The 114,594-nt window shown below is 36.2% G+C and overlaps 3 protein-coding genes across 3 annotated transcripts; all 3 read left to right on the forward strand.

The window, feature by feature from the left end:
* Positions 1-4,641: 4,641 nt before the first annotated feature.
* Positions 4,642-22,690, forward strand: LOC129276732 (phospholipid scramblase 1-like). Its single transcript, XM_064109843.1, has 9 exons — positions 4,642-4,907; positions 7,808-8,072; positions 8,531-8,608; positions 9,510-9,586; positions 12,069-12,199; positions 13,404-13,524; positions 14,337-14,439; positions 16,562-16,620; positions 17,772-22,690. The coding sequence occupies exons 1-9, from the start codon at positions 4,854-4,856 to the stop codon at positions 17,814-17,816; spliced, it is 933 nt and encodes a 310-aa protein (XP_063965913.1). The 5' UTR covers positions 4,642-4,853; the 3' UTR covers positions 17,817-22,690.
* A 1,578-nt stretch (positions 22,691-24,268) lies between these two features.
* Positions 24,269-40,218, forward strand: LOC129276322 (phospholipid scramblase 2-like). Its single transcript, XM_054912711.2, has 9 exons — positions 24,269-24,513; positions 26,957-27,392; positions 28,162-28,239; positions 31,948-32,024; positions 32,945-33,078; positions 34,643-34,763; positions 35,336-35,438; positions 37,360-37,418; positions 38,511-40,218. The coding sequence occupies exons 1-9, from the start codon at positions 24,475-24,477 to the stop codon at positions 38,556-38,558; spliced, it is 1,095 nt and encodes a 364-aa protein (XP_054768686.2). The 5' UTR covers positions 24,269-24,474; the 3' UTR covers positions 38,559-40,218.
* Positions 40,219-43,379: 3,161 nt separating this feature from the next.
* LOC129275991 (scavenger receptor cysteine-rich domain superfamily protein-like) lies at positions 43,380-87,746 on the forward strand. Its single transcript, XM_064109505.1, has 10 exons — positions 43,380-43,713; positions 50,749-51,075; positions 52,938-53,261; positions 67,172-67,507; positions 77,320-77,649; positions 79,640-79,963; positions 82,905-83,237; positions 83,752-84,072; positions 85,428-85,787; positions 86,146-87,746. Exons 1-10 carry the CDS (start codon positions 43,617-43,619, stop codon positions 86,349-86,351), a joined length of 2,958 nt encoding a protein of 985 aa, XP_063965575.1. The 5' UTR covers positions 43,380-43,616; the 3' UTR covers positions 86,352-87,746.
* The last annotated feature ends 26,848 nt before the right edge of the window (positions 87,747-114,594 follow it).

Below are 114,594 nucleotides of genomic sequence, written 5' to 3' on the forward strand. Positions count from 1 at the left end.
AGTATCATTGTATACAGAGGCGTCGATCCTGCGATCCTGGGCGATCGCACCACCAATGAAAAATATTGGGGGGGGCAAACATATCGTTTTGCCTCCCAATAATTCCGCATGTGCAAAAATAAAATAAGATGGTAATTATACACAGAAATCTGCAAGCGAGATTGAGCTACACAACTCATTCTTTATTTAAAATCGTGCTCAAATTGTCTGCTTCTCAGATTGGAATATAAAGATTTTCAGCTCGCGCTTCGCGCTTGCATCATAATTACTGTAGCAAAACCCCATACTTTTCATTATTAAATAGATGAATAGAATGTCCCGTTTTCAGTTCTAAACGTCAAAGGAACTCCCGCTTCGATTTGCAATAATTTTTTGTTGGATATAATCTTGTTCTTTATTACAAACGCCCATTAAACTGTCATTTTATTTCAGATCGAAATATCAAAATTTTAAGCTCGCGCTTCGCGCTCGCATCTATTGTTTGTTTTAGATACCCATCTTAATCATTGGTACCAAAAATGCATAGAATGTCAAGCTTTCTGGTCAGAAAATAAAGAAATTTCAGCTCGCCCTCGGCACTCGCATTATCTGTGTAGTGAGATATGTATCCTCTTAATGAGTTACTACAAACAGTCCTAAACAGGCACCTTTTTTCCTGTTTTCAGGTCAGTATACTTAAAAATTTCAGCTCGCGCTTCGCGTTCGCATTAATTTGTTGGTGAGATATGTGTCTCTATCTCATGAGTCATATAAATATATATATATATATACAGTGGCGTAACTACGGGGGGGGCATGGGGGGCACGTGCCCCCCCAATCGGCTGACCAAAAAAAAAAAAAAACGGGGAAAAGGAGAAAAAGAGGGAGAAAGGAAGAGGAACGTAGTGGCAAAGAAGAAATTATTATTCATATAATTGTATATTGTATTATAATCATGTTGTGTTATATTACATAGGAAACATTTTTATCATAACTTTATGAAACATAATTTGCTCAGGGTCCATGTCTTCATTGTTCCTGGTGCTCGCATTGTCTGTTTAAAGTTGTTCGAAACCCTCCCGATTTCAAGTCAATATATATACACCAAATATATTATTGTTTTATGTAGTGACATATGCTTCTTTTTCATGACTACTTAAAGTGATTGCCCCATGTTAAGGTCTTAATATAAAACATTTCCTGTCCGTGATTACGATCGCTTCAGTGGATTGGTGAGATATGTCTGCTCTCCATGAATTCCTAAAATCAGTCCTTGAAATGTCCCCTTTTCTGATCTGAATATCCAAAATTTTCAGCTCGCGCTTCGCGCTCGCATCATTTGGTTAGTGAAATACGTATGGTCTTAGTGAATTCCTACAAACAAGCCTTAGACTGCCCCGCTTCAGGTCTGAATTATCTAAATTTTCAGCTCGCGCTTCGCGCTCGCAATATTTGATTAGTGAGATGCGTATGATAATCATGATAACATTGACTACAAAAAGTGCTTCATGTGTTCAGATGTAATTCTAACAAAATCAGTAAGCGCTTGGCACTCGCATTACATGACTATGGTGAGATATGTATACTATTCCTAAAATATAGTCCTTAAGATCTCCCTGTTTGGGATCAATAAATACAAAAATTTCGGCTCGCGCTTCGCGCTCGCATTGTTTAGCAAGACAGGTACGTATCATGATTACAAAAATTCGATTATAAAGTCCTTTTTTAGGTCTGAATATCACAAATTTTCAGCTCGCGCTTCGCGCTCGCATTATTTCATTGCTGAGATGCGTATGTTATTCATGTTTACAATGACTGCAAGTGCTTCCTTAAAATGTCTCTATTAGGTCAGTATACCTGACAACTTAGCGCACTTCGCGCGATCACTATATAAGTGACTCAAAATTTTTGCTGGTGCCCCCCAATGCCGTGACCCACGGTACGCCACTGTATATATATATATATATAATTATATGTAAATATATGCATATGTGTGTGTGAGTTTGTTTGTTTTGTGTGATATCGAGCGCCTTTGGAAAGTTGATTCATGATTTTGTCCCCCAAATCTGAAAAAAAAGGATCGACGCCCCTGTGTATATATATATATACATATAGTAAAAAAAAACTTGTATCTCTATTAATATAGTAAAAGTATTGGCCTCATCGCAATAAAAGGGTTAATACACGAGGTTTTGAAATCGCACATAACATGCATAATTTGTGTTACTTTTTGCTTGTTTCTTTCTTTAATAAGTTTTTCAATCTCTCTCTATTTATGTTTTAGAAAGATTATATGTTTAAATTGATATATATTTTATGTTATAATGAGATATGTTTTAGTGGACTTCAGGGAATGATCGTATGCAGCAAGGGGGAAGGGGGGCAAATTCGCGATCAGCTGTTGTGAAAAAAAAAATTCCTTAACATTTCATGAAAACTAGGTAAAATGTGCAAATGTGAGATGTGCACCAAATACTTTTATTACACTTGTAAAAAAAATAATCGCCCCATTGAGCAGCTCGGTCCGTTTACTCTATCGTTTTTATTTTTTTTCTCAAAAATTTGTTCGAGTCTTGCCCCCTCCCCCCCGGAAATATTATCTGCGTGTGGTCATGCAAAATGGCATGACTGGAAATCCTACATTTTGAAAAGAGCATTTGACAGGGTCAGACTTTACCCCTTTTTCAACATTTTCTTTTATGGCGCCGGTGAAGTGCAAAAATATGTGCGCAGCTCGGCAGTGCACCCCCCCCTTCGCCAAAAGCTGGATCCGCCTATGGGTATCATTTTAAAGAGAATCAAATGATCTATTCATTAGTATTAATTACACATTGATAATTTCTAAAACCGAGGAGGGATTATCGATAAAAGTCAGATTTCCAAACTTTTTTTGAGGAGATTAGTTTATGTCTTGCTCAATAGGCTGATAATTAAGTGATAGAGCTTAAAATATCAAGTAGGTTGTCACTATAAACAACATAATCAGATCGGACATAGAGTTTCATTATTTTGTTAAATTTACAAATTGATTTTCAAATACTGCTCTGTAAAATGTCCGTTTTTACGCCTAAATCTCATATTTTTCCGTTCGCGCTCCGCGCTCGCATTGTTAAGTTTATACCTATCCTGTTCATCAGTGGCGGACCGTGACCCGGAGGAGACAAAGCATTGGGGGGCACAGCATTGTTCACAAACAATACAGTGCCCTCCAATGCTTTGTCTCCTCCGGGTCACGGTCCGCTATTGCTGTTCATGATTGACAAAATAAAGGGCTTAGAATGTCAATTCTTTTAGGTTGGAATGTAAAAACATTTCAGCTCGCGTTATTTGATTTTTGAAATATGTATCGTTCGCATGGCTAACTGCAACCAATCCTTAACAGGCCCCTTTTCAATCAGGTCAGAACGTATATAAAAAAAAATCTGCTCTTCGCGCTCGAGGTAATAGTTAAGATATATGCATCTTGTTTAAGATCACGATCATTGAACATGCACAAATTAATTTTCAGGACAAAATACACTATTTGCTAAACTTTAGCTCGCGCTTAGCGCTCGCATACTTCTAAAGGGCTTAAGAGATATATATTTATTTCTTTATAGATAAGGAGTGAAGGTATTAGGACTACCCCTTCAAAGAAACAAACAAAAGTCATCTTTGAGCAGTCGTTCGTGGAAAAGTACGGGTACATTTTTTTCTCCCCCCCCCCCCTCCCCCTATATATTGGCGAAAGCTTGATCCGGCCCTGCATCTTTACCTCTGTGTGCGCCTTCTCCTGAGCCCCACTTCCACCTTCTGGCCCCACCATGCACCTCCTTTTCTGCTTTTGTTTAATTCTCTCTTTCCTTTTCTTTTCTTCGTCTTGAAAAAAATTGCGGGCAAGCGCCCCCATACCCCCCATCTGTACGCCACTGTTAAAGGATCCATTTTCAGATCAGAACATTAAAATTTTCACCTCGCGCTTCGGGCTCGCATAATTGTGTAGATAAGCATCTTAATTTTTTTTACAAAACTGCTGAGATTATTAAATTTTCATGACAATAATATGCTATATAATAAATTTCTAGTTCACGCTATTTATCTAGGCTTTATGAGCATTGGCGGCGGAAGCCAAAAATTTTAGGGGGGACAAGCAAAAAAAAAAAGGTTATCAACCAAAATTTCAGGGAGGGGCTACCAAAATTTTTTGACAAGCAAAAAAAAAAGAAAAAAGGTCATCAACAAAAAATCTAGGGGGGATCGTCCCCCACCTCAAATTTAGGGGGGACACGTCCCCCCGCTTCCGCCGCCTATGCTTATGAGCCTCTTGGGTCTTCTTTGTAAGAAAAAAATAAGATAACTTTAAATCTGGAGTCAGGAATTGCCCTTTAAAAAAACCCCAGCTTTTAGCGGAAGATGTCAGGTACGTGGAAAATGTGGACGAAAATATTTTTCATATTTCTGCCCCATACCCCCATTTGTGTCAAACTGGATCAGGGGATCAGCCCCTGGATTGTCTAATGGAAGGGGAGGGGTCGATCGAGGTGACCCGAGCTCACAGTCGTTGGATTCCCACCTCTCATCCTGGAATTCTTTCATCTCCTTTGTTTTTTGATTGGTCGAAAGTTTTAGAACAGCGACAGGACACGCGCGCGCTGGCACGGCATTTATCAGATGACCTAGGCCGGCGTCGTCCATTTCGTCATGTGATCTCCACGGTAAACAACATCACGCGTACACATACATACGACAATCTACATACATCAGCAGTACCGTACATGTGTGAAGTTATTGTAGTTTGTACAAGTAGGGCCTACTACTTTTTCTCGTTTTGACCTACATTTCCTTTCGTACGATCAATTCAAAGCAAATCAAGTGTCGTTTGGATATTCATCAACATGTCTGGGACTGGATACCAAGCATTTCACAACGAGGCAGACGACACGCAACAGGTACGGTACGGTACCGTAACTAGCTAGGCGGCTTCTTGAGCTAAGCCTAAGCGAGCGTCGCGTAACGTTGGGGAAGTACAATAAGAAACAAGATGGCGGCGTAAACATTGGGCAAGTCTCTTCCGTCTTTTCACAATATTTTTTCATTTTTTTGATGAATTCTTGTTTGAAAATAACAACGAGAGCGTAGAAATGTCGGAAATGAAGTTTTATCCCATGTATGGTTGGAATTACCCCTTAGGCCTAATGCCTTATCGACCACCTAATTTTCTAAGCATCGTATCTGCGATGTGGAGATCACATAAAAGGAATAAAAAACAGTAAGCATAAGAGAAATTCGAATAGTTAACATCAGATAAATCGCGCGTTTTCGCGCGACCGAATTCTGGGCGGCGTGACCGAATACTGGGCGGAAAACACCACCTCAGGCTCAGTCTATCGGCAATATTTTGTTCAACAATATTCAATATTCTAAAATATGAGTTCAATAATCTGAAAGAGGACAATTTTTTCTTTCTCCTGGTCGGTGGATTTACAAATAAATGAGGTAGGTATTTATTTTACCGGCGATTTCCCCTTAAGTGACCGAATACCGGGCGCGTTACCCTAGTCAAAACAATTTTGATAAATTCTATTAAATTTTTCCCCTTATTTTTCTCTCGTAAAATCGATTCTTATCGTTCCTATGGACACTGCGCCTACTCTCCCGCGCGTATCGTTTGTAATATGCAATAATTTTAATGCGCGCAAGGTGGTCGGTTTCAAAAGAGGTGGTCGATATGTGGTGGTCTCACTATACATCATGATTTATGGCTAGATGTTAGACTTAGAAGGAAAGTACCGGTAGAGATCTCGGGGGCGAAAGTTTCAGGTTTTTTTGCGGTACACGCAGATGAATAGGAAGGACTCCCTTGAGAGTAAGCCTACCATGCCTACGTTAGTACCGGTAAATGATTTTTACTCTCAAGAAGCCGCCTGGCTAACCGTAACTAAGTTAAAATTAAAAAAAGTAATAAGAATAGAATTTAAACTAACGTTAGGCCCTAGTTTTGAGGACTCCATGTCCATGATGATGTCTTTTTAAAATACTTTGACATTATTATATACTTCTTCATCATTGGAGTCTTTAACCACCCTTCATATATGTCTTACTATAACTGTATACTATAAGAGACACGTGTAAACAAAGATGGATTTCCCTATCCATCTTTTTTATCAAAAATCACGTTAATGGTTGTGATTTTATTAATCTCTTCAGACTACACCTTCCTACGCCTAATGCATAGGAAGGTTTAAAAAATAGTCAATTAAAATGTTAAAAAATAAAGGTTTCTTACCAGACCGATGTCGTGTAGATCCCTCGATCCAAATGTACACAACGCAAATACAATAGGGTCGACCCTTGACCCGCTTATGTATGACGTACATCCGGTTAGCGATGCCGTTTTGAAGAATATTATCAATTGTTTCTTAATGTTATTTTAGAATTCAACATTTGGGCTTTCTTTATACTTGGCAAAGATAACTTAAATTAAAGATGAAATTTTGCCTCTAGGGTGACCTAGCTTTTCTTGGACTTGCCCTACACTTCTCTACCGCTACACCTACCCGATCGAACCATCACCTGAGGTAGAGAGTATGAGACATGGCCAAGAGATATCGTGATCTTGTTTGTACTACAGTACAGGAATAACCAACTTTTCTGGGGATTTATTTTTTTAAATTCTGACAATTGAATACCACCCCCAGAGTCCAGACTAAGTTGTAACTAAGTGAAGCCAATGTAGCTCAGTGGACAACTGATTGTTCACTGACTGAATCTTTTGTTGTGGATCTTGTTAGGACTTAGGTCCCTGACTAGAATGGAATACGGTGATGATCCTCGTCATCCTCAATTATCTTGCGCAATTATGCAGCAAACTAATTTCATGAGAAGTAGATATATACTGAAAATCAAAGTCAATTGTCACCGTACCATATAGATCTATCATCTACATAGGCCTATAGTGTAATGTTAGATCAAATCTTAAACCTAACTCTATGAAATCGGGAAATATAAGCTGAAAATTATCACACTGAAGATAAAATCCTGAGTGATAAAGCACTTGTGTGGGGCATTGTATTTTTTATTTGCTTGGAAAAATAACGGACACCTGACCTGATAGAATTTTTTTTTGCCATTCTTATTTTGTTCATTTCCCAGCAATGACACAATTTCTTTCAGAGTCATTTTATTTCAGACATATTTCTATTCATTCATACAAACACTTCCGTGTTCATTTCATTGGATTCTGTTACCTCAGGTTATGATTGTTACCAAAACTGTCATTTGTAATAATATGTTTTACCTTTTTGTCGGGCCTTAATTGTTTTGTGCACAATGGTGGATCCATTCAAAATGTTGTCCCTAATCCCGTGCCGCTGCTGCCAGCCAAGCTAATGTTTCATAGCACCTCTCTGCCTATCAATCTCTGATGTGAGATTATTAGTATGGATCAAGGTCCTATAGCAGGCTACAGCCAATGAACAGTATCTGATGCCCACTGACAAAGGAAGCAACTATATTATTTTCAAAATTGTTTTTTTTTCCTTGATTTTTGATATTTTATGAATGCTCTGCATAATACTTTTAAAATAGGAATTTGAGTCACATATCCCCCAAATTAATGAAAGTGACGTATCAAAAGGAAGTAACTCTATGTATTTCCATGTGAAACATCAATATATTTTCCTCATTTACTAAGAAACTCATTCCACAGAGTTGCTTCCTTTTGTCAGTGGACAACAGAACAATATTCCAAGAATGGCTAGTTTTCATAAGTTTGCCTGAGGAAATGAACATTTGTACATAGAACTGCATTCATGCAACAATTCTTAAATTTTTCTTTCCCTAATTTCAGACTGATGGCAGGAATGTACAGGTTGCAGGCGCTGTACCCCCAGTCACCTTCTCCGGGCAACAGGTGCCCCCACCCTATCAAGGTCAGTTTCAATCTCAAGTACCTGTCATAGGAGAGGCGGTCCACCAGCAACCTGGCGGTCCACTCCAGGGCAAGGCAGAGATGATGCCAATACCTGTGGGAATACCAGGGTGCCCCCGCGGACTGGAATACCTTGCCACACTGGACCAGCTCCTTGTTCACCAACAGATTGAGCTTGCTGAAGGTAAATACATGCAGAAGGGACACGCAAAGGTTTCATAACATTTAAATATTTTCAAAAACATTTTAAGCTTTTGACAACATTTGTTTAATGTTCTGGATGAATAGTGTTTTCTGGGAAGGGTGGGAGCAGGGGGATGTTTTCTTCTTTTTTAAAGAAGGCTACAAGATAATAGGTCTTGATGTGCAAATGTAATGATACTCTCGCAGGTCATTTGCTGCACTTGCAGAATAGATTTTGAACAATTCTATTAGGATTATTGCATTTCATATGATTCACTTGAATTAATACATGTATCTTATTATGTATGTATTTGCTCCTAATTGACAAAGAGAGAATGTGTACAGCCAAGGGCAAATTAAGTGTACTCAAGTACTAGTATTTAGTTACAGTTGGGATTAAGCAAGGTTGTGTGAATTTGCTGAAAACATACATGATTTTTCCTTTTTCCCTGATTACAGTTATTCTCAGAGTGGAGTTTGAGAACAAGTACGTCATAAAGAACAGTCTTGGTCAGCAAGTTTACTTCGCTGCTGAAGGTAACAATGCACAAGTTTATTTCAAATCATGGTCCCATTTCATAAAGACTTGTTATGACAACAAATGCATGATTTCTATAACAAATTTACTATCAGCCAATCAGATTGCTGGATTTCAGTAGCTTATAACTGTCATTGTAAATTTGTCATTGTAACAAGTTTTATGAAACAGGACCCAGGGCTGTACAGTATTGGCAATGAAGGGTTTGTCTACTAGGAGATGGTTCAATTCTCAGATTAGCTAATAATACCATCATTTGTAGACCTACTTGTTCTCTTATCAGTCTGGTCTACATGTATGGCTGTTTGGTCCAATGACCACTTTGTCTCACTGTGTCTATTCCTTGAAATGCAAGAGCTTCTTCAAAAAGGCAAGGGTGATTAATTGACTTGTGCTTTATCTATAGGGACAGTAAATTGCCAATCCGTCTATTGCCAACTCCCCCACTCATGACATGGTCTTCCTTAGTCTAATACCATTCCGTCCATCAACAATTTGTCTATCATACATTTGGTCCAATCATCACTTCATCTAACCACCGGTTTGTCTAGTCCTGACCACATCGTCTCATTACCAGTTCTAATATCCATTTTATTTTCATTCATTTTGCCCAAATAACACTTAGTCCAATTAGACCAAAAGGATGGACTAAATGGGTATTGGACCAACTGGTTATTAAACGAAATGGTGAGTTGATGAAATGGTTATTAATTAGACCATGTGGACACATGTAGTGGACAAATTGATGGTAGACAAGTTGGTATTTGGATGAATTGGTATTAGACCAATTGAAAATAATCCCATGGGACTTTCATTAGTAAACGTAAATTTTATAAAGAATAAGAATGATTATGTTATGAATTGGAATAATTATTTATTTTCTTCCTTTTCATAACCCAGAATCTGAGTGTTGTGAGCGGGTTTGGTGTGGACATAAGAGAGGATTCTTATTCCACATCACAGACAACATGGGACAGGTAATAATTAGGCCAAAATCTGCCATTCCGGAACACCGGAATACAGGAACCCTGTTCTCATTCCGGTGTTCCAACACATTTGGGTAACATTAGCATAGTTCATAGTGATCAATTCTATCTGAGAGTAAATTGTTTGGTAATTTTTATATATTTCTCACACTTTTGACAATAAATTTTGATGCTTGTTTTGATTTTTGTTGAAATGTTTCATCTAATGTTGATGAAATCAATCAATTCGCTGAGACTACGATTCCATTCCAGATGGCCCATCATTTGTTTCATGTGAATATGCGATATGTACCCATGAAACCCAAAATTGGTAACCATTTTAGCTAGGTTGACCCCCCTCCCCTCTTACCCCTGGATGATACAGTACATCAGCTCCTATGCATTTACTCATTAGGATGTGTGCATTCATTGTCTTATTGCTGTTAAAGTTTTGTACACGTTTTATAATGCACATCGTATATGTTATGTATATCATTCTTTTTATTCATGCATCATGAGGGATGTGATATAATTATTCAAATTGAATGGAACAGAAATGTGATTTGACAAAGAACACTCTCACTATACAGTGCTTCCCACAAAATAGAAATCCCACTTTTAAGAAATAGATTTCACAATTATTAACCCTAACTAGGCCGGGCTTTTTTGGCTGTTCTGTGGCCGGGGGGGGGGGGGGGGGGTTGATTCAACCCCCCCCTGAGATCTCGGCCACCGATCGCGCGAGCGCCGCAAAAATTTGCATGCTGGTAGTGTGCGATGTAATCTACAAGGCTTTATGGTAAAATTTTCCAAAATAATGAGATTTTATTTTATATGAATTAATTATGCTAATTTATGCATAAATCATACTTTTTGCTCTAATTCACTAAATAAAGCTCCTAGAATGCTAATTTTTGGTAAAAATATTCTTTGTAGTATTCTTAACAATGGCAATTGAAAAAAACTTCGGTTTGGAAATCAATTTCTTATGTATTTTATTGTTTTATGAATTTCTTATGTATTTCTTTGTTTTTCGGCCTTTTGTTTTTCTTTGTTTTTTTCACCAGATTTATTGCACAACCTTTTTGAAGCATAATTATGCTAAAATCAATTGCTTTCAGCTGTTTAAAGTAAAAATAATCATATCTTTATGAATAAGATGAGAAAACTCAATTTGCATTGACTTTGTACACAAAATCACGTTTTTGAACAATTTTTGGTCTGACATGCACTTACAAAATGTTGCGTAATTTCGGAACCGCGTACCCAGGCGTCATAAATTTGGTCTCAAAAGATGCGCGAGACTTAAAAGTATAAATTCTTCTAGTGGCGCGGTCAAAAAATTTCGCGCGGCGGAATGATCGCAGAAAATGTTGAGGGGGGGGTTGATTCAACCCCCCCCCCGGCCATTTTAGGGTTAAATATGTTTTAACTATAAATTTGAAACTAATGACAAGAGTGGAATCTCATTCTCATCTCATTTGAAATCAACAGCTTAAATCGTTCACGCATGGCAGAATACAAACAATAAATATTGAGGCATATCAGAAACGATTTGCGCAGAAACTTGCGTGTGAATCTGAATCCACTCTCATTTCAGGGACAAGTCCACCCCAACAAAAAGTTGAATTGAATAAAAAGAGAAAAATCCAACAAGCATAACACTGAAAGTTTCATCAAAATCGGATGTAAGATAAGAAAGTTATGACATTTTAAAATTTCGCTTAATTTCACAAAACAGTTATATGCACATCCTGGTCTATATGCAAATGAGGAGACTGATGATGTCATCCACTCACTATTTCTTTTGTATTTTATTATATGAAATATGAAATATTCTAATTTCTCCTCATTATCAAGTGAAACAACAATTAATTCCTCCCTGAACATGTGGAATTAGAATTGTTTAATACTATATGGTTCATTCAAGTTGGTCCTTATAATCAAATCTGAAAAAAATGAAATTTGTATAATTCAAACATTAAAAAACAAAAGAAATAGTGAGTAATGGACATCATCGACTGACTCATTTGCATGTCACTAAGTTGTGCATATCACTGTTTTGTGAAAAATAAGCAAAACTTTAAAATGCCATAACTTTCTTATTTTACATCCGATTTTGATGAAATGTTCAGCGTTGTGCTAGTTTGATTTTTCTCTATTTATTCATATCAACATTTTTCTGGGATGGACTTGACCTTTAAAGAATACCAAAAAAATGTTAATGAGCCAATCGTTGTATCACGAACCAATCTTGTCCAATATTTCTGCGCAACGTGGTTTTGACATTAAAATTTAAAACTTGTTTTGCTCATTAATGCGTGAAGTGTTCGTCTCATATTAGGTATCAAAAAGATGGAATGATTGAATTATATGATTATATAAATGAAATATCATAATTAATTTGCCTTTGAATTAAAAAGATATGGGAATCCCGGTTTCCTTTTTTCTGGGGTGCACTGTAAAACCTCAAATATCTTTTTTTTTTTTTTAGGAGGTGCTCCGAGTTGTCCGTGAGTTTAAGTGCTGTGCCGGATGCTGCTGGTGTGCCAACAACAATCACTGTTCGTTGTTTGTCGCTGTCGAGAGTCCTCCAGGGAATGTGATTGGTTACGTCCGCCAAACGTAAGTTTTATATGGGGGAAGTTCACCCTGACGTAAAAATTTAGTCTGAATATTGGAAAAATAAAAGTGATGTGTTGATGAAGATTTGGCAAAAATCAATCAAAGATTGACATAGTTTTTTATTTTCATTGTTCCGATTGTGTGATGTCGCATGCAAGCTCCCTACACGTATATGTCATGATACAGTAAATTCTACGAATTGCCCTTTATTCAGAAAATAATTTTATTTGTGCCTTCATTATATCATCAAACATATCAATTCATTTCCACTTTTATAATTATAGGACAAATATTTTCAGTCATCAGTAGCCATTAAAAGTAATGGAATTGTATTACGTGATAATTTTAGGGCAGTTGATCGTATATAATGTTAGAATTTAAACATTTAAAAATTCATCACTCTCTTTTCTTGCCAATATTTATCTGTCTTTATTTAGAGAAAATTATTGTCAGGTTAAAGTTCTCATGTCACAGTTTCCCCTGGTCACGAGTCTGATGAGAAAATGTTGATAATGATACATAAAATTAGTGAATGCTTTTGGACTTTGGAATCTTGGATATGACGGGATATTGACTTGATAATGCTAGTACTTAAATGTATAGGCCTACATGTATGTGATTTCCATGCAGAATCACATGTATGTGACTACAAACAAAGGTTAAGCCTTTTGGAGTTGTATTGACAGAGCATGTGATAAGTAATCCTTTGTATTTTTATTTTCACTCTAGCATGATTTCTATATAGCTTGAAAAAAAAAATTCCCCACTTCTCATGATAACTGTGTATTCCCTTTGAATAATTACATTAGTTGACTGCTGACTATGAACTTTATTCAAGAAAGGAAAACTATGGGATGAAGTCTAAATTGAAAGTTCTGAGATTCAAGAGGAAACTTGTTAATTTCTGTGCATAGATATGTCTTGGTTTTCCTCTAGTAAATCATCGGACCAAACATGATTTGTTTTCAAAGATTAAATTTCAACTCATCGCCTAATCCACATGACGTGCTGTATTTCCATTGTGACAAGTTATTACCCTGACCAAGAATGTGCATTTTAGGAGGTACATTTTTTTTTTCTGAAGTCTAGTTTAACTTTTTCTCTGGAGACAAAGTAATATCGACCTCACTTTATGTACTCACAGCAAGCCTACTCAGATCTCAATGCAGTGCACCTGTATTGTGCTCATTCCTTTTTTCTGTAGGCAAAGTAAGATCAGCCCTCACTTTGATGTCCTTACAGCTGAACAAGATTGTGTACTGAAGATCCGTGGTCACTGGTGTAGATTTCAGGCTGTTTGCTGTACCGATGATATTGACTTCAAGGTTTGCTCAACTTACAGATTAATATTCAGACACCATATGACACATTGTGTTGGGAGTGTCATTAAACATCAATCAATCAATCTATCCATCTATCAATCAGTCAATCTTTCTTTAGCAAAACTGTTGGGGGCACATAATAATCTAAGAATCTAAATATGACTAATTTTTTTTTACTACGCAGTTCTTAATTTCTCTTCTTTTTCTTCATCAAAGGAGGCGAGTTTCCTGTAATTTTACCATGTGTTGCCTCTATGATTTGTTATGTGTTAGGTGCTGGAGCCTGCCAAGTACACATGTCATTAATAGGTATGCGGAGGCATGGTTTTGCTGTTTAGGGCATTCCTCCTTATTGTTGCTATTCAGGCTCTAGTACCTTACACAAATTTAAGTTATTATTGTGCTATGTTAATGTTGAGCATTACACATATTCTTTAGTCAGTCCGGCATGGGAATTCAAATTCTTCCCAATACTGCTCTTTATTTCTTGTTTCTTGCTTGGCGTTACGTACTTGTTTATAATGTTTTGTTGAATGTGTTTTATTTGAATTTTAATAATGTGAAATACTTGCATTGCATGCCTCTGGGCAATAGTACTAAATTTTAATTTTGCGAGTCGTGGCCCATGGAAAAATATTTCTTTGCTCTTTTTTGTCATTTCTATTAATCCATATTTAATTATTCAATTTCAAATTGTATTTTTGTATTTACATTGTACAATATTTGTATGTTTTTTATGGCCAAATAAATAATAATATGCGCATTAAGGTTTATAGATGTCTATTGATTTGATGTGTATTCTGTTCCTCTTTCAGATCTTTACTAACGATCTCCAGACCGAAGTAGGAAAGGTTTCCAAGCAGTGGGGCGGATGGGTAAGGGAGTCCTTCACCAAGGCTGACAACTTCGGTGTTGAGTGTAAGTTACAAATGGTTTTCCATATGCTCATATTCTAACACCAATGCATAAAAGAGAGGTGTTGAGATAAGGTGTCAAGAAATATAATCACAAGTGTCCTTTGCCAAAAGAGGATGCTGAGCCTGATTAAAATGTCAATCACAAGAACCCACTGCACTATTCGTATAAGAGTAGGGGGAAACCCCAGTGTCGTGGTCCACCTGCACTCCCCTCAATCAGTTATATCGGGAGGAGAGACCTGTGGGTCATAGTGATTCAGTTCGCTTTTCGCCTCCCAGGCACAGGTGACGCCAAACAAATAATAATAACAACTTTGGTGTCCAGTATAGGTTTAAATGGTTTCCATTTGCTCATATTCTAACTAGTGCTGTATCCTAAAGGTTCTTTTTTGTACCACTTCCTGCCTGTTCTATTGATATTTCCTTATCCATATGTTGATATCTAAATTATGAAATGAAACTTCAAAAGCATGATTTGAACTTTCGCAAAGTGACAGATTGTTGTATGCTCTGGTGTAAATTACTTTATACTAAATATATGATACTCATACCATGATGGCAAAATAGTGTCTATTGACAAATAAGAATGTGTCCTTTCAGTGATTTTCACTAAGTCACCTCAGCAATGCATGGGAAAAAAACTGCTATTGTAGAAAACGGAAAATCATTTCTATATCTTATGTCGTCTTAAAGGCCACTGCACACCTACGATTGGTCTGCCACCCGATTTTGGAATAAGACGTAGTAGAATTTGATGCTAATATTGAGACATGGAATATCTTACTGTTTAATGTTCTAAATCACTTTACAATAGCTATGTTCAAGTGACTATGCTATCATCCTTGTTAGAATAAAAGCAATTTAATATCTAGTCATAATTACGTCATAGCAATTTACGATTGGCTATGATTTGAAACTAGTTTGGTCTTTACTCCAAAAATAAAGGCTTGTAATCATCCAAAATTGTTAAATGAGTATTCTATCAGGTAATTTGAACCAAATAAAAAGATACTTTTCATTCACATTTACAGAAAATAAGCAAAATGCGATTTGTTCTGAAATTGGAATGTGGACCACTCACCAGTTGTAAGGTGTGCGGTGGCCTTAACCCTATCTTAACTGGGCTATTTCGGACCAGTATATACTAGGGGGGTCAATTTGACCCCCCCCCCCTCAGATCTCGGCCGCTGATTGCGCGATCGCTGCGAAATTTGCATACGCTTAGAGCCAGATGTAAACTACAAGACTGTATAGAAAAATTTTCAAAATATTAATTGTTTATATTTTTTTATTAATTAATTATGCAAATAAGCGTATGAAATTTGCCCTAAATTCGTTTTTGTGTGTATGTTTTTGCCTTTAACTCAATTTTTATAGCTAGAAGAATGCTAATTTTTGGTGGGAGTATCAATTATTACATTTCTAACAAATATCTACAAAAAATTTCAAAAATATGATTAATTTCTTATGTATTTTATTGTTTTTTTAATTCTTATGTATTTCTTTGTTTTTTCAAACCTTTGTTTTTTATTGTCTTTTCCAATGAACTTTGTCAGGGACCCTTTTGCGATCATGAATAGCATAAAATAAATCCATTAAACCAACAAAAGTGAAAATAATCATACATTTATGATTTTTGGTTGAAAAACACAATTTGCATTGACTTTGTACACGGAATCACGTTTTTGAGCAATTTCGGGTCTGACATGCACTTACAAAATGTTGCGTAATTTCGGAACCACGTACCCGGGCGTCGCAAATTTGGTCTCAAAAGATGCGCAAGACTTGAAAGTAAAACATCAGTCAGTGGTGCGGTAAAAAAATTTGGTGCGACGGCGTGGTGACAAAATTTGTCGAGGGGTTGACTCCCCCCCCCCCCCCCCAGTTTAATAAGGGTTAATATAACTATCCTAATTACTTTATTGAGCAGCATCAGGAGGCCAAAACTTTGAAAGATTCAAGATGTACTGAAGATGTCCAAGGAAAAGAAATCAATCCTTAGAAAATATCACTTCTTCCTTGCTATGATAGGATTGACCATTATCAAGCCTTTACAAAGTTACTTGTTACATTTTGAATGCACAAAATACATCCTCTTTTTTCCTTTCTTTTTTCCTTTTCAGTTCCACAAGACTTGGATGTGAAAGTAAAGGCCACACTACTTGCTAGTACATTGCTGATTGTAAGTACATGTTATTTTCATCCCCTCCATTTAATTTATTATTTCTTTGTTATTCAAAGAATCAAAGCCAATACCCCATTTTCTCAAGAATTTGATAGGATTTGGATTGTTTTTAAAGCTTGAAAATGACTTTGATATAGATAATTACTTCTGAGCTGAGGAGTAAAGTTTTTCTGTACATTTTCTCTTCAGAAGTAATTGTGTGTTATTATATGTATTTTTTTATTTTGGTATTTTTAGAAAGTACTTCCCCCAAAGGAATATAGGCATGTAACACAAGTTCCTTAACCTTTGTGACTTTTAACCTCATTATATATAACCACTGATTAAAAAAAAGATGAAGGAAATAGGTCAATGATAAGAATAATAATAATATGCAACATTTATGTAATGCTTAATACAAATGTTTCTAAGCACTGCATACTATTACCCCGGCTTTAGTATGGCTATCCTGATCAGAAGCTCAAGTATTCAAGGAATCTTTCCTACCGGGTACCCATTTACTTCACCTGGATCGAGAGTGGCATGTGTAGATAAACGCCTTGCCAAAGGACGCGAGTGTTACAGTGTGATTTGAACCCCGCACCTTGTGGTTCAAAGTCCGGAGACTTATCCACTGAGCCACAGCACCTCTACAATGATATCCATAAGAGGACACCCAAAAACAAACTGTTGCTGTTTGTTCAGCAAAATGAAAAAAAAAAGAATGTTTTCTGTGACAAGAAATGACAATGACATTTTTTTAAGCCACCCCCCATAAAAAGGGCATAATAGATTCAAGGAGTGGGGGCCTTGTCCCTTCTCCTCCATAGTCCCTGATCTCTTCACTCCTCCTCACCCCCTTTCTTCCAGGCCCCTTGATCCACCACTGGAATTTTAAGGAAATTGTTAGTGCACCAATCCTTTGGTATATGTGGAGCTAAAAAAAGCAAATATATCACTTCATTTCTAACTGGGTACTGGAAGGAAGTAATTCCTCAAAAAGCTGTGCACACTGGAATCAGTAGACTAGCTTAGCCTGGGTAGTATAGGGTTGAGCACTGAGCAAGGTGGATATGTGCGCTTTACAAATCCTATTTTGTTATTATTATCATTATAACTATACATGTAACTCTCACAATATTAACTTTTGTCTCTACTTTGTTTTTCAGGACTTCATGTATTTTGAACGCCGGAAGAGGAACAAGCGATATTAAGATCTCTTTGATGCAGCTGTAACTGGGTCAACATCAGTGGTGATTTTCTGATAGCCATGGTTTAGTTAAACATGGGTTTAATAACTTAGACTATACTTTATTTAGTGCCTTATATCAACTTATTCACCAATTAAAACTTATTCTTATCCTGCTGAAAAAAGGTCAAAAATTATTTGAGTCGTGAAATGGGAAGAATATGAAAGTACAAAAATTATGTGAATTTTAATAAAGTAATTGGTACATAATAATTTCCATAAATATGGATGAAGTATTATGAAGCCAAGCCATGAGGCAAAGTTATTGTTAGAGGAGATATACCCCAGTTTCAAACTATGAAAACCTAAATCACTCCGGGCCAGCTATTTAAGCATCTATTATGTTCGACCCTGATCGGTCTGATAAGAACTAAACCACAGTAACAGCAGGGCCAGCTACACGTAAATTGTGCTCTCCTCACCAGCGCATGCCATCATTTTTATTCTCTTTAATAGTTTCCTTATTTCGGGGTCGATTTTCTTTGTTCATAATTGAAAGGAAATGAACATTGGATTTCTGAATACAATATTCCAGTGTAAACTTGATTAAATATCAAGTGCAAAAATTTCATTCTGAAGGGCCTGCTACGAGCAGAAGAGCTGCTCTTACGAAATATCACAGCTGCTGTAATCATTTAACCCTGTCTCAATGTTCAGGCTTGCCTGCGGAGGTGAAAAGCTATATCAGAGGGATTACCAAGGTTGATAGTGCTTGAAATGAAATAACTTGGATCCTCTTACAAGGTTTTTCTGAACAGGGGTATAAAATCGCAGTTCAAAATCTGAGAAGAGGTTGTCCTGTAACGAGGGTTTGACTAATGGCATACCATAGAAGTGTAGTTTAAAAATTCTAGTTTAGAATAGAGTTAAACCTATGTTTAATTATCAGAATATCACCTCATGTCTGTGACTCTTTTTTTCTCTGATTTAAGGTGAGAAAGCAGAAAATCAACATTTTGTGGATATAGTCTTGTGCCCCATAAAGTCTGAAGTCTTGATAAAACTTCAAACGTGTGCATCGTATTGCTCTGTCATTTTAACACTCCCATCTTACTAAATTGTACTTATTGTTATTTTTCACCGATTGATTATTCATGGAAATTTAGTTTTGTCCATTAATCTGATGTTATAGCCACCCTCTCTCACTAATCACGGAATTTATCTGAATAAGGTCCGACAAAAAATTGTATTTACTGTCACATCATATTTCACAGATTGATTATTGATCTATAATAATGCCTTTTCTTGCGAATCACATAGTTTATCTACAGAGAGGTCTATACTAAAGTGTAGTTACCGTTATATAATTTTTTACCAATTTATTCTTCTTCAAAAGTTCATTTTGTCTGGGGTTTTTTAAAGTGCCCTCACTTGCTGATTATATGATTTATCAACACAGAGACCCTTGAAATACTTGTAGACTATGAAAGTTTATATATCAGGGCCCTGTCTTATAAAGAGTTATGATTGATCCAATCAACCTCAACTATGGAAAGCCAGCAACGTCAACATCTAAAATGCATATTTGTTTAAAATATTTTCTAGAAATGACATATATTCATACATTTATGATTTATAGTTTTCTTTAAAATTCAGTGTGCTTCTCTTTGTTTACAAAGAACATTGTGCAAATTTCCTGAAGAAAGAATTATGACATTGATGATATTCCATATACTTGAGGTTGACTGGATCAATCGTCTTTGTAAGACAGGGCTAAGAAATTTATATAGGAATATAACCCTATTCACGTTTTATTGATTTCATTTATATACTTGATTTAATATTTGGCCAAGATGTTCACTATTTCTGAACTCTGTCAAATACTGTACATGTACATGTGTAGTCTGAGTCTGGATGTTACTATTTCTGTTTAAAATTGTCATTTGAACACTTACTTTACAATTTTATTAATTGGATATTACAAACTACTTACAAAAATTAAGTCCTAAAATTTCAGCCCTTTCCATGCTTGAGTAGGAGTTTCATATAAACAAGACAAAAGTTCACTGCCATTTTTTTATTATTGGGTGCCCGACAAATTTAGATTTTGGTGTAAAATTTCTAACATTATCCAATAAAAAACACATTCTTGTTTTATATCCTTCTTGACATCACTTTTTTTAGGACACACAGATTGATATAATCTAGTAGTGAATTGGAATAGTGTCATGCACTTTTGAGGGAATTTAGGCTGTAAGGAGTTTTAGTTTTCCGAATAGATTGAATCAATTAAAAAACAACAAACACCGTGATCCATTTGACCGAGTTCGATAATTTTACTTTTAAACTAAGGAATATGCGAATTGAGCATTATGTTTTCATATGCTATCTGTTTAATCATGTAACAGGTTGAAAACCTTTGTTTAATTGTTATCTAAATGAATAGTAATTTTCTAAACATGTATAAGTTGTGGTGTGTTATGATTAAATAGTTTATGTCAAAATAGCCAGTACTACTTTATTATGTGACTATAATGTTATTGGGTGTTCGCGAAGATTTAAATTTGACTAACAATTAACTTTCCATTGGCATGCAGTATAACGTATCATCTCATTGGTCAGATCATTCTGAAATAACATTTACTACTGCATAGTCATCAATGAGATTATGTGTTTGATACCTAGTGTAAGATTGTGTTTAGTCATGACTAGGGGCAGATCCAGGATTTTCCAAAGGGGGAGGGGGGCACATTTTCCAGATAAAAAAAATTGACAAGTCCCCCTTCCCCCCCAAAAAAGGTCCACACTTTCAAAGGGGGGCACACTTGGGTAAAATTGGCATATTTACATTAAAAAAAATGATAATGGCTCTCAGGGGGGGGGGGGGGGGGGGGGCGTGTGCCCCCCCCCCCCCCCCTTCCCCTGGATCCCCCACTGGGCATGACTATAAGTCACACTTAATTCTTTCTGAAATACCACTACAGTGTATATAAATTTAATAATTCATGATATTTTACTTTACTAAAAATATATATGTAAGATGTAAAAGAATATTTATCAAACTTTCTTTGTTTACTAGAATCTTGCATTGAATTAGATTCACTTTATATAATTGAACTATTAATACAGAGTATATATTTATATTTTACTTCACTTCTTTATCCTTTAGTCACATTGTGATATGGTATATTTTTTAGGCTTGTTACTTTTGTTGTATCCAAAGTAATGTGTACATTTTATACATGAGATGAGACCAACATACGAAGAGCCAGTTTTATATATGACAAGTATTTACCATCACCCCCAAAATAGAAATATAAACATTTATAATTTGAAGTTTGTGGAAAATATATTTCGTAGAGTGTTAATTTATATCTACCTGCTTTTGTGTTATCTGTTTTGATTTTCAAAATTTCAATAGAAAAGGAAATCATGACATATTAATATTATATTGCATGGTTAAAGGCAAAAGTGTGTGGTATTTTATATGTCATAATCAGTGTTGTAATATTGGTATCCCTTATCTGATTTGGGCTATGGTGTCTTTCAATCTATAGATCTTAGCTAAAATTTTAGCATTTAGGTGTCTATGTATAGTGCTTGATAATTAAACTTTGTGGTAATATGTGAAATGATTATATATCTTATCGAATATTTATATTAAGAGCTAAAAATTAAGCGCCATTTTTAGTGTCCAAAAATCTTATTTACTGAAGGTTCAGAGATGGAAGAGAAAGAGAGAGATAGAGAAAGAGAGCAGGAGGGTGAAGGGGGCGGGGGAATTCGGTTGTATTTAAGAAGGCTTTAACAGTTCATACGTCTTATAACTAGTGATAATACAATACTACTTATGTTTGGATTTATAGATATTATTTCATTGTTGAAAAAATTGAAATACATTTTATATTATTTATTTTGTTTTTATGTTGCTAATCGGATCATAGAAATGCATATCTGGTTATAATACACGTATTTTATGGTTTCAAAGAAAAACATTTTAGTTAGAAAGAAGACATTGCCTTAAAACTTCAAACATGCTTTATTAAGCTTTTCATTATGTTAATTGTATGTTATTGCTGATAATGCTAAAATAAATGTATTTCTCTGACTTGATTCCTTTGGTACACTTTTTTGCTTTGCCAAGATACAGTGTGTAGTAGCAAGATGTGACGTCATGTGTGATTCAAGCCTAGTTAATATTTGTTGATGATTAATCCGATTGTTTGCGTAGTTTGACGTCATTCTGTATTTTTAACATTTTAGTTAGAAAGAAGACATTGCCTTAAAACTTCAAACATGCTTTATTAAGCTTTTCATTATGTTAATTGTATGTTATTGCTGATAATGCTAAAATAAATGTATTTCTCTGACTTGATTCCTTTGGTACACTTTTTTGCTTTGCCAAGATACAGTGTGTAGTAGCAAGATGTGACGTCATGTGTGATTCAAGCCTAGTTAATATTTGTTGATGATTAATCCGATTGTTTGCGTAGTTTGACGTCATTCTGTATTTTTAACATTTTAGTTAGAAAGAAGACATTGCCTTAAAACTTCAAACATGCTTTATTAAGCTTTTCATTATGTTAATTGTATGTTATTGCTGATAATGCTAAAATAAATGTATTTCTCTGACTTGATTCCTTTGGTAAACTTTTTTGCTTTGCTAAGATACAGTGTGTAGTAGCAAGATGTGACGTCATGTGTGATTCAAGCCTAGTTAATATTTGTTGATGATTAATCCGATTGTTTGCGTAGTTTGACGTCATTCTGTATTTTTAACATTTTAGTTAGAAAGAAGACATTGCCTTAAAACTTCAAACATGCTTTATTAAGCTTTTCATTATGTTAATTGTATGTTATTGCTGATAATGCTAAAATAAATGTATTTCTCTGACTTGATTCCTTTGGTACACTTTTTTGCTTTGCTAAGATACAGTGTGTAGTAGCAAGATGTGACGTCATGTGTGATTCAAGCCTAGTTAATATTTGTTGATGATTAATCCGATTTTTTGCGTAGTTTGACGTCATTCTGTAGCCTTGGATGATTTCAAGTCCAGAGTTGATGCAAGAACTGTTGGTGCATGAAACACTCCGAATCTCCAACACTTTAATGTTAAGAGTACAAATAAGATGTAGAGCGTTGTGGCCCAGTGGTTTAGTCTTCTGACTTTGAAACAGAGGGTCGTGGGTTCGAATCCCAGCCTTCAGCAAGAAATTTATCCACATTGTGCTGCACTCAACCCAGGTGCTCAAGGTGAATGGGTACCCGGCAGGATTAATTACATGAATGTCCTGAGCGCTTAAAGGCAGCTCGAGCTAAAGCAGGGGTAATAATAATAACAATGCGCCTCGGAATAGATTATTTCTAGATAGATGGCGCCATATAAATGCATATTATTATTCAAAACCCATTTGGTGATTTCAAGTTCAGTGTCAATGGATTAAAAGAAAATGGGTATTAATTAAACCAACTGGTTATGAGACGAAATGGTCATAGATGAACTGGTGATTAGACGAGATTTGGTATTGGACCAAATGGTGTTTGGATCAAAAGTTTAGACGAAATGTTGATGGACGGAATGGCATTGGACTACATAAAGGTAGACCACATGAGTGGACGAGTTGGCAATAGACGAATTGACAATTTATCCACTGCAATCACCATGTATATTAGACATAATTTTTCTTTCTTTTCATTCATGGCATGAAACGCAACTCCTATTTATACAGGCCACGCTTTAGTCGATTACAATGTTTGATTAAAATATAAAAACTAATTAAGACACTGGGCGTTCAAAGTCTTCATTTGGACTTTGTATTCATTAATCCTTTAAATACATCCATATTTGATTGTGTTTAATTAGAAGGAGTGGTATCATTTCTTGTATCCGCTCTGTATTCTCCTCTCTTCTATTCGTTTTATCTTGTATCGATCTATCTTTCCTTCAATTTTCATCCAACTTAATTTTGATGAGAATCTTACTAAGGGTCCCCATTCTATCTTTCACCCTCTTTGTAAACTTAACGTACACAAATTGCACACACAAATAGCCCAATTATTCAATATCCCTCTCTGACATGCAAAATATATAGTACGAAAAGGCCGTTCCCATAAAGAAATTAAGTGGTGTAAAATGTCTATATTTTTCCTTTAAATTTTTTTTCATTTATAATAATTCATTTGTTGTCTATATCACTTTCATTGATGTTTTTGTCAATCCAATTTGTCTTTTTATACTTCTTTCATTGTTCCTATACTCCGTCCTTAATTCCCTTTTCTATCTCCTTGTATTTTTCATTTTTATATTCTTCCATGCTTATTGTTCTCCAACAGTTTTTTTTTCTTCTTCTCCTTCTTGTTCTTCTTCCTCTTAAGTTCTTCTTCTTTTCAATGGATATATTTCCTTTATTTTCATTTTGTCAAAATAAATTTTAACCCACAAACCCAACTCGTATCTAATCAGTTCTTGGTTTTGTTTACAGAGCAGAATTATCTCGTACAATCAACAAGACCCGCCCCTTAATCGTTTTCTTCACTCGCTATGCCCTTCACACATTCTACTGGCTTGAGTGTATTTCCTATATAACTAACGCACTTTAGTTACATTCTCTGGCATTCATACATTGGGATACATTCAAACGTATATTTTTGCGCAACATCTTAATAAGAGGATAAATTGAAAATGTCCGATCCTGTCAAACAAGGAGAACTCCAGAATCAGGTAGGATCATGTTGATTTTAATTGTGTGTATATTATTTTTTTAACTCAACCTGTAGTAAATGGAATACGTGGAATATTACTTTACAGTTGTCATAATGTTTATGTATTGTCTGTAAAACATGTTGATCAATTTCATTTTAATTCATCAGTATGATGATGATTATTGTTGATATCACATTACAATATTTTATACACTCATTTTTTTCTGCACCCTTCCCCAACTTCCGTTTACGCCAGTTCTTGTGCATGTTTTTTTTTTTTTTTTTATTGTTGTTTGGTCAATTGTTAACGAATATAGTTTCATTTTTCTAAATAATTCAGAAATATCGAAAATATTTTCTTGTCCAATAATTCCAAACATGACATGCCAATGTGACTTGTCGCTTAAAACAAAGTTATCATATTTTTTTAAGACTAGCTGGCTTCTCTTCGGGTATTGTTTCACTTTTTCTATAATCGTATTTATTATATCACGAAATCTACTTTTGTCCAAAATTTACAATGACACTGATTTTAAATCAAACGAATGTTTATATAACTACTTACTTATAGGTCTACTTGTGGAGGAATGGGGGTTAAGGTTGGTGGAATTGCCCACAGGGGCCTAGGAACGATTTTTAAGAGGGCGTGCGGGTTTGGAAAAAAAAAGACAATTCCCCCAAAAAAGAAAAGGGTAAAAAAGTTTTTCGCTCCAAAGTAAAGTTGAGTTTGGTCAAATTCCACACGCCAACCTGATTTACAGTGGGTGCTGCCTATGAAGTATTTCATACGCAGAACCCCCAGAAAAATCTTGGGGGTGTTTCAGAACCCCCAGCACCCTCGCTTCTAAGGGCCATGGTTGCCCGCAGAATTTTCATAAGAGGGGTACATTTTAGGTAAGATGAATTACTATTATAAATGTCATCATCATTTCCATCGAAAGTCTTAGATTATTTTGTCTGATTTTACTTTTACATGCTAAATTTTTACAAAATTAGTTATCAAGTTTTTGGCACTTGCCTCGCTCTCTCGCATTAATTCACAAACGGCGCGTCATATCCTAACTCATCCCAAACCTCATTGTGCCACTAATCCTATTCTTTATGTAACGCAATCTTTTCGTCGAGAAATCACGCCTGCGTTCACTCTTGCTTGAACATGCTGAATAATTTGACAAAATAAACCCCAAATCACTCTTTGCAACATATTAAGTTCCACAAAAAATATCTATGACAATTTATAAATGATTTCTTAACCAATTAGGGTTCCCTAAAATTTATTTTGACAACATTATAAGAGGGTATGTCGATGATGACTCCTTATCAGTATTTATTTTAGGTCAAATTCCAATATTGTAACATTGTCTTACCGTCATTGCTATTTCAGGATCCGAATTTTCTGTAATAATGATTAATAATTTGCTTGTGTTCTTTTATTTGTGTCTACATGGTTGTAATCAGTTAAGCACAATATTGTGGGCGTTTCAAATGTTTGATATTTTACTTTATTGTGATTTGATTTGATTTCGTTTCCTTTCGTTTTATAGTACCTAAAGCAAAGATTAAAATACATAATAGCAACAGTAACAACAGTTGGAAGTATCTGAGATAAAAAAAAACGTGATATAATATACTAATTTTAAGTTATCACTTTTAATTGAAAATTTCTGCAGTATAAGGACACCGCCGCGGCGGATATCCATTTGAGAATTGCCGCTTACGACGGCGCGCCGTCGTAAGCGGCAATTCTCAAATGGATGGATGCCTCTAAAATGTTAATAATAATCTGGATATTTCCTCTTTATTTTCTTAAAATTATTCGTTGTATATTTAGGAAACACTTCTAAAAAAATACGAGTACTTTCAACTCCCACTGCCACGCACCCACAAACAATACGCTCACCCCACCCAAATATGGCTGATCATTAGTCACATTCGTGAATATAGAACGTTTCAAAATCAAAGTCCATTAAGATACTATAGTGTTCAAATCTTGTTATGCAATTATTTACTGAAGTTACGCAACTCCATCCTATAAAATTCTCATTTAGAGAAGGCCGACACATGTAATGCATTACATAATGTCTCTGAGCATGCTGAAAGACCCATGAATATGGAGGCTTAATTGCCCCTGAACTTCGGTTATGACGGCCCTTAATACTTGCCACCTGTCCCAGTTCTCTTCTCCCATCTCGCCCCTATATCTCTCTCTGTCTGAATATGTTCTGTCTCTTTGTCACCCTTTTAGTCCTCTCTCTCTCACTCTCTTTCTGAATTGCTTACTGAAAGCCACCAGCTTCCCTATTTATTTCCAAAAAAGTTATTCTTGTTACATGCATCATTTATGATGTAATATCACTTTATATCAGGTTTATGTCCCCCAATAGATGACATTTTCTTTAAATCGTGTATTGTTTTTTTCTCTTATCAAAACAATTATTTGACCTTTGTCGACACAAATATAGAATGGCGAAGTCGATGCCAGTTCAAAACTACCACCAAGCGATGGAGTAGACGCCTCGGGACAACCTGCCACGGGTCAACCAATGGTACCCGGCCAACAGATGATGGTACCCGGTCAACCGATGATGGTACCAGGTCAACCGATGATGGTACCAGGTCAACCGATGATGGTACCAGGTCAGCAAATGATGGCACCCGGCCAACCCATGGGTCAACCAATGATGGCACCCGGCCAACCAATGGGTGCACCTGGGCAGTACGCTTACTACCCCAACGTACCCGGTCAGACACCTATGGTGGTGGGACAGCAACCCGGTATGCCGCAGGCGGTGCAGCTGATGCCAGCACCACAGGCTATTCCTGGGTGTCCACCTGGTCTGGAGTACATGGTTCAGTTGGATCAGCTCCTGGTTCACCAGCAGATTGAATTAGCAGAAAGTAGGTATCAAAATAATGGGTTCATTGTCTACATCCAATATGTTTATTCCCTCGGGTCTTTATGACAATAATAACATCAGCGATTTATGTAGTTCATGTGACCACCCTATGCTATATTTTACTATACATAGCCTATTCTTGAATCTGTTTGCCATTGGTCGTTGCGCTAAACTACATGTTCATATGTTGAATCCACTTACCTCTGAATAATGCCAGGAATTGATAAATATTTCACAAGTAAATATATTCATAAGCATAGTCTTAATATCCCACATCAGTTGGTTGTAATATCATATCGTATCATACTGTGATTATGATTATTATTCAGTGTATTGATAAAAAACAACTTCTCTCATACCTTGGCACACGTAAGGAGAATGAATCGAAACGAATGAATAACCAGTATTACGTCACACCATTAAAGTTGATGCCTTACAATGCTAAAAGGCACGTAATGGTGAAAAATAATACACATATTTTTTGTAATTGTATATTGGTCGGGGGCTGGGGTGGTATCTTTTCTATAAATTTTGTAGCATTTCATTACCTTCACTGAAGGGATATTTTACAACCTTATCAAATACGTTTAAAGACATTAACTTATTAATTTCCCATATATACTAAAATGTGGCAGTAATTGCATGAGATATTAACACTGCCATTTAGATAGGCGGCAAAGATCAATCTGTTCAGGAATGGCGAAAATATAGGTCGAAAATGCAAACGAATAGATAGGTCACACTAAATTTTGTTTTTCTTTCTCCTGAAGTGATCACAAATATCAACTTTGAGAACAAATATATGATCAAGAACTCCATGGGCCAACAGGTTTATTTTGCAAGAGAACGTAAGTATCCCATATATATATATATATATTAACAATTATTTTCAAAAGAGCCTATTAATCATCCAAAGTTCTCGTTGTCGTATTCCATTCCTCAAAAAGTATCTAAAACAAACTATTCCGACTTACGAGTGAAGCCGACAACATCCTGACAAAACCATTTCGACGAGTGTTGCCGACAACATCCTGACAAAACCCTTTCGACGTGTAATGCCGACAACATCCTGACAAAACTATTTCAACGAATAATGCCGAAAATATCCGGACATAGCCCTTTTGACGAGTAATGCTGACAACATCTTGACAAAATCCCTTTGACGAGATATACCGGACGATATCCTGACCAATGCTTATCGACGAGTAATGCCGACATCCTGGCAAGACCCTTTTGACGAATTTGCCGAAAATATCCTGACAAAGGCCTTCCGACGAGTAATGCTGACAACATCCTGACAAAACCCCTTCGACGTGAAATGCCGACATCATGGCAAAGCCTTTTTGACGAGTAACGCCGACAACATCCTGACAAACAACTTTGACGAATATGCCGAAAAGTTCCTGACATAGGCCTTCCGACGAGTAATGCTGACAGCATCCTGACAAGCCATTGTCGACGAGTAATGCCAACAACATCGTGATAAAATCCCTTTCGACGTATAATGCCAAATATATCCTGGCAAAGCAGTTTTGACGAGTAATGCCGACAACATCCTGACAAAACCCATTTGAAGTATAATGGCATAGGCCTTCCGACGAGTAATGCTGACAACATCCTGACAAAATACTTTCGACGAGATATGCCGACATTATGGCAAGGCCCTTTTGACGAGTAATGCCGACAACATTCTGACAAAATACTTTCGACGTGAAAATGCCGACATCATGGCAAGGTCTTTTTGACGAGTAATGCCGACAACATTCTGACAAAACACTTTCGACGAGATATGACGACAACATCCTTACAAAACCACTTCGACGAATTTGCCGAAAATATCCTGACATAGGCCTTCCGACGAGTAATGCCGACAACATTCTGACAAAACACTTTCGACGTGAAAATGCCGACATCATGGCAAGATTCTTTTTGACGAGTAATGCCGACAACATTCTGACAAAACACTTTCGACGAGATATGACGACAACATCCTTACAAAACCACTTCGACGAATTTGCCGAAAATATCCTGACATAGGCCTTCCGACGAGTAATACTGACAACATCCTGACAAAACCCCTTCGACGTGAAATGCCGACATCATGGCAAGGTTCTTTTTGACGAGTAATGCTGACAACATTCTGACAATACACTTTCGACGTGAAAATGCCGACATCATGGCAAGGTCTTTTTGACGAGTAATGCCGACAACATTCTGACAAAACACTTTCGACGAGATATGACGACAACATCCTTACAAAACCACTTCGACGAATTTGCCGAAAATATCCTGACATAGGCCTTCCGACGAGTAATGCTGACAACATCTTGACAAAACCCCTTCGACGTGAAATGGCGACATCATGGCAAGGTTCTTTTTGACGAGTAATGCCGACAACATTCTGACTAAACACTTTCGACGAGATATGACGACAACATCTTTACAAAACCACTTCGACGAATTTTTGCCGAAAATATCCTGACATAGGCCTTCCGACAAGTAATGCTGACAACATCCTGACAATCCCCTTCGACGTGAAATGCCGACATCATGGCAAGGTTCTTTTTGACGAGTAATGCTGACAACATTCTGACAATACACTTTCGACGTGAAAATGCCGACATCATGGCAAGGTCTTTTTGACGAGTAATGCCGACAACATTCTGACAAAACACTTTCGACGAGATATGACGACAACATCCTTACAAAACCACTTCGACGAATTTGCCGAAAATATCCTGACATAGGCCTTCCGACGAGTAATGCTGACAACATCTTGACAAAACCCCTTCGACGTGAAATGGCGACATCATGGCAAGGTCTTTTTGATGAGTAATGCCGACAACATTCTGACAAAACACTTTCGACGAGATATGACGACAACATCCTTACAAAACTACTTCGACGAATTTGCCGAAAATATCCTGACATAGGCCTTCCGACGAGTAATGCCGACAACATTCTGACAAAACACTTTCGACGTGAAAATGCCGACATCATGGCAAGATTCTTTTTGACGAGTAATGCCGACAACATTCTGACAAAACACTTTCGACGAGATATGACGACAACATCCTTACAAAACCACTTCGACGAATTTGCCGAAAATATCCTGACATAGGCCTTCCGACGAGTAATACTGACAACATCCTGACAAAACCCCTTCGACGTGAAATGCCGACATCATGGCAAGGTTCTTTTTGACGAGTAATGCTGACAACATTCTGACAATACACTTTCGACGTGAAAATGCCGACATCATGGCAAGGTCTTTTTGACGAGTAATGCCGACAACATTCTGACAAAACACTTTCGACGAGATATGACGACAACATCCTTACAAAACCACTTCGACGAATTTGCCGAAAATATCCTGACATAGGCCTTCCGACGAGTAATGCTGACAACATCTTGACAAAACCCCTTCGACGTGAAATGGCGACATCATGGCAAGGTTCTTTTTGACGAGTAATGCCGACAACATTCTGACTAAACACTTTCGACGAGATATGACGACAACATCTTTACAAAACCACTTCGACGAATTTTTGCCGAAAATATCCTGACATAGGCCTTCCGACAAGTAATGCTGACAACATCCTGACAATCCCCTTCGACGTGAAATGCCGACATCATGGCAAGGTTCTTTTTGACGAGTAATGCTGACAACATTCTGACAATACACTTTCGACGTGAAAATGCCGACATCATGGCAAGGTCTTTTTGACGAGTAATGCCGACAACATTCTGACAAAACACTTTCGACGAGATATGACGACAACATCCTTACAAAACCACTTCGACGAATTTGCCGAAAATATCCTGACATAGGCCTTCCGACGAGTAATGCTGACAACATCTTGACAAAACCCCTTCGACGTGAAATGGCGACATCATGACAAGGTTCTTTTTGACGAGTAATGCTGACAACATCTTGACAAAATCCTTTCGACGAGATATACCGGACGATATCCTGACCAATGCTTATCGAGGAGTTATGCCGACATCCTGACAAGACCATTTTGACGAGTATTGCCGACATTATGGCAAACCCTTTTTGACGTGTAATGCCGACAACATCCTGACAAAACCCTTTTCGACGAATAATGCCGAAAATATCCTGTCAAAACCATTCAACGGGTAATTCTGACAACAGGACAAAGGCTTGTATAGCCTATCAAGCTTTGAGATTGACCTCTTCTGGACATAACAAATGACTTACAGTTTTCAAAAACTCCCATAAAGAATTAAATCAACATGCAATAATCAGAATAGCTTGTATGTGATGTCATCCACTTGAAACAACACGAAATCATCTGACACTGAATTCTACATGGAATAACAAAATGAAATAAATAATGACGTTGGGTGGTCCTTTTCAGGACCAATTGGCCACGAAAGATACATGGCGTATCGTGAAACCTAATACACTATGAAATAAAGAAAAGTTCCGAAGTTTTCATGAACGTGTAGATCAAGACACTTTGGATGATAATTATACAGAAATAATCTACATTTCCTTTATCCTATCATTATAATTTTCTTATTATGATTAGAGTCTGACGCGTGTATGCGAATCTGTTGCGGACCAGCCCGAGGTTTCGAGATGTCCATAACAGACAACATGGGACAGGTAAGGTGCCTCCGAAAATTACCTCTTCATGAAAATTCCTCAGAATAAGATTTTTAAATCAGAAGTCCAACACAATATCAAACTTATAGAAGTGAAAACAAATATTGATGGAAGCAACAAGAAAGTTGCATATTGAACGATTAAATATTTATCAAGTTTCTATGTTTGAAACATAATGTTTATTTATTTTTTATTATCTGAGCACTATCAACGCAGTTGCGTTATTCATTAGCCCGAACTTTCAAATGAACTAATGATAAAAACCATATCAAATCTAAGCAATATTACGGTGGAAACCAATTTAACAGCGATATTAGATAGTGTGATTCCAATACACATTGCTGTTATCAAACACATCCTACTCGTTATTTTTATACTGCTTGGTGTTATGTTAAAAAACTCCTATGGTATTCCATTAACACCCAAGAGTGTATAGTCCTCGGTAAGCACACACTCATTTTTTTGTAGTTGTTTTTATACGGCATTCAAAGTAGCTGTGCTACTTAAAACACACCCCTTTATTAATGCGCGTCGATTTACTGAGTTTTCAGGTGTCTCGAGGGGGGAGGGGGCGGCGAAATATGACCCTCTCCCCAAGAAGGCGGAACAAATATGAAATTCGAAGGGGGGCGGATCTAACTTTTTGCGGAGGAGAGGGTTCTCTACCAAATGAAGGTCATTTTGGTACCGAGAAAAAAGGGTTCACTGTTAAAAGAAGGTATTTTGTGGTTGTCTCCAGAATGTAGGTCATCACTTTCTTTACTTGGCAGCCCAATGGGGGGGGGGGGGGGGGGGGGGGGGTTAACCCCCTAATCCCCCCTATCCGCCACTGGGAGGTGCGTCCCTCTTACACTCTACCTTCCAATCTAATGATCGCCCATGCTTTTGTTCCACTTCTCATTTATTGTTATTAATAACAGGAGGTGATTCACATCTCACGTATCTTTAAATGCTGTGCTGGGTGCTGCTGGTGTGCTGCAAGTGGCAACTTTTGCTCCTTCTTCGTTGAGGTTCAAAGCCCGCCAGGAACTATTATCGGATACATCAGACAAACGTAAGGTCCCTCCTGGGAATGAAAAAACCAAGCCCCCCCCCCCCTTCCCCCAGCCAAAAGTTTATTTGATAACAAAATCTTGCCATCTTATATTTTGGCTCATTTACAAAAACTAAAGGAACAAAAAATGACATGCAAATTAGAGAGCCATTGACGACACCAGTGGCGTAACTACGGGGGGAAGGGGCATGGGGGCACGTGCCCCCCTCCCCAATTGGCTGGCAAAAACAGGGAAAAGGGAGAAAAAGAGGGACAAAGTGAAAGAAATGTAGTGGGGAAAAAAAAAATTATTGCTCATAATAATGTTATATTATATTATAATTATGTTATGTTATATTAAATGAAAATGAAAAAGAATATCATAGTTTTATAAAACATAATTTGCTCAGGTCCTGTCTTCATTGTTCCTGGTGCTCGCATTGTCTGTTTAATGAGATATATAATCATGTTATACTAAAACATCCCGTTTTTAAGTCAATATACACCAAATATATTTCCTCGCACCGGCTTCGATGCTTCTTTTTCATGACTACTTAAAGTGATTGCCCCATTTTAACGTCTTAGTATAAAACATTTCCTGTCTGTGTTTAGATGTATATAAGTCTAACAAAATCAGCAAGCGCTTGGCACTCGCATTGGATGACTATGGTGAGATATGTATACTCTAAATAGATTCCTAAAATATAGTCCTTAAAATGTCCCTGTTTGTGGTCAATATATTCAAAAATTTCAGCTCGCGCTTCGCGCTCGCATTATTTGTTTAGCGAGACAGGTACGTATCATGATTACAAAAATTTGCTAATATAATGTTCCTTTTTAGGTCTGAATATTAAAAAAAATCAGCTCGCGCTTCGCGCTCGCATAATGTCTTCAGTGAGATACACTGGCACTGGCCTTAAAATGTCTCTGTTAGGTCAGTATACCTGGAAACTGAGCGCGCTTCGCGCGCTCACTAAGTGACTCAAAATGTTTGCTGGTGCCCCCCAATGCCGTGACCCACGGTACGCCACTGGACGACACACACTGTTTTTTCTTAATATGTTATGTATAAAATATACTCCCTAAAACTTTTAATTGAATTTGAAACGCCTCTTAAATGGGTCGATAATCAAATCTTAACCTCCATGTGAAAGGTAATTGTTGAAAATGAGAGTTAGCTCAATCAGTGAAAAACTATGATAACAATACTAAAACATTTTGCTTAAGACAATATTAAGTATTTTGCGTGCGAAATTACTTTGCAGTGTATAGGTCTACTTAAAGAAAAAAAAAAAATCTTACTTGATTTTATGATTGATGATGAGGACATCTTTAATGTGAGCTTTAAAGGTTCGTATGGTGGTAAGACTGGATGGAGAGGATTGCGGCACCATGTAACACCATGTAAGTTAGTCCTGAAAAGGATTGTTAGTTTGTCTTTCTGATAACATCTTATAGATAATGATAACTGGTTGTTTTTAAAGAGAATATCCAATCATTAATGCATCTGAATTTATACCATTATAGAAACACGTATAGAACATTGAATCTAACTTTTTATGTATCAAACTCCATAATTTCATAGACGGAGTTTTGCATCGCCCCACTTCGACGTGCAGGACGCTGACAACCAGACGCAACTCAAGATCCGTGGTCACTGGTGTCGATGCCAAACTATCTGTTGTACATCAGATATCGAATTCAAGGTCAGTATCTCTCTCCACGTCAATTCAGTTCCTTACCATCATGGGAGACAAATCTATCCCCAAACTTCAGTAACAACTCTTGCTACTATATATTTTGTGGTTCAGTTATTATTCTGGAATTCAAATTCATATTTACTAATTTCCAACAGAAGACAATAATAATAGTGTGAAAAAAACATTGTAAATAATTGAAGTTTTACGTAAATGTTTATAATGATTTAGTATTATGTTTCAATTGGAAATATATGAATATGAATGCGATTTTGAAACAAAGAATATAAAATTCATATTTAATCATTTTCAACAAAAAATAAGTAAGTTTTCAATAAAGATCATTGCTAATAAAATACAATCTAGGTAAATATTACATGTTTATACTGATTTAATATTATTGTTTCTTTTGCAAAGATATGAATAAAACTTGAATTTGAAATTGAGCTAGTAGTAAACAATGCAATAAGAACTTCTCTATAGGGGCTTCTTATTATAGGGACAACATTTTGTTGAAACGCACTGATAACTGTCATGACCGGTATTAAAGTATAAACATTTTTAACACGTCTGTTTTGCAGATATTCACAAATGACCTGAAGACCCAGGTTGGAAAGGTTTCAAAGCAATGGGGTGGCTGGCTCAGGGAGAGCTATACACAAGCAGATAACTTTGGAGTTGAATGTAAGTATGCTCATTATTTGACGATGCTAATACTCTAGAGGGCGCTACAATTACACTAGACAACTGGCAGCCGTCTGTTTCGAGGAGTTTTTTAAACATTTTTTAAAATTTCTCCTGGTGAGTGGAGCCAACGGAGTTCAGCGGAACAACCAATATAACAGAGATCGAAGCTTTTGGTATACAATTACACCAGGGTCAGAGTCATTAATAGAGATTCTCTATTAATGTCTCTGACCAAAGTGTGTCGCAGCTATACATGGTTTCCCAATATTATTTGAAGAAACGGGAAGAAATTCTTAAATGGAGCCTGACCTACAGCTAGATTAACAAACCATGTTTACGATAAAGATTACCATCAACGTAGAGATGGGAACCGCTGTGGTGGGGGACTTAATTGGGGCGCTGGGGACCCATCACAAAGATATTTTTGGAAATGATTTAAAATCCATTAATTTCAAAGAAAAGCAAACAGTAAAAGATAGAAAAGGAAAGTAAAATGGCTTTATAATCAATTCTTGTTTTTGATATGAAGCCAAAATCTATCAGAAAGTAAGTTTTATATATTCAAAGGGATAACATTTTTGCTTGGGGAATACACCCCAAAGGCCATGCTGTGCCGCTCAAGCTTTTTTGTTTAATCCTTACGTCTCTGATGACCACGGACCTTAAATTTGATTGAATAAGAATTAATGAGACAGTGAATAAGAAAAAAAAAAGTACTGTTACTTATGCTTCTATAATGTCGAAATATTTTTGCTTGGCAAACCTCGATTTTTTTTCTCTAAATAAATCATTGCTAAATACACTGTATACATCTAATATCTTACCATGTTTAGATTATGCCATATCAGTTTGGGGTAATAGTTTAGGAACTAAGGCTAGTTCACAATTATCACGCTTACAGAAGAGAGTTGCACGTTATGTTACTAACAATTTTGATTTTATTAATTTCCGTGGAGAAGACATTATGAAAGATCTTAAATGGTTATTATTAGAGCAACGTCGGGATTATTTTTTTTAGCAAACCTCTTGTTCATATGCATTTATGGACTAGCGCCAGCTCGGTTATGTTACAATTGAAACGGTTGTAGATAGACATCAATTACGATTATGCGATTATGATACCCTGAATGTTGTCCCATCTAAACCTAATTAAGAAAGTTTTAAAAAGTCTTTTATGTTTTATGGTTCGAAGGTTTGGAAAATAACTTATCGCGTTTATCAAGCCTTCAGGCATAATTATGTACAAAAATATATGTATTTTTCAAGTGATCATTTACAATCTGGGTCCTAACGTATCATACAGTTATATTTGTCCTTTTCAGACCTTCAATTTTTATATTTACTATATAGACTAGTATCAAATGTCAGTTTGGACATCACATTGGGAAATCTGTGCATCTGATCATGAAAAGAATAATTTATTATGGTTTGATGCACATGTTCCTTTCTTATTGCTTGTCCTCAAACTTGTCTGCTTGAGGATAGGCCTATGAGTCAACCATGTCAACACATTCATTTCACCATTTCCTTTACATTGAGTGGGTCTCTGTTAGATCTCCGTTAGAAACCACTTATTGTTATACTTATTAGTATAAGATTTTTTCCTATAAATAGAAGACAACTCGATAGGGCATCCATTCTATTTTACTGTTTTACACTCTTGATCTGATATATGTATTCTCTGTCATTATTATTGCTGATCATACATTATTTCTGCACATCTTTTAGTTGTGATTTTTTATTCATTGTATAATGTCACGGGATTGCGCAATGTAAAACAGATTGTGTGCTGATTGCTTTTATACTGATTGAATATATTTCAATGATACTTTTAGGTAATATTTTGTCCTTAATAATTTTCACCTAGTATATTTATAACCTTTTCTTATCAGTTAAATGTTGTTGATTTTTTTTTCAGTTCCCACTGATCTAGATGTGAAAACAAAAGCACTACTTCTGGCCAGTACATTCCTGATCGTAAGTTATTTCATGTTAAAAAGCAGGGTTATTTACACTGACATCGTTCCTTTTCTATCAATTGCTGTTTACAATGCGACAGTAGGTAAACAGCAATGATTAAAAAACGTGGGTCTATAAGCAACTGTTTCATGTGTAATTTGACATTTTATTAGTACACCTAGCTATAATTCGATTTGAGAAAAAATAATTATCTTTAGGTTTTTGCAACCCTTATCAAAATAAAATGGCGCGCCACTGTACAGATCGAACTGTGAACAAAATGATTTCTTGACATCCAAAATTGACAGGTCAAATTTATTTTCTGTTAATTTCACCTTAACAACAAATCTTTACATATTATGTAAGATAGCACCGAAGCAAGTGGAATTCAATAATACGATATACATATATAATCTAAAAATATCATGTATGGTGAGCGGAAATAAGGTGGTAAAATGTATTACTTTTCATATCATTTAAATAAAAGCAATGATATAAACTTGTTAATATTCAGCACCGTTTCAGTGTATCGCCGATCTCGACGATACAGTGTCTCAGCCTGTGATATACGAGATATTCCTCTTCGAGACAAAGTTTACCAAGGTATTAGCGAGTTTTCGCAATTACCACGGGAACGGATTCTACAACATAGTAGATCTATTGAAAATACCCATCAAATCATAATGGACAGCTTATATGTCATTTGGTGAGCCGGAGCTGACAAAAAATTGCAAATATATCGTTTGTCAAGAGTCCAGGACGACATTGCTGCTTTGATTAACCGATATTTGACAAAGGCTTCTTTGTCGTGAAGGGCTATTGACAATAGATTGTCTTCGTTCCAGAAAACGTCTGCGTAGTAGTTGCGAAAACTCTCTATTAGCATCTGACACGGAGACTGACACCAATGCCACGATCACCTGCTCGAAACATGATTTGAGACATAGACTTGTCTCAAGCCACACATCATTGATACATAGGCCTATACTCACCTTCGTTGCCCGAACATTAATGTTTTAATATGAAGGCAATATCAAATCTCTACATCAGGAAGCACTTCGAAAATAACATTTTTATAACGAAATTCATTTTTGTTTCTCCATTCTCCAGGACTTCATGTTCTTCGAGAACAAGCAGCAGAACAAGCAAAACTATTGAAGTCGATGAACCCTACGTGACACAATAACTACTTCCGTATAGGCATTTACAAGCAAGCGGGGTTAATATTTTATTATATCGTCCCCGTTGATCAGTTTGCTTAACTAGTCATGCTAATCTTGTAAATACATATAATTTCATTTTATAACGTTCTTCTGTTAATAAGAAAAAGAATTTACTTCCAGCACTAGATAATAACCATGTTATATTTCGAGGTATTTCTCTAAGACCTTTCAATTGTATTTTCGATGGAAGCATAATGTTACTTTGTTTATTCGTTTGTTGTTAAGACGCAAGGTTCGTTTGAAGTAACTGATAAAGGAAACAGTACACATGAAATTCCATATTATATAAAAATATTCTAGTTCCTAATCATGATAAAGAGTCCGGTGTTGCTCACCATAACAAAAAGTTTGCTTTGTCATATTACTTTCTTGTGTGTATTCTTATAAAAGATCACATAATAATATGTATATATTTACAATTTATGTATTCGGCACTATTAGGCAAAGTTAAGTATTCAAAGTAATGTCCATTACAAATAAACTGCTATCGATTCAATCATTTGATATATCGACTTTAATCCTTTTCGGGGCAAAACTTAGATATTCTTGCACCGCAAATCCGAAACGAATTTGAAAAAAGAAAGTAGTTATAGAACTTCCAGGATAGCTTTTTGGTGCATGGATACTGAACAAATGGGGTGCTGAAGCACCCCCCCCCTGGTTCTATGGCCCACAGAAGGTATTGGATATTTCTTGTTTGTTAAGAAGTGAAAGTTCACCTTTTAGGATGATCATATATATCAATCATGAATTCATTTCAACGAATACGGCTGTTTTCAAATGTTTAATAAATCATAACAGTCTCCATATTCTAAAAGTTTTCACATTTCGTCTCTCTCTCTCTCTGTCTTTCATTTTAAATTCCTTTTCTAAAGAATACGAGTATTTTTATTGTTGTTTTGACTTTGGTCAAACGATAAAACCATTTTTGTATGAAAAGGTTAGCCAGTCATAGTATAATTGCTCCACAGTTGGATGAGTTGAATAATGCCAAAACCTCGGCTGTAGTATTTTTAAAATCTTCTTTTTACGATGTTTACTTAATCTTTTACGGCCATTACGTTGTAATCCTATTGATGTCATTTTTTTGGAGAAAACGATACCTCAGTTGCAAATCATTCCGATAGAAAGCATTGGAAGTAGATGATGTTTAAAAGTTTTACAATCATTGGAATCTGGAAAATAATAATAATATTAAATGTCATTTCGAACTTAGCTATTTAAACCCCTTTTCACATTTTTACGGATTTTTTCCTCCATAGGTTTGTACTTATTTTCTCTTAGTCGTGATTCCTTTATTAGCTCCAACAAGGCACTAAGGATTGTCAGATACGCGGGAACAATGCAAAATTCTTTTAATCGAGTAAATGAAATGTTCATTTGAGATTTGAGTGAGTCTGATGATCAAAATGATATAAATTTATTTGTTATTGTTTATATCAAATGACCTTTTTTTTTTACAAATTCTTCCATATCAAAAATTTCCGATCTCTTATTTGATTGAAATCAATATTTTCTGATTTGATGACTTTATTGATATGCTCAATGATGACGATGTCATGATATTTATTGAAAAAAAATTGTGTAAAAACCAATTTGTATCATTTTGCTTTTTATCGCCATTTTATCGTAAAGCTGCAAATGAATCTGTTGAGATTTCACATTTGTTTGGGTTCGTTTGAAGAAAATAACCATGCTTCTTTATTGTTGACTGTATGTGTATTTGTGTGCGTATGTGAGCATTTTCAGGATATGTATGTGTGTATGTATGCGGGTTGTGCATGTGTGAGTAGGTACATGTGTGGGTGTGGGGGTGCGTGTGTGTGTGTGTCATGGCGAGTTAGGTAAATGCAATTTTGGGATGGGTGGTGTGTGTGTCTCTGGCTGCGCCGGCTAGTTGGGGAGGGTGAAGGTGTGGGTGAGAGGGAGGGAGGGTGGGTAATGTGTGTGTGGAGGGTGCATTGAGTTGTGTTTGGGCGTGGTGAAAGTGATTTGTGGATGCGTGTGTGCGTATGGATTCGTTAATGTGTGTGAATAGTGAGAAGCTAGGCGAGGGTGTGGGTGTGCAGAGCGTGGGTGAGTTTTGGGTTATGGATGTGGTTGAGTTGTGTGTATGAGATTTAACACGATTTTGGGATATGTGTGTGTGGGTCCATATGGATCGTGAGAGTGCATGGGGAGGAGCAAGGCGATGGTGATGTGCGTGCGCAGGAAGTAGGGTGAGTGTGTGGATGGATGGTGTGTGTGTGTGTATCTGCTTGTGTGATATAAGGGCATCGTGAATGTAATTTGGAGATGTGCGTGTTAATTCGTGAGGGTGTGTGATTGATGAGGAAGTGATATTGTCCAAGCAAAGGAGGGCGAGGGTTGGTATTTGGATGGGGGTGTGTGTGGGATATGTGTGTGCGTGTTTGGACCCAAGACATTTGCTCCGGCGACAATTACTGTTCCAATGGAAAATCTGCACGTTAAGCCAAACATAAAACCTAACCTACAAAGCTAAATAAACCCTTATCCTATTATTTACATAATTCTGAACAAAAAAAAATCTATTACAGCCCAACTCTTACTATGATCCTATGAAGTGATGGAAATTCATCTGTTACTGTCATCTGAATAACATTCTCTTCATATTAGTCTACAATGGTTCTTCGTCACCGTGAAAAGGGCAAGTTCCAGATTGCACATTTATATTTCGCAAATTGTATGCGCAGATTAAAACAAATAACTGAAATCATGGAAAATTGATGTGCAGTTCTTGTTCACCTTTGATAATCTTAGTTCTATGTGTTTTACTTGGGGAAAGATTTGCATATTTTAACATAGAGGCAAAATCGTCCGCCCTTCGAGTTTGCTACTCCAAATATGAAGCATGTTGATTGAAAGGCATAACATGAAACAGGGCATCCGCCAACAAATATCAAGACCAGGAAATCTGTTCCGTCCAGTGACCAGATAAGCCTTGATGGTCATGGAAATTGTTTTATAACAACACCTGTATGTTCTCATTAAAAAAACACATGACCAGGTGACGGTGACTATCATTCGATGAAAGAAATGCTCGCGTTAATTAATAGTCAATCTCTTCACAGGTCCATGCTCTTAAAGAGGAAGTTCACCCTGACAAGAAGTTCATAGCAAAAATAGCCCCCAAAAATAACAATAGTAAAAAATATTGCCGAAGGTTTGAGATTAATCCTTCAAAGACTTCATAAGTTATTGGAATTTTAACTATTTAATTTGTGAAGTCATATGCGAGCAGCATTTTTACATAGCAAATGGTAAATGATCAATGAAATGTGATTTTCTCAGAAAGTCAGAAATGGTTTTTACTGTACCTTCAGTATATCAATAGACAAATCATTACACACCCGTTCCTAAAAAGAGAACAAAAGAAGGTTATCACAAACCCCCCCCCCAAAAAAAATGAGATTTATGAACATATGGGGTAGCCGCTCGTTTATGACGTCAAAAAATCAAAAACAATTATAATTGTAATAACTTTCTCAATCCTTAAAGGATTTTTCTCAAACCTTCACCAATATTTTTTATTTTTTCTGCTATTTTTACACCAAACGTTTCTTCAGGGTGCACTTCCCCTTTAAGACAGGAGCAAATGTCGCAGGAGCATATGTCGTCTCGCCGCGTGTTTAATCAATCGTGTCACTCTTATCAATCCATCCAAAATAACCTGTAATTTGGATGTTATATTATTTTGATCAGGAAAATTTCATTTCTTTTCCATATTTGAAAATCATGTTCAACAGTACAGTATGTCAGATATCAATAACTTAGTTTGAGTGTCGTAGGAAAGTCGTTGTGTAAACCTGCTTGAGCTTTATCCCAATTAGATTCTGCCAATTTATCGTCCTCGAACCAACCTCCTACCCCCCCCCCCAAAAAAAAAAAAACATATAGAATTTCACAAAAAATCAATTTCTATAGAATTCTGCTGCCAGTCCCTTCACATTCGCTAAAAGTGTCTCCATTTCACAACTTCTCCATTCCGTCCATTGTATGGCATGATATGGGATTCACGCTCTATAGACTGCGGCTCGTTTCTATACAATTTTTTTTTTACTATAAATTTCTTAAATAATTTATCCGTAGTTGATTTGTATTTATATAAGATTTTTATCTCTATATGTATTTGATGGAAATAAAAGAATAAAATCGAACTTGAACTACCAGTTTGTTTTATTAATATATCATGCAGTGGTTCTTTACCAAATAGATATTTACGCAGCTCCATTTTAATTTTATCACTCTCTGTGTAGTCTTCACTCGTATCCAAATATTCTATTAGAATTGTCACTTAAATTACGTCAGACTTCATCAGCAGAAACATTCAGGCCCCATTATTATCATCATCATCATCATTATCATCATCATCATCATCATCACATCATCATCATCATTATTAATATTATTATTATTATCATCATCATCATCATCATTATTATTATCATTATTATTATTCTTATTATTGTCATAAAATTTAAGTTGGGCTATACGTGATCCGAATTTAGGGATATCTCGTTAGTATTTTTATCATTTATTGAATAAATGCATCATAATTATATTGATAATTATGTCTAGTTTCAGTGAAATCAGTAATTATCGATGACCAAAAACACATTTACACATATGATGTCACCCATTGTACATAGTTCAATAGACAGGAATAAAAGTTTTCGGCGCATGCGCTTTGACATTTCACGGACACTCCTCATACAGTTGGCTGCTTCACCCTACTATTCATGTTGAGCCGGAAAATGAGAAATGACATCCAAGGCCGAAGGTCATATTTTGTGCTTTAATATCTTGAAGTTGACGGCAAACACGAATCACAAAAATCGCCTGGAAAGTGAACAGATTTTATTTCAAAACATATATATTCAGGATTAGTCAGCTTATTGATAATACGGAGGATTCTGAAGCAGTGCTTTTGATTTCATCAATACTGACCCAAATACGAGAGCCTTCATAAATCATGGCGTCCATCATTAATAATGAGAGACAAATTGGATCTAGGAAAGTGTGGATTTTCTGTGCCTTTATAATGCTAATCCCAAGTTTAACACAATGTGGTAAGTATAGGTCTACATATTTCATATTAGCTTCATCTTGTTATACTGCAAGTGTATAAGGGAAGAAAACGAAGTACATGAATCCTTTCCCGACATTTTTTTAATAGACGTTACGTATTATTCTATGCAGAATAGAAATGAACTATTGCTTTGATACGAAAAGGGTTTCTTGTCAGTTGATAACACAAAGCGCTACATGTTTTAATCAATAAGCGGAGTACTGTAAATCAATATTGAATAATTATTTTAATGTTCATTTTATTCCTGTTCCGAAATTATTCAAATAAACATGAATGCTGGTTCCATGCTTAAAAAACTTTTTGTACGTTATCCCTGCATTCCAACACTATATACGATGAAGTTGGTAAAGGATACTGAATTCAGTTTAACCGGAACATGCACTCAAATCTAGTAAAATCTCGTGAGCAAGAAATATTACTCAACATAGAATTTATTTACTAGATTATTAAAAGAAATAATACCGTGGTAACCTATATCAGTGTAGTCATTATGAGTATTTATCACCATTACTGACGATAATTTTTCTTTCGAAACATTCCTTCACTTGACCTGTTAAACACACCTAAACACTCCCTTAACAGCGCATTACACCGTCCGATAAAGGAACAAATTAAATCCAAGTATTATTACATCTTTATTCTTTCTTAATAATGATGATTAGAATAATACTGATAATAATCATTACTATCATTATTACGAATGCTACTATCATCATTAAAGAGTTTATAATTTTCGTTGATATTTCTAAGTAATTATCATTACTGTTAGGATATCTTGTTTAGATTAACCTCTGAAAGTCATTGCAACCTTTAGAATTTCTTGCAAGCACATTCGGTCATTGTACCAAAAAAAAAATGCAAAATACAAGATATAAATTAAATAATATCATAGCGATGATTACAATGTTGTATAAAGACATTTTCTCACTGTTACATATACAAATATCATACTTGCTGAAAAGGGTCTTTGTTATATCCAACGGAAATGATAAAGACGGTTATTCGTAATAAGTCATACATCTTTTTAGTAATTGACTGAGGTACAAAATATTCAATTTATGAAAATTACTTTTCCTTTCATTTTCACCTTGTTTGAACGCTGCGTTCGTCCATACAATGGTGAATGTATGCATAATGACCTACTCGTGCATAAGAACAAATACCACACATGCAGCCTAGCAAATATTGGTAACTTGCCCCATGATCGAGTCAAGACGCGAAGTAGACAGTCCTTGTTGACATTGGTCTACAGTTTTTATGTTTTATCTTTTTAGTCATTTAATATATTCATTAAAATTCTTTTCTTATATTTTATTATCTTAATTTATTCTATCATTTGCTGGCAATTAATGAATCAATTATAAATAAGAAAATCGATTGTTGCCTATCTTCACTCTATTTCTCTTTTCTCTTAAGGTGCCCCAGATCCAATACTCCGCCCTTTGAAATTGTCGACCTCATTAGTGTTGAAATCATTATTAAAGAGAATAAAGAAGTCAATTCTGATTTGCAGCCATAATTTGCATACAAACTGACTTATTTTCATGTCATGAAGAACAAAGGTTCTTTGGGAGGGATGTTTTGGAGAGGATTGCCGGGGGCAGTTGTGTATGCCCTTTGTAAATGTCGTCATGAACAATTGCTTTTTAAAGCAATACTCCTTGATATAATATATACGATCAGTGATATTTTGCGATTCTTGCACCTTATTTGAAGAAGTGCTCTCTTTTTACCAATATGAAATCTTTCGGAAATTATCACAATATTACTAATAAATCCGAAATGAATACCAATAAATAATAAATAAAATTGGCATGTTTAACCTGTTGTCAGGTAATGACGTTCGGGTACTGCAGTCTGATACTAATATCAATTTGATACAGTAAAACATTTATGCAAGGGAAATCATGAAAATTCCGTTTAAAATCGAATGACATACTGGAGTTATCGACTTTAGAAGTGTTTTATTATATTATTTTAGTAAAACAGGCAAATGTATATGAAAATGAAAATGCAATGAGCGTGCTTTTGATGCCACGCCCCATTTTGCATATCCTTAAATTCTTATATAGAAATTTAACGCCTGTTTGATACCTTTATAAGCTGCAGCTACAATGATCGTACGTATTAAATGAATAATCAGTCCAATGGTCATTATTCTTGGAGCAGAATAATTAAATGATTATCTTTGTCATACACGGATACACGGATATAATGGAATATAATAGAAATTGGTGGGAGGGGACATCATCAGCTTCCTATTGAGCATTCATGATAAGACTGATATATAAAATTGTTTAAAGGAGAATGAAACCATTGAAACTAGCTGAATCCATATCAAAGAGAAAAATCAAAGAAACATATTGTTGAAAGTTTGAGGAAGATTGAATGAATAATAAAAAAGTTATGAGCATTTGAATATTGAGATCACTAACGCCATGTAGATCCTCCCATTGGCAATGCGACCAAGATCTGTGATGTCACACACGTACAACTCCCTCACTACTTTAGTACTTATTTCACTTATATTCTCACTTTTATAGAGTCTATCACAAGGTGAGGTGTTCTCTTTATGAGAGGACAAGTACAGAGGTTTCACAACATTATATCATTGATGAATCGTTTGTCATATGATTAGAATGAGCAAAAAGAGATGTTTTGGGGTATATTTTCAGTGTCCAAAAGGGGAGAGTTGTTCATCTGTGACATCATAGATCTTGGTCGCATTGCCAATGAGAGGATCTCCATAGCAATAGTGATCTCGACATTCAAATGCTCATAAATCTTCTATTGCTAGTCCTATTTTACTCAAACTTTTGTTGATCTTATTCTTTGATTTTTCTGCTTTCACAAAAGCTAACTTGCTCCAAGAGTTTAATTCTCCTTTAAGAAAAAATAAAGCAAAACCTAACAATGCAATAAATTCGTTATTTCCTTATTTACCATCCGATTTTTTTTTTATATTAAACAATGTTTTGTTTGATTAATGAGTCTGGAGTACACATTTAGGAGTTAAAGGAGAATGAAACTCTTGGAGCAAGTTAGCTTTTGTGAAAGCAGAAAAATAAAAAAATAAGATCAACAAAAGTTTGAGTAAAAGAGGACTAGCAATAAAAGAGTTATGAGCATTTGAATGTCGAGATCACTAATGCTATGGAGATCCTCCCATTGGCAATGCGACCAAGATCTGTGATGTCACACACGTACAACTCTCCCATTTGGACACTGAAAATATACCCCAAAACATTTCTTTTTGCTCATTCTAATCATATGACAAACGATTCATCAATGATATAATGTTGTGAAACCTCTGTACTTGTCATCTCATAATTAAAGAGAACACCTCACCTTGTGATAGACTCTATAAAAGTGAGAATATAAGTGAAATAAGTACTAAAGTAATGAGGGAGTTGTACGTGTGTGATATCACAGATCTTGGTCGCATTGCCGATGGGAGGATCTACATGGCACTAGTGATCTCAATATTCAAATGCTCATAACTTTCTTATTATTCATTCAATCTTCCTCAAACTTTCAACAATGTGTTCCTTTGATTTTTCTCTTTGATATGGATTCAGCTGGTTTCAAGGGTTTCATTCTCCTTTAATTATGTAAGAGAAATATGAAAAAAATAGGAGCTTGAATTAACGAAATATCAGGCCATTAATATCGCACAAACGTACATTTTGTTTGGAAATGACAGTATATAATACATCTTTGCTATTATTAATACCTGCATAAATATATATTCATGTAGAGGATATAGTCGATTCATGGGATTATTTCTTGGGTTTTTTATCTCTTATATATTGAGAAGACTTAGTTTACAGGAATTCCAATAGCACTGTTAATTTTGCTTTTTAATCCAACCAAGATGAAATCAACAAATAGAAGACATGTAAACTCAATAATTTACAGATAAAGTATTTAAACAATTTAGCTTGAAAATTCATCTTGTAATCTGCACAGAAATTATACAGCATTTTTCCACATGTACTTCAACATGTCTGCATTGTGACAAATCGCCGTTTGCCGTGGGCAAATATGAACAACATTTGTTGACTCGATATGAGGTCTGTAGGCTATTTATAGCCATGACGCAAAATTAAAAAGAAAAAAAAAATGAAATACTTTTTTCAAAGATGTATGAATTGAGGTATTTGCACATTCAAAACAAGTAATGGTAAGAAACGAAGCTGCTTTTTTCATAAAAATATTAATGTGTGCCTAACCCCGGAGAAGTATTAAAATATGTGATGAAAATGGAAATTGGAACGTAATTGTGAATTCCACCCGATTGATACGCATTTAGCTAAATTACATTATAAGGCTACGGTAGAGCCAAAAACAAATAACATCACTCCAGCACAAAACTATTTAATTTTCACTCCATTTCTTTTTTCCGAATGGCCCCCTCTAATTTTTCGTCAAAGCTTACACGGTAAAAATGGAGAATGATGAAAGAAGATGATCGGTGTCCATCTAGACATTACATTTATGAAAGTCCATTTGAGCACTCTCCCGTGACTGATATATCTTCTGTGCATGCATCAAAACGTTTACCAATCCAAGGTTTTTTTAATGTCAAATAAACGAAATTATCCATAAAAATCTTAGCATGCTTAAGCTGTTTGTATTCAATGTTATCGTCATCCATGGCCGTACGAATATTTTTTTTTCCTGGGGAGCAAGACACTTATCAAGTAACTCGAAAATGAGGACCCTTGCTTGTCATGGGCGCTGTTGTTTTTTTATTAATTGGAATTGAAGGATCGGTGATTTTTTATTTATTAATTTTTTATTTTTTTGGGGAGGGGGCTTTTTCATGTTTTTATTGCATAGCATATAGTACAGAGCAGAGCAGTTTGTAAATATACTTTTTGTTCTTTACAACTTGTAAAGAATAAAAAGCTTGTTTAAACCATAGGCCTTGTAATACAAGGCCTATGGTTTAATTTTTATTCTCCTACACAGTAAAATAATAACATGTATGCAGTTTAAACCAGTCACTCTAACATGCAGGAAGTTGTTTAAAGGACAAGTCCACCCCAACAAAAAGTTGATGTGAATAAAAAGAGAACAATCCAACAAGCATAACACTGAAAATGTTATCAAAATAGGATGTAAAAAAAGAAAGTTATGACATTTTAAAGTTTCGCTTAGTTTCACGAAACAGTTATATGCACATCCTGGCTGGTATGCAAATGAGGAGACTATGATGTCATTAACTCACTATTTCTTTTGTATTTTGTTATATGAAATATTCTAATTTTCTCCTCATTGTCAAGTGATACAACGATTAATTCCTCCCTGAACATTTGGAATTAGCATGGTTCAGTCAAGTTGGTCCTTATTTTCAAATCTATAAAAAATGAAATATTGTATAATTCAAACAATAAAAACAAAAGAAATAGTGAATGATGGACATCATCGACTGACTCACCTAGTTGTGCATATCACTGTTTTGTGAAAAATAAGCGAAACTTTAAAATGTCATAACTTTCTTATTTTACATCCGATTTTGATGAAATTTTCAGCACTATGTTAGTTTGATTTTTCTCTATTTATTCAAGTCAGCATTTTCCTGGGGTGAACTTGACCTTTAAACATAATTTTTTTTAATCTGAATCTAAAATGGTACCCGGTTTTGGTATATCCGGAATGGTTGTTTGTCCAGAGAAGACGGTAATTTCAGAAACTTCTTTGCGATCAATATTTTACCCATTTTTGAATGTTTTTCCTGTGTTTTTATGTTTTGTGTTCTTGCTGTAATTTTTTAATCACATTATTTTGTTTTCTTTTGTTTTGGCCAATGCGCAGAACCAAAGGAATGGTCTATATAGGTCTTTGGCATTTTTCGAATTCCCTACATCCACTGCAGATTGCTTGTACCCTTTCCTTTTCTTCTTATAATAATTTCTTATTATTAATTGTTCATTTTTTATAGCCTGTGTATATATTGTACATATTATTGTAAATTGGATGTGAATAAAGTAAATTTGAATTTATATTGAAAAGTAACATCAGACAATATTACAAAGCAAAAAAAAATCATTTGACACTTATCTTTACAAATTGAATGCTGGAATTATGATCCAGATATAAGATGGCGTTCTTATTCGCTTAGTGTCCGGACAAAGGACACTCACCCTACATTAATAAATTACATTGCTCGCCGAATCAGGAGGTGAAGGGGGGTCGGATCTACTTTAGCCCCATCTTTTGATCGTCACGTCTTATCATTTTCGGGGATTTGTTGCGTGCCCACTCCCCCACCCCCTGCTCAAATACATTTCGCGGCCCCGAGGGCCTGCGGGATAAGCCCTTCCTGTTTTACTGTAACAATGGGGGGGGGGGATCCCCTTTCTCAAGCATGGATCCTACTTTAGGTTCCTTCATAAAGAATATCCGTTTTGATCGAACTCCGATGTAGATAATATGTTCGAACAGATGAAGAAAAATCAGACAAACAATATATACTGACAATTTGATTAAAAGGAACAAAGTTATGACATTTTATAGTTTTGCAATATTTCGGTGAAGCCGTTCGTTACATGTCTTCATGAATATTCGATAAGGAAAGTGATGCTGACATATCCGCACTTGTGTTTTTGTATTTACTTTTATTCACATTTTGCCCCCCAAGAATTTAAATTATTGGATTGATAACTTTTAACTATTGAACACGTGAGATTGCTGCAACCTATTTCATCATAAGGGAGACATAATACAGTAATGTATGAAAAAAATGAAATAAGTATGATTTCATGTATACAATGAAATAAAAATGAGGAAAGTGGGGACATCAGCCCACCTAATGAGTATTCATGACGACGTACATAATATATCTTTTCACAAATAATTTTAAATTTTAAAATTCAACAACTTTACTATATTTGCTGTCAGATTTTGATGAAATTTTCAGCACTCTACTTGGTGAATATTACTCCATACATTTAGGTATAATTGTTTTCAGCCCGGAGTACCCCTTTATTGATCTTTATCACGTTGACAGAGTCTGAAACTGTCGAATGGGACATTCGCCTTCGAGACGGCGGAAGTTCGAGCAGAGGAAGGGTAGAGGTCTACCTTGATGGAATGTGGGGTTCTATCTGCGCAGCTGAAGATGCTTTTCTTTACCGGACATCAAGGATTGTGTGCGGAACATTGGGCCTAAACTCTACGAATGTGCGAGAGTATACAACAGATCGTGGGAGTAGTAATCTGCACAATATAAGCATTGCTCATTGCTTTTTGAATATTGGCGGACCGTTAGAAAGATGTTCATATCTAAACCTCTCATCATGTAACGCTGACGAGCAGGTTTTGGCAGTTGAATGTGGTAAATTTTTATTTTTTAATTAGTTTTATTCATTTATTTTAAAACAGGGATGCCCATCCAACAGTGTGTTGTTCTCCCATTGGGCCCTGTGACGATGTATGAATGCTATCAGTAAGAAACATCTAGTTTTATGTTTTCATTATTTTGTTTTATCTAAGTCGTCCCTCGTTTTACGAATCGAAACATAGGCCTGTTATTACTGTAATTTTAACATACTTGTACTTTTGCATGAATAATTTACCCCATTTAGAAAGATCAGATTTGGCAGGAAAGCTGCTGAGACGCAGAAAAGAGCTCTCGATTCTGAGGAATAAAATTATCATATACCGTAGCGCAAAGTACAATCATGATGAAGTCTCCATGAAAGAGGGGAAGCGCTCCTGTTATCATCATCATCACAATCATCATCATCATCATCATCATTATCTCTATCATCATCGTCATCACTATCATTATCCCCATCATTATAAGTTTAAAACCTGTATGAATGGGGAAATCGAAACAATAGGTTCATTTCGTACCAATAGGGCAGAAAAGCGTTGAGCAGAAACAAATTGTTTTAAGTAGAATAGAAAAAATTGGCCGAGAACAAAATACTTCCCCTACGGTTGGAATTATTATTATTATTATCATTATTATCAACTGTAATTATTAGTATCATAACTGTGACTACACTGTACCTCAAAATTATCGAATTCGAGGAATCACACTATCATGGTTTGAGAGTTATTTGTCAGATATAAAACAATACGAAATTCGCAATAGTATTTCAACTTTCAGTCAATAAAATGTGGAGTTCCTCAAGGATCAATGTAGTCATATAAAAGCTGGGCTATACAAATTAATGTTTATTAAATATTGATTAATAGTTGAAGTAAATTTTATGTGTCAATGTTTCAGTTTATCATCAAATCATTCGTCCTTTGATTTAATCATCACCAGTAACTCCACCAAAACCATCATCATCCCCATGGCCTTAATCTTCATAATTGTCCCCATCATATCTTCGACCTTATCATCTCCATCTTCATTATTCAAATTATGAACAGATATTACCATCTGCTTTGTAAATGTATTATGCAATTTTTTTATATTTTTTTTTTCAAACAATTTATCTGCTTATGATGACAATACTTTTCCTGTAACATCTGTAAATTCCGAATAGTTTGGTAGTAGATCATATTTGTTTAGAAATATATTTGTAGTTAATTTCGTTTTTCTCAATGATTCATGCCAAAAAAAGTAATCAATATATTATGTTTGCTACATGTGTTACAAAATAAAAAAATGTATTATACGAATGTTATTAATTGAATTGAATTTATTAGAACGTCACTAGCATTCGCCAATATTTTGTTCAAAAAAACAAGTACAAAATAATACAAAATAATATGCAGTTCGAGATATATATGAATGAAAAAGAAAACGATAAATCAAATCAAATCAAACCAAAACCAAAACCAACAATAAGTCGCCAAGGAAGGTTCTCTGTTAACGCCAAAACGGTAATTCGATCTTCAAAAGGTGATAATTAGAAATTAACTTATTTCAAAATTGAATAAAACATGAGTTTTTTTCCGGCCTGCATACTTAGAATTTTCGTCGACACGACCAGGAAGGTCCGAGATTGCACAATATGCACATCTCATGCTTGACTGAACCTCAATCTTCAAACCTTGTTTTCTCCCCAACCTGTGATTCTCTCTTTAAATTTCGTCTTCGTTCATTTACGTACTTGGGTCGGTTATCGTTGATTTGTGTTGAAAAGTTATATATGAAGCATCATTTGTGGCAAGCATCGTTGTTCTGAAATCATTGTTACATAAACTGCTCCCGTTAACCTGTAAATCACTTTGTTCCAGGTACCGTTCTGGGCGACATTCGACTGGTAAATGGATCAACCAGTGATGAGGGGAGGGTCGAGATCTTCATCGGCGGAGAATGGGGGACAATCTGCGATGACGGTTGGGATGATAACGATGCTTTTGTTGTTTGTAAGCAGCTAGGATACCACAAGGAGGGCGCTAAGGCAGTGAATGGGAGTGTATATCCTGAGGGAAGTGGTGCGGTACACTTCGGTTATTCTGACTGCGATGGATCAGAAAGGAGACTTTATTGGTGTAATAGGGCCGATTGGGGGGCAAGTAGTTGTGGTCACGACCGAGATGCCGGAGTGGTGTGTCCTTGTAAGTAGCTCTTACGCATGTTAAGAGTAGAAGACAAATCACTCAACCAATAAATATTCAAATGTTTAATGTGAAAGCACATCCCTGAACTTGGCATGACATGTTTCACGACTAGTTCCCTCGACTTACTGTTCACTTATACCTCGGTCACATTTGCTCTACGGCGGCCGTACGGCGAGTCGAAAACAGCCGTCTTATACATTTTTTTTCAAACCACCTATATGCGGCTATTACAAAAAAATGTTAAAACGGCTGTATTCTACTCGCCGTACGGCCGCCATAGATCAAATGTGACCGAGGTATTACTCCCTCGTTTTCTTGACGTGCGAATTTCATTGTACATAGGCCTATTTAATTCATTGTGTATGGGAAAATGAATGCAAATAAATTCAAACCAATACGAAATGTGGGGTACGTGTGACAAGCTCTCGTCGCATAAACACGACGGCAGTGAATGCAACTGGTTTACATGATGCAACGTTAATAATCAGTAACTTGGTATTTCGATTTTTAATAAGTTGTCATTGGTCTGCTTTTAAACAAAACTTAACTCTTCATAAAAAACTAAAATAATAACATTTAGAGACTTTTTAAGATTTGGTACCCCCGAGTGGTACCCCCGTGCCTGATACTATTTCAAATTTCAATCAATACTAGACTACTAGTATATTGGTATATAAATGTTCACATGCCTTCAAAAGTACCTTTCCGATATTCAATCACAAAGTGTGCAATATAAGCCGTCAAAGAGACCTTGTTAACCTCGTTAAAAATGAATAAAAATTACCGAGAGAAGGCGGTAGAATGTCAAAAATTCAGAGCCATTAATTCGGTGGGTTCACAATACGGTGCGCTATCTATCGGTTGCAGCCGACAGGCCAAAATTCGCAATACATCATGAGAAAGGTCGACATCTGCTGCGTGTGTGCATGCATGCATGATATTACTCAGCGCTGGTCGACGCATCTCGACCATAATTTATCTTTATTAGGGTCCAGGAGGTAGGAGAGAAATTAGTTTACTGACGGATGGTCTAATATTACTGTGTCTAATCATCAGATGGACTAACAACATTCGGGCCAAACCCACTCAGTCCAATTCTCTTTTGGTCTCATGACCACTTGGTCTAATAGCCAATTGGCCTAATGACCACTTGGTTTAATAGCCAATTGGTCTAATGTCCACTTGGTCTAATAGCCACTTGGTCTAATGCCCAGTTGGGCTAATCGTCACTTGGTCTAATTTTCATTTGGTTTAATTGCCATTTCGTCTAATGTATTTTATTGTCACTTGGTCTAATTGCATTTGGTCTAATACCACTTCGTCTAATAGTCGGTTGGTCTAATACTAGATAGTCTAATATCAGTTGGTCTAATCCTCACTTGGTCCATCATTCATTTGGTCTATATTGCAGTTGGTCTAATGTGCAGTTGGTCATTATGCTCACTTGGTCCATTATTCAGTTGGTCTAATGTGCAGTGGGTCTAATTTCCATTTGGGCTAATATCCACTTGGTCTAATTTCCACTTCGGCTATTTTCTACTTGGTCTAATTTCCAGATAGTCTAACATTCATTTCGTCTACATGCCACTTGGTCTAATTTGTAAAGTTTGCATGGTGACTTGTTTTCAATTTTCTGGTGAAATTTTTACAATTACTTTCCGCGCGGCGGCTTCGAAACCTCATACACGCACCTCTCGATAGTGGGGTACAGTTAGAGTGACTTTATTTCCATCCCCAAATTAAAAAAAATATGAGATGAAAAAAAAAATTGGGGGATTAGACAAACTTTGGGGAATTTTTGTCTGTTTCAGGGGATTTTTGAAGGTTTTGGGGAAAAACAATGAATTTGGCTAATTTTCTGTAAAATAATATTATACGATCATTGAGGTGGAAAAAATATGATTTTAATTTATCCACCTCTATGTATATGATCTACTGTAGATAGTTAACGACTGGCTTAACCCAATCAGGGTTCCCAGCTTTTCAAGAAAACAAAAATCCCTGATTTTTCTCTGAAGAAGTTTAAAACTTCCCTGATAATTAAAACCCATTCCCAGCTTTTCATGTTTTCTAAGTTGTTGCAGTGAATTACATGTATTATTATTATTTTTCAAACATGTAGGCCTATTATCATTTTTAATTATAGGTACAAGTAGGCCTACATGCACTGTAGTAAAAGAGGCTACACAAAAAACACCATAACATGTCATTCAATAAATGTTGTTTTCTTATACAACAAAATATAACAGAGTCTGACTGACTATCGTGCTTTCGACTTTTGGGCCGATCAGCATTCCCTGATTTTACCCTCATTTGAGGCATTTCCCCCTGATTTTTCCCTGACTGGAAAGAACGTTAAAAAAATCCCTCATTTCCTTGATGGGCTGGGAAACCTGTCAATCCATTTTAAGGAGGAGGCAAAGAAGTAGAACAAAAACAGAATGAGAAGATATATAAGATGAATGACTACTGTGGTGATAACTGATAAAGGTCTGCAAACGTAGACTACACTATTAACACGTCTATATGGCTGCTACCATGATGATCGCAGTGATGTTGTCGCAGCTTATCAAACTATATCTAAGGTCTGTTATTTGCCTCCAAACTAACTATTGGAATAACTAAACAAAATATTCATAACAAAATTACATGATCTAATGGCTTTGTTACTTTTAGAATCCCCCAAACTGCATAACTATTGCTTATTTTCCATCAAGTTCAAGTATCTCCCTTAATGGTGCATAACAATAATTTAAAAGAGGAATAGACATGTTTACCGGATACGTATCCACACATTCAATTACATTATATTTTGTTCCTTTCTTCAAAGGGCAGTTTATAATCACTCGCGTCGCGTGCGGGTTCGTAATCACTCGCGTTTTGAATTTTTGGCGATTTTTTTTTTATTTCGGTGCAATTTTTTTTTTAACGGTGTCTTCAATGGGACAGACATGCAGGGAAAATAAAATGAAATTGAAATTCGAGTTTCGTTTTAAGCCGGCAATTAAGTGCCTTAAAATAAAATGTACTCGACTACTGTTTTAAAGGACAAGTCCACCCCAACAAAAAATTGATTTGAATAAAAAGAGAAAAATCCAACAAGCATAACACTGAAAATTTCATCAAAATCGGATGTAAAATAAGAAAGTTATGACATTTTAAAGTTTCGCTTAATTTCACAAAACAGTTATATGCACATCCTGGTCGGTATGCAAATGAGGAGACTGATGACGTCATCCACTCACAATTTCTTTTGTATTTTATTATATAAAATATAAAATATTCTAATTTTCTCCTCATTGTCAAGTGAAACAGTGACTAATTTCTCCCTGGACATGTGGAATTAGCATTGTTTAATACTATATGGTTCAGTCAAGTTGGTCCATAAGGTCAAATCTGTAAAAAATGAAATATTGTATAATTCAAACAATACAAAACAAAAGAAATAGTGAGTGATGGACATCATCGACTGACTCACCTAGTTGTGCATATAACTGTTTTGTGAAAAATAAGCGAAACTTTGAAATGCCATAACTTTCTTATTTTACGTCCAAATTTGATGAAATTTTCAGTGTTATGCTAGTTTGATTTTTCTCTATTTAGTCAAATCAACATTTTGCTGGGGCGGACTTGACCTTTAACATAACAAACAAGCAAATCAGCCATGTGGCTCAACTAACTTAGAATAGATCCGGACTTCTACTGTGTCTTATACGAGGACTCCGAGTCGGAACTTGCCATATCTGCCACATCGATATTACATCGTATCATTCCCATATGCGGACATGCCTGCATGCAATGGCCCCAAGGCGGCCGGACCCGGCCGCGGTCGGACACGACGTGCATCGGTAGCATGGAGCAAGCTAACGTGAGTCGAGCTGAGTTAGATCCCACGTTATATATGAGGCGCCGATTGTACCAATATTATATAGAACAATTATTTGTTATATAATCATTATTCATTAAAGGACAAGTCCACCCTAACAAAAACTTGATTTGAATAAAAATAGAAAAATTCAACAAGCATAACACTGAAAATTTCATCAAAATCGGATGTAAAATAAGAAAGTTATGACATTTTAAAGTTTCGCTTCATTTCACAAAACAGATATATGCACATCTCGGTCGGTATGCAAATGAGGGAACTGATGACATCACTCACTCACTATTTCTTTTGTATTTTATAATATGAAATATGAAATATTTTGATTTTCTCGTCATTGTCATGTGAAATTAAGTTTCATTCCTCCCTGAACACGTGGAATTCAATTTTTTAACATTTTGTGCTTCAGGCAAGGAGGTCCTAATCATCATATTCGTAAAAATTGAAATATTGTATAAGTCAAACAATAAAAAACAAAAGAAATAGTGAGTGAGTGACATCATCGACTCTCTCATTTGGATGTAACTGGCTCGTTCATATAACTATTTTGTTAAGAATAAGCGAAACTTTGAAATGTCATAACTTTCTTATTTTCCATCCGATTTTGATGAAATTTTCAGTATTGTGCTTGTCTGATTTTTCTTTATTGATTCAAATCAACATTTTTCTGAGGTGGACTTGACCTTTAAATAATAACTATTATCACCCGTATCAGACATCTGAGCTGGTCATTTACAAAACCGTATTTCCCTGTATTTTATTCTTATCAGGAAGGGATAGGTATATTGTTTGTATTTTCCTCGGTCTCAATGCGCGTATTGACTTTGCATGCAGAGACGACGCAAAATATACCTTTGTATTTTCCCTGGTCTCACATCCGGGCCTTTGAGGATGCGAATGAAGTGATACGCTTCATAATAATCCGCGCACCAACGATCTACGTCATAATAAAAGACAACGCTGGATCTGGGCGCTTGCAAGTACGTCATAGTAGTAAAGTGCAGAGCCTAGACACTGATATTATCATGACACAACAGAACTCTATTCTTAAAAGATATCACTGTTATCATGATTTTTGCTCTAGATATCTGATTTGGATGATAATGAAAATATTGACTGCCCTTCTTTCGGGGAACATCAAATATATTGCCCTTAAAGACCCATATTGCCCTCGTCTAAAGACTCGGGCCAATATGATTATTTTGCTGGCAATATATTTGATGTTCCCCTCAAGACTAGTCAATATTATATAATTATTTATATATAATTTACATTCTATTTGTAAATAATTACTATTATATAAAATAACATTTCTAATTATTTATATATAATTCCAAGTAATACTTCATTACTTGTAAATAATAATAGTTCGACATTCCATTATTTATAAATAATGATTATTTGTTTTTCATTATCTATAAATAATAATTTTTGTGTTTCATTATTTATAAATAATGACACTGCATACTTCATTATTTATGAATAATTGCAATTCGTTTTTTTATTATTTATAAATAAGTTTGTCGAGTTTTCTATTATTTGTAAATGATAAGTATCTATTACCAATGCCGGTGCACATTTCTTTATTTATAAATAATTTGTTGAGTTTCCCATTATTTATAAATAATGAAAATTCATCGTGTTTCATAATTTATAAATAACATTTTTGTTTGAATATCCCATTATTTATAAATAATCATTATTTATAAATAATAGAATGTCGAACTATTATTATTTACAAATAATGAAGTATTACTTGGAATTATATATAAATAATTAGAAATGTTATTTTATACAATAGTAATTATTTACAAATAGAATGTAAATTATATATAAATAATAGATATCATTTAATGAATAATGATTATGTAACAAATAATTGTTCTATATAATATTGGTACAATCGGCGTCTCATATGTAACGTGGGATCTAACTCAGCTTGACTCACGTTAGCTTGCTCCATGCTACCGATGCACGTCGTGTCCGACCGCGGCCGGGTCCGGCTGCCTTGGGGCCATTGCATGCAGGCATGTCGATCCGCATATGGGAATGATACGATGTAATATCGATGTGGCAGATATGGCAAGTTCCGACTCGGAGTCCTCGTATAAGACACAGTAGAAGTCCGGATCTATTCTAAGTTAGTTGAGCCACATGGCTGATTTGCTTGTTTGTTATGTTAAAACAGTAGTCGAGTACATCTAATTTAAGGCACTTGCCGGCTTAAAACGAAACTCGAATTTCAATTTCATGTTATTTTCCCAGCGTGTTTGTCCCATTGAAGACACCGTTAGAAAAAAAATCGCACCGAAATGAAAAAAATCGCCAACAATAAAAAACGCGTGTGATTACCAACGCGACGCGAGTAATTACGAACGCGAGTGAATATAATAAGCCCTTCAAAGTGTTATTTTGATGAAACCCCGCCATTCGACCATTATGAGCTAAAACTTCCCCAACTTGTTTTTCTGTAAATGTGCATGCGGTGATGTAGTGATTATGAGTATATAATATCGTTTTCATCATCATCTATACTGTATAATCGATATATAGGCCTAATTATAAGAATTATATTTGATGAGAATAATTCATTTGATGAGCGCGTCATCGATAGTCATTCACGGTGAGGTTTTGCGCCCATCACCCCTACCCCGGCTCTACCCCTCCGTATCCTGGCGACATGTATTAACTGATGCATGGTAATTATCCACTACGTACCATATTTGTTAATTCTAGATCAAATAAATGATAATGAATGATGTTGTGTTAGAATAAATGGACATTAGACCAAGTGTGAATTAGACCAAATGAGAATTAGACCAAGTGACGATTAGCCCACCTGGGTACTAGACCAATTGGCGATAAGACCAAGTGGTCATTAGACGATTTGGCTATTAGACCAAGTGGTCATTAGACCAATTGGTTATTAGACCAAGTGGTCATTAGACCAATTGGATATTAGACCAAGTGGAAAGTAGACTAAATGGAAATTAGACCAATTTGAAATTAAACGAAACGGTCATTAGACCATGTGACAATTAGACGAAATGAAAATTAGACCATGTGACAATTAGACAAAATGAAAATTAGACCAAGTGGAAATTAGTCGAAGTGGAAATTAGACCAAGTGGTGTTAGACCAACTGGAAATTAGACTCAATGTTTTTAGCCCAACTGCTCATTAGACGAATGGGATATTAGACCAAGTGGAAATTAGACGAATTGGATATAAGACCAAGTGGGAATTAGACGAATTGGATATTAGACGAATTGGATATTAGACGAACTGATTGTAGACGGAATGAGTTTAGACTATGTGAAGTTGGACGAACTAATAAGTAGACCAAGTGGAATTAGACCATCCGATAATTCACCAAGAAATTTGCCTGCATATTTCTTTGCGAAATTTAGACGTTTTGGTTATTATTTTGCCATATGGTTTCCAAAGTTAGAAATTGCACCTATTCGCTGCAACCAGGGATCCCTGCTGCAACCGATAGATGGCGCACTATATTATGAATCCACCGAACTAGTAGACTTGTTAACTGCAAAAAAAGGGGTGAACGCTGCATTTTTTAGTACAAATGTCCCACTTAGCACAAATGTTCTTTGACTCAACAGAAATAGATTCATCCAAAGAGACACATTGTATCTATGCAAATAAGCAAGTAATTTGCATAAATTTGCATATTATGTCGATATAGCGAAAACAAGTATTTAAGAATAAATTTTTGACCAAAACTGCCCTAAAATTGGAAATAAAAGACTTAGGGTAAGAAAGGGAAGAAAATTGTCATAAAATGATTGGGATATCTTTGTTTATGATTACCTAATTTACATAATTATGCAAATTATAATTCAAAACAGAGTATTTTTTCATGAATCCTGAACTGTTTTATAAATAACAGCAATTAATACACAATGTCAACATTCTACATGAAAGAGAATATATTAGCGAAAACATCGATATGCTTCATGACAGTATTAGTGTCTTAATTTGCTTAGAAAGAGGGCAAATATGTTAAAATGTAAGACGTGGTTTTGCGCTAAAACGAGACCAAAACAACCTCTATGTCACAGTCCGACTCACGAATCAACAATAAAGCGATCAATGGTATTTCATTCGAGATAACACAATCCCAACACAATAGCTTCCATCGGCTTCTCGTATCGCTTTTGTTGGTGTGTCTGCCACACCGTAATCTATGGTATATACGGGCAAAATGCATTTCGGTATCGGTAAAACACCATTTGTTTTATTTGTTTCTAATTTGTTTCTCTTGGAAAATTTACAGGAGACATTGCTTTGCAGGTTACTGCTTTAATACAGCTCTGGCACATGAATCGTGACGAATGCACCCCACCTCAACAGATATTTTAACTTTGTTAAAATATATATCTTTTGGAGACCCCGAAGTGGCAAAACTGCATTCCCCGCGGCATTCCCGCTACTTTACAAAACCAGTTTGACCTGTATAATCGACTTGGAAAAGACAGATGTATGAGACATCAGTTAACATGATTCCTGAAGAAAGTTTTTTTTTTATTTAAGCACACGGGAGCCCTCCGAATTTACCCCATCCCCTCTCCGTATTTCGACAAAAAATTAAAAAATATCGTGTTTTAACGCCACCGGCAAGGCAAATTGCGTTTTTTTTTTTATAATAAAGCAACTTTTATATCTATATTTCACATTTATCAATATTAATATTATTATTATTGTTGTTCTGCAGTTTGTAATAATGCTCTATAGCACAGTAAAGGCTATAGCCCAACGGGAGTGTGCCTAGGATACCCTTTCCCCTTTTGGTTTTATGTATTAAAAATAGTTTATTGTCTTTAGAACTCTTAAAAGATTACTTTTGTTTGTATTGATATCTTGGAATAGATTGAGGAGAAAATACTGCACAATTGACATGTAGAAGAGCTGTGGTACACTGAAGAACAGCCACACGTAATCTCTGAAATACTCAAACCCCTTTATTGATTTCACTCTATGTTAAATTTAAATATTTTTAGAGCCCAATCAGAAGAAAGATACATTTCTACTACACACAGCAAAGCCTCTTTACGTTCTCCTCTTGAAAAAAAAACAACATAGAAGGCATTGTTTTATATCGCATAAAATAATTTGTGTACATGACGGTGGCCTGTCGAAGTTGCCCAACCCTTTATTTTGTTTTGACAATATACATGTACATTTAAAATATCGTCTCAATGAAGCCTTCATCTGGAAAAGGGCACTTATTAAAGCTAGCATCTACACTATATAGAGGAGGTCCTGGCACTGGGAAGCGGGAGCTGAAGCACCCGCAAGATTTTCCGGGGGGGGGGGGTGTGCTGCGTGTATTATTCTCCATAGACAGCACCTCCTGGAATTCCGGCAGATGTGACCCAAAAAAAAGAAACGTTACTAAAATAGCCCTCATTTTGTAGTGCAATCCTTTTTGTTTATTTGCTTGTTGAAATGATGTAAATTTGAAAACAAAAAAGGTTCAATGTAAAGTTTTGGTCCCAAGATATTTAACAAGCAAATAAACAAAAAGGATTGCATTAAAAAATGAAGGTTATTTTGGTAACGTTTTTTTCTTCTTCGTTTTTTCACATCTGCCGGAATTCCAGGGGGTGCTGTCTATGGAGAATAATACACGCAGCACACCCCCCGGAAAATCTTGCGGGTGCTTCAGCCCCCGCTTCCCAGTGCCAGGATCTCCTCTATATAGTGTAGATGCTACCTTTAATAAGTGCCCTTTTCCAGATGAGGGCTTCATTGAGACGAAATTTTTAAATGTACATGTATATTGTCAAAACAAAATAAAGGGTTGGGCAACTTCGACAGGCCACCGTTATGTACACGAACTAATTTTATGCGATATAAAACAATGCCTGCTATGCTCGTTTTTTTTTTTTCAAGAGGTAAAACTAAAGAGGCTTTACTGTGTGTAATAAAAATGCATCTTTCTTCCGATTGGGCTCTAAAAATGTTTAAATTTAACATAGAGTGGAATCAATAAAGGGGTTTGAGTATTTTAGAGCTTATGTGTGGCTGTTCTTCAATGTACCACAGCTCTTCTACATGTCAATTGTGCAGTATTTTCTCCTCAATCTATTCCAAGATATCAATACAAACAAGAGTAATCTTTTAAGAGTTCTAAAGACAATAAACTATTTTTTAATACATAAAACCAAAAGGGGAAAGGGTATCCTAGGCATGTTCCTGTTGGGTTATAGCCTTTACTGTGCTAGAGCATTATTACAAACGGTAGAGCAATAATAATAATAAGATTATTAATGATAATTATAATAATATCAATAGCGATGGATTTAGATATAAGAATATGAATATAAAAGTTGCTCTATTATACCAAAAAATGCAATTTGCCTTGCCGATGTCTTTAAAACAAGATATTTTTGTATTTAGTGTCGAAATACGGAGAGGGGATGGGGTAAATTCGGAGGGCTCCCGTGGGCTTAAATAAACAAAAATAAAAAACTTTTTTTGAGAATCATGTTAACTGATGTCTCATACATCTGTCTTTTCCAAGTCGATTATACAAGTCAAACTGGTTTTGTAAGGTAGTGGGAATGCCGTGGGGATGCAGTTTTGCCACTTCGGGGTCTCCAAAAAGATATATGGTTTAATAAAGTTAAAATATGGATTGAGGTATAGGATACATTTGTCATGATTCATGTGCCAGAGCTTTATTAAAGCAGTAACCTGCAAAGCAGTGTCTCCTGTAAATTTTCCAAGAGAAACAAATAAAACAAATAGTGTTTTACCGATACCGAAATGCATTTTGCCCGTATATACCATAGATTACGGTGTGGCAGACACACCAACAAAAGCGATACGAGAAGCTGATGGAAGCTATTGTGTTGGGATTGTGTTATCTCGAATGACATACCATTGGTTGCTTTATTGTCCGATTCGTGAGTGTGACTGTGACATAGAGGTTGTTTTGGTCTCGTTTTTATAATAGCGCAAAACCACGTCTTACATTTTGACATAGTTGCCCTCTTTCTAAGCATATTAAGACACTAATACTGTCATGAAGCATATCGATGTTTTCGCCAATATATTCTCTTTCATGTAGAATGTTGACATTGTGTATTAATTGCTGTTATTTATAAAACAGTTTAGGATTCATGAAAAAACACTCTGTTTTAAATTATGATTTGCATAATTTATATAAATTAGGTAATAAAAAACAAGGATATCCAAATCATTTTATGACAATTTTCTTCTCTTTCTTACCCTAAGTCTTTTATTTCCAATTTTAGGGTAGTTCTGGTTAAAAATTTATTCTTAAATACATGTTTTCACTATATCGACATAATATGCAAATTTATGCAAATTACTTGCTTATTTGCATAGATACAGCGTGTCTCTTTGGATGAATCTATTTCTTTTGACTCAAGGAACATTTGTGCCAAGTGGGACATTTGTACTAAAAAATGCAGCGTTCAACCTCTTAACAAGTCTACTAAACAGACCAGTTCGGAGTTACCTCTTGGGCAATTTTGGTCAAATGACCTTGGCTACGATATGCATATTTCAAAGCAAGACATCATGTAAGCATGCCTTACACAGCGGGATGCAGAAATTGAATAGACCAGGGGTGGTATTCTGAAAACGTTCTTATCTTTGTTCTTATCTCATTGAGATAAGAAGACGCTAAAATCATTGCAAATCGGTATTCTGAAAATCTTCTTAACGCGTTCTTATCTCTGTAAGGACTACCTCCTTCTTATCTTCAACACGCCCATTTTTAGGATATTACCAATCAAAATGCGCTTTATATTGGCAGTTTAACCAATAGAAGCGTTCCTTATGTCAAGAGAATATCATGGGCACTGTGCGTACACTGTTTCTGGCGCATTGCGCGAAATAGGCATTTTATACGCAACAACGACTGATTATTATTTCGAGACACGTGCACAAAATAAAGAAAGAAAGTAAAGAAAAAGGTAAAGAAAGCAATTACGAATAAAGAATAAAACAGGAAGAAAGAAAGTAAGTAGGTAAGTAAGAAGACAGAAAAGGGTCAGAATGAAGCAGAAATTACAAAAAAATAAAAGGAAAAGGTAAACGAAAGAAAGCAAGCAAAAAGAATTTAAAAGAAAATTTAAAAATCTAAAGAAATAAAAAAGGAAAGAATACAAGAAAGAAAAAGGAGGAATGAATAGAATGATAATCAATGATAAAAAGAGGAATAAAAAATTGAAGGAAAAATAAAGAAGGAAAAGAAAAGAAACTTGAAGAATAAAGAAAAAGATTTTTAAAACTTAATAGAAAAAAGAGTAAAGAATAAACGAAATAAGAATGAGCGAAAAAGTAGAATAAAGAAAGAAATAAAGAAAGAAAAAAGAAAGAAAGAAAGAAAGAAGAAAGTGGGCCTTAATGAGGCACACATTTAGTGTGATAAAGCAGAAAGTAAAAAAAAATGAACGAAAGAACAAACGAACGAGCGAAAAAAAAAGAACAAAAAAAAAAATTAAAGAAATTAGAAGAGAAAGAAAACAGCAAAGGATGAGGGTAAAATTTAAAAAAAATTGAGGGAAAGAGGAAAGAAAGAAAAAAAAGGATATATAATGATATAAAAATAAATATATAAATATATAAAAACGAAAGAATGAAAGAAAGAAAAAGAATGAAGAAATAAAAAGATTGCAAAAAATAAAGTGAAGGGAGAAAGGAAAAGAAAGTAAGAGAGAAAAGGGGAAAGAAAACAAAAAACTTAATAAAGAAAAAAAAAGGAAAAAAAATCGAAAAGGGAAAATAAAAAAAAGAAGAAAGGTAAAGAATAAATAAAATAACGCAAAAAATAAGGAAGAAGTTAAACGATTCAAAAGAATAAAACAAAAGATTTAAATTAAGAATGAAAGAAAGGAAGAAAGACAAACAAATAAAAATAAAGAAAAAGAGAAAATAAATAAATGAAATAAAGAAAGACAGAACGAAAGGAAGAATGAAGAAAGAAAGAAACAAAGAAAGAAAGAAAGAAAAAAAAAGAAAAAAAAATGGATAAAAAAAAGAGACGGGCAAAATAAAGGGTGAATGAAAGAAAGGGTGGGAGGAATACTTGTTACTACCAGTGGCCATCGATTTTTAGCAAGAAAGAATGCGGACATCGTAAGATGTGATAACCCTCTAGCTATCTTAAATATTATCATAAATATCGTAAAAAGATAAGAAAGATAAAAGATAAGAACGTTTTCAGAATACCACTTATCTTTATTTTGTTCTTATCTTTTAGCGCGCTTTTGTATTATATGCGCGAGTAATACATTTACGCGCTCAGCATAGGATGTTTAGCAAGATAAGAAAAAGATAAGAACAAAAGATAAGAAAAAGATAAGAACGTTTTCAGAATACCAATTTGAGATTGTGACGTAGATAAGAACAAAATTAAGATAAGAACGTTTTCAGAATACCGCCCCAGGTGACTAAAAAAGCACTCAACAACACTCTATGAAGGTATTTGTTGCACTTCTGCTATGAATGCATTAGCATGTTGCCGGCATGTTATTACATCAATGTACTTGGCCAACTGTGAAATACCAGTCGCTAATTGACGCATGGTTGTTTTTTGTGGATTTAATGAAAAACCCAAAATTGAATTCAAAAGAATATGTGAATAATCAAGATATCAAAGTTAGTGCTTATCTCATCAGCCATGTCACAGTACAAATGATCTTCTTCTGATCATGCGCAGAATGGAACTCCGAACTGGTTCATTTGAGAGTTCGGCCAACCCGGTTTCAATGGGTTACTAACATGGCACATGTTTTGTTATAGGCAAGCCCAATTCAAAAGAAATTGCGCCATGTTGGTAACCCAATGAAACTTTAGGCAGACATTAAGAGGAAGGAGAAAACCAATGAATTTTTTATTAGGCATTTATTCAAGTTTTGTTTTTCAGATGAGATCAGTGTCCAGTATTATTGCTGTAATTTGCGCGATCAATCCTAACTATCATAACCATGGCCTTTATTTTGTCTTTTTTTTTTTATTGAATTCAAAGCTACTGTGGAAGGTGACGTCCGTCTTGTCGGTACTGACAACTATTCGGGTCGCCTGGAATACTTTCATAATGACGAATGGGGCACTATCTGTCGTGGTATCAGTGATTACTTTGATGATTGGAATGACGTAAACGCTTGGGTAGTTTGTTTCCAGCTCGGGTTCAAGCCATTTAGTGGATTTAGTGAACAATGGAGCAGTTATGGGAATCCGCCTGCTCCTATACATTTGAATAATGTCGGGTGTTCAGGGAAAGAGACCAGACTAGAATCATGCCAAAGTGACCTGTCGGGTGTAGGCTGTTCTCACTTCTCAGCTGTATGGATACATTGCCATCGTAAGTACAACGTTGCTGCCAGCTGCGTGGGAAGAATGTCATAAGGTGAAGACGTGGGTTTATACTGCGCAGAATTCATGGGAGAGAGAGAGAGAGGGGGGTGGGGGGAGATAGAGACGGAGAGATTGAGGAATAGAGAGAGCATGTCGAGGGGGACGGGGCTGTGGTTCGGGAGCAAGGACCTGTGAAAAATTAGTTCGTACAACCCACACCACAGTGCTAGGTAGGTAGTAGTCTCAGATTGTGGTATCACTATTTACTACCGTTGAATTTGAATAGCAATGTAAAATAGCAAAACGTGAAAAAAAATCAACAACTTTTAAGGGGAAGGTGAAATGTAACTTGCCATATCTCCGCTTGTATATGTCATAAATACGTCATTCATGTATCAAAATGTTGCTGGGTGACAGCTCTGACGTTACAGCAACATTCAAAAGTGAAATTGAGATATCGAACCTTCAAAATAGGAAAACACTAACACTGACTTATGGCCAGTGTCGTTTTCAATCTCAAGTAGATATGAAATAATTGAGACGATAAATTGATTTTGTGTTTAAATATGTGGCGCTCTATAAAACTATACTTGGATAAAATATGCGTTATGCATAACAAAATTAATATTTTAAAACATTTTCAGATATTTTCTAACTAGCCTGTGGTCTACAATTTACAATCTTGTAGTACCGTTAGTTTGGCATCCAACGCTGCTTAAGTCAATTAGAATTACTTTTTACTGGCGATCTGATCCAAGCCAAATTCATTACCACTGGCGGAGGACCCCGCCCTCAAAAATTAAAATGATGGGGCCAGACATGGAGTATGGGGCAAAATGTCTAAGGAAATGTGCGCAACCGAAGCGATTGAGCCAAAAATTACGTTTTTAATATACCAATATGTTTTTTGACAGATAATTACATATTATCCAGAAATATAATATTTCCTCATTTTCCTTTCTTTTTCTTTCTTCTTACTTCATTTTTTTAACGTGAAATTGTTTAGGGGTCAACGGCCCCAAGTCTCCTATTTTTTACAGCAGTATTCATTACTGAACATCATAAAAAGTAAATATTTCCAAGTCGTTTTCCCCCCTCATAGTCTTTGTTTATATCAGACCCCCCTTAAGTATGATGATCTCCCCCACCTAGATAACAAGTATCAAAATGATACTGGATGATAGGTCCAATGATACGACAAACATTTCGAAGTGAAAATCTCTATTTCGTGATAATTTTCAAACGAAGTTTACATTGTAAATTCTGATGATCAAGTGCAATTCTCAGATGAATGATACTTTACTCAATATTCCCATTCATTTGAAATGAATAAAGTAATTGTATGAATGTCGCAGTTTTTTGTTGTATCATTTAACTTCATTTCAATTCAATTGAACATCTATTTTATTCCAATTGACATTTAATCAATTTTCATTTTAATATAATATACACATCAATAATATCATTAATATAGTAGAGAAAACAATGAATGTAAATACAGTATGTAAATTGTACATGGAAGAATGCGTAAAAATCCAGAAAGCAGGTTCCTTTGTCGGAAATCGGGATACCTTTAAAACAATGAGTAAACAACAATTAAAAAAAAGAGGGCTAAGAGAAGGGACAGGAAGAGAAGAGAGGAAAGAAAAGAGCTTAGAGAGGCGAGCAAACAAGTAGAATACGAAAGGGCATGGACTTATGATGCAAATGACCTAGGAGTATATTTAACGCATATTTTAGTGAAGCAGCTTTTAATTTTTATTGATCTCCTGCAAATTAATGAGGAGATATTTGCTCAAAACATTATCCTGGCATATTGAAGCCTATTTTTACATGAACCTGTTTAAGTTACCTCACCCTTTTCGTACTTGACATGTCGTCTTTTGGCATCCCCATTGGAGCAAAATGGCATTTTTGCTGTATTCGAAACAGCTTTTTGTCTCAATGTGGGCTCCAAAATGGCAGATTACGAAAAAGGGATGGGTAACTTTGGCAGGCCTCTGAGGGGATAGGCTTCGATTTCCTAGCACTTCGTTATATGCAGCTGATAGAGAAAGAGATACCCTTTTGTCTCCAAGAAGGTTTAAGACGATTTATGTGGCTTGCTTTACAGCAGAAACAGCTTATTGCCTCATTAGGGGCTCCAAATTTGCAGATTTTCCCATAAATAGGCAAAATACGAAGGGGGGGGGGTAACTTTGGCAGGTCCCTGACATTCCTGAGGGGGATAGGCTTCGATTTCCTAGCACTTCTTTATTATGTAGCTAATAGAGAAATGACTACTCTTTTATCTCCAAGTAGATTTAAACGATTTATGTGGCTTGCTTTACAACAGAAATAGCTTTTTGCCTGAATGGGGGCTCGAAAATGGCAGATTCTCCAATGAATAGGCAAAATATGAAAAAAGGTAGGGGGGGGGGGTAACTTCGGCAAGCCCCTGACATTCCTGAGGGGGATAGGCTTCGATTTCCTAGCACTTCTTTATTATGTAGCTAATAGAGAAATGACTACTCTTTTATCTCCAAGTAGTTTTTAAACGATTTATGCGGCTTGCTTTACAACAGAAATAGCTTTTTGCCTGAATGGGGGCTCGAAAATGGCAGATTCTCCAATAAATAGGCAAAATATGAAAAAAGGTAGGGGGGTAACTTCGGCAGGCCCCTGACATTCCTGAGGGGGATAGGCTTCGATTTCCTAGCACTTATTTACAGGGGCGTCGATCCATTTTTCAGATTGGGGGGGGGGGGCAAAATCATGAATCAACGTTCCAAAGGCGCTCAACCACACAAAACAAACATGCACCCACACATAGGCCTATATATATATATATTTATATATATTGTAAAGAAATGGATGAAGAGAACAAAGGTAGGCGTAGCTTAAATCAAGGTACCCCAGAGCTATCTACCCTTTGGAAAAATTGGTGATGCCGAAAAAATGTCTCTGCCGGGAATCGAACGCGGGCCGCGAAATTATTTTTCCCACCGAGTTCTGTACCGACATATGAATATTCATGACTTGCGTCTTCGGATTGAGAGTACGCATGCGCGTGGACTAGGTCTCGACCACTGCCGATCGTAAGCATTCACGTTGCTCAGAATGAATTAGCATCGTCAAATTACCGGTACCCTTACATAGTTACATAGGCCTTATAGGCTTAGATCTATATATACATCCAATTCTTAAACACTTATCAAACTAGCTGCCATTAATGGCAAGACATGTGCTTGGGTAGGGCTAGCTTAGGCTAGCGCATTAACTTTACCTCAAATCTGGACCTGTCTAATGCCTAATACTAATAGGAATAGCCGACTAATGCCATGGTTAACTTCGAACTTGTTAATTCCGAACTTTACGTTTGATTAGGTTTGGACCAATATTAGCTTATTTACCATGGTTTAATATGTCTAGTCCGTATACAGAACCAGTCCTAGATCTAAAAAAAATATCTTAGTTCTAGTCTAGTCTCTAGATCTAGACTCTGATCTACGCGCTATCAGCATGGAACCACTAGTGTACCAAAGGGGGGGGGGGGGACAGACTGCCCCCTGACGAGTGACAACTGATCCAGGGGACGTGCCCCCCCCCTTGAGAAGCCAAATTAATAATTTGTAATGTCAAAATGCAACGAAAAAAGACGTTTGTCCCCTCTTTTGAACGTGAAGATCTTTTTTTTTTCTTGTCAAATTTTTTTTCAGCTACGAAATCCTTAATTTTGGGTGAAGACGGGAATCAAGATCACTGACGTTAATTTGTGCCTGACGTTAGAATACGTTCCATGCACGCACTGGTGTACCTAGGATTTTCCAAAAGGGGGGCAAATTTTTTAGAGGATATTTCGTCCGCGAAAAAATGTGACAAGCCCCCCCCCCAAAAAAAAAAAGGGTCTTCACCCCAAATTATGGATTTCTTAGCTGAAAAAAAAATTGACAAGCAAAAAAAAAAAGAAAAGATCTTCACGTTCAAAACAGGGGACATACGTCTTTTTTTCATTGCATTTTTACATTACAAATTATTAATTTGGCTTCTCAAAGGGGGCACGTCCCCTGAATCAGTTGTGACTCGTCAGAGGGACAGTCTTCCCCCCCCCCCCTTGGTCCACTAGTGGTTCCATGCTGATACAGCGTAGATCAGAGTCTAGATATAGAGACTAGACTATAGAACTAAGATAATTTTTTTTTAGATCTATTTTAGGACTGGTTTTGTATACGGACTAGACATATTAAACCATGGCAAATAAGCTAATATTTTGTCTAAACCTAATTAAACGTGAAGTTCGGAATTAACCAGTTCGAAGTTAACCATGGCATTAGTCGGCTATTCAGTGTTGTAGTCAAGGCTCAAACCTCCAAGGCCAAGACTTTAATACCCAAGGCCAAGGCTTCAATACCAAAGGCCAAGGCCAAGGCATGGAAACCCAAGGCCAAGGCCTGGAAACCTCAAGGCCAAGGCATTTCAAACTTACGATATACAGAACAATGGACTAACAATTCTTAGGCGGCAGACATCACACATGGTAAAATGTATGTGAGCGAGGGGACTGAGCGAGAAAAAAATTAACCTTTGTACATTTAAAACAAAAATAATTTCATGATAGAGACATATTAAAATAATGATATAGTTACCTGTGTACACATAATCCATTATTTTTCTATAGGCGATTTACATTGCAATAATTATTATTACCACGGTCATCTGATCCTGGCATTCTCAACGTATGTTTTTCTCCACTCCATGGGACAGGGGCAACAGAAAATTATTATGGGGGGGGGGGGGTCAACGCCAAAAAGGCACCCATTTATCAAAATGAGTTTTTTCGTGCAAACAGATACATGTATTTTCAAAATGAGATTATGAACTGCGTGAAGTAATTGTGTGTTTTATAGAAATTAAGTTGAGCAAAGGCTTTCTAAAGTGATTTTTAATTATAAGATAGATATTTTGCTTTAGGTTTTACTTCTCAGCGAGAAAGCATAGCGAGCAAGTGGTTTTGAAAAAAAAAAAATTATGATGTTGTAAAACTTGATTTATGGTCAATTATGGGGCTAATCATTGTTGAAATTTCCTTGCGCGATGTTGCCAGCGCGAATCACCAGCTCAAACTTCTTGACATGTCGTGTAATAAGACATGGAAATTATTTTATTCTGAGCTGGTTTTGTAATCATGAAAAAGATGTGTATCTAACTAAAAAATAACTTTGCGCTCGCTAATTCTTTTTATATACTGACCAGTAAAGGAAGCAGTTAATTACTGCATTTTAAATAAGATACATAACTCACCAATAAAAAATAATGCGAGCGCAAAGCGCGAGCTCAAAAATTTGTGATATTCCAACCTGAAAACTGGACATTCTAAGCATTTTTTTGTGAACGAGAAGAGAACGAGTACAATAATTGATGCGAGTGCAGGAAGCGAGCCAAATATTTGTGATATTTCAACCATAAAGCAACATTCTATACATTTTTGTAACCATTAGCAGTACTGTACTAAACAATAATTGATGCAAGCACGATTCAAAATCTGTGATTTTCGAACCTAAAATGTATTATGTTTTATTATTAAAGAAGGTATTTCTTTTTTTAAAAGGGCATATTTCATTTGGAAATGTAGGATTTTTTTTTTTTGGGGGGGGGGGGGCAAGAGAGCACAAAGCGCAAGCTAAAATTTTCAAATGCTTAAACTGAAAATGAGTCATTTTTAGGACTCTTGTCAGTTTTCATATTTTTTTCTGCTTACAACCACTTTTATCAAACAGTTAATTAATCATTAATTATTAATACTTATTGATAATATTGATAATTATTAATTATTAAATTATTTTTTGTTAATTATTATTTCTTGAAACCATATTGACACAAAAACAAATACATTGCTGATTTCCTTGAAATTGTAGAGAAATGAGATTCAATGTTGAACGATATATGATTAAAAAGAAGTAAACATTTTTTCCCCTTTGTTTTGTCAATCTGACCCAAAACAAATATAAAATTTAGAAGAGAGATAGAGAGAAGAAGAAGTCCCACCACCAAGAATAAACTTAGACAAGGGGGGGGGGGGAATGGAAAGGAAAAGATTGAGTAAATGTGATATTATTTTTTAAACAATCTATTGCAAAATTAGCTTTTCTTATAGAAAGAGGGGGGCAAATTCTGTTCACTCGCTCGCTTCAATCGCTTTCTTCTTTTTTTGACAGAAATTTTGCTCTATATATGCCATGCTTGGCCCCTCAAAGTTTCTGGCTCATCATGCCATTGACATAACCCATTTGGATATGACAAAATTGGAGACTGTGTTCAAGTTAACCAAATCTTTTCAGAATATCATTAAGACTTAAAACATTCTTGTTGGCCAAAGAAAATAATACAAGGAAAATCCTAATGGAATAGAAATCAACCTTGTTATCGTTCTTTAGAGTTAGCTATGTTTAAAGTATGAAAATTGTTGTCAAAATTGCAGTCAGATGTAAAAATTATTCTTGTCATCAAAGCACTATTATCTTGATCATGACCATTATTATTTACTGTCATTATCATCATATGATTACAACACATTACCAATACATAATGCTATTTTTCATAACTGATGTATTCTTTGTTTGAATTTCTTGATAATGGTGACAATTACAATTGATGACACTGCTAGTACACTTACTACTGCTGCTGCTACTGTTACTGGTGATTGGTAGTATTGACCATTAGTGTTATTAAATATAATATTAAAAAAAACAATTGAAACATTTATAATTACTTATTTAAAACAAATGAAAGTACAAAATACAAAATGCCTTGAAAAAGCCTTGAAAATGCCTTAAAATTTTAAGGCTCAAAATCCTCAAGGCCAAGGCTTTGAAAAAGTAGCTAGGCATTAAGGCGCCTTAAGGCCAAGGCCGAGCATCAAGGCACTACAACACTGATTAGTACTAGGCATTAATTAGACAGGTCCAAATTTGAGGTAAAGTTAATGCGCTAGCCTAAGCTAGGAGCTAGCCCTACCCTAGCACATGTCTTGCCATTAATGGCAGCTAGTTTATTAAGTGTTTAAGAATTTGATATATATATATATATATAGATCTAAGCCTATAAGACCTATGTAACTATGTAAGGGTACCGGTAATTTGACGATGCTAATTCATTCTGAGCAACGTGAATGCTTACGATCGGCAGTGGTCGAGACCTAGTCCACGCGCATGCGTACTCTCAATCCGAAGACGCAAGTCATGAATATTCATATGTCGGTACAGAACTCGGTGGGAAAAATAATTTCGCGGCCCGCGTTCGATTCCCGGCAGAGACATTTTTTCGGCATCACCAATTTTTCCAAAGGGTAGATAGCTCTGGGGAAACTTGATTTAAGCTACGCCTACCTTTGTTCTCTTCATCCATTTCTTTACAATATTTAAATAAAAAAGAGTTGCCAAAAGCTGTTGTACATGTATAACTTTACACATATATTTATATATATATATATATATATATATATATATATATGACTCATGAGAAAGAAATTAATGCGAGCGCAAAGCGCGAGCTGAATTTTTTTTAGTACTGACAACAGGAAAAAGGGCCCCGTTTAGGACTGTTTGTAGTGACTTATGAGGAGGATACATATCTCACTACACAGATAATGCGAGTGCCGATAGTGAGCTGAAATTTCTTTCTATTCTGACCTAAAAGCTTGATATTCTAAGCATTTTTCAATGATTAAGATGGGTATCTACACGAACAACAGATGCGAGCGCGAAGCGCGCGAGCTGAAAATTCGATCTGAAAGAATTGACAGTTTAATGGACGTTTTTAATTAAGAACAAGATATATATCCAATAAACGACTATTGCTAATCGAAGCGGTAATTCTTTTGAAGTTTAGAACTGAAAACGAGACATTCTGTTCACCTATTTAATCGTGAAAAGTATGGGTTTTGCTAACGAAATGATGCGAGCGCAAAGCGCGAGCTGAAATTTTTTATATTGCAATCTGAAAAGCGGACATTTAGAGCACGATTTTGAATAAAGAGCGAGTTGTGTATCTCGATCTCGCTTTCCGATTACTGTGTAAACATTAAAATCTTTTTTTTTTGCACATCGGGAATTATTGGGGGGGGGGGGGGGCAAAACAATATGTTTGCCCACCCAATATTTTCATTGGTGGGGCGATCGCCCCCCCCCTGCCCCCCCCCCCAGAATCTGCTTCTTTATATGCAGCTGATAGAAAAAGAAGTACTCTTTTGTCTACAAGTAGTTTTTAGACGATTTAAGTGGCTTCCTTTACAGCGGAAACAGCTTTCTGCCTTAATAGGGGCTCCAAAATGGCAGATTTTCCCATAAATAGGCAAAATACGGAAAAGGGGTGTGTAACTCCGGCAGCCCCTCCGTGTGGTAGAGGCTTCGATGCCCCAGCACTGTTTTTTACATGTTTAGCTGATAGAGAAAAGCCTACTATTTTGTCTTCAAGTGCCTTCATGACAATAAAAGTGGTTTTACTACATAGCAAAAATGTTCTTTTTGCCTCAATGGGGCCTCAAATTGGCAGATTTGTACATAAATATACAAAATACTGAAAATGGCTGGGTGACTTTGGCAGCCCCCTGAGCGAGAAGGTTGCCAGCACCTCTTTATTTCTAACAGATAGATAAAAGGTAAACTCCTTTGTCTTAAAGTGCTTTAAAAATGAATAAAAGAGGGTTTACTACATAGTAGAAATGCTATCTGCCTTAATAGAGACTTCAAAATAGCAAATTTTCCAAGAAATAGAAAAACTTCGGAAAGAGGATGGGGTGCCTTTGGCAGTTCCCCCCGGGAAAGCGTTTCGGCCAATGAAACCTATCAAAGAATTTACAGTTTAAAGAAATTAGAAAAAAATGAGTTTGAAGAAAGAAAATGGAATATGGTTGGGATCAGATTATATTCCCAGTGAACAAGAAATGCTAATTGATTCATGCAGCGTTGGTTCTCAAACTAACGGCACTACAATATTGTGAAAAGTAGCCCATATATGGTAGTTAAAACATATCTGAAATGTTTAAAAATATTGCCAAAATCTTCATTTTGTTATGAATAACGAATATTTAGTCCCACCGTAGTTATTTAGAGCGCCTCATGTTTAACAACACAAAATCACTTTATCGTATCAGTTTTTTTCATATCTACTTGAGATGGAAGTGAATATTGGCCATGAGTGTATTCCTATTTTGAAGGTTTGATATCTAAGTTTCACTTTTAAATGTTACTGTAACGTTAGAGATGTCACCAAGCAACATTTTGATACATGAATGACGTATTTATGGCATATAAAAGTGGAGATATGGCAACTTACATTTCACCTTACCCTTAAAGGTTACTGATTTTATTTTTTCAATTTTTTGCTATTTTACATCGCTCTTTAAATTCGACTGTAGAAAAAAGGTGATACCACAATTTGAGACTACTAACTACCTAGCCATGATCTAGAGGGTCCATACTACAACCCTATGGTTTCAAACCTTTTCTGTGGTGTGGGCTGTACGAACTCCTTAAATAGGGCCCCTATGAGATTTTGCTCCGGACTACTGCTGTCCCTGCTTTATGACGGGTTAACTGTCATTGTTAAGTGGGCCTTTTTTTATTGTAAAAGACGTTAAAGATTTAGCGTAGGTATACTACGTACGCAGATCCCCTTTTGGCTACAATAATATTAGTTATCATTAAGATACGTTCCTTCAGAGTCGCTGAATTTCAAATTGCATGTTTTCCATGTTTGCTACCTGCATACACCACGAAAGAGGAATAGTGGCTCCTTTTGACCAATCCACGTTTGTTACATCCGTTGTATCTATTCAAACAGTTCCTTCTGATGGAGATATCCGATTACAAGGTGGTACACTTACAATTGAGGGTCGCGTCGAGACATTCTACAGAGGAAGATGGGGGTCCGTCTGCGCCTCGAACTGGGGGGCCACTGAAGCTTGGGTTGTTTGTCAGCAGTTGGGGTTTAAACCCCGTACAGGATTCGCAGTCAGTGGTGCTGGATACACGTCGGGTATTGGCCGCATGCACCTTAACAATGTCTCCTGTCAAGGACAAGAATACCACATTGATGAATGCGTCAGCAACAACGTGTTTGAATTGGGCAGTTGTGGGGATGATGGCTATGCTGCCGTCTATTGCCCATTGGGTAAGTCAACCCATTGACTTTACTGAATTCTTAAATCCTATTATGCGTCAAAGTGACAACATAGCTTCAGTATGAAACTGGAACAAAAAACCGACGCTGGGCGGTAGGCACGGCGGTACATGTGTAAGTTGTTAAAAAACCCTAAATCATTGGAACATTTTTTTATTACCCTGTGTACGTTAAGCATTAATCACACGTTGCTGACTTATCATTATTATGATTTCACTATGATCAATGTCTACTATTTTTCAAAAACAGCATTTACATCTTTCCACCTCTTTTGTCTTGCCAGGTCATGCAATAACGTAATAAGGGTGCCCAAACACTGAAGTAATATAAAAAAGCAGGCGCAGATCCAATGGGGGGGGGGGGGGGGGAGGGGCGAGCCGGCCCCCCTATTTTTTGGCAACCAAAAAAAAGTCCTTTTATCTTGATAGAAACGCAGAAAAAAAGTACGAACGGGGTATTATACCTAAGTTTAATTTACAGCCTCGTAACAGCCGGCCCGATCCCAGACCAATTTGCAGTGGCACCACATTCTGTTAGTTAAAAAAAGGTAGGTAAACCACGCTACCCAAACTGCGCGCATCAAGACATTCTCCTGCACATGGGTCTCCTGCACTCCATCAACGGCCGATTAGCTCGATAGGAGGATTTATGTGCACAAGTAGGCTGTAATACAGTATTTTTAAAAATGCTTAAATTTTCCTTTTTTCAGAATGGAATATCGAAGAGAAATAGGAAAAAATAATCATTTTCATATGATGACAAAATGTCTTTACAATTTCCCCGGGTGCTTGGTCTGAACAATAATTTTCAAAAAATCGGCTCGTGCTAGGTCTAAATCTCATTTTTTTCACTCGCACTTCGCGCTCGCATGAAATGTTTAGTTGTATACCTATTCTGTATATGATTACCAAAAGTGCTGAGAATGTCAATTTTTTAGGTCAAAATGTCATAAATTTTCAGCCCACACTTCGCGCTTGCATTTTTTGATTGTTGAAATATGTATTGTTTTCATGGGTAACTGCAAACAGTTCTTACGGTCTGTTTTCCATCAGGCCAGAACGTATATTGAAAATTTCTGCTAGCGATTCGCGCTCGCAGTAATTATTTAGTTACATACACAGCTTGTTCACGATCACAATCATTGCCCAGAATGTTCAATTTTCAGGACAAAATACATGAATTTTCCATAAAAAATTAGCTCGCGCTCGTACTAGTTAATTAAGGCTTATATATGACATTATTTATTTATGTTTTGTGAGAATAAAGCTAAGAAGTGACTGTTAGGACTACCCCTTCAAAGAAACAAACAAAAATCAACTTTGAGCTGCCGATCGGGGAAAATATGGGTAAAAGATTTTCGGCCCCCCCCCCTATTGGCAAAAGCTGGATCCGCTCCTGAATAGGGTATATATTTCGCTAGGAAAAATACGTATTTACGGTCTAATTTGTGATTTAAAGACTAAAATGCTTTATTAAGGATGTACTTTTTGTTTGCGCCAACACTGCCGACTACGTGTTTAGGGTCCGATTTGAGTGAAGTGTGTGGGGTGGTACTAAACCCAATAAAGGTAAAGCCCGACGTCCGTGGCATAACAATTAACATGATTAAGATATCGTTGTACTTGTTTATGGGGTCAATTCAGGGAATACTTCTCAAGGGTACCGTTTTGTTTCCAATACTTTTAAGGGTAGGGTTCCACACGCCAATACTTGTTCAGGGGTGCATTTTCTGAACATGAAAAATACTTCTCTAGGGTGCTTTTAGACTATCCCATGGTCAATCATGGTATCCACCCGTCAATGGAAGTTTAAATTAAATGTATGTATTTAATTGATTCCGAGAGTAATAGTGGACACAATGCCTTTTCTATGAACAGATAAACGTTGTTTCTGCTCTGCACTCGCACGAATTTCGCAACAGCTAGAACTGCGATTTAGTTGACCTAAAATTGTCATGTTTGTCTAATACCTTTCTTTCAAGATCTTCAAGATGGGGATGTCCGACTTGTGAACGGTGTTGGTCCAAATGAGGGTCGGGTTGAAATATTCTACGGTGGCGAATGGGGGAGTGTGTGTGATGACAGGTGGGACGATGTAGACGCTCAGGTAGTTTGCAGGCAGTTGGGTTATAGAACAGACGGTGCAGCGGCTACAACGTTAGCTTCGTTTGGTCGGGGTCCTGATGCAATACATCTTGATGAAGTCGAATGTAGTGGAATTGAAGCTCGGATGGAAGACTGCAGCCGCAATGGCTGGGGTGTCAACGACTGTACGCACTACGAAGACGCAGGAGTTGTGTGCTCTGGTAGGTGAGATCTTCGCCAATCAGAGAAGGGGTCGCTATGTACGACCCAAGTTTCAATTCTCCAATAATCCAAGTAATGTTCAATTAATATATATATATTTTTTTTAATTGTCACATCGCTCAATTATGATTTCGTAGTCTTGGAAAAAAGTCGCTTTATGTTCATTGCTCAGACAAATATTTTTCCAATTTTTATTTTACAATTTTGTCTGGTACCTTCTGCTATTTCTTTGAAGAATTTATGGAATATTGAACTTGGTAGAATAATTTTCTGTCGATAAGCCAATGGGTTCAGCATCTATTAATCTTGAAAGCAGATTAATACGTAAGATCAACATTTTGCTGGAATCGGTGGACAAAAGGCCCCCTATTGAAAAGTGGAAATGGTTTGGTTTCATCCATTTTACATGAACTTACCGATGGTTATTTTTCATCGGAGCTAGATTATGGCAGTCAAAGCATATGCATCCCCGACTCATTGGTGGCGGAAGCAAAAAAAATTTTTTGGGGGCCACCTAAATTTAGGGGGGGGGGACGCAGGAAACAAAATTGACAAGGGAAAAAAGGGTTATCAACCAAAATTTTAGGAGGGGACCACAACAAAAATTTAGGGGTGGGGTCCACCTGAATTTAGGGGGGGGGGACGCAGGAAACAAAATTGACAAGGTGGAAAAAAAAAGGTTATGAACCAAAATTTTATGAGGGGACCACAACAATTTTAGGGGGAGGTCCACCTGAATTTAGGGGGGACGCAGGAAACAAAGTTGACAATAAAAAAAAGGGTAATCAACCCAAATTTATGGGGGGACCACAAAAATAATTTAGAGGGGTCCACCTGAATTTAGGGAGGGGGACGCAGGAAACAAAATTGTCATGCAAAAAAAACCAAAAAAAAAAACCGGTTATCAACCACAATTTTAGGGGGGGGGGGGGCCACAAAAAAGTTTTTTAGTGGGGTCCACATGAATTCAGGTGGGGACGCACGAAACAAAATTGACAATAAAAAAGGGTTATCAACCACAATTTTTGGAGGGGACCACAACAATTTTAGGGGGGGCACCTGAATTCAGGTGGGGATGCTCGAAACGAAATAAAACGGTTATCAACCAAAATTTTGGGAGGAGACCACGAAAATTTTAGGGGGGGGTCCACCTGAATTTAGTGGGGTGGGACACGCAGGAAACAAAATTGACAAGCAAAAAAAAGGTTATCGAAGGTTATCAACACAAATTTTAGGGGGGACAGGACCCCCCGTACCCCCCGCTTCCGCCGCCTATGCCCCCACTACCACGCAGTAAGAAGCATATACAAAAAATTGTACTCACGACCACACATTACTTATTCTGATGAACGAATCACCTAAGCCATATGACCTAGAAAATAGAGAACATTTATTTCAGGAAGGCCCCAGATAATGGGGGTCGGAAGTGTGTTACAAGATTGTCAATAGATGCTATAGGCTTTCGTTTTAAGTGGCAAGGGCTATTTCCAATTAATGTCTATCTACACCTCTGATACTGAATACTCAAGGAATTGATACATATTTTCTCCTCCCTTGTGCATTTTGAACCGCTCTTCTTGTAACATTTGCGGCACTTTGGAGCACCTTCCTATTCCTTTCAGTAAATTACTGAAAAGTGTCCATCTCTCCGTGATTTTTCATTTGAAAAAAAAAATGATGAAATTTTATAACATGACAGAGAAGGGGGAGGAGAGGACTTCATCATAAGAAAACAAAATGTCATTGATAAAAGAATGCCACCACTTTTGAGTTATCTACCCATTATGATTCCGTTAAGGTTCGCTCGCTATTCTACAGTGCGTTTCAAAAAAAGTTTACACTTAGAAAAAATCCTGTAAAATTTTACATTTGTAATATCCTGCAGATTTTTCCACATTCTAACATTAGTACAGATCCATTTAAGCAAATGACGATATACCTGTCGAAAAATACTTCCGCTTGAGTGAGCACCACTTTTGAAAAGTTAGTGAAAAATGATTTGCGCAGAACTTTGAAATAGCCTATGCAAATAAAAGTAACCTTAATCATGAAGATCACGTGGAATTTAGCTAGTAAAATTGATTTGAAGATATCTTTTACCTTTTTTTAACTTGTTTCCTTGCCCAAAACACTTCGAAGAGTGCATTGCACCCCATCCCACTCCCCCACCCACCAAGGCCATCGTGACGATATTTGCTTTGCACTGAGCTGTGATTTACATGAAATGGCTAAGGCTTGATTTTTATTTTGTTAATCATCGTCAAGCTTGGAAAAAGTGTGGAGAAACAAGTATTAAATGAAAAATGAAATGTAAACCCATTTTAAATGATAAAAACGTAGTGATAAAATGCTGGAGATGTCTGATATAAGTTTTTTTTCAGATTCAGTTAAGTCCTCAGATCCAGCTGGCACAAAAAGGGTATAGGTTGTGCTTACTAAGTGTTGAAATTTCAATTTGGGTGGCAAAATTGTTACAAAATGCTTGAATGTATCCGTTTTATTTCAATTGACTAGAAGTGCAAGGGAATTTTATGAGAAATGTTTCGCAGGGTAAGTTTGATTTCGCCCTTTCCCCTTGACACAGCGTGAAAACCAGCATTTCTGCGCAAACAGATTTCTGCGAGCTTTACAAAAATGGACAGTGCTCACTCAAGTGTAACATTCTGTCAAAACTTTTACTTTCATTGGATAGATGAGACCCAACCCAAAGTTATATTTGAATAAATTACCCACATGTTTTATAATTTTTAATTCCCAGGGCTTTTTCAAAGTGTAAACTTTTTTTTGGATACGCACTGTATTGATTCATTTCACAACTGTCAAGATTGCCATACTTGTCGTGGTTTTTGTTTGCTTCCCCATATCTATGTATGCCTTACAACATTTTATTTTTTAATTTTAAAAAGAAAATAATTTGTAGTCCTACTGTTTTATTCAAAGTTCACCGGGAAGGTGATGTTCGACTGGCTGGTGGAGCCACCACAAACAAAGGTCGAGTGGAGATCTACACTAATGGCCAATGGGGAGTTGTATGCAATCATATGTCTTTGAGCTGGACCGATACTGACGCTGCAATCGTTTGTCGACAGCTTGGAATGTACAATAATGACAGTGGGGAAGTCATCGACAGTATCGCTGACCAGCGTGTAGGTCCGGTACACATAACTGACCTTAACTGTGACGGCACAGAGAAGAGACTGGACGAGTGCAGAAGCAGCAGCAATAACGCTACTTACTGTGCAACTAGTGATGTTGCCATGGCCCGGTGCATAAGTAAGTTTAGGCCTACACTAGTTCATTATAGTGAATAAAACTTACAAGAGACTCTTGGATCTAGGATCTTGTAATGGGGAGGGGAGGTAAGATTTCTTCAGCATTGTCAAAATGCGAGATAGCCTAATGTCCTCCTATCCCATAATAGTTAACTTTGTTCAAAATATCAGATGCTTTACATAATTAATATGAAGAATGAAGTGTGAATATGTTTTCATTTCTGCTAGTAAAACCCAAATATTTGGGTCCATGTTAGGCCAAATTGTTCTGGTACAATTCGAATCGGCCATACTGGGTACCATCCAGCCCAGCCCAACTTTTTAGGAATTTTACCCACTACTGTATTTAATCTAGCATCCAAGAAAAAAAAGCCCATACCCCACTAGACACCTAGGTACTATTTAAGAAATTTAAATGTTATTTCAACCTAACTTGATGTAGGCCTACTGCATGATGGGTGACCACCTGACCACTAATAGAGTTATCATGGTTATTGTGTTTCCAAATGCTCAAGGTCCAATGGAAGGAGCTGTCCGCCTTGTAGGAGGTTCAAGCCTCGACGAAGGCAGAGTCGAAATTTTCCATGATGTCCGATGGGGTAGAGTTTGCGCAACTAGTATTTGGAGCGTTGCAGAGGCAAGGGTGGTCTGTAGGCAGCTCGGCTATACTGGGAATGAAGCAGCGGTCAGTTATGCTTTTGGCATTGGATCGGGGCCGATTTACTTGGATTATGTCACCTGCTCATCCTCGGAGGATCGTTTGGAAGACTGTGATCATTTAGGATTGGGTATTGTTCCCATTTCTGCAAGAATCGATGCTGGGGTGCAATGCATTCGTAAGTAAAATAAAAAGCCAACATTGATATCTTAAAGGAAAATGAGACAATGGGAACAAGTTAGATTGAGTGAAAATAGGAAAATCAAAGAAAAAAAAATAATGAAAGTTTGAGGAAAAATTAACAAATCAATGAAAGTTGGAATTAATTAAAAACAATAAAAGAATTATCAGCATTTGAATATTGATATCACTAATCATGTTGACCTCCACCCATTGGCTATGCAACCAAAATGTGTGATGCCACACTTGCATGGCTTGTACGACGAAGTTCCTTTTCTGCATACATCACTAAATTTGTCACTTTTATCAAGTCTATCCACAGATTACAGGGGGGGGGGGGTTGAGGGAGGACGTGTTTTAAAGGTATCATAAAATAAATCACGGACAGAGTTGTACATTTAGATAGAGAATAAAAAGTTGAATTGCGGGAATTTATTTATGTACAAATGGGAGAGTTGCACTTCTGTGACATCGTCACATTTCCTGGTCACCTTTCTATTGGGATGATCTCTGTAGCATGAGTGATTTCGGTCCTAACTTTCATATTATTTGTCCATTTGATCTTCTTTGGTTTTTCTGTTATACAGAACTAGTTCTTTTTGTTTCATTCTCCTATTAGATTTCATAAAGTCATTACAAAAACATATCCTGGCGCGCATGCAGTTTCAAATAAGAAATGAAAGAATCATTGTAGCAAGACAGACCATTTTAAAACCAATGATGCCTTGGGAAATTCAAATTTATGCAGGCTTTTTGAAAAAGCCTATGGAGATATTCTTTGGGAATGGACTGGAAATTAATATTGTACTTTGGGCGAAACCAAGAAGAAAAAAAATAGGCTTATTTATACTGCTATTCCATTTATATTTTCGAAGGAAACGCCTGTATACATAATACTTATTTTATATCATACTTTTATTTCGTTGATCTTGTACTCGTTGATCAATCTAACATCATAGCTGGTCAAGCTGGAATATGTTTGGTCACATGATACTATTTGAACCAGTCACTCTTAAGAATTTTATCAATGTAGGCCTATTGATATATTACACGAAATTCACAACGCCGTACATAGGAACACTCAAAAGGTTTGTTTATTTTACTTAAACTACTGAAATTTCATCGACTTTTTGTAAAGTATTGTTTACGCACGTTCTCATATTAATATTCGTATTTGTTTTCTTTTTATTTTGGTATTCATTTGCATTTATTTACTAATATTTGCCTATGTCCCATTAATTATGAATATGCAACAGAAGTTATTATGTCAGTACTCAGTAATAAATGTAGTCATAATCACTGATGTGCCTACACTTTTATGTTTTTCTTCTTTGACTAACCGTGACGATGAAGTGCCAGCAACAGAACAGCCGTTGGTCTTCACAGTGGACGAAATTCGATTGAATGGGTCTTCGGCGGAAAACGAAGGCCGGCTAGAAGTCTTCACACACGGGCGATGGGGAACTGTGTGCGGAAATAACCAACTGTACGTCCAAGAAAGTATGGCCGAGGTCGTATGCAGGCAATTGGGATTCTCCGATCAGGAAGCCGAAGCCATTGACAGTGCTTTTTACGGCAGTGGTACAGGGCCGATATGGCTGAGACGCATTTATTGTGTCGGGACTGAGTCCGACCTGAACAGCTGTATTCTTTACAGCTGGTCCAGCGGTTCCTGCACGAGCAGTGAAGTTGTAAGCATCAGGTGCCAGAACCGTAAGTAATCTTATTTTTTTCGGATTGATTTACTAGTGAACCCTCGAATTCCCATGGTAAAAAATCTATGAGCATAAAGTGTTCCTTCCGAATAAAAGACCAATCAATCTTTGTTTGAAGTTTCAGTTGAATGATATCTCAGAAGGATAATATCAAATTGTGAACCATTAACCTGTGAAACTCTGCTCAGAGAAGTTAAGGGTCTTAGATCACTCAGCCTTTTAGCACATATTGGCTACACCAATCTGTAGGGTATAACAGCTGGGTCCAGGTTCCATGTTAATGCCTCAAATAAAAAATAAACCGGTGTGCATTTCTAATACCAATAACACATTGTATTATTTCGTGTTTCCCATAGGCGCAAGTAATAATCCTCGAGTCGTCGGGACCATTGCTTTCATCGGCGTGTCTCTGTCCCTCCTTACACTGGCCAGTTTTGTCGCCGTGTGCTATACCTGCACCAATGCCAAGCCCGTGAAATTTGCAGAGGGGACGCGACAGGGCAATATCCTGGGTGAAACTAGTCCTACCAACGAAGGAACGGATGTTACGTCCTCCTTCTAATTCTTATCCCATGATCCTTTAAGGCCACTTCGCATACCTTATGATTGGTCTGCGATCCGATTTTGAAATAAAACGTTGTAAAATTTGATGCGAATATATTGAGACATGGAAAAAAAAAGTTCTTAATCATCGTAGGAATATTTATGAACAAATCTGTGGCTATGCTACCATCCTGTTTATAGTAAAAGCGAATTGAATATCTAGTCGTAGTGACGTCATAACAATCGCAAGATTGACAACAATTTGAAGCCAATATTGCCTTCACTCCAAAATTAAGATTTGGAAACATCCAAAAAATTATATTTTAGTATAATTATAGTTAATTTGAACATAATGAAAAGGATACTTTTAAGAAAATGAGCAAAATGCTACTTGTTTTAAAATCGCATCGTGGACCTGTCGTAAGATGTTTGGAGGCCTTCAGGAGACACCATGGCCACAGTCTACTCCGGTAATAGGTCGAATGAATGAGCAGTAGCAGTTCTCTTTTTTTCTAGCGTGTCTAGTATTTTGCTAGCCTTGTGTTTGAAGCAGTATGCATAAAGAACAAAGTTATTGCTTTGTTGGAAACTTAAAATTTGTTTGCTCTTAATTTTATTCGCACAGCTGTGACTGCTATTGTGTAATGAAAGGCAAGTGCCGAAACCTCGGGCGAGAGAAATGGGTACAATTCAAACAAACTTTTTATAGCCTTTACGATCAGGTAGGAAAACAGAAGCTTGTTTGTCTTATAACATTTCAGTAACTTTCCAGTAAAAATCAAATGATTCCTTTCGTATTAACTTATTCACTTTGATTATTTAGCTTTAAAAACAATTACTTTTGTCATTTTTCGTGGGATTGTGTGTATTGTATAAGGCCGAAACAATTCTGTATGATTCCGCTTTAAGCAAACGACTGCAATAATTGCTCTTTTTAAATTTCGCCTTCTTTAGAGACGACTGTTGAATTTTTCTGTCTCAATTAACTATCAGTTGATTTCGAACGAAATTAGTGCTTGTGGATGTAGCCAGTGGCTGCATTATTATGGATTTTTTTTTAATGATCAATAGTAATATTAACTATAATAGATCTTAAAATCATAGATATTTAGTACTCTAGTTATTTGAAAACCGTTTGCAGAGTCATGGATTTTTTTAGTCTAACCTTGAGTTCATGTTATTATACTTAAATTTTATATCCTTCATGAATATCACTGAGAGAAAATAAAGGGTTTACTGTAATTCACGTATTGATTTTATTATGGTATACACCCAACTATTACATTGTTGTAGTTTTTCCTTTAAATGTTCTCTTTTAAGAACATAGCTGGATTTATAAACATGGCGCGTGATTCCAGGGTGGTGTAAATTTTTTAGGGTACATGAATTGATTAAAACCCTACTGGTAAAGTTGAACGTATGTCAGATGACTCAGATGTAATGTCCCTCTGAATTTTGACGAAAAGACCTTAGTAAACATAGATTATGAATTGCCTATGTATATATATATATATATATATATATATATATATATATAAAGTTATGTATATATATATATATATTATACATAACTTTATATACATAACTTTATATACATAACTTTTATATACATAACTTTATATATATATATATATATATATATATATATATATATAGTAAAGAAATGGATGAAGAGAACAATGGTAGGCGTAGCTTAAATCAAGGTTCCCCAGAGCTATCTACCCTTTGGAAAAATTGGTGATGCCGAAAAAATGTCTCTGCCGGGAATCGAACCCGGGCCCTCAGCTTTGAACGCCGGTGCCTTAACCACGAGACCACAGAGACGGGTTAGTGGCTAGGGCGACCCCGATCCGATTGACCGTCAGATTTTCGACACTATACCAATTATAATTTCCTTTGTCGGGTGAAGATGGGTTTTGAACAATGACAAGCCGCCATGCCTCAGCTGGATCAAAGGTATTGCTTTGATACAGTACACGTATGGGAGAAACTATACAAATGTGTGAAGTTATACATGCACAACAGCTTTGGCAACTCTTTTATTTAAATATTGTAAAGAAATGGATGAAGAGAACAATGGTAGGCGTAGCTTAAATCAAGGTTCCCCAGAGCTATCTACCCTTTATATATATATACATATATATAGTTTTATAATTAATATATATTTTTTTCTTAATGGAAGTTTCCGCATTTATTTTCAAATCAAAATACAATATTACGATTAAAATGAAAAAAAATACTGTTCAAATTAGAGAATTTGGATAACAATCACAATAAATTATAAACAAACAAATAGAAAATAATTAAAATGCACAAGCCAGGTGTCGTAAGCAAAATTCTTAAGTGAATATCAGCCATGTAATATTAGCTATTTTTTATGTGATCGTCAAAAAGTCATTTTGTTGATATACATGTATAATGAGGGTAATATTTTGACATTTGAATATCTTTCCTTTGTCATGTGGGGGAGTAAATTTAAATTCGTACAATCAATCAAATAAGGGTTAAACGTTAGAATATTTCCTTTACGTGGATTCTTTTCATCAGTCGCAACAAATATGCAAATACATCCCTCGCAAATCACATTTATACATGACATAATATGATACAATTATTGTCCTTATTGGTTTATATTCATTAAAAAAATCTTGAACTGTTAGTAGATCTGGTTGTCAAAATTTTAAACTTAATTTCATTAACAAAAAAGTAGGTTATGTTATGTCTAAACTAACTATACATGACAATATTAGTTGCCGTGTTGATTTTGTCAATATTTGAGTTTTTTTTTTATTTGACAGTTTATGTATGACCTTAATTTAGGACAGACTGGAAAATCAGGAAGCTTGAAAGATCCGCACTTCTCACCATGCTCACTGAATTAGATTATAACTGTACTTTCAATATTTTCTCATCAGCATAGCATTATATGAGTTCCAAGTGAAGTAGTACATGTATATGAACTAACAGTGATTGTGTGTTTACTGTAAAATAATCTGTAATAACCTTCGATAATTAATAATGTTTATACAAATATTTTGGTGATTGTGTATTGCAGTTTTATTAATTCATACTATAGCTCAGGTCAATTGTTTTGAAAGGAAAATAAGGGAATATTTTGAATTATAATGTTGGATTAAATATGTTTGGAATAATGTTGAGGCACTGTCATATCAAAATTTCAGAAAAATTGAAATTTTGCCCACCATTGTTTGTTGAATAATTAAGATCTGTGAAAGTTATAACTTCCTTCAAGCAAAATTAAGTCACCTGGAAAAAAAATCCAAAATACATTGCATATTCCAAATAAATGCAGTTTGGTTATTAGAAAACAGTACATTTTCCAAGTTTCACTTCTAACTTTTCCCATGATTCAGGGTAACTGAACAACTCATGATTACGTAAATAACACAAAATGGCACCTTATTTTAAGGACAATATGAAATAATGACGTTTCCAATGATACCAGTTCAACTGTTAACAATTTTGCTACTTGAACCATATGATCCACATATAAGGCAATTTATCTCTCCACGGCGCACGACGAATTCATGAACATTGAAAAATATTTTCTAAAATGCCCTACATGACAATGAACAACCAAGAAGGCTTTGTCAAAAATTGGTGAATCGGAACAATAGTTTTGTCCTGAACTCTGGATAAACGATTCCTCAACCGAACAAAATCATCAAGGAATAACAAAGTTCCGTTCCTTTTGAACAAAACGTTTGATCCATAATGTAATAAACACGTTTAACAGGCTATAGCTGTAGGACTTATTCCGTTTTAATGACGATCAGCCCACCCCCCTCCCCACCCGATCGCTTATTATCAAAGATGTTAAGGCTTTTCCATGGACCGTAATGTTCAATCGCATTTACCGGATTGCTTTTCGTATAGTTCCTTATTGCAAAACTTCAATAGGATACAGTAGCAGTCAATATAAGCCGGCCTGTATTCTTGAAACTGTAAAAATACGATTATTTATGTAAACTTCCGTATAATCGACGTGCAATTTATATTTATTATATTACAAACTTGGCCGTAAGCAGAAAATATTATGGGGACAAGATGCATTATTGTTTGAAGAAAATACTAAAAAGAGGGAGTGAAGCGACCTAGCTTGAGCTGGAGGCGCTTTTGTATTTTCTAAAAAGGCGAAATTGAAGGATTTTGTGTATACTTCTTGTGAATTTTGTGAAAATTATTGTTGAAAATAAGTAAGTTCTCAAAATTTCGAGGGGGGGGGGGGAGGGCGGGAATGCCCCGCAGCTGCGTACGGCAATGATTACAGCATGGACACTATTTTCAACGGTGTTTTTGGTTTGTCTAATACGCTTTGAAGATTTTCTGAAGATATTTTGTTTGTATAACTGAAATATGACTAATACAATTTATGAAGAAAGGATTTTCAAACTTCTGATTTCAAAATAAAATCTGTTTTTATTCCTTATAAATATTTGTATGAGTTTTATTTGCTCTACATGCAATTAATAGAAGAGACATTCCAAACACGCGCAGTTTATAGACTGAATGTTCAAACTCCAAACCGCGACCAACATGATGTGTCTCATTTTTACTTCTAAATTATTTTTTTTCAAATTCTTCCCCCATTGAGTAGACCACTTCAAAATTAGCATTTAGCAACATTACCTGCTCAATTTCACTTTATTTTCTCAAAACATCTTGAAATCAATAAGTAGTTTCAGTAGAGGGGGCACCCTTTCCACATTCAAATCAAACTGTTGTATATTTTATTCAATCTCTAAACATTTTCTTTTTTTCAGTGTGATTACTTGAATATACTAGTTGACTGCTGTTATGGTTAATTTCGAATTTGTATATGACTTAACATTTTTATCAATATTTATTGTTCTCTAATACTATTCATCCTATTTACAAATGTGCAATGATATTAGTCATTTATGCATTTATATTCTAATTCATTTAGTTTAGCTAATCATCGGGCGTCCAAATGGGGAACATATATGTTTGTGTCAGAGCCTTCCCTTATGAAGCAATACGAGCTCGGTATAATTGCGATGAATATAGCACATAAAAACAGAGTGTAAATCGTTCTATCAAAATCTCTAGTACAGTACATGTACAAAGAGAGGGAGGTATTGGTGTGTGTGTGTGTGTGTGAATAAGACACACATACAGAGAGTCAATGGGAGTGCGGGTGTGTGGGGGTGAATGAGACACACATAGCGAGAGTGAAACGGAGTGTGTGTGTGTCGGTGAATAAGACACACATAGAGACAGTGAAATGGAGTGTGGGTGTGTGTGAGCGAATGAGACACAGAGTGAAATGGTGTGTGGGTGAATAAGACACACATAGAGAGAGTGAAATGGAGTGTTGGTGTGTGGGTGTGAATGAGACACACATAGAGAGTGAAATGGAGTGTGGGTGTGTGTGTGTGAATGAGACACAAATAGAGAGAGTGAAATGGAGTGTCGGTATGTGGGTGAATGAGACACGCATAGATAGAGTGAAATGGAGCGTGGGTGTGTGGCTAAATGAGACACACATAGAGAGTGTGAAATGAAATGTGGGTGTGTGTGGGTGAATAAGACACACATAAATAGAGTGAAATAGAGTGTGGGTGTGTGTGGGTGAATAAGACACTCATAGAGAGAGTGAAATGGAGTGTGGGTATGTGGGTGAATGAGACACGCATAGATAGAGTGAAATGGAGCGAGGGTGTGTGGCTAAATGAGACACACATAGAGAGTGTGAAATGAAATGTGGGTGTGTGTGGGTGAATAAGACACACATAAAGAGAGTGAAATGGAGGGTGGGTGTGTGTGGGTGAATAAGACACACATAGAGAGAGTGAAATGGAATGCGGGTATGTGGCTAAATGAGACACACATAGAGAGTGTGAAATGAAATGTGGGTGTGTGTGGGTGAATAAGACACACATAAAGAGAGTGAAATGGTGTGTGGGTGTGTGTAGGTGATAAGACACACATAGTGTGAAATGAAGTGTGGGTGAATGAGACACACAGAGTGAAATGGAGTGTGGGTGTGAATGAGACACATATAGATAGAGTGAAATGATGTGTGGGTGATAAGACACACATGAAGAGAGTGAAATGGAGTGTGGGTGTATTTGGGTGAATGAGACACACAGAGTGAAATGGAGCGTGGGTGTGTGGCTAAAGGAGACACACATAGAGAGTGTGAAATGAAATATGGGTGTATGTGGGTGAATAAGACACACATAAATAGAGTGAAATAGAGTGTGGGTGTGTGTGGGTGAATAAGACACACATAGAGAGAGTGAAAGGGAGTGTCAATATGTGGGTGAATGAGACACGCATAGATAGAGTGAAATGGAGCGTGGGTGTGTGGCTAAATGAGACACACATAGAGAGTGTGAAATGAAATGTGGGTATGTGTGGGTGAATAAGGCACACATAGAGAGAGTGAAATGGAGTGTGGGTATGTGGGTGAATGAGACATGCATAGATAGAGTGAAATGGAGCGTAAGTGTGTGGCTAAATGAGACACACATAGAGAGTGTGAAATGAAATGTGGGTGTGTGTGGGTGAATAAGACACACATAAAGAGAGTGAAATGGTGTGTGGGTGTGTGTGGGTGAATAAGACACACATAAAGATAGTGAAATGGAGTGTGGATATGTGGGTGAATAAGACACGCATAGATAGAGTGAAATGGAGCGTGGGTGTGTCGCTAAATGAGACACACATAGAGAGTGTGAAATGAAATGTGGGTGAATGAGACACACGTAGTGAGAGTGAAATTGTGTGTGGTTGTGAATGCAACACACATACAGAGAGTCAATTGGAATTTGTGTGTGACTGAATGAGACACAAATAGAGAGTAAAATGGAATGTGGGTGTGGGTGAACGAGACACACGTAGAGAGAGTGAATGGGAGTGAGGGTGTGTGTGTGTGTGAAAATGAGACACCCATACAGAAATAGTGAATGTGGTTGTTTGTGTGTGAGGGTGTGTGTGACTGAATGAGATACACATAGAGAGAGTGAAATGGAATATGGATGTGTGTGGCTGGGTGGATGAGACACGCATTGATAGAGTGAAAGGGAGCGTGGGTGTGTGTGACTGAATTAGACACACATTTTTTGTTTTATTCAAAAAAAAAAAAAATAGAGAAACGAGGTGCCGTGGCCGAGAGGTCTAAGGCGCCCGACAACACAATGTATGTCCGGGTTCGATTCCGGGCACGGCCCTTGACCGTGGCGTATTTGTATACATTGATCTTTTATCTGGTAATAAATGAATGAAAATGCTTTGTGCATCATTGATACCAACATGTACACGTGTTTTAAAAAATAGGTCGAGTGAAAGGGGTTGTGTGTGGATGAATGAGACACACACAGAGCATGAGAAATATTTTGCGTGGGTGTGAGTGAGACACACATAGAGAGAGTGAATGGGAGTGTGGATGTGTGCCGTTGCGTATAAATACATCCTTTTGAAGGCACAATCGAAGGAGTTTGTAACATAATATACCATAGTATTAATGTATTTCTTTGTTTCAAATCAATATTTTTTAAGTTATAATAATTGAACACGATAGTTTGTATAATGCTTGCTTCAACAAAGAGAAACGATTAAAGGCCGAGTATTTTGTTTACTTCTAAGAAATCTCTGTTTAATAATCCAAAATGAAAAAAAGTAATACATGGACAATAAAAGAATGCGGTCTAAAAATTCATGAACCTTTTTTCAGTGTATATATTCAAGTCAATACACGTATCCAAAGAAAAGATGTTTGGGTCCGCCAAAAGTTCCTTATCACTGTTGTGTTGGAAACGGAAGAGGGGCGTAGTAGTCCTTACTTTATTAATATTTCTTCTTTTTTAAAGAGTTTATAATGTGATTATATTTTGAAAATTATGATAACATACATACTTTTGACCTTGCTAGAGAGCAAAGTCCAGTACAACAAAAAATTAATTTCAATTAAAAAAAGAAACAAGTAAACAAGCAGAACACTGAAAATTCTAAAATTTCAAACAAAAAAAGTTACGACATTTAAAAAATTGTTCTCAAAGTTTACACGAAACAGTTATGAAGAAGACAAGTGTGGCATAAGGTTGAAAATGTCACACTATTTGTATTATACTTGATTGCTTGACTTATTGAATATATCAATATTTGCTTATTTGGCAATATAGAAGATCTTCATAGAGTACCGAAGTGATGACGTCAGTTGGCATGGTGTCATGGCAGTCAGGTTCCGTTTCACAAAGTTGTTCGTAAGTTAGGAGCGACTTTAAGAACGACTGGTGTTCATTTCTTGCGCGCTAAGGCATCGCCAATTTATCATACCATTTACAACAAGAAATTATCACCAGTTGTTTTCAAATTCGCTCTTAACTTACGAACAGGTATACGAAACGACTCTCAGAATGATGGAAACAACCAGGGACAAAACACACCACAAATTCGTATAGACGATCGTGCAGCTGCGACTCAGTTTAGAACCAGCCCGTTCGTTGTCACGGTATCGTGACGTCACAATTCCATACTCTATTTTTATTAATATTATATTACACCAATTGTCATTCCATATGTTCGAGGACGAGTCAAAAATATTTTCACATCATAGTGAACAAAAACTGAATGTTTCATATTACATCTAATAAATGACAACATTAATAGTGGGTTAGTGACGCTATTGGTTCCTTCATTTGCATACCGTCCGAGAGCAGCATATAACTGTTTTGTGAAATAAAGCGAAAAAAAAACCAAAACATATTTTACTTGTCATGTATGGAATTCTTTTGTAACATTTAAGGCGTTTTGTTTGTTTCTTTATTTGTTTTATTTAATTCAGTTCTAAGTTGGGGTGGATATGAAGTCAGAAAAAAAACATTTGAATTGTTAGTCTAAACCAGGGGCAGTGGCGTAATAAGCGGGGGGGGGTAAGCTGCCCCCCTGGCGGATTTCACCGAGAAAAAAACGGGAAAAAGATAAAAGAGAGAAAGGGAAAGGAAAAGAAAGAATGAAAAATAGTAAAGGGAAAAAAGAAAGGGAAAGGGAAAAATGAAAAGAAAGGGACAGAAAGAAAGATATAGAGAGAAAATGGACGGAAAGTGAACGTTTGAAAAAGAACAAAATATCCTAAAATACTTACATTAGCATGATTAGCAAGAGAGGGATAAAAGGGATAAAATAAAAATATGAAAAGATATGACTCAATAGCACAGGCAAGAATGGCGGTAAAATGGGAAAAAGAGGCAAAGAGAAACGGGAAATGAAGGTAGAGCCAAAAGCTGAATTAAAAAAAATCAGAATATGAAGAAAAGGGAAGAGAACAAAAAGATAAGAACTTAATAACACGACCGGGCTAATGGGGATTGAAAAATAAAAGGAACGGGAAGAAAAGTGGAAGGTGTCTATTATAAGCTTGCTAAATGTTATGCAATAATGGTAGCAACCAGGACAAAAAAATCCTTTGCCAAGGGCTAGTTATACAGTGCGTCCCCCCTAAAAACCTATACACATTTGAAATGGCTGCCAAATAAAAAATATATCATCTTTGGGGGAAAGACTTATATATATGGAAAGCCAATAAAGTCAACTTTCAAATGACACCAAACAGTTGGAAAACTGTTACTAAATTGAAATTTAATGCATGAGTGAACAGGAATTGTAATTTTAGTGTAGCATATTCATCTTGTGGACCTTAGTAGTGTGTTAGTGAGAGTCAGAGTAATGTGATGGTACCCGTTACAAGCAAGAAGGCGAGATATGGTAAGACTTGGTTAAAAGGGCATTCCTCTCCTTTGTGTCCTTTTACAAATTAAAAGTCATATGTACCCCCCCCCTCCACCTCCATTTTACCGGCTCCCCCCCCCCTCTCTCTCTCTCTCACACTTCCTGCATTGTAGCCTACCGGTATTCAAAACTTAACTGTCAAGTGACCAGTGGCTGATGGTCATTTTTTTTTCATTGAATGATTGCCAAGAAATTGACTGATTATGATGATTTATGAAATAATTTATTGAAAAAACCTAAATATTTGATTGATCACATTGCACATTGAATGAGTTGATTTATTGATTGATTGACTAAATGATTGATAAGAAAAAGTTGATGCCCAATTCAGAATTTATCATTAAATTAACATTCTACTGTGGACTTCACGCGTACAAGACAAGAGCAATGCAGGAGGGGGGGGGGGGCTTAATGTTCTGTTGACCCTTATTCCATCAACCTACTTCTCCTATCTCACCCCCTATTCTCCCGACCCCCATGGACACATTGCTGAGATCCACAAGATAAATATGAAATTCTGCCCCAAAAAGTGTAAATTTAATAATTTATGAAATTGGCTTAAACAACCAAAACTGGTCACGGTCGATCATTAATTTATCACAACACCCTTAAAGGACAAGTCCACCCCAACAAAAAGTTCATTTGAATAAAAAGAGAAAAATCCTACAAGCATGACACTGAAAATTTCATCAAAATCGGAAATAAAATAAGAGACTATGACATTTTAAAGTTTCGCTTAATTTCACAAAACAGTTATATGCACATCCTGGTCTGTATACAAATGAGGAGACTGATGACATCATCCACTCACTCTTTTTTTTGTATTGTATCATATGAAATATTCTAATTTTCTCCTCTTTGTCAAGTGAAACAATGATTAATTCCTCCATGAACATGTGGAATTAGCATTTGTTAAATAGGTTCAGTCAAGTTGGTCCTTATTGTCAAATCTGTAAAAAAAATGAAATATTGTATATTTCAAACAATAGAAAACAAAAGAAATAGTGAGTGAGGAATATCATCGACCGTCTCATTTGCATGTCACTGAGATGTGCATATCACTGTTTTGTGAAAAAAAAGCGAAACTTTGAAATGTCATAACTTTCTTATTTTACATCCGATTTTGATAAAATTTTCAGTGTTGTGCTAGTTTGATTTTTATCTATTTATTCAAATCAACACTTTTCTGGGGTGGACTTGACCTTTAACTTTGCAATTTACAAAGGATTTGCCTCTCAAAAAGCTAATTCCAGCCCAGCCTAATTTTCATACCCTTTGTTTCAGAGGGCAGTGCTCGCTCAAGCATGAATAGTTTTCCAACTTTTTGGTGTCATTTGAAAGTTGACTTTATTGGCTTCCATATATGTAAAAGTTTTCCCCAAAAATGATGTATTTTTGTAATTTGGCAGCCATTTCAAAAGTGTATAGTTTTTTTTGGGACGCACTGTATATCGGTCATAACCTATAAGTAAAGCTTTACGCCTGCTAGATTTTTAGTAAAAAGCCTCTTAATGTTTACTTTGGCTAAATTTCCAAAGCTACTATCACATATTATTTAGAATTTAATTTCAACATTTTTTATAAAAGGCTAAATTTTTCTGGCTCGCTTCGCTCGCTAGCGACTTTTTACAAATTTTACCACATTTGCTATGTTGTGCTGCCTCAAAATAGCTCACTATCCGCAACTGCTTTGAAATTAAGTGTTGTGTGTGTACCCGCGGTTTGATAAAAAGTGGCCATCTGCAATGTTTGAAAATATCACGAGGTTCCGGGGCCTCCACCCCGGACCAGTGACGGCACCAAGGGTGAGACACGGTTGCATGTTCCCCCCTGTGAGTTGCCCCCCCCCCCCGAAAGAAATTTTGGAAAAAAAATATAGTACATGTTGTCATGAGCATCCTACTTAAGCTACAAAGTGCTCCAAAACAAATTAATGTTCTTTGAATTTTGAAAAATTTATCATCCATTCTCTGATAGCCGGCTCCCCACAATATATGTCAACATAAATCTTTCAAGTCATTATATAAAATAAAAAAGATTCGCTCTCGCTGCGCGCTCGCAGTATAACTATTGACTGAGATAAGTAAATTATCTGTTCACATGAGGCATTAAATTATAGTGTTCAAGTTAATATGCTTCTCGCGATTAGAGTTTTCATCATTCGTTTTAAGCGATATACACATCCTGCGTATTCTTAATTTTTTCATAAATCAAAACTTTTCAGCTCGCGCTACGCCAACAAATTTTGATTATTTACTCTAAAATGTATTTTCTTTTACTTCAAAAAATCTATTTCATTTTGAAAAAAGGCACTTTCCATTTTCAAAAAAAGGGATTTTTTTTTCCTATGGGGATTTTTTTTTAACGCCGCGCCTGGTCTAAACTTCTTACATGTGTGGGGATTTCTGTATGTTTAGAGGTATGGGGTGTTCGGTGCGGGTAGGCGGAATGTGCATTTGCGTGAGTGTTGTAGCCGAGTGGTCGCTTTGAGGAAGTATAGCGGGAATTATTCACTCTCGGTTACATACTGGCAAAGTAATATTTTTAACTCGGGGCGATGCTATTTGAACCAAGACCTATAGAGGATCTGATTTATGTAGGATATATACTGTATCAGCAAAACACTGTCCTGTCGAGTCCCTACGGGAGTTACCATAAACAGAAACAGAACAGAATATATATACTGTATATATATATATATATATATATATATATACATATATATATGTGTGAAATTATACATGTACAACAGCTTTGGCAACTCTTATTTTAAATATTGTGAAAGAAATGGATGAAGAGAACAGCTATCTGCCCTTTGGAAAAATTGGTAATGCCGAAAATATCTCTGCCGGGAATCGAACCCGGGCCCCCAGCTTTGAACGCCGGTGCCTTAACCACTAGACCACAGAGACGGGTTAGTGGCTAGGGCGACCCCGATCCGATAGACGGTCAGATAGACAGATTTTCGACACTATACCAATTATAATTTCCTTTGTCGGAAACCAATATATATATATATATATATATATATATGTATATATATATATATATATATATATATATATATATATATATATATACATATATATATATATTTACGATTTTTTGACTTTACATTTCAATAAATATGACGTTTTTGAAGGAAGGCTATTTCGGATTTGAATTTAGGGCATGAAGATGGCATTTTGAAGGTCAGGTTATACGTCGCAAATGATGGGGCAACTCTTTGACTATCTATAGCAATTTGTTAGAAGTCTGTAGAATGCAGGATGCGGGAGTTAGGACGAGATTAGTAATGGTATGCAAATGGACTTGAAATTTACAAAATGGCGCCTAGATGGTCATGCATGAGTGATTTTGAAAAAAAGGAAGACGAGGGGCACAACTACGGATGCTGGACAACATGTCTACCAAGTTTGGATGAATTTGGATGAGGGACGGAGCCAGGGCAGAGCTAACAAACACCATGTGTTAAACAAATGGGATTTTGTGGAAGAAGAAGAAGAAGAAGAAGAAGAAGATTACCTCAGAAAATCTTGATTAGAATCAATAGGGAAAAATCAGACAAGCACAATGCTGAAAATCTCATCAAAATCGGATGTAAAATAAGAAAGTTATGACATTTCAAAGTTTCGCTTATTTTTAACAAAATAGTTATATGAACGAGCCAGTTACATCCAAATGAGAGAGATGATGATGTCACTCACTCAAAATGGTGCATGCACTGTCATGCATGAATGATTTTAGAAAATGAAATAAGAGGTACACCATAATGCATCATGGACAACATGTCTACCAAATCGGAATGAATTTGGAAGAGGAGCGGAGGCAAGGAGGACTAAGAAAAATTACATGTTAATCAAAGTGGATTTTGGTACATTTTGCCCTCCATAGGAAGTTACATTCTCGAGTCAAACAGATTTCGTCCATTTTTAGACCATGGCCGCTCAACAAAGAGAGAGAAGGGAGAGAAAGACACAGAGGGAGTGATATGAATAAGCATACAAATATCCCTGACAGTTCATAAACGTAACTCAGTGTAAAGTACATAGCAGAACGATGTGAATGCATAATACGTTATGCCATAGACATTGTGTACAATTTTGTTGTTGATAATATGTGCAGTGTGAGCAGTATACCATGTGTTCAGATTGGCTTATCTTGAAATTTTCTGTTGTAACCTATGTCGTATTTGGTATCAGTGGAAAGAGCATTCCAATGCGGTGACATTGATACCACTTTTATTTGTGCGCAGGCAATAGACCGGAAGTAAATGCCATATAAAGAAAGACATTAAAAATGACAGTTTTTCACATTAATTTGAAGCTGACGTGAGCTCTATGTCAGTTTCTGTCACAAAAGGTTGACGAACGGTTAAAGTATATATCAATACTCATATCTGCCAAGTTAGAAAGGATAAGCTTCAATAATAAGGAAATAAGAGCAAGTTGAAGTTGTGCTGGCATTATAGTGCATTTTTGCGTATTTTGCTGATTTTCGGGAGCATTTTTCAGATATTTCGTCAGTGGTAAGGTATATATTTTTCTAAATGGCATGAAAGGGCATATCTTGAACACCCTAAATCTAAAAAAGGGTACGGGTTTGGCCATGCATGACGCAATGAGGAGCATTCAAACGTAAGCGTTTTTTAAACTTTAGAGGGCGCTATTTCAATACCGGAAGATCAATGATGCGTGAAAACTAAATCGTAAGTATGATATGTTGCCTGTATTAATTCCTGAAAATATTAGCTCGAATTGAATAAAAACAAGAAAGTTATGGCCATTTTAGGATTTTTTGACTTTACATTTCAATAAATATGAAGTTTTTGAAGGAAGGCTATATCGGATTTGAATTTAGGGCATGAAGATGGCATTTTTAAGGTCAGGTTATACGTCGCAAATGATGGAGCAACTCTTTGACTATCTATAGCAATTTGTTAGAAGTTTGTAGCATGCAGGATGCGGGAGTTAGGACGAGATTAGTAATGGTATGCAAATGGACTTGAAATTTACAAAATGGCGCCTTGATGGTCATGCATGAGTGATTTTGGAAAATGGAAGACGAGGTGCACAACTAGGGATGGTGGACAACATGTCTACAAAGTTTGGATGAATTTGGATGAGGGACGGAGCCAGGGTAGAGCTAACAAAAACCATGTGTTAAACAAATGGGATTTTGTGGAAGAAGCAGAAGAAGAAGACTAGAACTGCAATCGTTTCCGAACGATGTGCATGCATTGACGCGTCTGATTGAAAGGTCAAGTTTACCTCAGAAAAATCTTGATTAGAATCAATAGGGAAAAATCAGACAAGCACAATGCTGAAAATTTCATCAAAATCGGATGTAAAATAAGAAAGTTATGACATTTCAAAGTTTCGCTTATTTTTAACAAAATAGTTATATGAACGAGCAAGTTACATCAAAATGAGAGAGATGATGATGTCACTCACTCAAAATGGTGCATGCACTGTCATGCATGAATGATTTTAGAAAATGAAATAAGAGGTACACAATAATGCATCATGGACAACATGTCTACCAAATCGGAATGAATTTGGATGAGGAGCGGAGACAGGGGAGGACTAACAAAAATTACATGTTAATCAAAGTGGACTTTGGTACATTGTGCCCACCATAGGAAGTTACATTCTCGAGTCAAACAGATTTCGTCCATTTTTAGACCATATGGCCGCTCAACAAAGAGAGAGAAGGGAGAGAAAGACACAGAGAGAGTGATATGAATAAGCATACAAATTTCCCTGACAGTTCATTAACGTAACTCGGTGTAAAGTACGTAGCAGAACGATGTGCATGCATAATACGTTATGCCATAGACATTGTGTACAATTCTGTTGTTGATAATGTGTGCATTGCGAGTAGTATACCATGTGTTCAGATTGGCTTATCTTGAAATTTTCTGTTGTAACCTATGTCGTATTTGGTATCAGTGGAAAGAGCATTCCAATGCGGTGACATTGATACCACTTTTATTTGTGCGCAGGCAATAGACCGGAAGTAAATGCCATATAAAGAAAGACATTAAAAATGATAGTTTTTCACAATAATGTTAAGCTGACGTCAGCTCTATGTCAGTTTCTGTCACAAAAGGTTGAAGAACCGTTAAAGTATATATCAATACTCATATCTGCCAAGTTAGAAAGGATAAGCTTCAATAATAAGGAAATAAGAGCAAGTTGAAGTTGTGCTGGCATTATAGTGCATTTTTGCGTATTTTGCTGATTTTCGGGAGCATTTTTCAGATATTTCGTCAGTGGTAAGGTATATATTTTTCTAAATGGCATGAAAGGGCATATCTTGAACACCCTAAATCTAAAAAAGGGTACGGGTTTGGCCATGCATGACGCAATGAGGAGCATTCAAAGATAAGCGTTTTTGAAACTTTAGAGGGCGCTATTTCAGTAACGGAAATTTAGTGATGCGTGAAAACTAATTCCTATGTATGATATGGTACCAGTATCAATTCCTGAAAATATGAGCTCGAAATGAATAAAAACAAGAAAGTTATGGCCATTTTACGATTTTTTGACTTTACATTTCAATAAATATGACGTTTTTGAAGGAAGGCTATTTCGGATTTGAATTTAGGGCATGAAGATGGCATTTTGAAGGTCAGGTTATACGTCGCAAATGATGGAACAACTCTTTGACTATCTATAGCAATTTGTTAGAAGTCTGTAGAATGCAGGATGCGGGAGTTAGGACGAGATTAGTAATGGTATGCAAATGGACTTGAAATTTACAAAATGGCGCCTAGATGGTCATGCATGAGTGATTTTGAAAAAAAGAAGGCGAGGGGCACAACTAGGGATGCTGGACAACAGGTCTACCAAGTTTGGATGAATTTGGATGAGGGACGGAGCCAGGGCAGAGCTAACAAACACCATGTGTTAAACAAATGGGATTTTGTGGAAGAAGCAGAAGAAGAAGAAGAAGACTAGAACTGCAATCGTTTCTGAACGATGTGCATGCATTGACGTGTCTGATTTAGAGGTCAAGTCCACCTCAGAAAAATAATGATTGGAATCAATAGGGAGAAATCAGACAAGCACAATGCTGAAAATTTCATCAAAATCGGATGTAAAATAAGAAAGTTATGACATTTCAAAGTTTCGCTTATTTTTAACAAAATAGTTATATGAACGAGCCAGTTACATCCAAATGAGAGAGATGATGATGTCACTCACTCAAAATGGTGCATGCACTGTCATGCATGAATGATTTTAGAAAATGAAATAAGAGATACACAATAATGCATCATGGACAACATGTCTACCGAATCGGAATGAATTTGGATGAGGAGCGGAGGCAGGGGAGGACTAACAAAAATAACATGTTAATCAAAGTGGATTTTGGTACATTTTGCCCTCCATAGAAAGTTACATTCTCTAGTCAAAAGGATTTCGTCCATTGGGCCATTTTTAGACCATATGGCCGCTCAAAAAAAAGAGAGAGAAGGGAGAGAAAGACACAGAGAGATTTATATGAATAAGCATACACATTTCCCTGACAGTTCATTAACGTAACTCAGTGTAAAGTACATAGCAGAACGATGTGCATGCATAATACGTTATGCCATAGACATTGTGTACAATTCTGTTGTTGATAATGTGTGCATTTTGAGTAGTATACAATGTGTTCAGATTGGCTTATCTTGAAATTTTCTGTTGTAACCTATGTCGTATTTGGTATCACTGGATAGGGCATTCCAATGCGGTGACATTGATACCACTTTTTTTTATGCGCAAGCAATAGACCGGAAGTAAATGCCATATAAAGAAAGACATTAAAAATGACAGTTTTGCACAATAATTTTGAGCTGACGTCAGCTCTATGTCAGTTTCTGTCACAAAAGGTTAACGAACGGTTGAAGTATATATCAATACTCATATCTGCCAAGTTAGAAAGGATAAACTTCAATAATAAGGAAATAAGAGCAAGTTCAAGTTGTGCTGGCATTATAGTGCATTTTTGCGTATTTTGCTGATTTTCGGGAGCATTTTTCAGATATTTCGTCAGTGGTAAGGTATATATTTTTCTAAATGGCATGAAAGGGCATATCTTGAACACCCTAAATCTAAAAAAGGGTACGGGTTTGGCCATGCATGACGCAATGAGGAGCATTGAAAGATAAGCGTTTTTGAAACTTTAGAGGGCGCTATTTCAGTAACGGAAATTCAGTGATGCGTGAAAACTAATTCCTATGTATGATATTGTACCAGTATCAATTCCTGAAAATATGAGCTCGAAATGAATAAAAACAAGAAAGTTATGGCCATTTTACGATTTTTTGACCTTACATTTCAATAAATATGACGTTTTTGAAGGAAGGCTATTTCGGATTTGAATTTAGGGCATGAAGATGGCATTTTGAAGGTCAAGTTATACGTCGCAAATGATGGGGCAACTCTTTGACTATCTATAGCAATTTGTTAGAAGTCTGTAGAATGCAGGATGCGGGAGTTAGGACGAGATTAGTAATGGTATGCAAATGGACTTGAAATTTACAAAATGGCGCCTAGATGGTCATGCATGAGTGATTTTGAAAAAAGGAAGACGAGGGGCACAACTAGGGATGCTGGACAACATGTCTACCAAGTTTGGATGAATTTGGATGAGGGACGGAGCCAGGGCAGAGCTAACAAACACCATGTGTTAAACAAATGGGATTTTGTGGAAGAAGAAGAAGAAGAAGAAGAAGAAGAAGAAGAAGAAGAAGACGACGGAATAGGAATACGGAACAAGAACAATGCATTGTCGCCAGTGGGCGTCAATGCAAAGACGACGGAATAGGAATACGGAACAAGAACAATGCATTGTCGCCAGTGGGCGTCAATGCAAAGACTAGAACTGCAATCGTTTCAGAACGATGTGCATGCATTGACGCGTCTGATTGAAAGGTCAACTCCACCTCAGAAAAATGTTGATTTGAATCAATAGGGAAAATTCAGACAAGCACAAAGCTGAAAATTTCATCAAAATCGGATGCAAAATAAGAAAGTTATGACATTTCAAAGTTTCGCTTATTTTAAACAAAATAGTTATATGAACGAGCCAGTTACATCCAAATGAGAGTGATGATGATGTCACTCACTCAAAATGGCGCATGCACTGTCATGTATGAATGATTTTAGAAAATGAAATAAGAGGTACACACTAATGCATCATCGACAACATATCTGCCAAATGAATTTGGATGAGGAGCGGAGGCAGGGGAGGAATTAAAAAAAATTACATGTTAATCAAAGTGGATTTAGGACATTATGCCTTCCATAGGAAGTTGCATTCTCGAGTCAAACAGATTTCGTCCATTTTTTGACCATGGCCGCTCAACAAAGAGAGAGAAGGGAGAGAAAGACACAGAGAGAGTGATATGAATAAGCATACAAATATCCCTGACAGTTCATAAACGTATCTCAGTGTAAAGTACATAGCAGAACGATGTGCATGCATAATACGTTATGCCATAGACATTATGTACAATTTTATTGTTGATAATATGTGCATTGTGAGCAGTATACCATGTGTTCAGATTGGCTTATCTTGAAATTTTCTGTTGTAACCTATGTCGTATTTGGTATCGGTGGAAAGAGCATTCCAATGCGGTGACATTGATACCACTTTTATTTGTGCGCAGGCAATAGACCGGAAGTAAATGCCATATAAAGAAAGACATTAAAATGACAGTTTTTCACAATAATTTTAAGCTGACGTGAGCTCTATGTCAGTTTCTGTCACAAAAGGTTGACGAACGGTTAAAGTATATATCAATACTCATATCTGCCAAGTTAGAAAGGATAAGCATCAATAATAAGGAAATAAGAGCAAGTTGAAGTTGTGTTGGCATTATAGTGCATTTTTGCGTATTTTGCTGATTTTCGGGAGCATTTTTCAGATATTTCGTCAGTGGTAAGGTATATATTTTTCTAAATGGCATGAAAGGGCATATCTTGAACACCCTAAATCTAAAAAATGGTACGGGTTTGGCCATGCATGACGCAATGAGGAGCATTCAAACGTAAGCGTTTTTGAAACTTTAGAGGGCGCTATTTCAATACCGGAAGGTCAATGATGCGTGAAAACCAACGCGTATGTATGGTTTGTTGCCAGTATCAATTCCTGAAAATATGAGCTCGAATTGAATAAAAACAAGAAAGTTATGGCCATTTTAGGATTTTTTTACTTTACATTTCAATAGATATGAAGTTTTTGAAGGAAGGCTATTTCGGATTTGAATTTAGGGCATGAAGATGGCATTTTGAAGGTCAGGTTATACGTCGCAAATGATGGAGCAACTCTTTGACTATCTATAGGAATTTGTTAGAAGTTTGTAGCATGCAGGATGCGGGAGTTAGGACGAGATTAGTAATGGTATGCAAATGGACTTGAAATTTATAAAATGGCGCCTTGATGGTCATGCATGAGTGATTTTGGAAAATGGAAGACGAGGTGCACAACTAGGGATGCTGGACAACATGTCTACAAAGTTTGGATGAATTTGGATGAGGGACGGAGCCAGGGTAGAGCTAACAAAAACCATGTGTTAAACAAATGGGATTTTGTGGAAGAAGCAGAAGAAGAAGACTAGAACTGCAATCGTTTCAGAACGATGTGCATGCATTGACGCGTCTGATTGAAAGGTCAAGTCCACCTCAGAAAAATGTTGATTCGAATCAATAGGGAAAAATCAGACAAGCACAATGCTGAAAATTTCATCAAAATCGGACGTAAAACAAGAAAGTTATGATATTTCAAAGTTTCGCTTATTTTTAACAAAATAGTTATATGAACGAGCCAGTTACTTCCAAATGAGAGAGATGATGATGTCACTCACTCAAAATGGCGCATGCACTGTCATGCATGAATGATTTAAGAAAATGAAATAAGAGGTACACAATAATGCATCATGGACAACATGTCTACCAAATCGGAATGAATTTGGATGAGGAGCGGAGGCAGGGGAGGACTAACAAAAATTACATGTTAATCAAAGTGGATTTTGGTACATTGTGCCCTCCATAGGAAGTTACATTCTCGAGTCAAACAGATTTAGTCCATTTTTAGACCAAATGGCCGCTCAACAAAGAGAGAGAAGGGAGAGAAAGACACAGAGAGAGTGATATGAATAAGCATACAAATTTCCCTGACAGTTCATTAACGTAACTCAGTGTAAAGTACATAGCAGAACGATGTGCATGTATAATACGTTATGCTATAGACATTGTGTACAATTCAGTTGTTGATAATGTGTGCATTGTGAGTAGTATACCATGTGTTCAGATTGGCTTATCTTGAAATTTTCTGTTGTAACCTATGTCGTATTTGGTATCACTGGAAAGAGCATTTCCATGCAGTGACATTGATACCATTTTTATGTGTGCGCAAGCAATAGACCGGAAGTAAATGCCATATAAAGAAAGACATTAAAAATGATAGTTTTTCACAATAATTTTAAGCTGACGTCAGCTCTATGTCAGTTTCTGTCACAAAAGGTTGACGAACTGTTAAAATATATATCCATACTCATATCTGCCAAGTTAGAAAGGATAAGCTTCCATAATAAGGAAATAAGAGCAAGTTGAAGTTGTGCTGGCATTATAGTGCATTTTTGCGTATTTTGCTGATTTTCGGGAGCATTTTTCAGATATTTCGTCAGTGATAAGGTATATATTTTTCTGAATGGCATGAAATGGCATATCTTGAACACCCTAAATCTAAAAAAGGGTACGGGTTTGGCCATGCATGACGCAATGAGGAGCATTCAAAGATAAGCGTTTTTGAAACTTTAGAGGGCGCTATTTCAGTAACGGATATTTAGTGATGCGTGAAAACTGACTCCTATGTATGATATGGTACCAGTATCGATTCCTGAAAATATGAGCTCGAAATGAATAAAAACAAGAAAGTTATGGCCATTTTACGATTTTTTTACTTTACATTTCAATAAATATGACGTTTTTGAAAGAAGGCTATTTCGGATTTGAATTTAGGGCATGAAGATGGCATTTTGAAGGTCAGGTTATGCGTCGCAGATGATGGAGCAACTCTTTGACTATCTATAGCAATTTGTTAGAAGTCTGTAGCATGCAGGATGCGGAGGTTAGGACGAGATTAGTAATGGTATTCAAATGGACTTGAAATTTACAAAATGGCGCCTTGATGGTCATGCATGAGTGATTTTGGAAAATGGAAGACGAGGTGCACAACTAGGGATGCTGGACAACATGTCTACAAAGTTTGGATGAATTTGGATGAGGGACGGAGCCAGGGTAGAGCTAACAAAAACCATGTGTTAAACAAATGGGATTTTGTGGAAGAAGAAGAAGACGACGGAATAGGAATACGGAACAAGAACAATGCATTGTCGCCGTTGGGCGTCAATGCAACTAGAACTGCAATCGTTTCATTACGATGTGCATGCATTGACGTGTCTGATTTAGAGGTCAAGTCCACCTCATAAAAATGTTGATTTGAATCAATAGGGAAAAATCAGACAAGCACAATGCTGAAAATTCCATCAAAATCGGATGTAAAAAAAGAAAGTTATGACATTTCAAAGTTTCGCTTATTTTTAACAAAAGAGTTATATGAACGAGCCAGTTACATCCAAATGAGAGAGATGATGATGTCACACACTCAAAATGGTGCATGCACTGTCATGCATGAATGATTTTAGAAAATGAAATAAGAGGTACACAATAATGCATCATGGACAACATGTCTACCAAATCGGAATGAATTTGGATGAGGAGCGGAGGCAGGGGAGGACTAACAAAAAGTACATGTTAATTAAAGTGGATTTTGGTACATTTTGCCCTCAATAGGAAGTTACATTCTCAAGTCAAAAGGATTTCGTCCATTGGGCCATTTTTAGAACATATGGCCGCTCAAAAAAAAGAGAGAGAAGGGAGAGAAAGACACAGAGAGTAATATGAATAAGCATACACATTTCCCTGACAGTTCATTAACGTAACTCATTGTAAAGTACATAGCAGAACGATGTGCATGGATAATACGTTATGCCATAGACATTGTGTACAATTCTGTTGTTGATAATGTGTGCTTTGTGAGCAGTATACCATGTGTTCAGATTGACTTATCTTGAAATTTTCTGTTGTAACCTATGTCGTATTTGGTATCACTGGAAAGAGCATTCCAATGCGGTGACATTGATACCACTTTTATTTGTGCGCAAGCAATAGACCGGAAGTAAATGCCATATAAAGAAAGACATTAAAAATGAAGGTTTTGCACAATAATTTTAAGCTGACGTCAGATTTTTGTCAGTTTTTGTTACAAAAGGTTGACGAACGGTTGAAATATATATCAATACTCATATCTGTCAAGTTAAAAAGGATAAGCTTCAATAATAAGGAAATAAGAGCAAGTTGAAGTTGCGCTGGCATTATAGTGCATTTTTGCGTATTTTGCTGATTTTCGGGAGCATTTTTCAGATATTTCGTCAGTGGTAAGGTATATTTTTTTCTAAATGGCATGAAAGGGCATATCTTGAACACCCTAAATCTAAAAAAGGGTACGGGTTTGGCCATGCATGACGCAATGAGGGGCATTCAAAGATAAGCGTTTTTGAAACTTTAGAGGGCGCTATTTCAGTAACGGAAATTCAGTGATGCGTGAAAACTAATTCCTATGTATGATATGGTACCAGTATCAATTCCTGAAAATATGAGCTCAAAATGAATAAAAACAAGAAAGTTATGGCCATTTTACGATTTTTTGACTTTACATTTCAATAAATATGACGTTTTTGAAGGAAGGCTATTTCGGATTTGAATTTAGGGCATGAAGATGGCATTTTGAAGGTCAGGTTATACGTCGCAAATGATGGGGCAACTCTTTGACTATCTATAGCAATTTGTTAGAAGTCTGTAGCATGCACGATGCGGGAGTTAGGACGAGATTAGTAATGGTATGCAAATGGACTTGAAATTTACAAAATGGCGCCTGGATGGTCATGCATGAGTGATTTTGGATAATGGAAGACGAGGTGCACAACTAGGGATAGTGGACAACATGTCTACAAAGTTTGGATGAATTTGGATGAGGGACGGAGCCAGGGTAGAGCTAACAAAAACCATGTGTTAAACAAATGGGATTTTGTGGAAGAAGCAGAAGAAGAAGAAGAAGACGACGGAATAGGAATACGGAACAAGAACAATGCATTGTCGCCATTGGGCGTCAATGCAAAGAAGACGACGGAATAGGAATACGGAACAAGAACAATGCATTGTCGCCATTGGGCGTCAATGCAAAGAAGACGACGGAATAGGAATACGGAACAAGAACAATGCATTGTCGCCAGTGGGCGTCAATGCAACTATGGTACAGAGTACAACATCATAGAACACAGAATGATAGGTTTGGGACCCCAGTGAAGCACAGCTTGTTAACGGGGCCCCTTTACATAGTGGTATATAAAAAAGTAACATATTTACAATGAGTATAACTTAAGAACAAATGAATAACAGTATAATTAAAGGGGTATGTAATAAAACAGAGATGTTTCTGCTTGCCCAGGGTAACCATGGTAACAGCCTAAATGAAGCAGGGCCAGGACATTCCCCCAAGCATCCTACAACCTTATTCATTAAAATCGGTCCAAATTTGTGAATGCATTAAAAATGCTCAGAAAAGGACACCTCATCAAATGAACAGGAGCCCTAAGGAAACCGAAACACCACCCTTTTTTACCCCTGTATAGACAACCTCTAATAATAAACACACACATGACCCCCCCATACACACCCGATTACTAACGGACACACATACCCTCACACACATGGAGACCTCACTCATTGCAATCTGCTTCATGATTAATACAGTCAAACCCGACCGCAATCTATCGAAAAGGTTTTTTTTTTATTATATATAATATAATATAACATGATATTAATAATATACAATAATTTCTTCATCTACCACTACGTTTATCTTTCTTTCTCCCTTTCCTCCGTTTTTTGTTGGGGGAGCACGTGCCCCCCCCCCCCCCCCCCCCCGTAGTTACGCCACTGCACATAATATTGATCGTTTTTTTTTCGGCTTTGTGACCATATCATATATATTGTGTTTTGCATTATTGATGAACATGTAGTTTTAGGAAAAATTTTCAACGTTCACCTATCCCAAATCTGGAATAGTTAATTACACCCGGACTTAATCATTATTATTTTTTTTTATATAACAAAGGTAGTAACTGGTCGGTATGTTAGGGAAAATTTTCAGTATCCATCTATCCCAAATTTGGGATAGTTAATTACGATCAGACCATATCGTTGTTTTTTTTTTATAACAAACCTAGTAACTGGTCGGAAGACTACATGTAATTGTGATGGAAGTAAAATGCTGCACTGAAATTTAAACATATTGTCATGTGAGATCAAACAAATCTGGAATCGTTAAATACCATTATCATTATCTGTTTTTATAACAAACCCAGTGACTGGTCGGAAGGCTAATATCGTGATGGTAATGAATTGCTGCACTCAGAGTCAATTCAAATATAATGTTGTGTGAGATCAAGCAAACGTCTATCACAGAAAGGGATATCACCATGGAAACTGGCATATTAGTAAACATTGTTCCTTTGTGCCATCAGTTATGGAGAGAGGTAATTGAGGCAGATGTCAGAAAATGATGCAGTGACTGTCGTAGTTTTCATGCGAGGTTAGATGCAAGGGATAATTATATTTTGCCTCCTTTTTCCGACAGTATATATATAGTGTATTGTTTTGCTCCGTGACCTAACATAGTGGTATAAATGTGAGTAGTGAATTACTGCATGTATTATCATCCAGATGGCCTATATATATTAGGCCTACTGCACGGTGCTCAGATACCTGCATTATGGATAGATAGATAGATATAGATAGATAGCAGAGGCGTCGATCCTGGGGGGCAGGGGGGGGGGGGCGATCGCCCTACCAATGAAAATATTGATGGGGCAAACAACGTTTTGCCCCCCCCCCAATAATTCCGGATGTGCAAAAATAAAACAAGATTGTAATGTTACTCAGAAATCGGCAAGCGAGATTGGGATACACAACTCGTTCTTTATTTAAACTCGTGCTCAAAATGTCCTCTCTCCAGATTGGAATATAAAAATGTTCAGCTCGCGTTTCGCCTTCGCATTATTTCTTTAACAAAACCCCATACTTTTTATGATTAAATAGGTGTCATTTAATGTCCCATTTTTAGTTCTTAACATCAAAAGAACTCCCGCTTCGATTCGCAATAATCGTTTATTGGATAAATAGGCCTATACTCTTTATTAAAAACGTCCGTCATTAAACTGTAATTTTTTTTCAGATCAAAATATCAAAAAATACCCATCTTAATCATTGGTACCAAAAATGCTAAGAATATCAAGCTTTCATGTCAGAATATAAAGACATTTCAGCTCGCTCTCGGCACTCGCATTATCTGTTAGAGTGAGATATGTATCCTCCCCATGAGTCACAGCTACAAACAGTCCTAAACAGGTACACTTTTCCTGTTTTCAGGTCAGTATACCAACAAATTTCAGCTCGCGCTTCGCCATCGCATTAATTTGTTGGTGAGATATGTGTCTCTGTCTCATGAGTCATATAAATAAATAAATAAATATATATATATATATATATATATATATATATATATATATATGTATATATATATATATATATACATACATATATATATGTATGTATATATAACTAAGTAGAAATTAGTGTAACTTCATGCACTAGAGATCTGTAGGAACAGCAAGGACGCTTCTTCAGGTACAAACTGAGGTGGATAGATAGATAGATGGTGTTTCGTACTATTCATATGTGGATTATATATATATATTAATAGGCCAGTGTGTGTGTGTGTGTGCGAAAGTTTGTTTGTTTTGTGCGATCAAGCGCCTTTGGAACGTTGATTCATGATTTTGGCCCCCCCCCCCCATCTGAAAAATGGGTCGACGCCGTTGATAGATAAATAGATAGATAAATGGTATTTATTGAAAATCTCCACACATTGGGTGATTTCAAGTTCAGTGTTGACCTTTTGGTGTTGGAGGTCATTTTTTTACATGAGTATAACACCAAACATAAAATGAAGGTCCTGAAAAGTCACTCACTAGTTGTTGAGGTGTCAATAATGTGATCTGGATCAGTTTTACAAACTCAGAATAGGTTTTGGAGCTAGGGGAAGCAATCCACATTGTGCTTCCAATACCAATACCAACGCCAACACCGGACTTGAAATCACCCAATGCAGTTAACAAACTGAATTGCATGTGAATTACAAAGTATACGTGTTATTATTGATTACATTTTACAATACAATGTTCAAGTGTGCAAAGTAGATTAAATCCTACATAGATTAAATCCTGTATAGTGATTGGTTCAAATAGCATCATATGTGACCAAATATATTTCAACTATGTGTTGCATGACGTCAGACCTCGATATATTTTTCGCTATACCAATATTCTGACGTCATTATTTCAGAAAACTGGGGCGGTATTCTGAATACTGTCTTTTCTCAGTGGATTTTTCTGGTGGATGTCATAACTTATGTCACAAAAATTGTCATAAATTTTGTATCGTCTCTTTAGCGTGCACCAAAAATACGTGGCTTTAAATAATCCTTTTAATTTATACAAGCAAAATATATCGTGACAAAAGTTTAGATTGTGATATAATAGTTTTAAAGTATGACAATTTTCAAAATTATTTTTTCATGCTACAATATAGTCCCTACATATTAATTCCTCCCCCTTTTTTCTGTTTTCCTTCTTTTTATACTTTCCTTATAAAAATCCTTCACAGCTTTAGTGGTCCTACGGATAGGAATGAACTCGAATTAGATCAATGAAAAGCATGATAGCCATAGGCGAACCGCCTATATAATATGGCCTACTAATTCATCAATGAATATAACTGAAATAATGATAAAAATTATTTTTTTCCAAGTCATATTCAACAGGAAAAAAATATACTCAACAAAAAGTAAGCCCCCCCCCCCACATAGTAACCAATTTCAAAAATAGGCCGAGTATGAATTATCATTGATATGCCTTTCAAGTTAATTTCCATATGAAGCCAATATTGTCTATACATCATGCCGTCCGTTACATCTTCAGAGCTTACCGAAGTTAACAAGGAAAAAAAGACCTAATCAATTTAATCAGAACATTGTATAGTCACGTATTGTATTACCGGACACTATTATGATTCCGGACGCGCATATTTCTGCGTTCTAAAACAAATTCGTACCGTAAGACTTCCGCAATTAAATTTCACAGAGCAATACATAGAACAAGATTGCAAAAACAAGGCGAAAAATCCAACTTTTACCTAATTATCTCTAAAAATGACAGAAAATGCTTAAAATATCATATAACATAGTTTTGTATTAACAATTGATATATTTTCTAACGGAAATATGGGCCTGATTTGCCGAATTTCAATCTCGTCCAC

This window comes from Lytechinus pictus, chromosome 14, assembly GCF_037042905.1.
Source record: "Lytechinus pictus isolate F3 Inbred chromosome 14, Lp3.0, whole genome shotgun sequence".
Lineage (NCBI taxonomy): Eukaryota > Metazoa > Echinodermata > Echinoidea > Temnopleuroida > Toxopneustidae > Lytechinus > Lytechinus pictus.

Bases quoted from the DNA above. Each gene is read 5' to 3' on its own strand.
- LOC129276732 (XM_064109843.1), top strand. From the start codon at position 4,854: ATGTCTGGGACTGGATACCAAGCATTTCACAACGAGGCAGACGACACG. The intron at 4,908-7,807 runs GTACGGTACGGT...CCCTAATTTCAG, and splicing joins AGGCAGACGACACGCAACAG to ACTGATGGCAGGAATGTACA. The intron at 8,609-9,509 runs GTAACAATGCAC...TTCATAACCCAG, and splicing joins AGTTTACTTCGCTGCTGAAG to AATCTGAGTGTTGTGAGCGG.
- LOC129276322 (XM_054912711.2), top strand. From the start codon at position 24,475: ATGTCCGATCCTGTCAAACAAGGAGAACTCCAGAATCAG. The intron at 34,764-35,335 runs GTCAGTATCTCT...TCTGTTTTGCAG, and splicing joins CATCAGATATCGAATTCAAG to ATATTCACAAATGACCTGAA. The intron at 37,419-38,510 runs GTAAGTTATTTC...TCCATTCTCCAG, and splicing joins TGGCCAGTACATTCCTGATC to GACTTCATGTTCTTCGAGAA.
- LOC129275991 (XM_064109505.1), top strand. From the start codon at position 43,617: ATGGCGTCCATCATTAATAATGAGAGACAAATTGGATCTAGGAAAGTG. The intron at 53,262-67,171 runs GTAAGTAGCTCT...TTGAATTCAAAG, and splicing joins TGCCGGAGTGGTGTGTCCTT to CTACTGTGGAAGGTGACGTC. The intron at 84,073-85,427 runs GTAAGTAAAATA...GTGACGATGAAG, and splicing joins TGCTGGGGTGCAATGCATTC to TGCCAGCAACAGAACAGCCG.